General features: G+C 44.2%; 1 protein-coding gene and 1 pseudogene across 8 annotated transcripts; both read left to right on the top strand.

Annotated features, from left to right (window-relative positions):
* The first annotated feature begins 36,056 nt into the window (after nt 1–36,056).
* On the top strand, nt 36,057–132,399 carry ZFP64 (ZFP64 zinc finger protein). 8 transcript variants are annotated; one of them, XM_003904603.3, is made up of 9 exons: nt 36,263–36,451; nt 40,973–41,212; nt 60,929–61,090; nt 62,202–62,264; nt 66,954–67,205; nt 116,946–117,095; nt 118,595–118,657; nt 127,680–127,931; nt 131,170–132,399. In XM_003904603.3, the coding sequence occupies exons 1-9, from the start codon at nt 36,406–36,408 to the stop codon at nt 131,850–131,852; spliced, it is 1,911 nt and encodes a 636-aa protein (XP_003904652.2). In that variant the 5' UTR covers nt 36,263–36,405; the 3' UTR covers nt 131,853–132,399. The 8 variants fall into 8 exon arrangements, with proteins under 8 accessions (XP_021776613.1, XP_003904652.2, XP_009214187.2 ...); XM_009215923.2 differs by lacking the exon at nt 66,954–67,205; XM_021920921.2 differs by lacking the exons at nt 116,946–117,095; nt 118,595–118,657; nt 127,680–127,931; nt 131,170–132,399 and adding an exon at nt 74,059–76,210 and having other exon boundaries at nt 36,057–36,451.
* Nucleotides 104,651–105,809, top strand: LOC101001789 (annotated as a pseudogene).
* Nucleotides 132,400–144,179: the final 11,780 nt, after the last annotated feature.

Genomic DNA, 144,179 nt, shown 5'->3' with positions numbered 1-144,179 from the left:
ACAAACTGCAGACAACTGTCCATCATTAGGGAATGGCTAATAAATTTTAATCAGAATCATAAAATCAGGATATAGAATACTTTGCAGCCATTTTTGAAAAATTGATAAGGGCCAGTCTCCGTGGCTCACACCTGAAATCTCAGCACTTTGGGAGGCCAAGGAAAGAGGATTAGTTGAGGCCAGGAATTTGAGACCAGCCTGGGCAACATAGTGAGACTTTATCTGTACAAAAAATAAAGAGAATTAGCCTGATGTGGTAGCACACGCCTATGCTACTAGCTACCCAGGAGGCTGAGGTGGGAGGATTGCTTGAGCTCAGGAGTTTGAAGTTTCAGTGAGCAATGATCACACCACTGCACTCCAGGCTGGGCAACAGAGCAAGACCCTGTCTCTAAAAAAAAAAGGCCGGGCGCAGTGGCTCACGCCTGTAATCCCAGCACTTTGGGAGGCCGAGGCGGGAGGATCACGAGGTCAGAAGATCGAGACCACCCTGGCTAACACGGTGAAACCCCGTCTCTACTAAAAATACAAAAAATTAGCCGGGTGTGCTGGCGGGCGCCAGTAGTCCCAGCTACTCGGGAGGCTGTGGCAGGAGAATGGCGTGAACCCAGGAGGCGGAGCTTGCAGTGAGCCGAGATTGCGCCTCTGCACTCCAGTCTGGGTGACAGAGCGAGACTCCGTCCCCCCTCCCAAAAAAAAAAAAAAAAAAAAAAAAAAAAAAAAAAAAAATAAAAATAAAAATAAAAATAAAAAAAAAAGAAAGAAAAAAATCATAGACCTGCATATAATGAAGTGGAAGTTTATCCATGACATATTTTTTAAGAAAAAAATGTGTTAATCTTTGTGGGTACATATTAGTTGTACATATTTATGGATCACATGAGATGTTCTGGTATCAGCATGCAATGTGATATCCATGACACACTGTTGAATGAAAAAGTATTCAGCATTTAGTAAGTACGTTAAGATGCCAGGCAAAAATAAGTACTCATAGATATATCTGAGCATTGTTTGCATTCTTACAAAAAGAATATATTCATTTATTCACTATATTACTTATTTTTTAAGACAAGGTCTTACTCTGTTGCCCAGGCTGGTGAGGAACCCAGTGGAGGCTCACTGCAACCTTGACCTCCCGGGCTCAGGCGATCCTCCCATCTCAGCCTCCCGAGTAACTGGGACCACATAGCAGCAGTCCATAACCTTTTTGCTAGAAGGGACCGGTTTTATGGAAGGCAATTTTTCCATGGACAGGGCAGTGAGGGTAGGAGGGGTAGTGGAGAGGCTTTCAGGATGAAACTTCCACCTCCCATCATCAGGCATTAGATTCTCACAAGGAGTGCACAACCTAGATCCTTTCCATGCATAACTCACAATAGGGTTCGTGCTCCTATGAGAACTATGAGATCTACTGCTGCCACTGACCTGACAGGAGGTGGAGCTCAGGCGAATTGCTCACTTGCCTGCTGCTCACCTCCTGCTGTGTGACCTGGGTTTTTAACAGGCCATGGACCAGGACCCCTGGCTTATGGAATATAAATATATTAAATATAAACATATGGACCAGGTCTGTTTTATTGAGACATAAGGACTATAGTTAATTATTAAGTATAGTTATACAATATAATACAACATTTAATTGTGTTATATTCAGGATTTTTGCTAATTGAAAAGATTTCAGCTGCTCTTGCCACACAAAAAAAATAATGTGTAACTATATGAGATAGTGGATATGGTAATTTACCTCACTATCGTAGCCATTTTACTATCTATGCGTATCCCACTCATAACATCATAATATATACCTTAAATATGTACAATAAAATTTATTTTTTTAAAAAAAACAGACCAGGTGCAGTGGCTCACGCCTGTAATCCCAGCACTTTGGGAGGCTCACGTGGGCAGATCACGAGGTCAGGAGATCAAGACCATCCTGGCCAACATGGTGAAACCCTGTCTCTACTAAAAATACAAAAAATACAAAACTTAGCCGGGCATGGTGGCATGTGCCTGTAATCCCAGCTACCCGGGAGGCTGAGGCAGAATCACTTGAACCAAAGAGTTGGAGGTTACAGTGAGTCAAGATCGTGGCACTGCACTCCAGCTTGGTAAGAGTGAGACTCTGTCTGAATTTAAAAAAAAAAAAAAAAAAAAAACAGAAGCAATAATGAGGAAAAGGGAAATTGATGTTCCCTTACCACACTGAAGGACTAAACTCTGTGCATGAGGAAGATGTTCCTCTTAGAGGGAGCAGAGGAAGGCTTAGGACTAGTCCATATAGTCTTTGAAACCAGAAAAACTGTCATTTCAAAGAAATACCTCAAAAGAGGTTGTATTAACCCATTTTCACACTGCTGATAAAGTCATACCCCCAACTGGGCAATTTACAAAAGAAAGAGGTTTCATAGAACTTACATTTCCACATGGCTGGGGAGCCACATAATCATGGTGGAAGGCAAGGAGGAGCAAGTCACATCTTATGTGGATGGCAGCAGGCAAAAAGATTTTGTGCAGGGGACCTCCTTTTTTTAAAACCATCAGATCTCATTCACTATCACGAGAACAGTGCAGGAAAGACCTACCCCATAATTCAATCACCTTCCACCGGGTTCCTCCCATGACATGTGGGAATTGTGGGAGTTACAATTCAAGATGAGATTTGGGTGGGGACACAGCCAAACCATATCAGAGGTCTTCATTCATTTCCTATTAAACCTTTCTATACAGATGAAAACTTTTGTCATGAAAGTGTGGTATTCTGTAACATTAAAATATTTTCCTTGTTTGAGCAATTCCCCTTCTATGCATCAGCCCAACAGATGCCCTCATACATGAGTGTAAAGGTGGACATTCCAGAATGATTGCTGGTGCACAATCTGTAACAGCAAAGCACTGGAGACAGGTAAATGCCCATCAGTAAGGGGCCGGCCACATCCTTGTGGTATGTTCTGACCATGAAATGCACAGCAGCTGGATGGGCACGCTGGCTCACGTCTGTACTCTCAGAACTTTGGAAGGCCGAGGCGGGTGGATCACGAGGTTGGGAGTTTGAGACCAGCCTGGCCAATATGGTAAAACCCCGTCTCTACTAAAAATACAAAAGAAAATGAGCCAGGCATGGTGGCATGCGCCTGAAATCCCAGCTACTCAGGAGGCTGAGACAGGAAAATTGTTTAAACCCAGGAAACGGAGGTTGCAGTGAGCCGAGATTGCACCACTACACTCCAGTCTGGGAGACAGAGCGAGATTCCATCTCAGATAAAAAAGAAAGCAAGAAAGAAATGCACAGCAGCCAAAATTATAATAAACGAGAACCTGCTGCTGCACCCACACAGTTCGCCTTAAGCACTCACCCTAGTACCAAGTCCCACATTCCAGAAAAGAGAAATGAGGGTGGAAGAGAAAGAGGAAGGAGAGAGGTGGAAGAGAGTGATCAGCACTCAGAGGCAGCCTGGAAGAGAGGGAAGTGGATTGCCCAGAACATTCCTGGAAACTGGAGGTTAGCTGGCCCCTGTAAATATAGGCAGGCTGTGTGCTAACAGGGGATTAGGGAGGGATCCTGAGAACATGCCTGGTCTACAGGTTTGGCAAACAGTCACATTTAACAGCTCTAATAGTCTTGTGCCTCCTCGAACTTTGCTAAAATCACACTGAAAGTTGTACCCTGTAATTTCTTACTACACTACAACAGAGAAGAGACTGCTAGAGCCCCCACCCAAACCCACTTATGTTCACAGTGCTTGTCAGTGAATCCACCGCCAATTAAAGAATGCTATGGAAATACTATATATGGAAATTTATGTATGTAAAAGTTATAAACAAAGCACAATTAAAAGAAAAAACTAGAAAAAGGCAGTCAGCTCATCTCTTCCTGCCATCTGAGATGATGGCAGAAGGACACCATCAAAAATGTTCAGCCAAAATGGGGAAGGATTCTCTGAGGATGCATATATAAGATAATATTTAAAGAATGAAAAGAAGCAGGTGCACTTTCTATTTTTAGCTAGATATATAGCCTGGCAAACTAAATTAGAAGACGGTGCAATCCTATTCACAACAAAAAGAAAACCTACTCAAAAGAACCCACAACTTTTTTATAAACAGAAAATTCTGATGATATTTTCATTGATATTTTCTAGCCATTGGCTTGTAATATGAGATAGAGTATGGAATTTCCCTAAAAGTCATTGGCCACCAAGTAACAAATTCTGCCAAAAAGGAAACCCCCAAAGAATACATTTCAGAGGAAAAGTAAACCTCTCTTTAGATGTTGAGCTTCAGCTCTGACAATATACTTAATATTTTCTGCACACTTTCCCCAAATTAATAATTATACATATTAGAAAGGAAACAGACAAATTACAATTCTGACATAATTAATTTGACATTTATTCATTGCTGTAAAAGTATTATCGTCGCATAGTCATACTTTAATGTGCACATGTCAATAAGGCTGGCCAAAGATGGGGATTTTAAATAGTTTCCAAAAGGAACACAATTAATTTTGGTGATTGTTGCATAAACATTGCATTAAGTGTCAAAGTAACACATTGAAGGAATTCAAATGGCTTCATAAAATCGAAGGGAAGGAGAGTCATAATTACACATATCAGAGAATGATTAACTATTCTTTTAACAGAATTCCTTTGCTGAAGATTAATGAACATTGGTTTTTGCCAGAATGTTCCATAATGTACATCACTGCTGAGAAGGGAGATAAATATCATTCTATTTTAATAGTTATGTGTTTATTTTAATGTCTCTTAGAAATAAATATCTCTAGCATTTGAAGCCTGAGGTGCCACCAATACTATTGCTTACGATGAACTTTGTTTTAAAAAGAAATTCATATAAATAAAACATCACTAAGTCATTGTACAGCATTACATAGATCATAACAGGCACTGTCAGTATACCGCCATATCTCTTTGCATCTCTTTCCCGTTTTTCTGCACGTGGACTCCCAGTGTGCTTCTCCGCCCAGCAGCCAAGTACCTGCGGCTTATTGCCCATCCTAAGCTGCTGAGGCCAGTTTTGCCTGGGATCAGGGAGAGCTAGAAATGCCTTAACCAATGTCCTTATCTAGTGACTTATGTGTGCAAGAACATAAACCAGCACCGTCCAGTAGAAATATTGTGCCATCCCAGAACTGCTTGAACCCAGGAGTCAGGAGTTTGCAGTGAGCAAGATCATGCCATTGTATTCCAGCCTGGGTGACAAAAGCGAAACTCAGAAGGGGAGGGGAGGGGAGGGGAGGGGAGGGAGAAAGAAAGCAAGTAGCATCCACCAGTGCAACTGTAAATTTTCTAGCAGCTAGATTTTTAAGAAAAAAATAATAATAATAAAATAAACAGGTAAAATAAGTTTTATTATACATTTTATTAAACCATGATAGTCCAAATATTATTTCAACATGTAACCAATATTAAAAATTACTAGTGAGAAAGTTTACTTTTTTGTACTAAGTCTTCAAAATCTAGTGCATGTTTCATACTTACAACATACTGACTTTGGACTGGCCACATTTCAAGGGCTCAGTGGCCACATGTGGCTAGGGGTTGCTATCTTGAACAGTACAATCCTAGACAGCTGCTATGGACTGACTGAGCCCCCACTAAATTCATACATTGAAGCCTTATTCCCCTTGTGATGGTATCTGATGGGTGAGGGGACTGGGAGGAAACTAGGTCATGATGCTAAAACCCTCATGAATGGGATTAGTGCCCCTATAAGAGGCATGATAAAGATGATCTCTCTCTCCACCATGTGAGAATAAAGGAAAATGGTCTTCACCAGTAACCAATTGGGCCAGTGCCATGATCATGGATATTCCAGTCTCCAGAACTGTGACAAATAAATTTCTGTTATTTAAGTCCCCTAGTCAGTGGGATTTTTTTTTTTAACAGCAACCTGAACTAAAACATCAGCTGAGTATGCCCTATACTGTCCACAGAGCTCCCAGGGGGATTCAACAAACGTTACCCTCCATGGGATTTTGCCAGATACTCCATCCTTCCTTGGCTTCTTTCCCTGTCGCAAATCCCCACTCCCCACTGGCTTCCCTGGGATTACGTCCTCCTAAACCGCTTTCACACACAATCTTTGTCTTAGGCTTTGCTTCTAAGGAACTCAATCCAAAACACGGGTATAGAAAAGAAATGTGAAAGTAATAAGCAAGTAATTTTTAGGTAATAATTATTTCTGTAGTCATTTATCAATACCTGTGGATCCAAGATTGCCTTAAAAATTATCTGTGCCTGGTGCAGCGGTTCATGTCTGTAATCCTGGTATTTGGGGAGACTGAGGTGGATGGATTGCTTGAGCCCAGGAGTTTGAGGCCAGTCTGGGCAACATGGTGATACCCTGTATTTGCAAAAACTACAAAAATTAGCCAGGCATGGTGACATGGGCCTGTAGTCCCAGCTGCTCAGGAGGCTGAGGTGGGAGGATCAAGTAAGCTTAGGCGATCAAGACTGTAGGGAGCTGTGATTGCACTACTGCATTCCAGCCTGAGCAACAGAGTGAGATCCTGTCTCCAAAAACAAAAACAAAAACAAATGACCCAGTCTCCAAAAAAAAAAAAAAAGACCTCAGTATTTAGTGGTTTCATTGGCATCAGACTCAAATTTTTCATCATGTGTATCTTTGAACTTCACCTATAATTAGAATTACTTACTCGGGCTCTGTCCCTAAACCAGCTATTGGTCTTGGAGAAGTTACTTTCCCTGGCCTTGTTTTTTAATAAAGTGACAGCCTTGCTTCTCTATGCACTCCACGACTCACTGCATCAGCATCTGTTGGGAGCTTGTTAGAAATGCAGGACCCCACAGCTACTAAATGAGAATCTACACTTGAACGTGATCCCCAAATGATTTATATATTCAATACAGTTTGGAAAGCACTGGTCTCTAGCACTTTCTCAGCATCTCTTTGAACATGGCCAGATTTTTAGATTGACTGAAAAAAATCTATGGGAAGAATGTCGAAGAATTTGCAGACATGCTTTTTAACTCCTACAATAGTTTAGTGTCCTTTAAACTCTGCTATTTACTAATTATGTAACTACAACAAGTTACTCAACCTTTTTGTGCCTCAATTTTTCATCTGTAACATTGAAATAATAGAAGTAACTACATCATAGGTTTGAGAATTAAATAAGGGAAATATGGAAAGCCCTTAGAACAACCCTGAAAACATTATTTTATTGAATATATGAATCCCAGTGCATGAAAACTGTTTCTGCAGTTAGAGCTCTTATTCTATATTTATATATTAATAATATTAATATTTATTATTATGGATATATATTATGGATGTTTATATTTAATATTAATGTGGACATGTAATACAAAATCCATATCCCTAATGTCCCTACTTCAATCATGAGCAAAATCATTTATCATCTTGGTAGATTTGCTCACCCCAAAATCACCCAAGGAGACTATGTAAGGTAACATCTGCTGGGTTTATAAAATCAGGGCCTGTTTATTAATATCTATAAGTCAAAAGTCTACTTTTAAATCAACATTCCAGAGAGGAAGTGGGCAACAGGTAGGGGGGTATATGAGGATTCTCCCATGCTGTTCTCATGATAGTGGGTGAGTTCTCATCAGAGCTGATGGTTTATAAGTGTTCGGCAAGTTTCTCCTTTGCTCACACTGTTTCCTGCTACTTTGTGAATGAGGTACTTGCTTCTCCTTCAGCTGTGATTGTAAGTTTCCTGAGGCCTCTGAAGCCATGTGTAACTATGAGTCAATTAAACCTCTTTCCTTTACAAACCACCCAGTTTCGGGTTATATATATATATATATATATTTTTTTTTTTTTTTTTTTTTTTGAGATGGAGTCTTGCTCTGTCACCCAGGCTGGAGTACAGTGGCGGTTCACTGCAACCTCCACCTCCTGAGTTCAAGCGATTCTCCTGTCTCAGCCTCCCAAGTAGCTGGGATTACAGGCACATGCCACCACACCCAGCTAATTTTTTTGTATTTTTAATAGAGACGGGTTTTGCCATGTTGGCCAGGCTGGTCTCGAACTCCTGACCTCAGGTGATCCACCCACCTTGGCCTCCCAAAGTGCTGGGATTACAGGCATGAGCCACTGCACCCGGCCTTCAGGTAGTATTTTTATAGCAGTGTGAGAACAGACTAATATAGTAAATTGGTACCAGGAGTGCAGCACTGCTATAGAGATACCCAAAAATGTGGAAGTGACTTTGGAACTGGGTAACAGGCAGAGGGTGGAACAGTTTGAAGGGCTCAGAAGAAGACAGAAAGATGTGAGAAAGTTTGTAATTTCCTAGAATCTTGTTGAATGGTTTTGACCAAAATGCTGTTAGTGACATGGACAATGAAGTCCAGACTGAGATGGTCTCAGATGGAGATGAAGAAGTTGTTGGGAACTGGAGTAAAGGTCACTCTTGCTATGCTTTAGCAAAGAGACTGGTGGCATTTTGCCCCTGCCCTGGAGATCTGTGGAACTTTGAACTTGAGAGAAATGATCTGAGATTGGAACTTATGTTTAAAATGGAAGCAAAGCATAAAAGTTTAGAAAAATTGCAGCCTGGTGATGCAATAGAAAAGAAAAACCCATTTTCTGGGGAGAAATTCAAGCTGGCTGCAAAAATTTGCAAAAATAACAAGGAGCCAAATGTTACCCACCAATACAATGGAGAAAACGTCTTCAAGGCATGTTAGAGGTCTTCATGGCAGACCCTCCCATCACAGGCCTAAGATCTAGGAGGAAAAAATGGTTTTGTGGGCCAGGCCCAGGGCCTTGCTGCTTTGAGCATTCTCAGGACTTGGTGCCCTGCATCCCAGGTGTGGCTAAAAGGGCCAATGTAGAGCTCAGGCCATTGCTTCAGAGGGTGCAAACCCCAAGCCTTGGTGGCTTCCACATGGTATTGGACCTGTGAGTGCACAAAAGTCAAGAATTGAGGTTTGGGAACCTCTTAGATTTCAGAAGATATATGGAAATACCTGGATGTCCAGGCAGAAGTTTGCTGCAGGGGTGGAGCCCTCATGGAGAACCTCTGCTAGAGTAATGAGGAAGGGAAATATGAGGTTGGAGCCTTCACACAGAGTCCCCACTGGGTTACTGCCTAGTGGAGCTGTGAGAAGAGGGCCACTGTCCTACAGACCCCAGAATGGCAGATCCACTGACAGCTTGCACCATGCACCTGGAAAAGCCACAGACACTCAATGTCAGCCCATGAAAGCAGCTGGGAGGGGGACTGTACTCTGCAAAGCCACAGAGGCAGAGCTGCCCAAGACCATGGGAGCTTTAAGATGTAATGACTTCCCTGCTGGATTTCGGACTTGCATGCAGCTTGTAGCCCCTTTGTTTTGGCCAATTTATCCCCTTTGGAATGGGAATATTTATCCAATGCCTGTACCCCCATTGCTCTTGCAAGTAACTAACTTCCTTTTGATTATGCAGGCTCCAAGGTGAAAGGAACTTGCCTTGTCTCAGATGAGACTTTGGACTTGGACTTTTGGTTTAATGCTGGAATGAGTTAAGACTTTGGGGGACTGTTGGGAATGCATGATTATGTTTTGAAATGTGAGAACATGAGATCTGGGGGAGCCAGGGCAAAATGATATGGTTTGGCTGTGTCCCCACCCAAATCTCATCTTGAATTGTAATCCCCATCATCCCCATACATCGAGGGAGGAAGCCGATGGGAGGTGATTGGATCATTGCAGGAGTTTCCCCCATGCTGTTCTTGTGATAGTGAGTGAGTTTTCACAAGACCTGATAGTTTTATAAGTGTTTGGCAAGTTCTCGCTTAGCTCACACTCTTTCCAGCCACCTTATGAAAAAGGTACTTGCTTCTCCTTCTGTCATGACTATAAGTTTCCTGAGGCCTTCCCAGTTATGGGGAACTGTGAGTCAATTAAACCTCTTTCCTTTATAAATTACGCAGTCTCAGGTAGTAGTTTTATAGCAGAGTGAGAATGGACTAATACAATACCCAAATGATAGAATCAGATCTAGTAAGCTCCCTAACACCTGGAGAAGAATGTAAAGTTTCCAAAGCAAAAACCTTTGGCTACACACAAAAATCGTCTGTCCTAAACCGTCGCCCTCATTCTCACCAAATCATCTCCCACACACTGTCCTAGAACCGTTTCATTGTAGCTAGTCAGGATCACCGTGGGTGTGCATTTAAAAGGCAGATTCCTTGGTCCCACTCTGGCCTTCTCAATCAAAATTCAAGAGGAGCTCTGAGGCGGAATTGTGTGACTGAGGCAGGAGAATCGCTTGAACCCAGGAGGTGGAGGTTGTAGTGAGCCGAGATCGTGCCATTGCACTCCAGCCTGGATGACACAGCAAAACTCCATGTCAAAAAAAAAAAAAAAAACAATAATCAAAAATAAGAGGAGTTGGCCAGGAGCCCTGATGTAGGTGGTTTGTGGGTTGCTCTGGACAGACTCAACAGCACATTGTGCCTCTCTAGTTCACAGTCTGGGGAAAGGTCTATCCTATCGCCACTGGGTGGGGTTATATGTTTTTGCTGTGAAGATTAAATGAGTCAATGTATATAAAACCCTTACAACGGTGCAGGCCAGGTGCGGTGGCTCATGCCTATAATTCCAGCACTTTGGGAGGCTGAGGAGGGCAGATCACCTGAGGTCAAGAGTTAGAGACCAGCATGGCCAACATGGTGAAACCCCGTCTCCACTAAAAATACAAAAACTAGCTGGGCACAGTGGCAGGTACCTGTAATCCCAGCTACTTGGGAGACTGAGGCAAGAGAATCACTTGAACCCGGGAGGCAGAGGTTGCAGTGAGCTGAGATCATGCCATTGCACTCCAGCCTGGGTGACAGGGTGAGACTCCATCTCAAAAAAATAAAAAATAAAAACAGTGGTGCAATTACTTCACTGTTGCATATCATCATCATCGTCATCATTGTTGTTGTTGTCATCATTGTTAATCTCCATCATCACTGTCATCCAATAGATAACATTCTCATTCTATTCCCATTAAAAGAGTATGCATATACACACAGTTGTAGAAACTAATAGGGTTTCCCATATGTCCTGGTTTGCCCAGGACTCAAGAGGTTTCCTGGACATGGAACTTTTCATTTTAAAACCAGATCCATTGGGCTGCCCTCCTAAGCTTTGTAGATTTAATTTTTGGCCTCAGAGCTAAGGATGCACTCCTGCATCAAGTCTGACATTGCAGAGAAGGATAGAGTTGCCATTATGAGAGAGGGCTGGAGGCACAGCCCCTGGGCTTGAATTTTCATTCAAAGTTATTCAGACTCTATAAAGTACATGAAACAATACCTAATACTCACTATGTCTTCACCTTGAGCCACACTCTCAAATAAACACTTCAATTATGTTATCTTTTTAATTGCCACTTTAAACTTGGAAGAGAGGTAGCATAATTTTCCCCCTTTTACAGTGGTTTGGAAAAGTTAGGCAACTTCCCTAAAGTTCCCCAGCAAGTCAGTGACAGGTCATGAAGAAGAGGTATTGAATACACTCTGAACTTTGAAGTCCAACTTGTCAGTTCCATATTCAAAGGAATTATTTCAGACACTGACACTTAATAAAACCTCAGGATAAAACTCTAATAATTATCAGCTTCCATTTGTGTAAACATTTACCAGAGCTAAGTGAAACAATTCTGTGGGTTGTTTTAGCACGGTCAACTTCAAAGTATACTTATAACCCAGAAATTTGTCTTTAATATGCATGAAGAGCAAAAATAACCACATTTAAATTCACAGTCGTTTTTTAATGATATCAGCAAGATGGCAGATTAGGAAGCCCTAAACTTTATTCCCTACAAGGTACCGATACAAAAACAATATAAGGTCAACAATACCTTTATGAGAACTCTAGAAACTAATTCAGATGTCACAGTACCCCAGACAAGCTCAAAGCCAAGAACAGCCACACTGAAACAGGTAAGAACAGCTATTTCATGTTCCCTGTGATTACCCTTTCCCCAAGCTGGCATAGCTCCATACAACTGGGATAAAAAGTCCAAATTCTGACTTCTGTTTTGGGAGGAACAAAAAGAGAGGAACATAATCCAACATTCTGGCGTTTGGAGGGGATGCCACAGGGACTGGTTTCTGTCTGGCCTGATTCAGAGTACTGATGGGGAATCAGCATACTTGGGTTCTCTGAGTGCCACTGAAAACAAAGGAGGGCTCAATGGCTTTTTGTAGCAATAGAGAACCTGCAGTGTCAGAGGCAGACACCAGACTGAGCAAGACAAGGTACTGAAACAGAAACCCACAAACCTCTCTAATTGGTAAATTGCATTCACATGCCTAGAAAAGACACATCCCAGAAAAAGTTTGTGAGGTAGCTGGGTTGATCAGTCAAAGTCTTTCACTATACATGGCCAATTCATAAAGAATGGGAGTGGTGGCTTTTTTTCAAGTGCACAAGTCACAGAGAAAAATAACAAGGCACATGAAGAAACAAGGTAATGTGGTCTGATCAAAGAAACAAAATAAATATCTAGAGAACAACTCTAAAAAAAATTGATCTGTGAATTACTCAATCATTTATTCAAAATAATCATCTTAAAAAGGCTCAGTGCACAACAGGAGAACCCAGACAACTAAACGAAAACAAGAAAATGATACCTGAACAAAATAAGAATATCCACAAGAACAGAAAAAGCATTTTTAAAAAGAACCAAACAATTCTGGAGCTGCATAATATAATAAATGAATCTGAAAATTCACTAGAGGGGTCAACAGCAGACTTGACCAAGCAGAAGAAAGAACCAGCAAACTCAAAAAGCTCATTTTGAAATTATCAAGTCAGAAGAACAAAACGAAAAAGAATGAAGAAAAGCGAAGAAAGCCTAAGTAACTTACGCGACACCATTATGTGCACCAATATAGGTACTGCAGGAGTCTCAGAAGGATAATAGAAAGAGAAAGGGGCATTCATAGAGCTTATTTGAAAAAATAACAGCTAAAACCTTCCAAATCTGAGGAAGGAAATGGGTATCCAAATTCCAGAAGCTCAGAAGATTCCAACTAGGATGAACCCAAAGAGGCCTGCTGAGATGTATTACAATGAAGATGTCAGAAGTTAGAGACAAGGAGAGACTCTTGAAAGAAGCAAGAGAAAAATAATTAGTCATGTACAAAGGAGCTTCTATAAGATTATCAATGGATTTCTCAGCAGAAACACTGCAGGCCAAGACACAGTAGGGTAATATTTCCAAAGTGCTGAAAGGAAAAAACTGTCAATCAAGAATACTATATTCAGGGCCAGGAGCGGTGGCTCATGCCTGTAATCCCATCACTTTGGGAGGCCAAGGCGGATGGATCACTTGAGGTCAGGAGTTCAAGACCAGCGTGGCCAATATGGTGAAACCTCATCTCTACCAAAAACACAAAAATTAGCCGGGTGTGGTAGCACATTGCTGTAATCCCAGCTACTCAGGAAGGTGAGGTAGGAGAATCACTTAATCACTTGATCATGCAAGGTGGAGGCTGCCATGAGCCAAGGTCAGCCAATGCACTCCAGCCTGAGCAAGAGAGCCAGACTCCATCTCAAAAAAAAAAGAATACTGTATCCAAGTAAACTGTTATTCAAAGGTGAGGGAGAAATTAAGATATTCCCAGATAAAAGCTGACAGAGTTCATCACCAGTAACCTACCTTATAAGAATTGCTAAAGGGAATTTTTCAAGCTGAAAGAATGCTAGACAGCAACACAAAACCACATGAAAATATAAAACTCACTGGTAAAGGCAAATATATAGACAATTACAGAATCACGTAATCCTGTAATGGTGGTATGTGAGTCAGTTTTAATTCTGGTATAGAATTTAGAAGATAAAACCATTAAAAAACCGTAACTAAAAAACTATGCTAATGGATACAAATTATAAAAAGATTTATTTGTGAAATTGAGAACATAAATTGAGGAGGGCATAAAGTAGAGTTTGTATATGCAATTAAAGTTAAGGCTGGAAGCAGTGGCTCACACCTGTAATCCCAACACTTTGGGAGGCTGAGGCGGATCACCTGAGGTCAGGAGTTCAAGACCAGCCTAGCCAACATGGTGAAACCCCGTCTCTACTAAAACTGCAAAAGTTAACTAGGCATGGTGGTGCATGCCTGTAATCCCAGGTACTCGGGAGGCTGAGGCAGGGGAATCACTTGAATCCTGGAGGTGGAGGTTGCAGTGAGCTGAGATCATGCCATTGCACTCCGGCCTGGGCAACAGAGTGAGACTCAGTCTCAAATTTAAAAAAAAAAAAAAAAATCTTTTAAAATTTTAATATATTTAAATTTTTTTTTTTTTTAATTTAGAATACAGATAACATGATCTTTAGGTGTACAGTTCATGTGGAGAAAATGTGCCTAAGAGCAAAGCCCACAGAAAGGAAAGCAGAACTGGGAGAAAGCTAGAAGCTGAATGCATTGATGATCTGTTCCTTTTTCCTCAATACCACTAAACATCAGAAAATAGTCTTTTCTTAAGGTATAAACCCACTAGGTTAAAGGAAATGGGAAAAGCAAAAGCAATGAAATGGTGGAATCTGGCATGGGAAGAAATGTATGTTTCAATGGAAAACTACCCACTGACCGTAAGACACCCTCCACACAATGCCATTCTGATTTTATGGGACCTCTTACAACTCTGTAAGCTGTAGATCCATTAGCAATGCAAAATAATTCTTGTCTATAGACTTGCAAATGGATTCTGTCCAGTGAAGGGGCAATTCTCCTCCTATCTCCTGCTCCCATACCCATCCATGGAAAAACCAGTTTGCCTTCTATGGTAGATAGAATAATGCTCCCACCCCCTGCACATCATATCCACAGAAACCGTATGTTACCTAACGTAGCAAAAAGGACTTTGCAAATGTGAAGAAGTTAAAGATCTTAAGATGGAGAAATCATCCTGGGTTATCTGGGTGGGTCCACTGTGGTCAGAGGGGTCTCTAGAAGGCAGAAGCTGGTGTGTCAGAATCAGAGTTGATGTGACAATGGAAGCAGTGGTCAGAGAGATTTGCAGAGGCTATGCTGTTGGCTTTGAAGATGGAAGGGGCCACAAACCAGGGAATGCAGGTCGCCTCCAGAAGCTGGAAAAGGCAAGGAAATGGATTCTTCTCTCGAGCCTCCAGAAGGAAAGCAGTCTTTGGTCTTAAGATTTTTTTTACCACAAGAACTGTAAGCTAATAAGCCATATGGAAGGAAAATAAATCCTGATCTTAGCCAAAAGGCTGAGAAGCAATAGAAAATAAATCTAGGCACTCCAAAATCACTAAGACAAGGGAAAAGTCAAGCTGGGAACTATGTCAGGCAAACCTGCCTCCCATTTTATTCCTAAATAGGATAGTTACAAAGACAAAAAGCTATATACCTCCCTCACAATTTGCCCACAAGGAAATTCCTTGTGGACAAAGGACAGACAGAACTCAGTCATCCCTCTGAGGCTCACCAGAGACAAATGCATATATGATTACTTCCTCTGCCTTATTTTTGTGTAAAAATGCAGACTTAATGAGCCAAACTAAATTGTGTATTGAGTGGAAGGCTGATCAAGGACTCAAAATAATGCAGCCTTTTGTCTCTTTTCTACTTATTACCTGGAAGCCCCCACCTCTAGTTGACCCACCTAACCAGACTGAACCAATGTAATCTTACACATACCAATCGATGTTTCATGTCTCCCTAAAATGTACAAAAGCAAGCTGTACCCCAACTCCCTTGGGTGCATGACGTCAGGACCTCCTGAGGCTGTGTCATGGGTGTGTCCTTAACCTTCAGAAAATAAACTTTCTAAACTGACTGAGACTTGTCTCAGATATTTGGGGTTCACAGCCACTTAGTATTTTAAGCCACTAAATTTGAAGCAATTGGTAACAGCAGCAGTAGGAAACTGATACTTCTCTATTTGCAAATTCATTTCAAATTTCTGATCAGTGAATTTCAAATTTCTGATCTGCTCTTTGCGTTCTCCTTTGAGCTGGTTCTAACACCTCACCAGCTTCCCCATTCATGAGTTCAATAGAATCTTTCATGTGTGTTCATTGTTTTTCCTGAGAGTCATAATTTTACCTTTTAAAAAAAAAAAATCTTTTAACACTAGAAAGTAGATGAACAAGCGATAACTGGAGTAGCAGACTCAGGAAAATTGAATCCCAAGCTGGCAGTGGGAAAAGCCAAAAAAAACAAAAGAAGAAAAAGAACGAACCCATGTATCCTGCAGGGCCTTGAAACATTCAGGAATTAGTAGCACCAGATACCTCTGCAGGTTGGAAGCATAAGAGGGGCAAAAAATAGAGTGTTTGAAAATCAAAGAAAGAGTTAGATCCCAGGTTTCCTCCCCTATGCCACGGGCATCTGACTGTCTCTGTCCTGTTCAGACGACTGCACTTTATTCTTTTGAGAGGATAAAAGAGAGAGTCTCTGGACAGGGAGCTTCAGGTACAGGGACTAAGCAGGGGGTACAGGGGGAAGCTTATATACTGATTGCTGAGACCTCTGCCACCTTCCTTCCCTACCATGTCCCAAAAGCACTGGCAGGAGGGATTATATCCTCTAGGCAGGCGAGTGATCCAGTCTTCTCTGAGAAATGCACCCAGTGTAGAAAAAGGAAAACTAAATACACTGATATTTTGGAGCAGGTAGGACACGGCCCACCCAGGTCACCCTACACTGATGCTTAGGCTTGACAAGCAACCCAACCCTACCCTGTGTTCTCAGAATATCAATCAGCTCTTCAGCACCTCTTTCTAAAATAAGATCAGACTCCTAGCACTTTGGGAGGCTGAGGCGGGCAGACCACCTGAGGTCAGGGGTTCAAGATCAGCCTGGCCAACATGGCGAAACCCCATCTCTACTAAAAATACAAAAATTAGCCAGGAGTGGGCTGAGGCAGCAATCTCTCTGGAACCCAAGAGGCAGAAGTTGCAGTGAGCTGAGACGGCGCCACTGCACTCCAGCCTGGGCAACAGTGAGACTCCATCTCAAAAAATAATAATAATAATAATAAATAAGATCAGATAGCCAAGGAGCACAAGACCTTTGAGCAGGCCTGAAAGACAAAGGCCAAAACAACCAAAGGGAAAAAAGGCAGAAGCCACATAGGTGAAACCAAAACCGGGCAGGAGGAAAAAGGTCCCTCCTTCAAAACATTAACATTGTGTCAGAGACGTAAGAGAAAATACCACACTCACGAAATAAGAATAAGATGCCAATTTGTTTTCATTCAAATAATAGAAAAGGTTCTGAGAAATTAAAAACATGACAGCAGAAATGAAAAATTAAATAGAAAGCTTGAAAAATAAAATTAAGGAAATATTCCAGAAAGCTGAGCAGAAAGACCAACACACACAAATTGGGGAGCAAAGATAAATTTAAAACTGAGAGGATTAGCGCAGGAGTTCCTATTCCAAACACCAGGAGTTCCAGACAGAGAACAAAGAAAACCAGAAGGGCAGAAAAAACGTTAACAAATTGTCCCAGAACCCGCAAAGAACAGGAGTTATTAGATGGTAGGCGTATCACAGGCAATACGTGGAAACAGACCCAACCGATAAATACTATCATTAAGTTTTAGATTACTAAGGAGCAAGGAAAGTAGCTAAAAGCTGGTGAAAACAATGAACAGTTTCCATTAAGAGATGAAACAATCAGAATGGCATCAGAGTTATATCACCAGCAACATGAGAAACTCAAGGAAAACAGAGTAATACCTTCGATTTTTTTTTTTTTTTTTTTTTTTTTTTGAGATCCAGTCGCCCCGGCTGGAGTGTAATGATGCAATCTTGGCTCACTGCAAACTCTTCCTCCGAGGCTCAAGCAATCCTTTCGCCTCAGCCTCCTGACACCTGGGATTAAAGGCACATCCCAGCACAACTGGCTTTTTTTTTTTTTTTTTTTTGGTAGAAATGGGTTTCACCATGTTACCCAGGCTGGTCTTGAACTCCTGGGCTCAAGAGATCCTCCTGGCCCTATTTTCAAATTTCTGGGGTCAATTACAGTCAGTTCTCATTACCTGTGAGTTCAATATTTGCAAATTTGCTTACCTGAAAGATTCTCCCCGGGGCCTGAAAGCTTAAGGGAATGAATAACTCCTCCCTTCTCAAGCCCACTCTCAAGGCGCAAGACCACTTGCGTCACCAGTGTGCGTCAGCAAGATAGCAGAAGCTGGAAGAGGGCTGGCCGGAAGACACGTACCCCCTGAAGACCAAGAGAGAGGCGGTTCTGGTAAGCGTCACAGCTACGTCAGAGACTTCCTGTTTGCGGGAGACTATAAAATCCCTGCCCAGTCCTCATTTGGGGCTGACGCCGTTTTAGGCCTCAGCCTGGATGCTCGGAGCGCTTTTTATTAAAGCAGCGTGTTGCTCCACACCGCCTCGTGTCGTCTGTTGGCGCATGTTCGGGGTTCGAACCAATACAAGAGCCTTGGATTACCCACTAAAATTAATTTGCAGTCTCAAAATCAATGATCCCGGTGCTTTCATGGACGTGCACAGAGCAAGAAAAAATTTGACTTGCCCAATGCACACATTCCCAGCTGAGGTTGAAGGGGGCAGCACTCTGCCTTGTTGTTTCACGACCTTACTGCAAGCTAGGGTCCTCTTCACAGCCTATTTGGTGCTGTGCTACATCTTTTTTTGCATTTTTGGGCCTTTTCTTGGTGAGTTCACCGTTTAAAACACCACCCAAGCTTGGAAAGGAAGTTCAGTCTAGTGTTCCTAAGTGCAAGAAAGTTGCAATGTGCCTTACAGGGAACACCAATGTGTTAGATGAGCTTACTTCAAGCATGCATTACAGTGCTGTTGGCTGTGAGTTTAACGATAATGGATCACACTACACATTAAATAAGGTTCCTTTAGAAACACACGTAAAATAAGGTTATGTATTGATTGGCTGCTGAAAATGTTGTACCTGGGGTTCACAGGAACCTAACCCTATATTTCCCCAGGAGCAATGGTTCAGTATTCACGAATTCCGTGTTCATGATGACTTTCTAAGAAAGTAAGAATCAACTGCACCTTTATAATGTATAATTCTGTTTTATTTTTAAATTTATAACATACGTAATGACTTTTTTCAGTGTACAGTTCTACAAATTTTAGCATACATATAGATGTGTTTAACTGTTATGGGAGTTATTAAATTATCTTAGGCAGATAGAGAGGAAAAGGAGTCCTTGGGAAGTTTTCGTTGCTTTTAAAGCAGCTCCAAAAACGTTTCTTGTTTAGCAGGAAAGTCCCATTTGTTAGAGTCAGGCCGGCAACCTTTGATATGCAAATGCAGGCCATAAGAAACTGGGTCCATCCAAACATGGCAATTCCCACCTTTGTCCTCTTGCCCTTGCCCTACATGTGCCTGGCAACATTGCCACCCCCACATATCCCAAGGTGTATAGAACATCGTGGCAACTTTAATTTGCATATTAAAAGACTAGGGTGGGAGGGCCAGTTTTTTTGTGGGCCACGTGAATGACATGCCTGGTCAAACCAGTCCCCTGAGCCCTCTTCTAATCAGACACCGCCTCCTCCAGCCTCCTCATATAACTGGCTGGTATCTGCCACACTTGGGATCTCCTCTCTTGGCTTTAGAGGCCCCTTCCCTCTGTCTCTGTACAGGGGAGCTTCCTCCTTTTTTCTTGCCTATTAAACTCTCTGCTCCTTAAAAACACTCCACGTAGGCCGGGCGCGGTGGCTCACGCCTGTAATCCCAGCACTTTGGGAGGCCAAGGCAGGCGGATCATGAGGTCAGGAGATCGAGACCATCCTGGCTAACACGGTGAAACCCCATCTCTACTAAAAATAAAAAAAATTAGCCGGGCGAGGTGGCGGGCGCCTGTAGTCCCAGCTACTCCGGAGGCTGAGGCAGGAGAATGGGGTGAACCCAGGAGGCGGAGCTTGCAGTGAGCCGAATCACACCACTGCACTGCAGCCTGGGCGACAGAGCGAAACTCCATCTCACCAAAAAAAAAAAAAAAAAAAAAAAAAAACACTCCACGCATGTGCATGTCGTTTTATCCAATTCATGTGAGACAAGAGCCCTGGTGTCCCTCCACTCATCGGAACCATATCATAACCACCACCAACATCAGAATACAGAACATTTCCATCACCCCAAAAAACTCCCTCCTGTGGTCCATTTATAGTCAGACCCTCCCTTCACCCTTAAACCTTAGCAACCACTGATCTCTTCTCCATCACCATTGTTTTGTCTTTTAGAGAACGTCATATAAATGGAATCACACAGTATGTAACCTTTTGAAACTGCCTCTTCTTATCAATGTAATGTCTTCAAGATTCGTCCAAGTTTTTACATGTATCAATAGTTTGCTCCTTTTTACTGCTGAGTAATATACTAACTAGCATAGAATTTTAAAAGCAAATTATCAAAAAAGTATGAAAATATACATTAAATCTTAAAATGTACCTCACTTGTGCATTGTCACAGGAGTCTACTACACCAAAAAAAGGGTAAAAAACTGAAAAGGCGAAGACATGAAGTCCATAAAACCAGAGGATCTCTCATTAGGAAGAAATATAAGAAATTCCAGGAAAACTATGAAGAAAATAGCCTAAGACAACCACTGCTCAGCTGCCCCAATCCAGATTGAAGAATGCTCTTCAAAAAGACCAAACTGATAGAGATTGTAATGTGTCTGAGTACGTTGAGGGGAGATTTACACAACCAGTGGTGAATAATTCAGATGAGTTAGTGCATAGAAAAGTAAGCAAACAAACAGAAAAGAATTTTTTTAACTCTAATGAAAACAAAAAGTTGTGCAGAAGAGGAAAAGTAATCAGAATGTACGATGGCTCAGCTGTGACTACTATTTACATAATGTAAACATTGAATATTTGTCTAAACATAATTACACCATAATTCCTTTGAGGCCTGGGAAATAGGGATGAGAAGATCTTTTTCATAACAAGCCTGGTAGAGTATTTAACTCTTTTTTTTTTTTTTTTTTGGAGATGGAGTCTCGCTGTGTCGCCCAGGCTGGGGTGCAGTGGCGCGATCTCAGCTCACTGCAACCTCCATCTCCTGGGTTCATGCCATTCTCCTGCCTCAACCTCCTGAATAGCTGGGACCACAGGCGCCCACGACCATGTCCAGCTAATTTTTTGTATTTTTAGTAGAGATGGGGTTTCACTGTGTCAGCCAGGATGGTCTTGATCTCCTGACCTCGTGATCCGCCCACCTCGGCCTCCCAAAGTCCTGGGATTACAGGTGTGAGCCACCGCACCCAGCTGAGTATTTAAGTCTTTAAACTATGTACCTTTATAATGTAGATAAAAGTTGAAACTACATTTTAAATTTTAGGCCAGGCGCAGTGGCTCACGCCTGTAATCCCAGCATTTGGGAGGCCGAGGCGGGTGGATCACTTGAGGTCAGGAGTTCAAGACCAGCCTGGCCAACATGGTGAAACCCCGTCTCTATTAAAAATACAAAAATTAGCCAGCTGTGGTGGTGGGCACTTGTAATCCCAGCTACTTGGGAGACTGAGGCAGGAGAATGGCTTGAACCCAGGAGACAGAGGTCGCAGTGAACCGAGATCGTGCCATTGGACTCCAGCCTGGGTGACAGAGCAAGACTATCTCCAAAAGAAAAAAATTTTAATTTCACATGATGAAGCAAAAATAAATCGTGGCTAAGAAAGAGAGAGAGTCATCCCTGATGATGTCTTACCAGAAGCCATCTCTGAAGCTAAAGTCATGTTCCCTCCTTTGTTTAAAGTCAGTTCAAATTTGGGTTTTTCCCATTAGCAACCAGGTGAATCCTGACAAATACAATAGGTATGGACCTTCCATGCCAAAAAGCAGTACCGGTCTTCAATTAGGTCCTCCACTGAGCAGTGCTGACAGTGCTTGATGCGTGCAGTGTGGTCAAAAGGTGTTCCACCAGCCAGACATCTGCCTTACTGGCCAGTTGCAAGCCTTGCTGCTGTGTACACTGCCCAAGGGGCAATGGGGCTGCTGGGGGGATTTGTGTTCTGAATGCCAAGGAACATGAGATCCAAGCTAACAAGGCATTGGTGGGAGGTCTGGCCAGAACTCTTGCTGAGTTCCTTTCCAGGTAGTTGTTCTGATTTCTGTCTTTATATAACCTAGTTACTTCTGTACTTTCTCATCTATTCCCTTTTAGTGAATCCAGGCTAGCAGCAGGGAATTGATCTAACCAGGCTTGTGTGTTCTGCCCGTGCGCACTTTACACTATTGTGAAATAGACAGTATTCCATCTAGAAAAATTCACTGGACTTGCAAGCCATCTGCATTATCACAAGAAATCCCAAATACCAACATTTGTCAATGAAAGAAAAGAAGATACTTACTCGTAAAGCCTTTAAATAAAATGTTAGCAGTGGGAATTTCTGAAAAGGTGTTTTAAAAATTAATTTTGGTGAGGCGCAAAGACTCATGCCTGTAATCCCAGCACTTTGAGAGGCCAAGGTGAGAGGACCACTTCAGTCCAGGAGTTTGAGTCCAGCCTGGGCAAGATACTACCGCTACAAAAATAAAAATAAAATAAAAATTAAAACTTAGCCAGGCATGGTGGCATGCACCTGTAATCCCACCTACTTAGGAGGCCAAGGTGGGAGGACTGCTTGAGCCCAAGGATTCAAGGCTGCAGTGAGCAATGGTGGCACTATGGTACTCCAGCCTTGGTAACACATCAAGAACCTGTCTCTGCCGGGCGTGGTGGTTCATGCCTGTAATCCCTACACTTTGGGAGGCTGAGGCGGGTGGATCACCTGAAGTCAGGAGTTCGAGACCAGCCTGGCTAACATGATGAAACCCCAGCTCTACTAAAAATACAAAAAATTAGCCTGGTGTGGTGGTGGGTGCCTGCAGTCCCAGCTACTTGGGAGGCTGAGGCAGGAGAATCGCTTGAACGCAGGAGGTGGAAGTTGCAGTGAGCCAAGATCACGCCACTGCACTCCAACCTGGGCAAAAAAAGAAAAAAAGAAAAAAAAAAGTGTTACATTTGTATGTAGCTTCTTTGTACTAATAAAGCTTTTAGTGGATAGTGCCTATCAAATATATGGCCAGGTCGTCATTAAAAAGGCTTGAACAGAAATTGCCTGTAGTTACTTTAAGCATAAAATCTGACACAGGAAAGTTCTATCCATGAAAGCAAATTCAAGTTTCTCATGTTAAAAAAAAAAAAAAAAGTTTTTATAAAAATGCATTACTTATTTCTAAAACTTCCTATTTTATTTTTTGTATTTTTTATACTTTAAGAAAACAACATACAGAAATACGATTAATTTCTGTGAACAGTATCCATATCAAAGCCCCAAATATTCTGCCATTTAACCTTGTGCTATACAATTGTTATTTTAATTATGTGTCCCAGTGGGAATAAGGTTGGGGAGAACTGTCTTACATTCTAAGGCCATTTATTATGATATTTAATGAAAAATCAGAAGGTAGGCAGTGCTAGAGTGAATTCAGTGGCTCAGCACTGTCAGTAAGAACCCAGTTTCTTTTCATCCTTCTACTCCACCGACCTCAGCGTCCCAGCTTCCTCCCAAGCTGCACAGGATGTCTACCACATGGCTGCTGCCGCCTTGGAAAAAGGTCTACCATGGCAATGACCAGACTAGAAAGGATGGAGGTGGGGAAGAGGGCAGACAAGGGCTTTCTTCTCACATGCCTCTTTCTTTCCAGGAAGGAAAATCATTCTCAAAAGCCATCAGGAGATTTGCTCTATGTCTTATTGAGCAGAACTTGGCCCACTGGGAGCCCAATCGCTGGCCAAAGGAAATGAGATTGTCATATATAGTTTACAGTGAGACTGGGCACAGCCCCAGACAAAGGCTAGTCCTGACTGATGTAACCAGTCTTAAGAGTTCCAGTAAACCCAGTCCTCTTCAGCTACTGGAAGGACTGATGGCATATCCATCTTGAGGTATACCCAAGAAAAGCTTCATGTAAGATGCTTGCAGCCAAAGGTGTCTTAACTGAAACACACAAACAAATCAACCAATACGATACACTGTGGTGAGTACAGAACAACAAATCAACCAAATCGATACACTATGGGGAGTGCTGGAGTGTAGCCACACTTAGGGATCTAGGGAGGGGATCCCAAATCAGTCTAGGCGATTCTCGAAGAGGTTCCAAATAAGGCAGTTCTTCAGCTCAAATGGAAGCAGTAGAAGTGGTCCCAGGAAATCAAATGGGAAACAGAATTTCAGATGGGAAATAGAACAAACTACATGGTACAGAAGCTGGGAGGAACTTCAAAATAATTCAGTACAGTAGGAGATATTGGCTATGTCTGGGTGACATGACCACATTTGTGACCACTGGGATGGGAGACTGTGATTAATGTTATGTGAAATAATGGGAAACTATTTCCCCCAAAGGAAATCATAGAACAAAAATTCTGTTATCAGAAGTAGGAAGGGGATGCCAGGCTGACCAAATCAAAAAACAAAACAAAAAAAAGTCCACTAGAGGCTGGGCGTGGTGGCTCACACCTGTAATCTCAGCACTTCGGGAGGCCAGGGTGGGTGGATCACTTGAGCTCAGGAGTTCAAGACCAGCCTGGCCAACATGATAAAACCCTGTCTCTAGTAAAAATACAAAAATTAGCCAGGCGTGATAGTAAGTGCCTGTAATTCCAGCGACCTGGGAGGCTGAGGCACAAGAATCCCTTGAACCCAGGAGGCAGAGGGTGCAGTGAACCAAAATCACATCACTGCACTCCATCCTGAGCAACAGAGCAAGACTTTGTCTAAACAGAAAGAAAAAGAGAGAGAGAAAGAAGGAAAGAAAGAAAAAAGTCCAGTAGAGTTAGCTAAATAACAATTCTCTGAATTAAAACCTAGCTCCACAGATCTCTAGATGTGCAAAAGTGGAAAACCCTTTCTGTGGCAGAGACAACTATCTATCAAAACTTGCCCCACCTTTAGTGTAGTGTTGTAGCTGAGAAGCTGCTGCTCATCCAGAGGCTACATTTCCCAGCCCTGCCCACTTGCTTCCATGATGGACCATGTGACTGGATTCTGCCAATGGCACTTAAGCAGGAAATAGATGTGTGGCAGACAAAGCCTGTGGGAAGTGAGTGGCCTTCTCCAAGTCAAGCCCCAAAGGATGACAGAGCCATAAGATGGAAGGGGTCCGGGCCTTTGATGGCAAATATCCTACTGATGGTAACATCTATCTCAGACTGTTGAGAATGAGAAATACGTTTCTGTGACTTCGAGCCTTTCTACTTGGGGGACTATTGATTTTTAGTCACCAGTGTAGCCCTTACTAAAATCCTTCTTAGGATATTTTAAAGAAAATCAAACACAATTGTATCAAATACAATTGTATCAAGTACAATTGTAAGCTCACACTCAAAAGTATTACATTCTAACTTCTAACACGTGGGGGCTCCCAACAAGTCCACTTCAACTTTCAAATGTGCTCTTTGGCATTCACACTTCGTAACAAAGTATCCCCTTTGCCATCTCTGCATTGTATTTGCACCTCTTCTGAGTCAATAATTACAAAGTGTTAGCAATTTTTTTGGAGGTGGGTGTTAAGTATGTGATTTTGTTTATTTAAATTCAGATATGCAAATTAACCTATGGAAAACCATATTTTACCTGTCAGATTGATAAAAAATCTGAGGCTTTGTGTGAGTGAGGCTATAGGAAACAGGTCCTCTAATAAGTTCTGGGTGGGAGTTCTAAGCAGTACCCCATTGAAAATGTCAAAATGTTAAATGCACCTTTGACCTAGCAATTCCATTTTAGCAAATTAGTCTGCAGATAGACTCTTTCATGTACAGATGCAATTATAGATATTCATTACAGCTATGTTTATAGTAACAAAAAACTAGAAACAGTGTCCATTAATGAGAGTTGCTTAAATTTTAGTATATGTATACATGTACAGTGAAAAACTGAATTTTTCCTAAAGCAATAAGGCAAATCTAGATGCACTGATAAGCAATATTTTTCAAGATATACTGTTGTGCAAAAAAGCAGGGTATAGAATGCTATTTGCATTAGAATATAATTTGTTGTTTAAAAAAAAAGCAGGGGCGCTGAATATGTGTATGTCTTTTTGTATGTATGTCAGAAAGTTCTGAAGAACAACCAAGAAATTGGTAACAATGTTGCTTCCTAAAAGAAATTAGGGGCCGGGCGTGGCGGCTCACGCCTGTAACCCCAGCACTTTGGAAGGCCGAGGTGGGCAGATCACGAGGTCAGGAGCTGGAGACCATCCTGGCTAACACGGTGAAATCCCGTCTCTACTAAAAATACAAAAAGCATTAGCCAGGCGTGGTGGCGGGCGCCTGTAGTCCCAGCTACTCAGGAGGCTGAGGCAGGAGAATGGTGTGAACCTGGGAGGCGGAGTTTGCAGTGAACCGAGATCGTGCCACTGCACTCCAGCCTGGGCGATAGAGCGAGACTCCATCAGAGGGGAGGGCAGGGGAGGGGAGGGGAGGGGAAGTGAGGGGAGGGGGGGGGAAGGGAGGGGAGGGGAGGGGAGGGGGAAGGGAATTAGGGGGCTGGGGAAGATTGAAGGGACATCCACTTTTCACTATATACCCTTTCATGCCGTTTGAGAATTTCTGTGTTGATGCATTAACTATATGAAAGAACAACAAAAAAATCAGGCCTATGCATGCTTGCTTGTGTGAAATTATCCGAGTGAGTATATCATTAAAACACAGGTGTGCACACTCAGTTATGTGCCAGGCAAGACTCAAAGCCAGCTCTCATCAAAATGGTTGGTTGTGTAACTACCACTTAATGCCCAGCGGGTTTAGTCTGGATCATATCTCATTACAGAGAGTTTAGCACTTAGGTTAAATTTCAAGTGTTTCTTCATTGTCATTTATGTTTACATAAAGGATTGCAGGCAATTGCTAAATATTGTTAGTGAATCAATTTTTGGAAGAGAAATTTCCCTTAGTCCCCTTTCAACATTTGGGATCAGGATTCAGTGACAGTGACGTCAGGAGGAGCTCACTGGAGTCACCTGAGGCGTCTCTCCGTGCTGTGCATGTCTGGACCAGAGGCTCCAAGATTCTGACCCCAGGCCCCTGGATGGTGCCCAAGCATATGTGTCCTCAACAAGTTCCCTTAAAAGTCTGAGGCACTCTCCAGTCTAAGAATCACCCATGGAGTGTCCAGAAAAGCAAGAATGAAAGTATAATCCCTGCAAACTTTAATACAGCTACGTCAATCAGGGACTAACCAGAGAAAGAGAAGCAATTCTAAGAATTTCAGTAAATGTAACACAGGGAATTTGATATCCAAGTGATGCAAGAGCTGAGAGATCAAATGGGAATGGTTAGGCAACCCAGACATTAACACCTGGAAGCCACTGCCTTTTCTCTCCAGGGAAGGTGACAGGGAGAGAGACAGAGGGAGGAGGTGGTGTTTTCAGAGACCACAGTCACCTGGCAGAAGGTGAGGCCACAGTGGGCCCATCCGATAGGATCTAGGGCCATGGAGGAGACACAGCCACTGCCACCAAGACAGAAGGGGAAAAGGAGAAATACTCGGCCTTCTCCCTTCCACCCCTTACCCAAACCCAGCAGGAAGCTAGAAGCCCCCGGAACCCTGGATACAAGAAACAAGGGTCAGCATCCCTGACAAATAGCGGGAGCAAGGGAAGAATCACAGAGCGACAGCCTCTGGACCAGCCCACCAGCCTTCGATCAATGTATCATTGAAACCTTAGCCACAATTTTCTGTAGTACTTTCTAAGTGGAGAGATTATCAACGTAAGTACTTTTGAAAATGCCAAGCCCCAGGATACCCATTGTTGTTAGCCCTTGTCGAGAAAAATAAAGGAGGTTTAAAAATACGAGTTATCATAAAGTCTAAATGGAATCTATAATTTGCTGTATTCTGTTACTATGTCACATTTTTTCTCCGTATGTTTACTAGAAAGGAAAAAACTGTTTTCCTGTAATAGTTAAATGTTTGCTTTAATAGTTATATTCTGAAGCCATCTTGACAAAAGGCACATTAATTCATTCATCAACATATCTATCCAACCTTTTCTAAATACCATGCACTGTTATAGGTGCTGGTATACAAGGAGGAAAATAAAATTTCCTGCCTTGAGAATTGACGTTTTACTAACTATGAATGATTACTATAGGAAACTACGTATGTTAAAATACTTAGTGTTGAAAAATTTTGGTCTCTTGAAATTATAAACTACAGACGATTCCTGATGTAAAATAGTACTGTTGGTAATTGTTCAACTTTATAATGGGTGTGAAAGTGATACCCGTTAAGTAGAAACCCATACTTTCCATTTTGATATTTGAATATTTTCCTAGGGTAGAGATATTCAGTGTGATACTCTCTCATGCTGCTGGGCAGCACCAGTGAACCATTCTGTTTTTCACTTTCAGTACAGTATCAAATAAATTACACAAGGCATCCAACACTTTGTCATAAAACAGGCTTTTTTATTTTATGTATGTATGTATATATTTATTTATTTATTTTTGAGGTGGAGTCTCACTCTGTCGCTCAGGCAGTGTCATGATCTCGGCTCACTGCAACCTCTGCCTCCCAGGTTCAAGTGATTCTTATGCCGCAGCCTCCCGAGTAGCTAGGACTATGGGTGCATGCCACCACGCTCCGCTAATCTTTCATATTTTTAGTAGAGACGAGGTTTCACCATGCTGGCCAGGCTGGTCTCAAACTCCTGACCTCAGGTGATCTGCCCACCTCAGCCTCCCAAAGAACTGGGATTATAGGCGTGAGCCACCACGTTTGGCCAAAATAGGCTTTTTTAGATGATTTTGCCCAACCATAGGCTAATGTAAGTGTTCTGAGCATGTTTAATTTAGGCTAGACTAAGGTATGGTATTTGGTAGGTTAGATCTATTAAATGAATTTTCAACTTAAAACATTTCCAGCTTACAATGAGTTTATCAGGACATAGCGCATCATACATAAGTTGAACAAGCATCTGTATTTTGTTAGAAGGATATATTTGCTCGAAAAACTTACAGTAATTAATTCAGTTACTATGTCCTCATTATTCTTGTTATCAACATTACCAGACACCTCCCCCACAAAAAAAACCTGTGTGTTCTCTTAATACTTTAAGATAGTATCTGAAAGTCTCTTGCCAGAAATAATTTAAGCAGGTAAATAATTCTAATAGATTGATTTTAAAATACTGTGAAAATCTGTTCTACGGTTTCTGTTACTTGCCATCAGTGATTCTTAATTAATTAATTAATTAATTAATTAAATTTAGAGGCAGGGGCTTGCTCTGTCATATGGGCTGGAGTGCAGTGGTGCCATCACAGCTCACCACAGCCCCAACCTTCTGAGCTAAAGGAATCCTCCCATCTCAGCCTCTTGTGCAGCAGGGACTACAGGTGCATACCACCACCCAGCTAATTTTGATACTTTTTGTAGAGACAGGGTCTTGCCATGTTGCACAGGCTGGTCTTGAACGCCTGGCCTGCCTCTCAAAGTGCTGGGATTACAGGCGTGAGCCACCGTGCCTGGCCAAAGATTCTTAACTAGCATAGTCTTTTATTGGTCTTTTGCCTGAAGAAAATGTATTTAGGCTTTCTGAGACTAAGTTTCTGCATCTATGAAATAGTGATAATAGTGTCTACCTCTTCACTATTGTTCTGACAGTCAAGAATAATAAATTACATGAGGCATCCAACACTTTGTTATAAAATAGGCTTTTTAAAAATTTTATTTATTTGGACATAGTGGAGGTAATGTAAGTAACTTAGTGAAGTCTTTTAGTTAACAGAAATATTGAAACCATGGGGAAGGAGAAGTTCTTTTTTTCTATCAGAAACATGTTACACATTTTGGTTAAATTCAACATGACTCACAGGGGCAATGAATGAGGGAAACTGATTCTCGGCCTTGTTATCAAGAATAACAGGGAGGAATGGGGACTGGGGTAAATCAGAGAGGCTGGACTTCATCCACCGGAGCTTCTCAGACCCAGCCAAGGGTTACCATTTGACAATCCAGGCCCGGATTTGCCAGATCCTTCCATTTTTGCAAAAAGCTATAAATCCCAATTCTTATGAGAAATACATCAACTTTTAAGCACTGGTAACAAATTCAAATTTATTTTAGTTGCCAGATTTAGAACATGGAGTAGGATTACCAATATGTCTGCACCCTGCAAGACATTTGCCATTTCTATATTATATTTTATCTATTAAATGAGAAGTGGTCAAAAACTTGAGAACAGAAGAAATCGTGAGCTTTCTAGTCAAACAAAGGCTGTTAACTTTTCAAGAACTGTGATTCTTACTGAGAAATAGATCTGGATAGAATCCACATTGAAAAAAAATAATCTGAAAAAAGAAAGGAAGAAAAAGCCCTTCCACATGGTGTTGAAACAAGTTATTCTGGCAGCTCTTCAGGATGGCTGGCATAGAGAAATAATGTGTTCGCATGGGCCAATTAAAAAAGCTACTATGATATATTACTTATGATATCTAAAAAATCATTAACGGCAGGGTCGTGGCTCACACCTGTAATCTCAGTACTTTGGGAGGTCGAGGTGGGCAGATCACAAGGTCAGGAGTTCGAGACCAGCCTGGCCAACATGGTGAAACCCCATCTCTGCTAAAAATATAAAAAATTAGCCAGGCGTGGTGGCACATGCCTGTAGTCCCAGCTACTCAGGAGGCTGAGGCAGGAGAATTGTTTGAACCTGGGAGGTGGAGGTTTCAATGAACCAAGATTACGCCGCTGTACTGCAGCCTGGGTGACAGAGTAAGATTCTGTCTCAAAAAAAAAAAAGAAAAGAAAAAAAAGAAAATCATTAACAAACATCCAGTAACATAGCAAATAAATTATGATGCAACCCTATAATGAAATATTATGTGACCATTAAAACTAATGGTAGGAGCCAGGCGCAGTGGCTCATACCTGTAATCCCAGCACTTTGGGAGGCCGAGGCAGGCGAATCACGAGGTCAGGAGATTGAGACCATCCTGGCTAACACGGTGAAACCCCGTCTCTACTGAAAAAAAAAAAATGCAAAAAATTAGCCGGGCGTGGTGGCGGGCGCCTGTAGTCCCAGCCACTCAGGAGGCTGAGGCAGCAGAATGGTGTGACCCTAGGAGGCGGAGCTTGCAGTAAGCCAAGATCGCGCCACTGCACTCCAGCCTGGGCAACAGAGGGAGACTCTAACTCAAAAAAAAAAAAAGAAAAGAAAAGAAAAGAAAATTTGAGAGAACAGACATTGGATACACAAACAGAGTTCTCTATCAGAGGTATAATACTAGGCCGGGCGCAGTGGCTCACACCTGTAATTCCAACCCTGGGAGGCTGAGGTGGGTGGATCACTTGAGGTCAGGAGTTCAAGACCAGCCTAGGCAACATGGTGAAACCCCATCTCCACTAAAAACACAAAATTATTCAGGCTGGTGGCAGGCACCTGTAATCCTAGCTATGCAGGTGGCTGAGGCAGAAGAATCTCATGAACTCAGGAGGTAGAGGTTGCAGTGAGCTGAGATTTTACCACTGCACTCCAGCCTGCGTGACAGAGTGAGACTCCATCTCAAGAAAAAAAAAAAAAAGAAGTATAATATTAATATTATGAGTACATATTGGTTTGAACCATATAAAATTATCATTTTTCAGTAAAAAATAAATATATCAGCAATTCATATGGTTCATTCTGTTACATTTCTACAGAAAAAAGCCTATAAAGAAATAGATATGCAGTGCATAAAGATATAAGTATTTATCTCTGGTTGGTGAGATCTCAGATAGCTGTGTATATTTCATGTGGAAATGAAAAACATGTAAACTGTAATTACATTTTTATAAAATATACGAATATGATTTACATGTGTGTATGCACACATACACACACACACAAAGACTTTTAGGAACATTCATCAATCAAAATGTTACTTCTGGGTAGTGAATTATAAGTGGGTTTTATTTTCTTATGTTTTCCTATATATTTTTTTTCAAATTCTAACCAACAATTTCTAATACTTTTGCAATAAGAAAAACAAGTATAGGGCCAGTGCGGTGGCTCACACCTGTAATTCCAGCACTTTGGGAGGCCAAGGTAGGCAGATCACTTGAGGCCAGGAGTTTGAGAACAGCCTGGTCAACATGGTGAAACCCTGTCTCTATCAAAAATACAAAGAAATTAGCTGGGCGTGATGGCACACACCTGTAATCCTAGCTACTCAGGAGGCTGAGGTGGGAGGATCACTTGAACCTGGGAAGTGGAGGTTGCGGTGAGCCAAGATCGCACCATTGCACTCCAGCCTGGGTAACAGAGCAAGACTCTGTCTCTAAATAAATAAATAAATAAATAAATAAATAGGAGTGTGTTGACCTTGATGTAGCTTATGTTGAAAAATAACATTTTAAAAAAGTATAAAAAGAAAAATAAGAAATGAAAATAGGACATTTTCAGACCAGAAAAAGACTGTTGCAGTGGTCAAGAAATTAGGGGCCTGGGCTCCTTCTAGCTCACTATTCTGCCATACTTAGAGTATCGCCTCATTCTCATAGTCCAAAATGGCAGCTGGAGCTCCAGCCATCATATCCTTATCCTAAGGAAGGAAAAGAGGAAGAGATAAAGAAGAAGGGACAAACAGCATATGCCAATGGTTATTTTAGGATATTTACAGTAATAGAGAAGGTTGGCTGGACGTAGTAGCAAAAGGTTAAAATGGAGCTCACGGAAACATGCATGAAATAATTTCACAATAAAAAATGAACTGAGGATGCCTGTGTGCCAGGCTCTGTTCTAGGCCTCAGAGGATACAAGGTAAATAAAACAGGCCAGGTCCATGCCCTCCTGGAGCTTACATGGTAGGGACACAGATAATAACCAAAAATCAATAAAAGATAATAATAGCTAGGATTTATGCCGAGTTATATGAGTCAGGCACTATTCTAAGCACTTTACAGATATAGACTGGTTCCTCCTACAAAACAACTTAATGAACTAGGTGCTACTGCTATCTCCAAGCTACAGAAAACTGGGACACAGAGCAGTTGAATCTCCTACTCAAGGTTAAGCAACTAATTCTAGTTCAGCAACTCCAGGATTTGCATGGCAGTGGAATAGCCTGACTCCAGGACCTACACACTTAACCACCAAACCAGTAAGGCCCAGACTTACATCATGATAAGAATTACCTGGGGCACTTTTGAGATATTTGCAGATTACCAGGTCTTACCCCAGAAAATTCTGATGCAGTAAGCGTGGGTCGGGACTCAAGAATTCATTCCTTAGCGAGCCCTCCAGATGCTGCTTCTCTTCAGGCAAATGTGAGATGTATTGCTCTCAACAAAAGGAATCGTGACAATAGAAGTTAAAATGGTGACCTCTGCGGGATTGGATAGTGGGAAGAGTATTATTTTTACTTATTTATTTGTTTGTTTATTTATTTATATTTTTTTGAGACAGTCTCGCTCTTGTCAGCCAGGCTGGAGTGCAGTGGCTCCATCTCAGCTCATTGCAACCTCCGCCTCCTGGGATCAAGAAATTTTCCTGCCTCAGCCTCTGGAGTAGCTGGGATTACAGGTATGCACCACCGAGCCTGGCTAATTTTTATACTGTAGAGATGGGGTTTCGCTATATCGGTCAGGCTGGTCTCGAACTCCTGACCTCAGGTGATCTGCCTGCCTTGGCCTCCCAAAGTGCTGGGATTACAGATGTGAACCACCTTGCCCGGCTGGAATAGTATTATTGGCTGGGAAGGTGCATGAGGGAGCCGACCAGGGTTGGAAATGTCTGTCTTGGATGGGGGCTCCCCAGGTGTGCACATATGTAAACATTCATCAAGGAATAAAAAATAAATATTGCCATAAGCTGCGGTGCCCTCCTGGGTCATGTTAGCTAGATAGGTATCATGAAGGTGATGTGGTAGAGTCGCAGGGGGAGTGAATACTTTAGGTAAGACACAGGAAGGTCTCTCCGGGAAGGTGACATTTCATTTGATGCTAGATGACCTAAAATAGTCAGTCCTGCAAAGACCAGGAAGAGCAATCCAGGCAGAGGGAGGGCAGATGCAGAGTCCCTGGGTCAGGAAGGGTTGGGCTTGTTTAAACAACAGCAAGGAGCCTGGGGGAGCTGGCTTGGGCAATGGAGGGTGAGAGTGATGTGATCTGCAGTGGGACTGGCAGACCACAGCCAGTTACATCTAGCTCATTCCTGCTCCAGGGCTTTTGCTCCCACCAGTTCCTCAGGCTGGAATTGCTCCCACCTCATCCTCACATGGCTGCACCCTCCCCAGCTCCTCGTTCAGATATTACCTGCTCAGAAAGGACTACCATGATCACTTCTACGGCCACTATTACAGCCCCATTTTATGGTCTTTGGAGCCCTTTTCACTAGTAAAATATTGAGAACACATGGACACAGGGAGGGGAACATCACACACCGGGGCCTGTCGGGGAGTGGGGGGCAAGGGGAGGGAGAGCATTAGGACAAATACCTAATGCATATGGGGCTTAAAACCTGGGTGAGGGGTTGATAGTTGCAGCAAACCACCATGGCACATGTATACCTATGTAACAAACCTGCACATTCTGCATACGTATCCCAGAACTTAAGGTTTAAAAAACAGGAAGTACTATATATATCATCCATCTATCTATCTATCTATCCTATCTATCTATCTATCTATCTATCTATCTATCTATAATTACAGTACTGATTTGATTATTTCATGTTGACTGCCTCCCTGGCCTACCTCCAGTGGCTAGTCCAGTGCCTGGCACATCACAAACACTTGAGAACAAACAGCCGCTGCAGGCAGAAACTAAGCCTTAGAGGAAGCAGCAGGGGAAATCCCATTCTTATACAAGCCATATTTACCGAGAGCCTCCTATGTGTCAGGCACCAGCCAAGTCACTGGACTACATTAGTGAAGCAAAGAGATTTTTTTAATCCCCATTTTTACAGGGACTTACTGAAAATAAGGGGGAGGAGAACAAAGATAATATACAATTAAATTCTATCTGTATGTGCAGATAGATATACATATTCATAGAGATACATATTATGTTCCATGTAGTACCTTTTAAGGACAAAGCAGGCCAGGCATGGTGGCTCACACCTGTAGTCCCAGCAATGTGGGAGGCTGATGCAGGGGGATGGCTTGAGGCCAGGAGTTCGAGACCAGCCTGGGCAACATCTCTACAAAAATAAAAATTAAAGTGAGCCAAGGTGGTGGCCCACGCCTGTTGGGAGGATTGCTTGAGCCCAGGAGTTGGAGGCTGCAATGAGCTAGGATCCGACCACAGCACTGCAGCCTGAGAGATAGAGCAAGACCCCCTCTCTAAAAAAAAGAAGAAAGAAGAGAAGAGAAGAGAAAAACAGGAAGGAGACAGGGAGTGGTTGGGTGGGGAGGAGGGAGCTGCAATATTTGAATGATAAGATTAGGCCAAGCCTGGTCTCCCTGAGTGTGAATTTGAATGCTGACCTTCAGAGGCAGGGCAGACTCTATGTGCAAATGCCTCGAGGCTGGAGAGGTCTGAGGCTTGGGAGGATAGGCAGAGACAATAGGGCTGACTCAGGAGCCCAGGGGAGAGAGTAGTAGTAAGACATGAGGGACAGAGCAGAGAGGGCAGTGTCCTCAGAGTGTGGCCGCCGACCAACACTAGGGACATCACCTGGGAACTTAGAAATGCTTGTTCTCAGGCCTCGCCCCAGACCTACAGAAGCAGAAACGCTCGGGTGGGCCCAGCAGCGTGTGTTCTAACAAGCTTTTCAGGCGACTGTGATGCACGATAAAGTTGGCAGCTCCTGGAGCAGAGGTCCCTTCGCGCTACGACCCCAGCTCATCGCGGTCCTCTCAGTCTCCCTAGCGGGGCAGGGGACCCGCCCAGCGCTTTGCTGATTTGCCTAGCACTGACGCCCAACCTGAGTTTCTCCGGAGCCCGCCGCGCCCCGCGCACCCACCCCGCAACGGCAGCCGCACGCGGGTCTCCCCGCAAACCACCCAGGCGTCCCCGGAGCAGCGCTGCTGCACTGCCGCGCTGGGGCCCGAAGCCTGGGGCTGCAGGTGCAAAAGGCGCCCCGAGCCGGGGAGGCCAATCGCGTCCGCGGAGAACGCAGAGTGCGGGCAGGGGCGCATCCCTCGCCACCCACGGTCTCCCAGCACGCCGGGACGCGCGTGGCCATCCAGCTCCCCGGGGACGTTGGGGGTCTCCGCGGGCCTGGGCCTCGGGATTCGCCCGCCGCTTCCCCGGGGAGCCGCTGCTGCAAAGCCAGGTTGGGGCTCCGGGCCCGGCCAGCGCCCTCTAGGCAGCGGAAGTGCAGCTTGCTTTACATCCGTCCTCCCCGCCTCGCAGAGTTGGGAGAAGGCAGGGTGGGGGGTGTGGAAAAATAAAAGGAAAAGTCCTTGCACCATGTAGATCAGCGTCCCCCACTTTGGCATCCCGGCCGGCCGGGGATCTCTTAGTCTGCGGCCATGAACGCGAGCAGCGAGGGCGAGAGCTTCGCGGGCTCCGTGCAAAGTAAGTGCTTTTCCGGGCGCAGTGCGCGCTCCGGGGCCCAGTGCGCGCTCCGGGGCCCGGGCCCAAGCACGTTTGCGACGCAGCCAGCAGGCCCGGGGCCCCGAAATCGGGGTGACGGCTGGGAGCCGCGTCTCGGGGACCGCGGCGGGCGCGCGGTGCAGGGGGCGCCGGAATGGGCTTGGGGTGGGGGCGCACCCGACCTGGCGCAAGAAGCGGGGCGCCCTCCAGCCTTGCGAGACCCCTTGGAAGGGAACGGTGGGGGAGGGCACGCCGTTCAGACAATCGCCACCCCCTAAGGGCATTCCCGCCCCACCAGGCGGAGTTTGGGGCGGGCAGGAGAGAGGAAGGAATCTGGGGTAAATGGGGCAACACTGATGGGAAAACTTCTGCCTCAGTGGCTCAAAATTAGAGCCTGGAGATTGGGGGAGTCTCCAGGTCTCACGAGGTCCTGCCGGCTCATTGCAAAGCCTTTTCCACATTAAGGGTGGATCTGAATGGGAAACGGGGCCGTGATCGCTTTCTTTGGGTTTGGGGTTCAGTTTTTATTTAACCGATGAGGACATCAGCGTTTTTCAAGTCCCTGGTTTCTCCTGGTGCATTGTTTCCCAAAGTGTGGTCCAGAGACTGAGTGCAACCAGCCACCTGGGAGCGAGAGCGTGTATTTTAAAACAGCTTTCTGGGCCCCACCCATTCAATCTCGGGGGTGGGGCTGGGGATCCGCTGCCCTTCGTAGCTGCCTGGGCAACTCTGAAGCACACGAAGTTTGAGAACCTGTCTACCAGGGGTTTGCAGAAAACCTGGCACATATTAAGCTCCCAGCTTGTTAGCTGCTACTGTTAACGGTTTGGAAGACACTGGGTCCCAAACTTGGCGGGGTATTCCTTGCGTGACTGTGAAAAGCACAGATTTTCCTAAACACCATCCTCTTCACCCCACCCTGTTATGACTCAGTATCTCCTAGGTGGGGCTCAGATATGTCCATGTTTAAATAGTGTACCTCAGTAATAACCCCAGCAGGTAACATGCTGGGGGACTGGCGGGAAGGGGGGACTGTGCTGGTATGAGCACCATCCCATTTAATTCTCATAACAAGCCCGTGTTTTTTCTTGGAGAAATTAAAAACAAACAAGCAAATGAAAACCATGAATTAGAAACCTCTCTTCTCCCATTTTTCAGATGAGAAAACCCAAGCTTATAGTCACTATTGTTAAGTGACAATGTCAAGATTCTAACGAAGGTCTATGTCATTACTTTTGCACTTTGCACATACCAGTGACATTATTTGTTATTAAAATTATTCCGTTCTGGATGTCAGTCCTGTTCCATCATTAAGGAATCGTCAGCAATGCAAGCTACTTCATGTCTCACTTCCTTGTTTCCTTGTTAGTTCCATGGATATCTCAGTAGCTGCCAAGAAGAAAAGGTTTGGTTCCTTCCATCCATTGATTGCAAAGTGCTTAAGTGTATCTCTGCAAGATGGCTTATCACAGTGCTCAGCCCATTCTCCTTAGCAAGTGAACCAAATTGTATTTCTGAACAGAGATTTCTTGTCTTAGTTAGACCTAGGGAAAATTGGACATAATGTAAATATCTTAGAAATTTTCAGAAAATTTTGATGCATAATTTTAACCATATATGCACAAAGGTAGTCTTGTATCATTTAACTTGGGAAAAATTGGAAATTATGAAAATACCTTATTGTTGCTGAGAAGATTATGATGCATGGACACCATGGAATAATGTATTGCCATTAAATAATGATATATATGAAGAGATTTTAATGATATAGCACAATGTTTATGCAATATTTAGGAAAAAGGAGCCAGGTGGAGTGGCACTTTGGGAGGCCAAGGCAGGTGGATCACATGAGGTTGGGAGTTCGAGACCAGCCTGACCAACATGAAGAAACCCCGTCTCTACTAAAAATACAAAATTAGCCGGGTGTGGTGGCACATGCCTGTAATCCCAGATACTCTGGAGTCTGAGGTAGGAGAACCGCTTGAACTCAGGAGCGGAGGTTGCAGTGAGCCAAGATCGCGCCCTTGCACTCCAGCCTGGGCAACAAGAGCAAAACTCCATCTCAAAAAAAGATTTAAAAAAATTAGGAAAAGGATTAGTTTTATACTATTATCTGAATATTTATAATACTATGATCTTATGAAACTTTTTTTTTTTTTTTTTTGAGACGGAGTCTCGCTGTGTCACCAGGCTGGAGTGCAGTGGCATGATCTTGGCTCACTGCAACCTCCACCTCCTGGGTTCAAGCGATTCTCCTGCCTCAGCCTCCTGAGTAGCTGGGATTACTGGCACATGCCATCACACCCAGCTAATTTTTGTATTTTTAGTAGAGACAGGGTTTCACCATGTTGGCCAGGATGGTCTTGATCTCTTGACCTTGTGATCCACCCACCTCGGCTTCCCAAAGTGCTGGGATTACAGGCGTGAGCCATCTTATGCAACTTTTAAGGGTAAAGAAAATGAATGGAAAAAAAAATTTTATGATATTCATGGCAGGCAGAGATGGAAATATTGAGTGATTTTCCCCTTCTTTTTAAGCTTCTTCTAAATTTTCTTACAAACATGAGTTATTTATTTATTTATTTATTTATTTTATGTGAGATGGAGTCTTGCTCTGTCGCCCAGGCTTGGAGTGCAGTGGCACAATCTCAGCTCACTGCAACCTCCGCCTCCCAGGTTCAAGCAATTCTCCTGCCTCAGCCTCCCTAGTAGCTGGGATTACAGGTGTGTGCCACCACACCCGGCTAATTTTTTTTTTTTTTTTTTGTATATTTTTAGTAGAGATGGGGTTTCACCATGTTAGCCAGGATGGTCTTGATCTCCTGACCTCATGATCCACCCGCTATGTCTTTATTGAACAAATATTTATATAGTACCTTCTAGTACAGTGCCAGTTACTATGCTTTGCAGGTATTAATATAGTATTAACTATTGATATGATTAGTATCAAGAAATAATGTCGGCCGGGCACGGTGGCTCATGCCTGTAATCCCAGCACTTTGGGAGGCCGAGGCAGGCAGATCACGAGGTCAGGAGATTGAGACCATCCTGGCTAACACGGTGAACCCCGTCTCTACTAAAAATACAAAAAATTAGCTGGGCATGGTGGCGGGCACCTGTAGCCCCAGCTACTCGGGAGGCTAAGGCAGGAGAATGGCGTGAACCCAGGAGGCAGAGCTTGCAGTGAGCCGAGATCGCGCCACTGCACTCCAGCCTGGGCAACAGAGAGAGACTCCGTCTCAAAACAAAACAAAACAAATAATGTCCCTGCCAGTTAGGAATGAATTTTGGCTACAAGTAACAGAAACCCAAATTATACTGGTCTAATGAAATCTGGAATTGATTGATTGCAGTGTTGAATCAGGGGAATCAGTGAAATAAAGGGCAGAGCCCATAGGGGTCTCGGCATTTTCCTCATAGTTACAAGATGGCTACAGAAGCCCCAGCATCACATTTGCATCCAAAGCCAGAAGAAAAGGGGCACAGTGCTAGCCACATCTCCTCCCTTTTTATCACGAACGCCAAACTCTTCCCAGAAACTCCTCCAGCTCTGTGCTGGAGAAGTTCACAAGTCTGTAGGGAACCAAGATTATTTAGACTAGTGGTTCTCATAGTATGTGTGTTGGGTGAGTATGTTTGAAATGTGCGGGAGGATCTCATAATTATCTTTCATAATTTTCTTTTAGTTAGGATAGAAGGTGGCTGCTGGTTCTGCAAAGTGCAGGACATCCCTGCATATCAAATAACTTTCTTGCAAACAACGCGACTAGTGTCCCATGGGTAACAATGCAGCATGAACCATCACGTGGTTGGTTGCTATACATTATTTCTAATTTTCCCCAAGTTAAATAATACAAGAATACCTTTGTGCCTATATGGTTGGATAAAATTATGCATCACAATTTTCTGAAAATTGTTTTTTTTTGAAACAGAGTTTCACTCTTGTCCCCCAGGCGGGGGTGCAATGGTGGGATCTCAGCTTGCTGCAACCTCCGCCTGCTGGGTTCAAGTGATTCTTCTGCCACAGCCTCCTGAGTAGCTGGGATTATAGGCACGCACCACCATGCCCAGCTAATTTTTGTATTTTTAGTAGAGACGGGATTTCACCATGTTGGCCAGGCTGGTCTCGAACTCCTGACCTCAGGTGATCCGCCTGCCTCAGCCTCCCAAAGTGCCAGGATTGCAGGTGTGAGCCACCGTGCCCAGCCAATTTTCTGAAGATTTCTAAGGTATTTACATTATGTCCAATTTTCCCCAGGTTTAACTAAGGCAAGAAATCTCTGTGTGGAAATATGATACCTTGCTGCTAGGACACAATTAGGAGAAGTGGAAGGTGGAGTGGATACTGGGCCACAATTGCAAGAAGTGGAAGGTGGAGTGGATACTGGACCACCACTCAGCCATGTCTGCCACCATGCCTTTTCTTCCTACTGTGAATCTGGTTTGCATTAGAATTCCAAGCTGTTTGGAATTAATCTGTTACTTTCCCTTTGTCCCATGGAGTTCCAGGTGGCACAACGGTGCTGGTGGAGCTGACTCCCGACATCCATATCTGCGGCATCTGCAAGCAGCAGTTTAACAACCTGGATGCCTTTGTAGCTCACAAACAAAGTGGCTGCCAGCTGACGGGCACGTCCGCGGCAGCCCCCAGCACAGTCCAGTTTGTATCGGAGGAAACAGTGCCTGCCACCCAGACTCAGACCACCACCAGAACCATCACATCGGAGACCCAGACAATCACAGGTACCGCTGCAGCATGGGGGAGTCTGCCAGAGTTGGCCTGGCTATGTCTCAAACACCTCCATGGAACTTGTTAAAAATATGGATTCCCAGAGCCCACCCCCTAGGGTTGCTGATTCATTATTTTTAACAAGCTCCACCGGGAAGCCAGCTGCCCAGCCAGGTTTGGGAGCTACTAGGTTAAAACGTTAAATGTTAGCAGTTTTAAATGTTGTCACATGTTATAAAAAACAGACCAAAAAAAAAAAGATTTCTGAAAAATCTGTATACTAAGGAAAAAAAAAAACTAGCAGAAAATACATTGCAATAAAAAAAAGTGGTTGTTTTGGGTGGTAGAAGTATGGCTACAATCCTTGAGTTTGCATTTACTTGTGTAAAGGGCCAAAAAGCCTGTTGTTGTTTTAAAAAAAATCTATAAACAGGCATTGGTATCTCCTCCCCCTTGTGCTGCTGATGAGGAAAACATCCCTGTTCTCTGTTGTGTACACTCACTCCACCAAAAATAAATTACAGATGGGTCAAAAATTTAAATGTGCATAAAAAAACCATAAAAGTCCTAGAGGAGATATACCCACAAACACATATACACACAGTTATACCTGTGTAATTTGTCTTAAGGGGCAGGAAGATAACTTTAAAATTATGAAGTAGCCTATTTATGGGATCGTACTGGGTCTTGTGGGGAAACAGAGAATGCATTCCTTAGCTAAAGGCATTTGATTCTAAAAAACATACTAATATGCCTACCAAAGAAAGCAGGTTATGGACCACCCCCTCAAAGAAAAAGAATCACATATGTGATTGCAAATGAAGTTACAAGTTTTCTAAAGTAAAATGCAAAGTCTAAAGACAATCATCTTGGGGAAAAATTTGTGGCATATATAATTAAGGCCCAATATCCCTCTTATACAAAGAACTGCTAAAACCAGTAAAATATAAAAAGTGCAAAGTGGAGGCCAGGCGCAGTGGCTCACGCCTGTAATCCCAACACTTTGGGAGGCTGAGGCGGGCGGATCACCTGAGGTCAGTAGTTCTAGACCAGCCTGGCCAGCATGCTGAAACCCCGTCTCTACTAAAAATACAAAAATTAGCTGGGCGTGGTGGCAGTCGCCTGTAATCCCAGCTACTTGGGAGGCTGAGGCAGGAGAATCGCTTGAACCCGGGAGGCGGAGGTTGCAGTGAGCCGAGATCGTGCCTTTGCACTCCAGCCTGGGGGACAAGAGCGAGACTTCGTCTCAAAAAAAAAAAACAAAAAAAAAAGTGCAAAGTGAAAAGATCAGTGGATGATATACAGGGGACAACTGGCCATAAAGGGAGGTTTGGTCACCTTAGTAATTACAAAAATGCAAATCTGAACAAGGCTTGGGGAAGGACATTGATTTCATTTTCTGGGGATGTAAATTCTTATAACCTGGACAATTTTGTGATAGCTTTCAAATCTTAAATTTAAAATTTCTTAGTTTTAAAATGTACATAAAGACATTTATCCAATAAGCCTGCAGCTAGGTATTCATCCTATAAAACTTCATGAACAGGCTAGGCACGGTGGCTCACGCCTGTAATCCCAGCACTTTGGGATGCCAAGGTGGGTGGATCACCTGAGGTCAGGAGTTTGTGACCAGTCTGGCCAATATGGCAAAACACCTTCTCTACAGAAAATATGAAAACTAGCCCAGCATGGTGCCACATGCCCGTAATCCCAGCTACTCGGGAGGCTAAGGCAGGAGAATTGCTTGAACCTGGGAGGTGGAGGTTGCAGTGAGCTGAGATCATGCCACTGCACTCCAACCTGGGCAACAGAGTGAGAGTCTGTCTCAAAAAAACAAAAATAAAAAACTTCATAAACAAATGTGCAAGGATATTCATTTACAGCATGTACTATAGAGAAAGTGGAACCTTTGTATGTATACATCAAGAGAGAGTTAGAGATGGCCAGGTGCGGTGGCTCACACCTGTAATCCCAGCCCTTTATGAGGGCAAGGCTGGAGGATCGCTTGAGGCCAGGCGTTCAAGACCAGTCTGGTCCACATAGCAAGACCCCACCTCTACATTAAATTTTAAAAATTAGTCAGGCACGATAGCAGGTACTTGTAGTCCTAGCTGCTCAGGAGGTTAAGGCAGGAGGATCGCTTGAGCCCAGGAGTTTGAGGCTGCAGTGAGTTATGATCGTACCACTGCACTCCAGCCTGGGTGACAAGGGAAACCCTGTTTCTTAAATAAAATAAAATTAAAAAGAGGGATTTAAAGAAACAAATAAATATCAAAGATTCCAACCATGGAATATGACTTAGCATTGGAAAGGAGGAGATTTAGATCTGTGTGTAGTCACAGAAAGATTCTCAAGGCATATATATATAAAAAAAAAAGGAAGCCTACATAGTATATGGTCTTATATTTCAGGGAAGTTTCTCGAACAGGGATGGGGCAGGTGATGTAAATGAGAGAAGTTGTCTTTGGGGGAGGTGTCAGAGAGTGGTGGGGACTGTGGTGAAGTGGAGAAATCACACATGCCTCATCCAAAAGTGCAGCTGTTCGTTACATCCAGCCAGTTCGATATTTCAGTTTTTCAGAGAAGCTGAAAATGTGAAATTTTCCAAATATAAAACTTTGTTGCCAAACAATACATCTCTGAGCCTGACTGAGTCCATAAGGTTCTTCTAGCTTGTTCTGAGAGAATGTTTACCCAATAGTCTGGAACTGAAGAGTTAGGAGCACCAGAAGTCAGGGCCAGGCGCGGTGGCTCATGCCTGTAGTCCCAGCACTTTGGGAGACCAAGGCGGATCACTTGAGGTCAGGATTTCAAGACCAGCCTGGCCAACATGGTGAAACCTCATCTCTAGTAAAAATACAAAAATTGGCCAGGCACGGTGGCACACGCCTATAGTCCCTGTACTTTGGAGACCGAGGCACGAGAATCTCTTAAACCCAGGAGGCGGAGGCTGCAGTGATAGTGCCACTGCACTCCCCACTGGGCAACAGAGTGAGTGAGAGTCCATTTAAAAAAAAAAAAAAAAAGTCAGGAAACCAACTTTCCCCTTATGAGGTATCTACTGGGGTGATGTTTGAATTTTTTTGGCAATAAGCAAAGTTTTGTGGGGTTTTTTTTAATGCATCTAAAATAATGTTTCTGCTGAGTTTTTTAAACATTAGACATTTTGAAATACAATAAAACTGATCCCCTTACAAACCTTAACAAAAGAACACTGAGATCTTCCCACTGTCTCCTTCATTCCCATCTTAAAGGAAGTCACCAAGAAAAGGTGAATACCAGAAAATCCTTAAAGGTGGGCCTGGTAGGACCTAATTATTTTGCACCAGGATCAAGCAAAGCTACCTTTGGGGAAGGGACATGGCCAAGGTCCCATCAGAACTTCGGGACAGTCCTGGGACATGTGTTTTGCCCCTTATCCTAGTGGCCTTCTTCGTGAGGACAGTGTTTGCTTTCTTGTCCTCAAAAACCAAAATCCCGGTACCTCTCACATTGGGTGGGAGCCATGTAAAAATGGATGCCCTGCCCTGTGGGAGGCTTCCAGGCCCACACTTTTTCCTTGGGGCCGTTGCTTCTTTCTGGGCTCTGAGCCTTCGCTGATGCTTTTTCCTTTGCCTGAAATACCTTTCGCACGTTGGCCTGGCTGATGCCAAGTCAACCTCAAGACCTTAAGTTTCATGACAATCTTCACAAAAAAGGGTCTGCCTTCCTCTTGGGGACACTCCCCTCCCCTCTCTATTGCAGCAGCCATGATGAACGCCTTTCTGTTTCTGGAATGAGCCACATTTCCTCCAGGCTCAGACGTTGCCTGTGTTGTTCCTTCTGCCTGGAACTGCCTTAATTCTTACATCAGAGCTGGGCTTAAGGGCATTTTCTCAAAGACCCCTTCCCTGCACCACTCACTCTTTTCCCAGATCAGGTCATGTCCCATATTTAAATGATTCATAGAGGAATGACTTTAAAGTCTATCTCCATCCCTGACCTGTAAGCCCTGCTCCTGTTCACCACTGGATCCCAACACCAAGGCACTTATTATTTGTTGGGTGTGAACAACTGCTCAAATCTCATATACATCAGTGAAGCTGACCTCACAACAAAATAACGGCTCCCTTCTTTGTCCTCCTAGTTTTTTTGTTTGTTTGTTTTGTTTTTTGAGACAGAGTCTTGCTCTGTTGCTCAGGCTGGAGTGCAGTAGTACAATCATGGCTCACTGCAGCCTTGATCTCCTGTGCTCAAGCAGTCCTCCCACCTCAGCCTCCCAAGAAGCTGGGGCTACAGGCATGCACCACCACATCCAGCCAATTTTTAAATTATTGATAGGGTTTTGCTACGTTGCACAGGCTGGTCTTGAACTCCTGGGCTAAAATGATCCTCCCATCTTGGGCTCCCAAAGTGCTAGGATTACAGGCATGAGCCACTGCACCCAGCACTTCTATTTCTTTGTTCAAAGAAGTTTGCCCTCCTCTTAGCATTTCCACGGCCCTGCGATCATTGGATCTTGCCATGCCTGAGTTTTGTTGACTGCCCTGAATGCTCAGGCCAGTCCCGGAGTCCTGTTTGTGCCTGGCACACAGAGCCCTCCCCTGCACAGTGCTGAAGGGAGGACCAAGCTCAGAGACAGACTGTTGGACTTGCATCCCAATCCACCACCTAACAGCCGTAGGCTGTGGGCAAATCATTTACTCTCCCTCTCACTTACCAGTCCCCATCTGTAAAAAGAGGTTATAATACCTAATCATCATTGGGTTATTGTGAGAATTCTGCGATAATCCACATAAAGGACCTGAGATAGAGAAATTGGGTTCATGAGCGATCGCTTTTATTAATTTTAGAGACTAATAAACAGGTGGCAAAAGGATGGTGAGATCTGCAGCGTACGTTGTCTCTGCCTGACTCAGCTGCTCCTCCTGATGGTTCCTGCCTCTGTGCCAACTAAACAAGCAGAATTCTGCTTTCTTTTCTTTTTTACACTTATTAGATTGGTTTTCTGGGTGCAGTTCCCCCTATTGTGCTTCAAGTTTCCATTGACTGGCAGTTCCCAGACCTGCCTATGGACCAAGATCCCCTGGGAGCTTGTTAAGGATACTGGTGCCCGGGCTCCACCTCCTGAAGCTGAATGTCTGGAGCTGAGGCTCAGGTATCTGTATTTTTAACAAGCTCCTGGGAGATTCTGGGTCTCAGCCAGGTTAGACAGTTATTCACTGCTCAAAACCACAGTCCAACCCCCCAAATAGTGGATTTCTGCAGATATCCTCATCTGGACATTTTCCAGACTCGTTTGTCCTTGATTAAGCCAAACTGTTTCTCGCTCTTCTCCTATGTCTCCTCTGCCTGATAATACTTGGGTTTAAAGTAAAATTTATTATCTGCCTGCTAGCTTTGAAAGCTGCCCATTGTCTGGCATATGATTTAAGGATTTTCATATGGGAGCCGTAAAATTAGATGTGGATGCTGGTGGAAATACATCCCATGTGCATTTTCTAAGTCCATGGCTTCAAATCATGGGGCTTTGGAGTCAGGTCCCTGAGTTTGAATCCTGGCTGCATAAGGCCTTAGGAACCCCATGACCATGGCAAATTACATTACATTCATTTCAAAGTGAGGCTAAAAGTAAACAGAGAGGGCTGGGCGCGGTGGCTCACGCCTATAATCCCAACACTTTGGGAGGCTGAGGTGGGTGGATCACAAGGTCAGGAGTTCGAGACCAGCCTGGCCAATGTGGTGAAACCCCATCTCTACTAAAACTACAAAAATTAGTCGGGCATGGTGGTAGGTGCCTGTAATCCTAGCTACTCAGGAGGCTGAGGCAGGAGAATCGCTTGAACCCGGGAGGTAGAAGTTGCAGTGAGCAGAGATTGCGCCATTGCACTCCAGCCTGGGCGACAGAGCAAGAATCCATCTCAAATATAAATAAATAAATAAATAATAAAAAACAAAAATAAAAAAATAAGCAGAGAGGGAACAGGGTTTGGTAATGAAGAGTCTGGGGTCCTGAGACAGACTGCTTGGGTTCACATCCTGGCTGTACCACTTGCTAACCACGTGACCTTGGGCAGATTACTTACACCGTGTTTCCATTTCCACAATAGTAAAATGAAAGTGATGCTAGAACTCATCTCCGAGGGTTCAAGCCAGGCTTCAGTAGGCCTCAGTGGGCTTCAGTGGGTCCTACATGGAAGCCATTTTGAGCTGTCACTGTTAGCTCTCATTACCAAATCAGGAGGCTGTGAAAGTAAACAAAACAGCACGTGGATAATGTTAGCACAGAGCTCCTGGCAAGCCCTCAGTCAATATTAATTGAATTGATCACTTGACCAAGAATGATTTTTTTTTTTTTTTTTTTTTGGCCATTTCTGGCTAATTCTTACTCTTTAAGTCCCAGGTTAAAAGTCACCTCTACCTAGAAGCCAGCTCTGATTTCCCTTTTTCCCTACTCCCACAATTAGGTTTCTGTTTTCTCAGCTAGCATGTATCACAATTGTTAACTAATTAGTCTTTAATTAGAGAAGTGAATTCCGACGTGATTCCAAGGGCAGTCAGCGGTGGCGTTTGCAGCAGCAGATACTACCATAGAGAGGGAGAGGGCCTGTGGCCAACTAGCAGAGAAAGAGGACAGCAGCCCCTGACAGCTAGCAGCCATGATCAGCTGGGTCTTGGTATTGCTAGGAACTGGGCTGGCCCACAGGTAGGCCATGCTGTTCTACTGTTGAACATACACAGTTGTTCACAGTTTCACAAAACACCAACATCAGACCAGCCCACTCTGATCTTGGTGGGCAAGACGAAAATAAAACCACATCTGTCATCATGTGTGAGCCCAGACAAAATGGGAACACTGTCCAAGCCACAAAATACCAAACGTCCTCCTCCCCTCTGTCAATCTGAGTGACAGTTACCTCTTTGCCTATTAAAATTTGAGTCTTGCTCTATCTAGCCTTCTTTCCCTCTTGATAATATTTATTAAAATAACAAATCATAGAATTAGCCCCACTTGCTGGTGCCTCTGATGCAGGTTTTCTTGAACCTCCTCCAAAAGCATCTAACATGAGCCCAAACCTAAAATAAAATAAGTTCTTTCTAACACCTTCTAAGGTTTCCCTTATTGCAATGAGTAATAAACTTATTCAGCAACAGGGGTGTCTCTGTTGGTCTTTGGCCAGAGGACAATGACACAGGGAAGGCCCTGCCCGCCTAATTGATTTTGAAAGCCTAAAAAAAGAATCTGAAGGTTCAGTTTGGTCTGTGAGCCCCAAATTAGTGGCTCAATTTCTAGGTTACTAGACTGTAAATCTCCCTGCATGCAGAGACCTAATCAGTCTTATTTTCCCACAACCCAACACCAGGTCTGGCACATCATAGGCACTCAATAAAACAGCTATTGAATGAGGGCGGAAAAGGGCGGCTGTGAGGATTAAATGTGTTCATGTGTCTGAAGCACATGGTGTGTATGGCATGTGCCCCATCAATGAGGACTTGGTGACGGTGGCTTTTATTAATGTAGCGACTAATAAACAGGTGGTGAGAGGATGGTGAGATCTGCAGTTTTCATGCTCCTGATCGAAGACATACCAGAGACTGAACAGTTTACAAAAGAAAGAGGCTTATTGGACTCACAGTTCCACATGGCTGGGGAGGTCTCACAGTCATGGCAGAAGGTGAAAGACACGTCTTGAAGAGCAGCAGACAAGAGATAAGAGCTTGTGCACGGACACCCCCCTTTTTAAAACCATCAGCTCTCATAAGACTCATTCACTATCACAAGAACAGTGCAGGAAGACCTGCCCCCAAACTTCAGTCACTTCCCACTGGGTTCCTCCCATGACACGTGGGAATTGTAGGAGTTAAATTCAAGATGAGATTTGGATGGGACACAGCCAAACTGTATCAGTGGCTTTAGGGCTGTTGTGTGGCAAATGATGGAACTCAGATAATGGAGATGCTTGCCATTGGAGAATTCCAAGCCCCTCGGGGAGGGGAAGAGGATTTAGTTGTAAGACATTGAAGTCCGGCTGTTTGTGACAAGTGCCGTCTTAAAGGTGCGAAGAATTCACAGAGTCTATTGGTTCCAACTGGGAAAGTCAGGGAAGAGAATTGTGAATGAAAGCAAATGTATAACCGACTTTGAAAGACCCATTGGCTGTTGGGAGAAAGATGGTGGGAAAGGGGGCATTTCCTAATGGTGGTTTGGAGGGGGTGGGGGAAGATTGGGGCAAGATTGGAAAACAGTGGCTAGAGATGGCACAGGGGAACGTGGTGGGGGTTGTGCTTCAGCTCTGGCCTTTATTCTGAAGGAGCTGGGGATCCATAAAGTTCGTGAGCACATGAGTGATTTAGTAAGACAAACTATGTAGTGATTGCCAGGCTCTGGAAACAATAATAGCAAATTCTTATACAGTGCTTATTCTATGCCATGCACTTTTCTAAGTACTCTGTATGAAGTAGTTTTTCATAACCAAAAGTTAGGTAGTAATAATTATTATCCCCATTTTACCAATGATGAAACCAAGGCACAGAGGGGTTAAATAACTTGGCCAGATGACAGAAACAGAAAGTGGCAGAACTGGGTCTCAAACATAGGCTGTCCGGCTGCAGAACCTGCGCTCTTAATCAGTACTGCCACTTAGTAAATTCCTCACTGCAACGTTTCTCAGACTTGCTTGTGCATAAGAATCATCTGAGCTTTGCTGAAAAATGCAGATATCCAGACCCTTCCTGGGGATAATATATTAGGGGGTCTGAGCAGGGTCCTGGGAATCTCAACCAGCCAGGGAGTGGTGGGTCAGGTCAGATGCTTTCGGTTGCTTTTTTTTTTGAGACGGAGGTTCGCTCTGTCGCCCAGGCTGGAGTGCAGTGGTGCGATCTTGGCTCACTGCAACCTCTGCCCTCCAGGCTCAAGCGATTCTCCTGCCTCTGCTTCCTGAGTAGCTGGGATTACAGGCGCCCGCTGCCACGCCCACTAATTTTTGTATTTTTTAGTAGAGATGGGGTTTCACCATGTTGGTCAGGCTGGCCTCAAACTTCTGACCTCGTTATCTGCCTGCCTTGGCCTCCCAAAGTGTTGGGATTACAGGCATGAGCCATCATGCCCGGCCTCTGTTGCTCTTAATAACAGCAAACTAAAAGTGCACAGAACAGTTAAGACATGTATTATCTCTCACAGCCAGAACAGGCAAGGTCAGTTCGGCAGCTCAAAGGTGCGGAGTTCTTTGCATCTCCCCCCTGTTCTCTGTGGTGGGCTTTTATCCTTTGCCCTCCTGCCCTCCCCATGGCCGCATAGTGGCGGCTAATGCCTTGGGCATCAGATCTCTCAGGCACACCCACAAACGGGGAAAGGAGCAACTTATCTGTATCAGGGAGGAAATGCTCTGATAAACTCCCAAAATCCACATCCTGCTGGCCAAAATTGGGACACACGGCTTTGCCCAGTTGCACTGTAGTGGAGGCAGCGAGGCTGCCAAGGGACAAAGAGAAGGGTCCTACCAGTGGAACCCAATCCCAAGCCCCTTCTGCAGGGCCACGTTCCTACCACTGCCCCGTTAAAGGGACTAGAGTGGCAGTTCTCAAATGCTGCTGTGCAAAAAATTACCTGGAAAATGTGTTTAAAATACAGCTATAAAGATATCTAAGCTTTACCCCAAATCTCTGCATCAGAATCTGTGATGCATGATCAAGTATGAGAACCACTCAACCAGAAGGGGTTGAAGGGATGGAAACCCACGGGCACTAGAGTCTAGTTCACAATAGCTGCTCAACAGATCTGAGGAATGAATGAACGGCCCACTGTGGGAGGGAGCTCTGTTCCACTTACGGTTTTTTTCCTATTTGGTGAAGTCCCAGTGTAGGGCAAGTTAATTTTCTGTTACATAGGACTGTTCATTTGCTTAGAACAGACCCCCTACTTTGACTATAATTCAAGCCAGAGGGGAGACTTTGTTTAGAAGGATATAGGCATAAGGGAGAATTACAGGCAGGCACGCAGCTGGATCTCAAAAAGAGATTGAACCAGAAGCTAGAAATATTTTAGGGTTTTCTAGACCGTACAGCTCAAAGGGCTTGTTGGAAATGCTGGGAAGGCAGAATCTCGGCCCCATCCAGAACTGCTGATCAGAATCCGCGTTTTAGAGAGACTGTGGCTGGAGAAGCACTACTGCCCCCGTGACCATTCCCAAAGTTTATGCCTTCTTTGTTCAGAACGAAAGTCCACACCAAACCTGAGCGTCTTAGTCCCAGTTTGGGTTCTTTTAAGAGATTGGACGGTGGGGGGGAAGGTCTCACTCTCTCGCCCAGGTTGGACTCGAACTCTTGGGCTCAAGCTATGCTCCCACCTCAGCCTGGGTCATAGTTGGTACTTAACGGCAGCCGCCAATACGCCGGGCTGCAGGATTCAATTTCAGAGCAAGAGAGTCGATTGGCCCAATTGCTGTCAGGTGTCTTCCACTGCACCAATCAGCGATGGCAGAGCAGGGGCGTGGTCAGGGTTTCCACCAGGGCTCACCCCTGGGGAGGGGCGTTTGGGCCGGTCTAACGCCCACTGTGGACGGTAAAGGCGCTTTGGGAACAGCGTAAGTGAAAAGGGTGAATTTTCTCTCAGAAAGTGAATTCTTTTGGGAGCAGGGGTGGGAAGGGAGGGGGTCGGAGTCTCGCTCTGTCACCCAGGCTGGAGCGTAGTGCTGCGATCGCGGCTCACTGCAACCTCTGCCTTCCGGGTTCAAGAGATTCTCCTGCCTCAGCTTCTCAAGTAGCTGGGATAACAGGTGTGTGCCAGCACACCCAGGTCATTTTTGTATTTTTTGTGGAGACGGGGTTTCGCCATGTTGACCAGCCTGGTCTTGAACTCCCGGGCTCAAGCGATCCTTCGTCCTCCGGCCTCCCTAAGTGCTGGGATTCCAGGCATGCGCCACCGCGCCCAGCAGGATATTATCATATATTCAGGTCTCTTGATTTTTTTGTGTGTGTTGTTTTTTGCAGTGTTGTTCATGCTTAGGATTCTCATTTAGGGTTCTTGATCTCCAGGCAAGTATCCCAAATGTAAACTAAGAATTCCCTATCTGGTGGCTCACGCCTGTAATTCCAGCACTTTGGGAGCCCTAGGCTCTCAGATCCCTTGAGGTCAGGAGTTTGAGACCAGCCTGGCCAACATGGTGACTCCCTGTCTCTACTAAAATACAAAAATTAGCCGGGCGTGGTGGTGGGTGCCTGGAATCCCAGGCACGCGGGAGGCACATGCCACTGCCCTCCAGCCTGGGAGATAGAGCCAGACTCTCAAAAACAAAACAAAACAAAACAAGACAGTATCCTTAATCTGTAAAAAGCATTTACAAATCAAGAAAAAAATAAAAATTCCAATAGAAAAAAAAACGAGCTAATAAAATAAACAGGAAGTTCACCAAATAAGGCATGTCATTGGAAGAATAAATGTTGAAAGGGAGTTTAATCTCACTAATTACATATAAAGGAAATGCAAATTAAACTCAAGTGATCTCATTTTGTCCTGTCAAGTCTCTCTGTGACAGCCAAGGTTAAGGGGAAAATGCAAATTATTTCAGTTTTCTGAAAGGATGTTATATAATCACCAAGTAATAAAACATTCGTACCATTTTAACCCAACTCTTCAATTTCAAGGAATGTACTCAAAGAAACGAGGGATAAATTTAAACTTCTGGACAGGTTTTACTCACAAAAGTCAATTCGTAGATATCTCCTCCATGTCCAAGAAAGGGAAATGGTTAATTAAACTATTCAGCAACCAAAATGATGAAATATTATGTGGCCATTAGAGGTTGTGTTTTCGATGAATGACAACATGATGTTTTAACATGGCAAATGTTTCATTAAAAAAAATAAAATGATTTAAGCCATGATCCTAGTTTTATACTTTAAAGATAGATTTTATACTTTTAAAATATATTTTCTTTTTTATTTGTTTTGAGACGGAGTCTCGCTCTGTTGCCCAGGCTGGAGAGCAATGATGTGATCTTGGCTCGCTGTAACCTCTGCCTCCCAGGTTCAAGCAATTCTCCTGCCTCAGCCTCCCGAGTAGCTGGGATTACAGGTACCCACCACCACACCCAGCTAATTTTTGTATCTTTACAAAACACAGATGAGGTTTTGCCATGTTGACCAGGCTGGTCTCGAACTCCTGACCTCAGGTGATCTGCCTGCCTCAGCCTCCCAAAGTGCTGGGATTACAGGCGTGAGCCACCGCGCCCAGCCTTAGAATATATTTTCTCTATATAAAAGAGATTAGTCCTTTAGCTGATCATTAATTCAACAAATGTTCTTTGATCTCCTCCCCTTCACCTGGTTCTGTGGTCGGTGCACGGGGAACAGTAATGGAAAGAAACAAGGGTCTGTCCTCACTTAACTCCTCCAACCAAATAGAAGACAGAATAGTCATTAAATAATTTCTCAAGTAAGTATTTAATCAAACAAGGGTCTGTCCTCACTTAACTCCTCCAACCAAATAGAAGAGAGAATAGTCATTAAATAATTTCTCAAGTAAGTATTTAATCACAGTAGCGATAGGAGCTTTGTATAAAAAGTAAGGATGTAGGCTGGGCACCGGTGGCTCACATCTGTAATCCCAGCACTTTGGGAGGTCGAGGCAGGCAGATTACTTGAGGTCAGGAGTTCAAGACGATCCTGGCCAACATGGTGAAACCCCCATCTCTGCTAAAAATACAAAAATTAGCCGGGCCTGGTGGCATGCACCTTTAGTCCCAGCTATTTGGCAGACTGAGGCAGGAGAATCACTTGAATCTGGGTGGCGGAGGTTGCTGTGAGCCAAGACTACACCACTGCACTTCAGCCTAGGCAACAGAGCCAGACTCCATCTCAAAAAAAAGCAAGGATGTGTATTGCCATGTTTTGACAGCATTGGGAAGTTCTTTCTTTTGTTTCTCTAGAGACAGCCTTGCTCTGTCACCCAGGCTGGAGTGCACTGGTGCCATCCTAGCTCACTGCAGCCTAGAACTCCTGAGCTTAAGCCATCCTTCTACCTCAGCCCCACAATTAGCTGGGACTACAGGCACACACCATCACACCCAGCTATTTTTTATATGTTTTTGTGGAGATGGCATCTCCCTTTGTTGCTCAGGCTGATCTCAAACTCCTGGTCTCAAGTGATCATCCTGCCTCAGCCTCCCAAATTGCTGGGATTACAGGCATGAGCCTGGACAACAACAACAAAAAAAAACTTAGCCTAGTTTTTTCTTCTCTGCACTTTTCTATGTAGAGAAGAAAATCCTAAAATTCGTGTTAACTTTTATTTTGCAAAAATTAACATTGTAATTTAAAAAGAGAAAAGGATTTGTTAAATGGAATTTTTAAGTTGAAGAAGGGAAGGAGGAAGCAAATTAGATAGGGAGATAGCAAAGCTGTCTTGAGATGTCTGAAAGGCAATTTGGTAGAAAAGGAGCTATGGTTGGTTCATGTGAGCCCTAAGATGCCACAGAGACAAACTTCAGAGAAATAGATTTAGATTATCTATGAAATTCATATAACAGTCGTACATTTTAAGCAGCATCATGATCAGACAACTCAGTATGTCCCTGCTACACACCAGAACTAAATACAATAAGCAATTCTCAGATGCACACCTGAACACGCAGGAAAGAAGGGAAATCCCCTGAAGCCAGAAAACAAAACCAAAAGCAGCAGCAGGTGTATGAGGCTGTGAGCTTCTTGTGGTATCGGGGACAGGGTCTGATCTCACTAAACAGGAGGCGTGATTTTAATGGCCATACCAGGGTAGGGGCTGAAGCCCTGAGCTCTTGTAAAAAGTTAGACATAAGACCCCTACATAAAGAGGTGGCTCTTGCTGCATCCTCGTTGAAAAGAGGGACTAGAGAATATTCTTAGGGGGTGGGCAAGTCACGCCTCTACTGGAAGCACTTCCCCCCAAGGTTATGAGTCATCCTGCCTCAGCAGATGTGGGGCATTTCACTTTCTTCTAGGGTGCTCTGAGATTCCCCAAGGCCCATGTCACTCATTATGCCAAACCTGAATAAAGATAAATAATAACCTATTGTGCATGGTTACCATAATGTCCACTGAGAACTCTCAAGAACTTGCAGTGTGCCCGGCTCGCAGTATGCCTTATCCTTCCCTTGAATCTTTACTAGAACAAGATCTAAGCTCTGAGATCACTGCAGTATCCCCATTTTACCAACAAAAGAACTGAAGAGCAGAGAAGTGACTTGGTCAAGGCTCTACAGCTATCGAGTGGAGACAGAGGTTGGTCTAGGGTCAATCTGACTGTACACACACACACAGACACACACACACACACCCCCCTGTCAATGAGTGGCGACTCCAGCATCAAATCACATGCACATACCCAAGTTGGTCCAACTTGGGAGGCGGAACTTGCAGTGAGTGGACATCATGCCACTGCGCAAAGCAATACTCTGTCTCAAAAAACAAAAAAACAAGCAAACAAAAAAAGTGCATGCCCACCAGCATTTTCTGGTTCCCTTCCCTGCTTTCTTTTTCTTTTTTCTTTTTTTTTGAGACAGAGTCTCGCCCTGTCGCCCAGGCTGAGTGCAGTGGCCGGATCTCAGCTCACTGCAAGCTCCGCCTCCTGGGTTCACGCCATTCTCCTGCCTCAGCCTCCCGAGTAGCTGGATCTACAGGCGCCTGCCACCTCGCCCGGCTAGTTTTTTTGTATTTTTTAGTAGAGACGGGGTTTCACTGTGTTAGCCAGGATAGTCTCGATCTCCTGACCTCGTGATCCGCCCGTCTCAGCCTCCCAAAGTCTGCTTTATTTTTCTCCATAATATTTACACCACCTGATTTACACACTGTGTATTGAAATACTTATTGCCTGCACCACTCCTAACTAGAATGTCAGCTCCATGAGGGCAGGGATTTTTGTCTCTTTGGGTCACGGCTCTGTTTCTAGTGCTTAGAACAGTTCCTGGCACACAGTCAGTACCGTACCTCATAAACATTTGCTGAATAAATTAGTGAATAAAGTCAACAGCAACAGCAACTTTACATGCCTGGTTTCTGATGGTCACAACGTCCTAGGAGACAGGAATGGAAATTGTCCCCATTCTCCAGGTAAAGAAACTGAGGATCAAGGAGGTAAGACCTCACAGCCTAAGCTCTGGAGCACACCCTTTCTGGTCTATAGCCATCTACTTTGGGATGACTCAGGTTACATGGGATTAGCCCTGCCCCCAAAATAATCCCTGCACCTGGGTTCCTGAATCCCTTTGCTGTTTTTGGTTTGTTTGTTGTTTTTTTGTTTGTTTGCTTGTTTGAGACGGTCTGCCTCTGTCACCCAGACTGGAGTGTAGTGGCATGATCTCAGCTCACTGCAACCTCTGTCTCCCAGGTCCAAGCGATTCTCCTGCCTCAGCCTCCTGAGTAGCTGGGACTACAGGTGCGCACCAGCACACCTGACTAATTTTTGTGTTTTTAGTAGAGACAGGGTCTCACCATGTTGGCCAGGCTGGTCTCAAACTCCTGACCTCAAATGAGCCGTCCGCCTCAGCCTCCCAAAGTGCCAGGATTACAGGCATGAGCCACCACACCCGGCCGTTTGCTGTGTTTAACCTACCCACTCATGATGCTTCCTGCTTCCTCTCCAAGACACCAAAGCACAGGAAACAAAAGTGAAAATAGACAAATGGGACTACATTAAATTTTTTTTTTTTTTTGAGATGGAATTTTGCTCTTGTTGCCCAGGCTGGAGTGCAGTGGCGTGATCTGGGCTCACTGCAACCTCCGCCTCCCAGGTTCAAGCAATTCTCCTGCCTCAGCCTCCCAGGTAGCTGGTATTACAGGCATGTGCCACCACGCCTGGCTAATTTTGTATTTTTAGTAGAGATGGGGTTTCTCCATGTTAATCAGGCTGGTCTTGAACTCCCTACCTCACATGATCCATCTGCCTTGGGCTCCCAAAGTGCTGGGATTGTAGGTGTGAGCCACTGTACCCAGCTGGGAGTACATTAAATCTTAAAACTTGTGTGCATCAAAGGAAACAGCAGAAATGAAAATGCAGCTTATGGAATGAGAAAATATTTGCAAATTATACATCTGAGAAGGGGTTGATATACAAAATACTCCTGCATTTCCCTCTGCTGGGACTTGCCCAGGCTTATGGTAGAGGACAGTTAAGAGATGGAGCCCAGCCAATCCCTGGGGAGAGCAGAAAGTGGCAGGAGGGTGAAGGGCCTACCATCTACCTTTCAAGAGAGTGCCGAGGAGCCTGTGAGCTGACTTGTAGGGAGGGCCTGGCCATCCATACTCACCCCACAGTGAACACCTTCCAGCACAGGAGGTCACTTGTACAGGAAGTTGTAGAGCAGAAGGTTGGGAGGCCATGGGAGTATGACCATGACCCAGCACCCTGGTTTTAGCACCAAAAGTTCTTGAGAAACCCCAGTCCAAGGCAAACAGGGATGGTTGATCATCCTAGCTCATGAGCATTTCAGCTGAGAGTTTGATGCACAAGTGCCAGAGTCTGGTTCTATTGAACTGTAGTATATCCCCTTTGACATTTGTTGAGATTCAACCATGGCCACATCCTGTGCTACTGAATTCTCGTGTTAAACTTTGCAACATCCTTATGAAGTGGGCATGGTGATTATCCCCATTTATAGTGAGAAAACAGTTCAATGAAGTTACATGACTGGCCTGAGGTCACATCCACAGTGAATGGTCAAACCTGAGCTTATATCAGTTGGAAGATGCATTTTAACATATCGGAAACAACGATGCATTTTAGAATCAGTGAGATTTCTGTCAACCAACAGGCAGTCAAAAACATTACTTGGCTGTGCATGTGAACAAACCTGATTTCAGTGGGTCACATTTTTCTCACCTCAGCTGCGTTGTGTGCAATTTTGGAACTATATGTCTTGAGTTTAATTGCTGTTTAAAATGTCTTCCAAGATGTTGCATAATGAAGCAAGTTGAAGATGAAAAGTAATTGCTTACCCAGAAATGCCTGAAAACAGTAACAGGGGTAAATTTGATATTAATGAAACAAATCTTCATTGTTGGAGGAGTGACTGCAATTGCACGTTCTTGCAAAGCAACAACCGAGAAAGGTGGAATTCCTCATATAGACAGAGCTGGGTTAAGTTCTACTGTCAAGATAGATGGAAAAGGATGGTCTCTGCTAGTACTTCTTAAACTTGAGTGTGTATCAGGATCACCTGGAGGGCTTGTTAGAGCACAGATTGTTGGGTGCACCCCCAGAGTGTCTGATTCAGTAGGTCTGAGATGGGGCCCAAAAAATTTGCCTTGGTAACAAGTTCCCAGGCAGCTCCAATGCTGCTGGCTAGGGACCATGCTTTGAGAACCCAAGCAGAGCAAGAGAAACCGGGAGAAATAGCCAGATCCTACAGAGTAAATGAAAACATTTCAACAGGAGGCAGGTGCAACTGATTCATGCATCAGAGATACTTGGCGTGAAGACAGGAAACATCAGTTTGTCGGAATCTTTCAGCTGACTTTAAACCGAAGCCCTTGACTTCCCTATACATATTTCCATTGAGAAAAATGGAAACTATGGCTTTACCCAAATACCAAATGCTGACAGCACCAAGGTATCATTTGACATGTATCAGAGTGATATGGTCACTACTGAAGGTGCCAAAGAGATGGACATCAGGAACCTGAGTTTCCTGCCAAATGTCCAAAGAAGTCAAGAAAAGCCCATTTGATAAATATAAAATAAAATACCTCAAAAAAGAAAGCGGTGTCATCATGTGTTTAATTGGCAGCCTTTTCATCGTATATGAAATTATGATGCATTTTACAATCTAAAACATCCTAGATTCAAAGAAATACAGTGTTTGTTTTAAGAGAAAAACATAACTAGCGCCTGGAGCCTGTGGCATGGATATTAGTGCTTTGGACAAGGCTAAAATAAATAGTGATGTTAAGCCTGTGCTGACTTAAATCATCTGTAAATAAAATGTCAAAAATGTCAAAGGTGGTGTCTGAGTGACTGAAGTTTGGGAAACAGAATATTACAGTGGCTTTCAAAATCATCACTAAGGCCTATTAGCCTGAAAGGTTCACTCATTGAACAAGCCTCCATTGGTCATATTTACTCCATATTTGAAGACAAATCTTCTTGTGACAAATTACATTCTAAGAAAGATAGAACCAAAAAGAGAAAGAGGAGGGAAGGGAAGAAGGAACGAAGGGGAGGGGAAAGGAGGGAGGGAAGGAGAGAAGGAAAGAAGGAAGGGAAGGGAAGAGAAGGAGGAAGGGAAGGAGGGAGGGAGGGAGGAAGGAAGGAAAGGAAAAGAAAGGAGGGAAGAAGGGAAGGGAGGGAAGGGAGGAAAGAAACATGCTTAAGTCCAGACTATAAATGTAGTTAGCAAAGTAGTCACAGAATTTTTTATAACCAAAAAATTTGAGACTGCCTATCTTGTCTTTTAAAATTTATTTATTTTTTTATTTTTTGAGATGGAGTTTCACTTTTGTCACCCAGGCTGGAGTGCAATGCCGTGATCTCGGCTCACTGCAACCTCCACCTCCCACGTTCAAGCAGCTCTCTTGCCTCAGCTTCCAGAGTAGCTGGGATTTCAGGCACCTGCCACCACGCCTAGCTAATTTTTGTATTTTTAGTAGAGACGGGGTTTCACCATGTTGACCAGGCTAGTCTCGAACTCCTGACCTCAGGTGATCGACTCTCCTTGGCCCCCCAAATAATGGGATTACAGGTGTGAACCACCACGCCTGGCCTACAATTATATTTTATATTAAGTCTGTGTTTTGCTATTTTTTTTTCTTTTTGCATCAGAACCTCAGTAAGAGTACAAGGAAATTTTTTGAGGGGGGAAATGCTGAGGAGAATGTCAATTAGACTAGTTTTGCCCCAAATCCCTTCTATCAGTTCCCGTTTGGTGTTTTATTAGGATTTTGTCCTATAGCTTATGAAAACACCTAAGGCATTTGGCTGCAGCTAACAGAAAACTTACCTGGCATAAATTATAGAGACATAAATTATAGGGACATTTCTTGTTCATTTAAGAAGTCTAGGGCAGGCATGGTGGCTAACACTTTGGGAGGCCGAGACAAGTAGATCGTTTGAGGTCAGGAGTTTGAGACCAGCCTGCGCAGCATGGCAAGACCCCAGTCTCTACAAAAAATACAAAAATTAGCCGGACATGGTGGTGCATGCCTGTAGTCCCAGCTACTCGTGAAGCTGAGGTGGGAGAATTGCTCGAGCCTGGGAGGCCGAGGCTGCAGTGTGCTGTGATTGCACCACTGCACTCCAGCCTAGGTGACAAAGTGGGACCCTATCTCAGAAAAAAAAAAAAAAGAAAAAGAAAAAAGTATAGATTTGGGTGGTTTCGGAGTTCTGACTCAGCATCTGATTTTCATTTTTACCCTTATGGTTATAGAATGGCTGCCACAGATCCGGGCATCGCGTCATCATTCCAGCATGTAGAAAGATAGGAAGTACGGCAGCCAGGGCAACAAGATGAGCTTTTCTCAACTGCATCTTTTTCCATCTGCCCTGCCTACCCTTTCCCTCCATACTATTTTAAATCAGGGAGGAAAATATTTTACAGAAGCCTCCCAGCAAATGCTGTCTAGTGTCTCATTAGCTAGAACTGGGTCACATGATCACTCTGAAGCCACAAAGGAGGCTGGGAAAGCAAACTAGTATGTGCATTCACTCTACAAAGAAAAGTAGGCAGAGGGCATAGCTAGAGGGCATTTATATTGAGAAAATTAATAATCACCATATCTTTTAGTTTCAGCTCCAGAATTTGTTTTTGAACATGGCTATCAAACTTATCTGCCCACGGAAAGTAATGAAAACCAAACAGCCACTGTCATCTCTCTCCCTGCCAAGTCACGCACCAAAAAGCCCACAACGCCACCTGCTCAGAAAAGGCTTAACTGTTGCTATCCAGGTAAAGGCAGCATTATGTTCTACTTGCGTAGAAGGTGTGACATTTAACCAGGCTCCAGGGCTTTTCCTCATGAGTTCCTGACAAGTGCTCATGGAAGTGCCCCAAACTACCTGGCATAAAAATCAGGGCCCTCTGGCATTTGCATCAGCACATACAACCTGTCTCCCACTGTCTGTGGTCATTCTGCACCTGGGTTCTAAGACTTTTCTAGCCATAGGCCTTTGAAGTGGAACTCATGAAAATTTCAGGTTGCTGTAAATTTTTTCCCTATGCTGTAGCTTAGGACGATATCCAGTAAAAAAATTTCATTCCTTACGTTGGTTTTAATGTACTTGGAAATAATATTGGACATACAGAAAGGTTGCAAAAATTGCACCAAAAAATCCCTGTGTGCCCTTCATCTAGATTCCCCAAATGTTACCATTTTATTATATTTGCTTTGTCATTCTTTGTATATATACAAATATATATACAAGTGTAGTTTTCCCCAAACTGTTTGAAAGTTGCTGACAATGCAATGCCCTTTTGTTCCTAAATACTTCAGTGTGTATTTCCTAAAAACCAGAATATTCTTTTAAATAACCACAGGACAATCATCAACATCAGAAAAGTAACATTTATAGGTACTATTATCTAACCTACTGACCTTAGTCAGATTTCATCATCAAGTGTCCCACTGATGTCCTCTCTACCATTATCAAAACAATGACATTTTCCCCCTCTGATCCAGTTTCCAACCAATTATTACTGATTGCATTTAGATTTTATGTCTTTCATTTCCTCTAATCAGGAACAGTTAAGCATTTATCTTTCATAAGCTTGACATTTTTGAAAAGTATAGGCCAGTGATTTTGTCAAAAGGGCCTCAGTTTGGGTTTGTTTGATGTTTCCTTATGATTAGATTCAGGTTACGCAGTTTTGGCAGGAACCACAAAATGACATTGTGTCTTTCCTGGTCATCACATACGAAGGCACATGAGATCTCTTTTTCCCCGTACTGTGGTGTTAACTCTTGTCACTTGGGTAAGGACGTTTCTGCCAGTTTTCTCCCCGCTAAAATTTACTAAGTTTCCCTTTATGATTAATCTTTCCTTTTTTTGTTTTTTTTTAGGTTGCCAATTCAAGACTGCTTATGGCATGAAGGACATGGAGCGGCATTTAAAAATTCACACGGGTAAATAGCATTTCTTTAGCACATATGCCCTCAACACCTGCTCTGTGCTAGGAGCCGGGGACCCACATAGGTCAGATGAATGATACCACTCCAAACGTCACTGGCTGTTACGGGAATACAAGTCCAGATTTCAAAAAATAAGGTGCCATTTGTACACATGGTTTTGGCAGAAAAGTCTTTAACATAATAAAATCCAGCTCTGGAGAGGATGTGAGCAAACTTAGCTAAGTGGGAATATGAACTGCTACAGCCATTTTGAAAATGATTCTGCCAAAATTAATTAAAATTTGAATGCACATATTCTCATTTTGAGGAGATGATCCTACAAGTGCATGTGTGTGTGTAATGATTAGTAAAGAGAGGAATAATGGGAGAGAAAAGAAACTGTCTCTTTTTTTGTCTTTTTCTTTTATTTTTTGAGACAGGGTCTCACTCTGTCACCCAGGCTGGAGTACAGTGGCACTTGACCTGCCCACCTCAGCCTCCGGAATAGCTGGGACTATAGGCAGGTGCCACCACACCTGGCTAATGTTTTGTATTTTTTATAGAGAGGGGGGTCTCACTATGTTGCCCAGGCTGGTCTTAAATGCCTGGACTCAAGCGATCCATCCACGTCGGCCTCCCAAAGTGCTAGGATTATAGGTGTGAGCCACTGCACCTGGCCAAAACTTTCCTTTTATGTATCTTTACATTATATCACTGAATACAGTGAGTGTGTGTTATTTTTGTAATTTAGAAAGGAGAATTTATTTTAATAAATACTTGTTTTAAAAGAAGAGGAAAAGATCGATGCATGGGAAAAGAAAAAAGTGATGATTTCTGGTGATTTTATTTTTCTTTAATATATTATTTTTATGTCTCCCAGACTTTCTGCATGGAAAAGGAATTGCCTTTAGACTCTTTTTTAACAAAGTGTTAGATGCTCATATTCAAATGATACAGATTTAAATTTAAAAAGTATAAACGTGTATAAGATGCAGTGACTTTTGGCTTTGGCTTCACTAATTGCCCAATGCCTGCTATTTAGCTTCAGCCTTTGGAAGATGAGTAGCCAACAGTTATTTCTTATATTCCTTGGCCATGACCAGTAAGTGCCTTATTGCACTGGGGTCACCATCATATCTAATCAGCCTCACAGTGTCATGCCATCTGGATTTGTTCTAATGATCCAAATATTAAGTTTCAAGTATTGATTGGCAAGCATTCTAGTGTAATAAGCAATGAAACTCTCCATGTGGGTTTCATATGTTGAGGTTTCATCCATCAAGCCATAGCATATTTGTTATTGAAAGAATAAAGTACTATAATTTTTGTTTTGTTTTGTTTTTTGTTTTTTGGTTTTTTGAGACGGAGTTTCACTCTTGTTGCCCAGGCTGGAGTGCAACAGCGCGATCTTGGCTCACCGCAACCTCCGCCTCCCAGGTTCAAGGGATTCTCCTGCCTCAGGAGTAGCTGGGATTACAGGCATACACCAACACACCGGCAAATTTTTTTTTTTTTTTTTTTTTTTTGAGACAGAGTCTCGCTCTGTCGCCCAGGCTGGAGTGCGGTGGCTGGATCTCGGCTCACTGCAAGCTCCGCCTCCCGAGTTTACACCATTCTCCTGCCTCAGCCTCCTGAGTAGCTGAGACTACAGGCACCTGCCACCTCGCCCGGCTAGTTTTTTTGTATTTTTTAGTAGAGACGGGGTTTCACCGTGTTAGCCAGGATGTTCTTGATCTCCTGACCTCGTGATCCGCCCACCTCGGCCTCCCAAAGTGCTGGGATTACAGGTTTGAGCCACCGCGCCTGGCCTTAATTTTGTATTTTTAGTAGAGATGACATTTCTCCATGTTGGTCGGGCTGGTCTCAAACTCCTGACCTTAGGTGATCCACCTGCCTCGGCCTCCCAAAGTGCTGGGATTACAGGTGTGGGCTACCGCATCTGGCTGAGTACTATAATTATTAATGATGATAGGGAAAGCTTTGTAAAAGTACAAGTGAGGGCCACAACTTTGTCTATTTCTGCAAATCCACAGAAAATATCTTCTACACAGTTAGCCCACCTGGTGTTTGTAGGATAGTTTCTGCATAACTGAAGTGTCTCTGTCTACATTTTCAAGTTTAAATGTATCCTCACCTTAGTTACCTTCAGAGAGTGGGGGCATGCTTAATTACCCCTGGGGTTGGGGTTTGGGGGAGCAACAGCAACAGGGCTCTTTACCAGCTGAGTTGGCCAAAAACCATTGAGCTCTGCCAACATCCAGCATCTGCCCAGTGTTGCAAATACCCAGTGTAGTGACCACAGGAACTACTGAGCCACTGACAATGCTGGTAAATTATTGTTACTGGGTTTTTTAATTTGATGACTAAAATTTTTTTGGTTTTGTTTTTGTGTTTCTTTTTTCTTTTTTTTTCAAGACAGAGTCTTGCTCTGTCACCCAGGCTAGAGTGCAGTGGTGCGATCTCAGTTCGCTGCAAGCTCCACCTCCCAGGTTCATGCCATTCTCCTGCCTCAGCCTCCCAAGTAGCTGGGACAACAGGCGCCTGCCACCTCGCCCGGCTAATTTTTCGTATTTTTAGTAGAGACGGGGTTTCGCCATGTTAGCCAGGATGGTCTCGATCTCCTGACCTCATGATCTGCCCGCCTCGGCCTCCCAAAGTGCTGGGATTACAGGTGTGAGCCACTGTGCCTGGCCTATTAAAATGTTTAATAATAAAAATGCTTTTTTTTTTTTTCCTTTTGAGATGGAGTCTCACTCTGTCACCCAGGCTGTAGTGCAGTGGTACAATCTTGGCACACTGCAACCACCGCCTTCTGGGTTCAAGTGATTCTCCTGCTTCAGCCTCCCGAGTAGCTGGGATTACAGGCACCCGCCACAATGCCCAGCTAATTTTTTTATTTTTAGTTCAGACATGGTTTCACCATGTTGGCCAGGCTGGTCTCGAACTCCTGACCTCAAGTGATCTGCCTGCCTCAGCCTCCCAAAGTGCTGGAATTACAGGCGACAGCCACCGTGCCCAGCCAAAATGCTGATCTTTAATAAACGTTTAGATGTATTCTTAAATCCCAAATATTTATTTTATGATGACAATGGTCAGCTTTGGCTGACTATTTTAGCACTTGGCTAGTTACGATTTGGTCAGGATAATATTTGATATATAAAGTAAAAAAAAGAAGATCCTGACTCACAGCCACCTCCTTCCATGACCAAAAGTCAGCTGTCCTAATAGACCTCTATGTCTCATTCTGAAATATTTGCATGCCTAGACCAGGTCTAAAAACACACACATTTAATTTTTTCCATGTCTTATTAAGTTAATACAATACACGCTATCAGTGCAACTTGCTTTTTTTCAATTACTTTTGCACATCATTTCACATCAGTATGTCATATCGACTTACTCTTTTTCATGACCAAGTAAGGAGTGGATTCAATAATTTATGCATATCCATACAGTGAAATACTTCAGCCTTAACAACCATGTTGTGGATATGTAATGATATGAAACAGGTGATAGAAATTACTGTAAGTGCAAGAAAGTAGTCAATAGGGAGGCAGTGCAGTATTTGCCAAAACACACACACACACACATGCACACACACACACGCGCGCAAGACGGTCCTGGGTTCTAATCCCAGCTGTTGCAAGGATTAAATATAGTAATTCAAAGGCACAGTGCCGTTCAAAAAGTGTTTAAATTGATGTTAGCCAGGAGTTTTTATGTACCAAAAACATACACACACACAGATTGGAAAAATATACACCAAAAAGTTAGCAGTTGTTCACAGATGTCAAGTTGACATATGCATTAGTGAGGTTCAGATTTAGCTGCTGTAAGAATGAAACTGAAACACCAGCTCTAACAAGCAAGATAGGGGTTTGTATCTGTCCCGTGTAACTGTCCAGAGGTGAGCAGGCAGGTCGGGACAGGTGGGCAGCTCTGTCCTAGGGACCATCCAGGCACTTAAGTTCCTCCCACCTCATTCTGTTACATGACTCCACCATCTGCAGGTATGCCACCCTCACCCGCTCACTCGCCTGCCCTCACCCACTCACTCACCTGCCCTCACCCGCTCACTCGCCTGCCCTCACCCACTCACTCACCTGCCCTCACCTGCTGCCTTACCCCCATGCCATGGCTAGAAGCAGGAAAAGAGAAAATGTAAAAGGCAAGCAGTTTCCTCTCGTGAAAGAGACACACTTTACTTTCTCTGCCATCGCTTTGATAAAAACTTAGTCACAGATCACACCTAGCTGTGGGCAAGGCTGAGAAGTGTAGTCTTTCGCTGGTCAGCCATGAACTCTGCTGAAACTTAGGTGTTCTAAATTTTAGGGTGCATCTCTTTGTGAAAAGGAAAAAGGAGAGAGTGAGTATAAGAGAAAATTAACACAACTGTTATTATTTTACTTACCTATGTTTTAAATTTTTATTTTAATTGCCTTCTATTTTTAATTTATAAAAAATTTATAAGAAATTAATATTCATCATTTAAAAAATTCAAGTAATATCAATAAGGAAAATGGAAGAAAATTCCCCTCTCCCAAGATGTTAGCTCTTTGCCAATCATCCACCCAGTGTTTCAGGGTTTTCTGGATATTCTTTGGTGGTTGTATATGACTTTTTTCGTAAGGCAGTGGGAAATAAGCCTTTTCCTTTTTTAATCTCGTTTCCTGCTGCCATCTGTGTGTGTGTGTGTGTTTGAAGGAGACAAACCTCATAAGTGTGAAGTCTGTGGCAAGTGCTTTAGCCGGAAGGACAAGCTGAAAACTCACATGCGGTGCCACACGGGCGTGAAGCCCTACAAGTGTAAGACGTGTGACTACGCCGCTGCCGACAGCAGCAGCCTCAACAAGCACCTGCGGATCCACTCGGACGAGCGGCCCTTCAAATGCCAGATCTGCCCCTACGCCAGCCGGAACTCCAGCCAGCTCACCGTCCACCTGCGATCCCACACGGGTGAGTCCCACCTGTTATTTGCTCTCTATACTTCCTATGGCATAAATCATAAGCACCTTAAAGCATTCAGCCACGATGGAAGAAATCGAGTTGGAACCTTTGCTCATCCCGTTGTTTGCAGTTTTGTTTTGTTGTTGTTGTTGTTGTTGTTTTGTCTTGCTCTGTTGCCCTGACTGGAGTGCAGTGGCGCTATCTCAGCTCACTGCAACCTCCACCTCCCAGGCTCAAGCAATTCTTGTGCCTCAGCCTCCCAAGAAGCTGGGATTACAGGTGTGTTGCACCACACCCAGCTAATTTTTTGTATTTTTAGTAGAGATGGGGTTTTGCCATCTTGGTCAGGCTGGTCTTGAACCCCTGACCTCAAGTGGTCTGCCCACTACAACCTCCCAAAGTGCTGGGATTACAGGCATGTTGTACCATGCCCAGCTAACTTTTTCTATTTTTAGTAGAGATGGGGTTTTGCCATATTGGTCAGGCTGGTCTTGAACCCCTGACCTCAAGTGGTCTGCCCACCTCAGCCTCCCAAAGTGCTGGGATTACAGGCATGAGCCACCGTGCTTGGCCCATTTGCAGTTTTGCTTTTCAGCTGCCTTGAAGAGCCTTTCTCAGTAAAATAGGAGAAAACCATGAAGTTTATAGCTTTATACATATGTATATCTCTTTATATAACTTTATAACTTATTCACTTGTAAAGTATGTAATTGAGGAGGTGCACGAAATAAAATACAGGCATAAGTCATGTATCTTTGATAAATTCTGCATAATGATTAAGCATTCCAGTCATTTTTGAAGCATCCTCTAGTTCAGCATGGAACAGCTTGACCAAAAAACATACAGCAAAATTAGCAGGGTAGGTAACTCAACAGATTACATACTTCTTTCTTTTGGTGTATCAGTTAGATAATGATTCCATAATGCTGCGATAACAACCATGAAATCTCAGTGTTGTGTTATAAACATTTGTTGCTAACATACTTTAGGTCAGCAGGAAGTTGACTGGACAACTCTGTTGATCTTGGCTTGGCTTAACCACATGTGTGGGGAAGGCTGGGTGCCTTCCAGACTTGCCCGGGGATCTGCTGACCGTGGGCTGGCTGGCTGTCCACTGGCCTTGCCTGAGGCAATCTGGCTGTGTTCTGTGCATCTCTCATCGTCCTCCTGGGACCATGGACTAACCCAGGCTTGTCCTTCTCATGAGGATGGCAGAGGTGCAAGCAAGGAAGCCCCAGTGTAAGCCCATTTCAAGTCTTTGCTTCTATAAGTTGTCAAGCATCACATTGGCTAAGGCAAGTCACATGTTTCATCCTGGTGTCAAGGGTGGAACTGAGCTCACTTACAGTGAGAGGTCATCACAGTGTTACGTGGCAAAGATCAGGGATGCAGGGAAGGTGAAGAACTGGGACCTTTTTTTTACTTTTTTTTTTTTGAGATGGAGTCTCACTCTGTCACCCAGGCTAGAGTGCAGTGGCGCGATCTCAGCTCATTGCAACTTCCACTTCCTGGGTTCAAGTGATTCTCCTGTCTCAGCCTCCTGAGTAGCTGGGATTACAGGCGCATGCTGCCATGCCTGGCTAATTTTTTGTATTTTAGTAGAGATGGGGTTTCACCATGTTGCCCAGGCTGGTCTCAAACTCCTGAGCTCAGGCAATCCACCTGCCTCACCTCCCAAAGTGCTAGGATTACAGGCGTGAGCCACCTCGCCGGGCTGAATTGGGACCGTTTTTGCAAACAACCACAGTCCACCTTTATCCTCACCATCATTCACATCTCTCTGACAGGCAAAATGCGTTCACACTTTCCCAAGAACCCCGCAAGTCTCATCCAATCATAGGATCAGCCTTAAGGACCACAGTTGCGTGATCTCCCTTGGGTCTGGATATGGTTTCTCTTCATCTAGAGATGGTTGAAATAAAAAACAAGTTGTCTGTCCTGATACACCCAATATACAGTGGTAAAACAAAAAGCCAAAATAATTACCATAATTCTACCATTGGAAGGTAGTATAAGACACATGCACATGTATATTTATTGTGGCAGTATTCACAGTAGCAAAGACTTGGAACCAACCCAAATGCCCATCAATGATAGACTGGATAAAGAAAATGTGACACATATACACCATGGAATACTATGTGGCCATAAAAAACGTTGAGTTCATGTCCTTTACAGGGACATGCATGAAGCTGGAAACCATCATTCTTAGCAAACTAACACAGGAACAGAAAACCAAACACTACATGTTCTCACACGTAAGTGGGAGTTGAATAATGAGAACACATGGACACAGGGAGGGGAACGTCACACACTGGGGCCTGTCAAGGGGTTGGGGGCTAGGGGAGGGATAGCATTAGGAGAAATACCTAATGTAGATGACAGGTTGATGGGTGCAGCAAACCACCATGGCACGTGTATACCTGTGTAACAAACCTGCACATTCTGCACATGTATCCCAGAACTTAAAGTATAATTAAAAAGAAAGAGAAAGAAAAGAAAAGAAAAGAACGAAAGAACGAAAGAAAGAAAGAAAGAAAGAAGAAAGAAAGAAAGAAAGGCAGAAAGGCATTTGTCAGTCCCTGGTCCATAGCATTTCTGAAATTCTTTTGGGCACATGTTCCCAGGTTCCCCCTACTCAGGGGATAGGGAATGTTTCTTGATTAGGCCTTGGCTCAGCTCTTTGGTTCTTAACCCTGCCCATTGGAGCATCCTTTCCATCACTTTCCTAAGCTACTTCTAAAAAAGATTGCAAAATGTACCTTTGAGAAACTTTCTCAGCTTGCTTTCTGTCTGCCAACAGCTGGAGGTCTTTTACCTTTTGTTTTAGTAAGGCTGGTGACAGTGTTGCTGGTAGAGCTGTCTTTAAAAACTGTGTGAGTTTCCTATGTATCCATTTGCCAAAAGCAATACCCACAATTCTTTTGGAATCTTGCCTCTTCTTCTAAACTCAATTATAGGTACTTTTGGCATTTAACCTTCTGTGGGTTTTAGGAGTCCTTTGTCCAGCTGAGAGAACATACTTGGCACCAACTTCATTCTCACCATTCTTAATTCCCTTTTGAAGATTTTAATAAAGAGTCTTAGATTTAGACACCTTATTTCACATTTGGTCTTCACTCTGAGACTAGTTTCTTAGATTGATCTTTGTCCCAGGCTTTTGTCTTACCTGGGAAAGCTGGCTGGAGAAGCTGGCTGGAGATGAGAAACTATATCCAGTAAATCTTTGACTTTCTGTCTTCCCTCTAAATTCTGCTTAGTAAATGTCCAGTTCTTTTTTTGAGTTTGTCTCTTTCTTGTAGTCTTTTATCATATGCAGCTTATAAGACACTTTCACTGTTCTGCCTAGAATTTATCTCTTTATTCAAGTCCAAAACTCATTATGTACATTTTCTGTCTTCTAAGCTACCATGAGTGACAATCTTACCAAATGTTTGCCATTAAGTAGTGTGCATTGCCATTTTCCAGCCTCCACATGCAACCCAATCTCAAAACCAATGCTCTGTATTTTGGTTCTCTGTTATGGCATCACCCTTTTTCTAGATACCTGTATCTGTATCCATTGTCTGTTGTCACAGCGATGCAGCGTAATAGCCCACAAAACCTCAATAGATGCAATATGCTTTTTCTGTTCACCTGTGAGGATCAGCTGGTTTTGACCTTGGCTGGGCTGTCTTATTAGTCTGAGGATCTGCTGGTTATGGACTGGCTGTCCACTGGCCTTGGCTGAGGAAATCAGCTCTGCTCCATGTGTCTCTTGGTCTTCTCCTGAGACCAGCAGTAGTTAGGCCAGGATTGACCTCATGGTCATGACCGAGGTGTAAGCAAGCAAGCCCCAGTGCACAAGTCCATTTCAAGCCATTATTTGTTTTAAGTGACTAAATATACCTTTGGCCAAATCCAATGACATGGTTGAGGCTTTTATCACGGATCATGGGAGAACATCCTAATGACAGGGCAGAGGCCGTGCTACAAGGAGGGGTGGGAGGTGGGGAGATGTGGGAGCATTTTAGTAATCTACAGCAAGTTAAGACATTGGCATAATCGATGCCCAACTGATTTGCTTCAGAAATTTCCCCCAGCCTAAGTTAGAGAAGCTGAACAATTCATGTATGAAAATGGTTCATTTTTATTTATAAGGATGAAGTTACTATTTATAGCAGCATCTTTAAATTGGTCTAGAAAAGGTGTGTTTTTCAAAAATTTAAATGTGTGCCATTTATGCATGGTCTTCGTGGAATGTTCATTTTCCCTTTTATAAATCTGTGGCACTTGTAAAACTGTAAATTAATAGGATTTTGTTTTTACCCTTTCGGTGATTTGATAGACTACATCAACACTTGTTTGAGTAGCAACCCAAACTCAAGGAAGATCTGTCAGCTTAAATATATGTCGCTTATTCATCCAACATTCTTTAAACCTCACTATGTGCCAGACACAGTGGGAATCAGGTAGTAGGCAAGAATGAACATAGTCATTAGGTTTGAAGACCTTAGTGTCCAGTGGGACTATTTGACCAGTATACTTCATTAAAGTAATGTCTATGGTTAAATTTAAAAAAAAGAAAAAAGACAAAGGAATTTATAACCTTTGCTTTCATGCCAAAGGGTGTTGTTAAGCTCTGCAACTTAGCTGTGAGATTTGGTTTTCTGGATTTTCTGGGTCTCACCTCTGCAGATTGCTAAAGAAGTGAAAAAAGACTGTCGCTATAATTTTGGCAGGGATGTAACTGGAAAACCTAGTAAAACATTCTGGAGCAAGGATTCTGACTTTGAGTCTACAGATGTCTGCCCCTGAGAAATCCATGAGTAGATTTGGGAGGGAGGTCCTTGGATGGGAAAAAAAAAAAGTCTTTATTTTCACTAGCCTGTATTGAAATTTGACATGTCCTTCAATTATGAAAACAGGCAACCAATCTAATAACAGTGCATGTAAAGTTGTCGCCAGTGGAAATCAAAAATCTCTTCATAATGATTGCTGCAGATAGAGTAAAATATCTTTTACACTCCTCTTTATTTAGAAATGACTGTAGTTCCTAGACCTGCCACTAGGTCTGATTCTTGAACGCGTTAATGAAACACACACATTGGCATATCACAATTTTTTTCTTTAATAACTATTTTAATATAATTGGTTTCTTTTATATTCCTATTGGTTTTTCTTTTAGTTTTTTGGGTACATTTAAAATATTATCTAAGAAGGGTTCCATGGACTTCACTAAACTGCCAAAAAGGGGTAATGGCATAAAAAAGGTTAAGAACAACATTCTAAAGCAGCAAAAGGCCCTTTTTCTGAAAAGGGCCAGATAGTAAATATTTTAGACTTTGTGGGCCATGCAGTATCTGTCACAAATACTCACCTCTACCATTACGGCAGGCAAGTAACCATATGTAAACTAATATGCATGGCTGTGTTTCAGTAAAACTTTATTAATAGAAACAGGCTATGGGTAGGATGTAGCCCAGAGGCTGTAGCTTACTGTTCCTTGTTCTGGAGTTTAATATGCATGATCTTGGTGGTATTCAGTCATACAAAGCATTTTTTTAGGTTTATGTTTAGGCCTCTCAGTGTTCTAGAAGCTTGTTCAATTGCCCCCTGCCATCTTTGTTTGCATTCTTTAAGCAGCTCATGGTGAAGTAGCAGATCCTATGTCAAAAAGCTGGAACACCATCCCAGTCTTGTGGGTTTATGTCCTAAGAAAGCAAACATCTGTTATATGTACAGATAATTACCTAGCATCTAAAGATACCAGATTTGGAGTCAGCCTGGATTGGAATCCAAGCCCTGCTTTGCACTACTGGGCGACCAAGAACAAGTTATATAGTCTCTCTGGGTCTCAGCCTTCTTCTCTGTGTAACTGTGTTGAAAAACAATATTAATAATAGTACCCACCACAGGGCCATCTTCCCAGCATCAAGCGAGACCACGCTTGTGGAGTACTCAGCATAGCGCCTGCCATCCCGGAAGCCATTGAAGAATATTAGCTGCTATTTTGCTTACTTAAACAATGTTGAAATGAGGGGTCGCCAATTTGCTTGAATTGTCATTGCCTCAGATAATTTGGACTTGGCATTCATTGAGGAAGTAAATTTGGAATATGATATCCATTCAGATGTTTGCAGTTTCACTTGCCTTGCTCATCTTTCAGCGAATATGAATTTTTTTAAAAAAAATCAAGCAGCTGGATTTTGTAACTTCACAAATAAAGAACGCAGCTGGCAATATGGGATAAATAAATTTTGTGCAATAAACACATCTTTATTAATAAAGATCTGCATGAAATAGAAGCTGGGTGTTTCCATCATTGTAAAACCATACTCCAATGAGTGCAGCACGGAGCTGACCCGTTCGAAAATGTATTGTTGAATCTGTTACAACATGTAACTCAGTCAAACTCAGCGGGTTGTGCCAAAGTCTTCAACTGTGAACCATTAACTAGCAGAGTGGGCACATTAACAGTATGAAAGATAGTTTGAGTGTTTTTTTGTTTTTTTGTTTTGTTTTGTTTTGTTTTTTTTTGATACGGAGTCTCGCTCTGTCGCCCAGGCTGGAGTGCAAGTTTGAGTGTTTTAAAGAATATAACAAGTATACTTATAAATCTTATTTTATCTGGGACAATTAAATTGCTCTTTTCGATCTCCCATTTTTCTTCTGGGTTTGATACCGGTGGTGGTGGTTTGGGTCTGGGGAAAGAAAAAGAAACCCTGCCCCTCTTCCCCCACTCCCAGGGGCTGCTAGAAGCTGCAGTTAGAAGGTCTGCACCCACCCACCTTGTATAAGCGATTTTCTGGTGTGTGCTTCGGGGGGATCCGCTGTGGTTGTTGCCTGCCTGTTCTTATCGAAACTCACCTTGTGTTGACAGGGGACGCCCCCTTCCAGTGCTGGCTCTGTAGCGCCAAGTTCAAAATCAGCTCGGACTTGAAAAGGCACATGCGGGTGCACTCAGGGGAGAAGCCTTTCAAGTGCGAGTTCTGCAACGTCCGCTGCACCATGAAGGGGAACCTCAAGTCGCACATCCGCATCAAGCACAGCGGGAATAACTTCAAGTGTCCGCACTGCGACTTCCTGGGTGACAGCAAAGCCACCCTCCGGAAGCACAGCCGCGTGCACCAGTCGGAGCATCCCGAGAAGTGCTCGGAATGCAGCTACTCCTGCTCCAGCAAGGCCGCCCTGCGCATCCACGAGCGCATCCACTGCACCGACCGCCCTTTCAAATGCAACTACTGCAGCTTCGACACCAAACAGCCTAGCAACCTGAGCAAGCACATGAAGAAGTTCCATGCGGACATGGTTAAGACTGAGGCTCTGGAGAGGAAGGACACGGGCAGGCAAAGCAGCCGGCAGGTGGCCAAGCTCGATGCCAAGAAGACTTTCCACTGCGATATATGCGACGCCTCCTTCATGCGGGAGGACTCACTCCGCAGCCACAAGAGACAGCACAGTGAGTACAATGAGAGTAAGAACTCCGACGTGACCGTCCTCCAGTTTCAGATCGATCCCAGCAAGCAGCCCGCCACGCCCCTCACTGTGGGACACCTCCAGGTACCCCTCCAGCCCAGCCAAGTGCCCCAGTTCAGCGAGGGAAGAGTCAAAATCATCGTCGGGCATCAGGTGCCACAGGCGAACACCATCGTCCAGGCTGCCGCCGCTGCAGTGAACATCGTCCCGCCTGCTTTGGTGGCCCAGAACCCAGAGGAACTCCCGGGGAACAGCCGGCTGCAGATCCTGCGCCAGGTCAGTCTGATCGCCCCCCCTCAGTCCTCGCGGTGTCCGAGCGAGGCGGGCGCAATGACCCAGCCGGCTGTCCTGCTGACCACTCACGACCAGACGGACGGAGCCACTCTGCACCAGACTCTCATCCCCACGGCCCCAGGTGGCCCCCAGGAAGGCTCTGGCAATCAGACTTTCATTACCAGTTCGGGTATTACTTGCACTGACTTTGAAGGCCTAAACGCCTTGATTCAGGAGGGGACAGCAGAAGTGACAGTGGTGAGCGATGGAGGCCAGAACATCGCAGTGGCCACCACTGCGCCGCCGGTGTTCTCCTCCTCTTCCCAGCAAGAACTACCCAAGCAGACCTACTCCATCATTCAAGGGGCAGCCCATCCAGCTTTGCTCTGTCCCGCTGACTCCATACCAGATTAGTGCTTAGAAAACAAAAGGAGTGGGGGAAAGGAATTGAGAAAAAGAAATCATAAGTAGAATTCTCTAAAAGGTTTGCTCTTCATGTTTTCTTTGTTTTGTTTTGTTTTTGAGACGAAGTCTCGCTCTGTTTCCCAGGCTGGAGTGCAGTGGCGCAATCTTGGCTCACTGCAAGTCAGCCTCCCAGGTTCAAGCGATTCTGGTGCCTCAGCCTCCCGAGTAGCTGGGACCACAGGTGTAGACACCATGACTGGCTAAGTTTTGTATATTTGATAGAGACGGGGTTTCATCATGTTGAACTCCTGACCTCAAGTGATCTGCCCACCTCAGCCTCCCAAAAGTGCTGGGATTACAGGTGTGAGCCACCATGCCTGGCCGTGGTTTGCTCTTAATATTTTTAAGGATGGCTGTGAATCCCCCTGGCCCCATAATAAATTGTAATTTTATACTGCTTACTATAATTTTTTTTAACACTGTAACAACTTTGAGACCACCTCTGAATCGTCACATCATACTGTTGTAGAATCTTAAATGTTACCAAGGTGATTCCAATGAGGGGTTGGAATTAAATACATTAAGTAGTGAATATATGTGTTTGTTTCCAACTTGATTTTCCAACTCTGATAAAGGTTTTTGTCCATCTTATTAAATTTGTGTAGTAAATGGTACTTCCCAGCCTCTCTTTTGCCCCATTCTGGAATAATCCCCAGAGTTTGGGGGGATTCATGTTTTCCACATGTAAGCCTGTTGGCATGAAGGACCATTTTCTACATAATGTGACATGGATACTTGACCCCCCAAAAACAAATGTTTAGTGCTAATGAGCAGCAAATGAATGGTTCCCTAATAAATTGATATCTGATTAAAATATACTGAATGTTAATGATTCTTTAGAGCCAAGGTCGGATTTGGGAATGATGGGGTGTGAGTCATTAGTCAAAAACAACCTGAAGCAGCAAAGGTTTTTAATCCTCTCATAAATATCACACAGTCATCTTACCTCCTCCACAGTCACATTAAATAGATGTGGTACCTAACGTGATAAAGTGATCCATCCCACTGTCGTTTTCATTTTGAAACCTCAGACTGACAATCCTGTCATTTCTGTTTAGATGCAAAAATGATCAAAGTTTCTACTAACAAGACAGAATTTTCTAGAATAGCATTTTTGAGATGTTAATATCTGTGCAGAACCCAGATGAGTGGACTGAGAGCGTACCTAGATTTTTTCCAGAGCATAGGTTGTATTGAGAAGAGGAAAATTCAAATTGTGCGGTTTTCCGTTGAGATGCTGTTTGATCAGTAGGTGGTGCCAGAGAGCAAGCTAGAATCACCCATGCTTGTACCTTAAGCCATTCTCTAGTGTTGTAATACCACTCATTTCTGCTGTCACCAAGGATTGGTGAGAAGAGGAGGTTACTCTTGCGACAGAAGCATATTTAGAATATTATGAGAATACTTAGATACATTTTTACCACTTTTATTCTTCTTTCTTTGATCCATAATATTTGAACACAATTTTGATGACTTGCTATATTATATTTGCCATAATTTCTTTATTTTCCTATCATCAATGATAATAGTGAGTTATTAGCTATGGTTTTTGGTAAGAAACAGAAAAAGCTTGCAGTATACAATGTTAGTGATTTAAATAATTTTGTCACTTTAAACTCACTGCTTACAACCCTTTAGAAAACTGTTCTGCTTTTGAATTTCAGCTGGGAAACTTCCATTGTCCTGATCCTATTTTCTACATCTTTCTTTTTTCCCACTTTTTTTTAACTGTAAAGGATTTTTTCCTGATTATAATGTGTATTCAAGATAGAAAATATGAAAAACAGAATATTACTAGAAAAAAATAGAAGTTACTAATAATCTTACTGTCCAGATACAAATTATACAGACTGTAACCATTTTGATGGACTTCCTATCAATCTTTTTTTTTTCTTTTTTGAGACAGTCTCTCACTTCGCCCAGTCTGGAGTGCGGTGGTGCGACCTGGGCTCACTACAAGCTCCACCTCCCGGGTTCACACCATTCTCCTGCCTCAGCCTCCCAAGTAGCTGGGACTTTAGGCGCCCACCACCATGCCCGGCTAATGTTTTGTATTTTTAGTAGAGACAGGGTTTCACCATAGCCAGGATGGTCTCGATCTCCAGACCTCATGATCTGCCCACCTCGGCCTCCCAAAGTGCTGGGTTTACAGGTGTGAGCCACCGTGCCCAGACCCTATCACTCTTTTTTTATGCTTATGTATATATGTTTTCTACTCCAGTTATAAAGTTGTAGTTTAATTAAGCATAATATTTTTATATTCTATATTTCTTTTTGCATCCTTAGATCTCTACCTACCAGCTGCCTTCCATATATATACATACACAAACATACATACACATGCATGGACATGTACACACATGCATATTTGATTTGTTGGTTGTTTTGTCTCTTTACAAACTACAACAGTAAAACTTATTCTTTGGAATAAATTACACACAGAATTGTACAAACACCAAGCCAACAACTTCCAGCCCCTCCATATTCTCACCCCATCCAAGGTAAGTAATGTTAGGTGCTCTGTATTCTTACCAATATATGTGGACTCAAAAGATAACATAGAAAACGTTTTCCTAGTTCTACAGTAATTGTATCATACTCTGCACATTTCTCTGCAACTTGCTTTGATTATTCCATCTATAGACCTAGTTTTTTTAAACAAACGTTACAGACATGCCAGGGTTTAGTCCGTCATCTTGCTATTATGATTATTAAAGGTTGTCTGAGGAATAGTTTTGCCATTACAAACTGCCCCAGTAAACTTTCATATTCTGCTCTTTTTTTTTTTTTTTCTGTAAGTAGATTCAAAAGAGTAAGTTTCGTGGAGCTTGCATAGTTTGTACTTACATAAATATGGATTAATTTTCACAATGATAGTCTCATCCATGATGTGGGCCTAACTACCTTTGGAAGTTTTGTCAATCTGCTGTGTGAAAATGGTTATCTGGCCTTCATGCACTCCCCTAGCTGGTGTTGTGGTCTGCGTTTTCTGAGACATCTCTGCATAGGCTGGTTGACCATGTGTGCTTCTCTCTTCTGTGAACTTAGAACTCTTACTCCCTCCTTTTTCTCCTTGGCTGTTGGGAAGTTGGGAACACTAACCCAACGTCAGTCACACATTGCTGAGTTTCTTCCCCTCCTGTCATTGTGTTTTGACTTTACTTGTGGGGCTGTCACCATATAAAAATGACTGTCTTTTTCTGTGGTTAGATGCTCCTGTCGCTTCATTTGTGGCACCTGTATTTTCTAAGAACATCCATCCTTCCCCTGAGATTAAATTGGTTTTCCCTTTAGTGTTTTTCCTGCTTGCTTGTTTGTTTTTCATTGGCTCCTTGCTGCAGCCAGAATTCTTTTTTTTTTTCCTTCTTTCTTTTTTTTTTTTTTTCTTGTTTTGAGACAGAGTCTGGCTCTGTCGCCCAGCCTGGAGTACAGTGGCACGATCTCAGCTCACTGCCCGCTCTGCCTCCCAGGCTCAGGCAATTCTCCTGCCTCAGCTTCCCAAGTAGCTGGGATCACAGGTGTGTGCCACCATGCCTGGCTAATTTTTATATTTTTAGTAGAGACGAGATTTCACCATGTTGGCCATGCTGGTCTCAAACTCCTGGCCTCCTGTGATCTGCCCACCTCAGCCTCCCAGAGTGCTGGGATTACAGCTCATGCCCAGAACTCATATTTATATATTATGATGAACAAGTTTGACTGTCTGCTTATGCCAAAACCATTTGTTAAATATTATTTTCCTGAAAACTGAAATCCTAATTTAACTCATGTAGATAAAGTTCACAAATATACTTCCAGAACTTCTTTATTCTGGAAGATTAGAGATCTGAGATTCCAGAAGATGATCTGGCTTGCTAACGTCACTTATTTGATCATATTAGCATGAAGGTAAGCTTAATCTTTTAGACTTACAAAGCTTCCCCCAGCTATTATTTTCCAAAATTTTCTTAGCAATTCTTAGATATTTATTCTTCCAAAGGAACTGTTATTTTATCCAGTACCTAAACCACCCCCACCAAAAAAGAAAACCTTTTGGAATTTTTTATTGAAATTGCACCAGTATTTTATATGAACTTATCAAAAGAATGACTATGAAAATATTAAGTCTTCTACCCAAAAACCTTTATTTAACTCCTATTGTAAACATTATTCAGTCAAATTATTTAGTCTATTTTTATTATATAAGGTCTGTGTTTCTTTTTTTTGAGATGGAGTCTCGCTACGTCATCCAGGCTGGAGTGCAGTGGCGCAATTTTGGCTCACTGGGTTCAAGCGATTCTCCCACTTCAGCCTCTTGAGTAGCTGGGATTATAGGCGCCTGCCACCATTCCTGGCTAATTTTTGTGTGTGTATTTTTACTAGAGATGGGGTTTCGCCATGTTGGCCAGGCTGGTCTTGCACTCCTGGCCTCAAGTGATCCGCCTGCCTCGGCCTCCCAAAGTGCTGGGATTACAGGAGTGAGCCACCGTGGCCCTGTGTTTTTTTATTATTCCATAATTTTATCATAATTGTGAATAGGAATTTTTGTATTTGTTGCAGACATCAAGAAAAGCCAAAATAGACTATATTTGTCTATATTAAAGAAAAATTCTCAGTAATGAATTGTATTTATTAGAAATCCTTGGTCTCTGATAAATATGATTTATAATTATCTGATGTAGTCTTTTATTTTCATATTGTTTTATCTCTTCCCTTAGAATATTTTTACTACTTATTTTGTTTTCTTGTCCTGTTGCTTTAGCCAGAACCTCCAAACAACGCTGATACAGCTGGCATCCTTGCTGTGATTCCTAATTCTAACTTTAGAATTTTCCAATGTAATATACACCACTCCTTTGGATAATGGTTTTTATATACTTAGGTCATTTTCTTCTGCTCCAGTTTTCACTTAGAGTGAAATCGCTTGAACCCAGGAGGTGGAGGCAGCAGTGAGCCAAAATTGCGCTGCTGCACTCCAGCCTGGGCGACAGAGCGCAACTCCATCTCAAAAAAAAGAAACACAGACCTTATATAATAAAAATAGACTAAATAATTTGACTGAATAATGTTTACAATGGAGTTGAATAAAGGTTTTTGAGTAGAAGACTTAATATTTTCATAGTAATTCTTTTGATAAGTTCATATAAAATACTGATGCAATTTCACTTATCAGGGTAGCTTGCTGAATTTTATCAAATATCGTCTTAAAATCGTTAGCCATAAGTATTTAGGTTTTGCACTTAAATATGTTGACACAGTGAATTCGTATAGCATATACCCTGGTATGTTAAGTCACCATGCATTCCTGGAACAAATCCTCTTGGTCATGTTGAATTATTCTTCCAAAACACTGCTGGATTTCATTTGCTAATATCTTACCTGGAAGTTTTACAACTCTAGCCATTTGCTGCGTAATGGCATTTTGGTCAACAACAGACTGCATATTACAGTGGTGATCTCATAATAATAATGGAGCTGAAACATTTCTATTGCCTACTGATATCTTGATGATCCTGACCCTGCATAGGCTGAGGCTAGTGTGCATGTTTGTGTCTTCGTTTTTTTTTTTTTTTTAAGTTGAAAAAGTAAAAGAGAAAAAAATAGAAAAGGCTTATAGAATCAGGATATAAAGAAATAATATTTTTGTATGGTTATACAATACTTGTGTTTTCAGCTGAGTGTTATTACAAAAGACTTTGATAAGAGTCAAAATCTTTATAATTAATACATGTATAAAGTAAAAAAGTTACAATAAGCTATACTTAATTTACTACTGAAGAAAGAATTTTTTAATAAATTTAGAGTAGTCTAAGTGTACAGTGTTTATAAGGTCTACAGTAGTACATAGTCCTGACCTAAGCCTGCACATTCACTCACCGCTCACCCACTGACTCACCCAGAGCAACTTCCAATCCTGCAAGCTCCATTCATGATAAGTGTCCTAAACAGGTGTACCATATTTTTATCTTTTATACCATTTTTTTAACTGTACTTTTGTTTTGTTTTGTTTTTGAGATAGGGTCTTACTCTGTCACGCAGGCTGGAGTACAGTGGCACAATCACAGCTCACCTCACTGCAGTCTTTACCTCCCCAGGCTCAGGTGATCCTCCCACCTCAGCCTCCCAAGTAGCTGGGACCACAGGCATGTACCACGACGTATTTTTTTGTAGAGATGGGTGTTGGCATGCTGCCCAGGCTGGTCTTGAACTCCTGGGCTCAAGTGATCTACCCACCTCAGCCTCCCAAAGTGCTGGGATTACAGGCACGAGCCACCACGCCTGAGCTGCAGTACCTTTTCTATGTTTAGTTATATTTCGATAGACAAGTACTTACCATTGTGTTACCATTACCTACAGTACTCAGCACATTCACGTGCTGTATGGATTTCTAGCCTAGGAACCAGAGACTATGCCGTATTTCTCAGAATGGATCCCTGTTGATAAGTGGCAATGACTTGTATACACATACATGCAGCTGGTCTCTAGTTTTCTTTTTTAGTGCTATCTCTGATTTTTGCTTGTTTCTTACAGAACTCTAAAAATAAATTGGAGCTTGTGCAACTCTAAAAATACACTGGAGCTCTTCTCTTCTTTTTCAGTGACCTGCTATAGGTTGACTATCTCAGAAATTACCTGTTCTATTATCTTGGCTGATAGTCTTTTTCATTGTAACGTTCTTAACAAACTTCCCAATTATTTTCTGTAATTAGTGATCTGTTCAGGTCGTATATCTTATCTGGATCAGTTTTAGTAGTTTATATTTAGCAAAAGAAAAAAGAATCATTTACTCTGCTCTAAATTTTCAATTATGTGGCCCTATGATTCCATTTAACTTTCTTTTTAAAATATTTTAATAACTTTGGCATTTGGGGGTCCATCACCTTTCTTGTTACTACTGGTTTTGGGGTTTCTTTTTTTATTGTTGTATTTTTAGTCTTCTACTTAGCATGCTAAGGGTTTACTTATTTAGTCATTTGTATTAAAGTAAAAGTAGCACTTTTGCTTTTATTTATTTCTCTACTCCTCTCCCATTTCATTCATTTCAGCTTTCAGCTTTTTTTTTTTTTTGAGACGGAGTCTTGCTCTGTCACCCAGGCTGGAGTGCAGTGGCGCAATCTCAGCTCACTGCAAGCTCCGCCTCCTGGGTTCAAGTGATTCTCCTGCCTCAGCCTCCTGAGTAGCTGGGACTACAGGTGTGCACCACTACACCCAGCTAGTTTTTTTGTATTTTTTGTAGAAATGGGGTTTCACCATATTGACCAGGATGGTCTCGATCTCTTGACCTCGTGATCCGCCTGCCTTGGCCTCCCAAAGTGCTGGGATTACAGGTGTGAGCCACTGCTCCCGGCCTCAGCTTTTAGTTTAATAATTCTTTCCCCTGCTTTTCTTTCATTTTATTTTGTTATTCTAGTTTCATATATTAAGTTCACTTATTCAGTCTTTAGCAATAACAATATTTAAAGCTATATATTTTCCATTACGCATTCACCTGTGTTAAAAGATAATTTTTTGAGTTAAAATCATGACTGTCATACAAATATAAGATTAGCACATGTCAAGTATTCATTAATTAAAGGAGGAATCTGTAAGATACAACAGGCCCAAAGGAGAATCAACAAATGCATGATTACATAGACAATCAGGAATGCTGAAACAAATTCACCAACAGATGCAAAACTGGTCACTATCTCCAGAGTAGTAATCAGTTGCGTTCCATCAAAAGAAATCTGTTTGCAGTGCTGTGGATGAGTTATTTGCAATACTATCTGTTTCTGTAACCTGCAAAGTTGTAAAATGGCCAGGCACGGTGGTTCACGCCTATAATCTCAGCACTTTGGGAGGCCAAGGCAAAAGGATCACATGAGTCCAAGCATTCCAGACCAGCCTGAGCAACATAGGGGAGACCCTCTCTCTACAAATACTATCAAAAAAAAAAAAATTGGCTGGGCGTGGTGGTGTGCACCTGTAGTCCCAGCTACTCTAGAGGCTGAGATTGGAGGATCACTTGATCTGGGGAGATTGAGGTTTCAGTGAGCTGCGATCATGCACCACCGCTCTCTAGCCTTGGTGACAGAGTGAGACCGTGTCTAAAAAAAATAAAAAAAAAAAAAAGAAGGTGTAAAATAGCTCAAAACCATTAAAGGGCACTAACCTCTATAGAAGCAGATAATCCAGAACTGGGAACTGACAGGATACCCTGTCATCTTTTTTTTTTTGTTTTGAGACGGAGTCTCACTCTGTTACCCAGGCTGGAGTGCTGTGGCGTGATATCGGCTCACTGCAAGCTCCGCTTCCCGGGCTCACGCCATTCTCCTGCCTCAGCCTCCTGAGTAGCTGGGACTACAGGCGCCCGCCACCACGCCCAGCTAATTTTTTTGTATTTTTAGTAGAGACGGGATTTCACTGTGTTAGTGAGGATGGTCTCGATCTCCTGACCTCGTGATCCGCCCGCTCTGGCCTCCCAAAGTGCTGGGATTACAGGCGTGAGCCATCGTGCTCGGCTGATATCCTGTGATCCTTATTGCCTACAAAATCATTCAAAAATTTTCCTTATATCCATCCCCATAAACTTTTATATGACATGCCCTTCTTTCCATAAACTTCTAGACTTTGTTATTTCAGTTTTGGGGATGGTTAGTTGGTTGCTTTGAAGGGGATAGGACCAGAATCCAGGGGTTCTATAAAGGTATGTTTCCTATTTTGCAAGTACGGGCATATTTCAGAGATATTGTGAGTCTGGTTCCAGACCACCACAATAAAGCAAATATCACAGTGAAGTAAGTCACACATATTTTTTAATTTCCCAGTGCATATAAAAGTTATGTTTATTCTATACTAAAGTCTATTAAGGGCACAATAGCATTGTGACTTTTAAAAGTACATACTTAAATTTTAAAATATTATGTTGCTAAAAATTGCTGACAATCATATGAGCCTTCGGCAAGTTGCAGTCATTTTGCTGATAAAGGATCTTCCTCAGTGCCAATGGCTGCTGACTGATCAGGGTTGTGGTTGCTGAAGGTTGGGGTAACTGTAGTAATTTATTAAAATAAGACAACAACAAAGTTTGCCACATCAATGGACTCTTCCTCTTTTTTGCCTTTTTTTTTTTTTTTTTTTTTTAGACGGAGTCTCGCTCTGTCACCCAGGGTGCAGTGCAATGGCGCGATCTCAGCTCACTGCAAGCTCTGCCTCCTGGGTTCAAGCAATTCTCCTGCCTCAGCCTCCTGAGTAGCTGGGACTATAGGCGCGCCCCACCACGCCCAGCTAATTTTTATATGTTTAGTAGAGATGGTGTTTCAACATGTTGGTCAGGCTGGTCTCAAACTCCTAACCTTGTGATCAGCCCGCCTCGGCCTCCCAAAATGCTGGGATTACAGGTGTGAGCCATCGCACCTGGCCTCTTTTTTGCCTTTTTTGGTATAAATTTAAGGGGTACAAGTGCGTGCAGTTTTGTTACATGGATATATTGCATAGAGGTGAAATCTGGGCTTTTAATGTAACCATCACCCAAATAATGTACATTTTAACCATTAAGCAATTTGTGTGTGTGTCTGTGTCTGTGTGTGTGTGTGTGTGTGTGTGTGTGATGAAGTTTCACTCTGTCGCCTAGGCTGGAATGCTGTGGCGCAATCACAGCTCACTGCTACTTCCACTGCCCGAGTTCAAGCAATTATCCTGCTTCAGTCTCCCATGTAGCCGGGATTATAGGCACGTGCCACCATGCCCAGCTAATTTTTGTATTTTTAATAGAGATGGGGTTTCACCATGCTGGCCAGACTGGTCTCGAACTCCTGACCTTAGGTCATCTGCCCACCTTGGCCTCCCAAAGTGCTGGGATTACAGGCATGAGCCACCACGCCAGACCCATTAAGCAATCTCTTATCCCTTACCTCCCTCCCATCCTTCTGAGTCTGTAATGTCTATTATTCCACACTGTATGCCCATGTATAAACATTATTGAGCTCCCACTTATAAGTGAGACCATTCAGTGTTTGACTCTCTGTTTCTGAGTTATTTCGTGTAAAATAACAGCCTCCAGTTTCATCTGTGTTGCTGCAAAAGACATAATTAAATCTTTTCATGAAAGATTTCTCTGCAACATCTAATGCTGTTGGATATCACTCTACTCATAATAAGACTGCTTTCAAAATTGGACTCAATCCTCTCAAACCCTGGCACTGCTTAATCAGCTAAGGTTATGTAATATTTTAAGTTGTTTGTTGTCATTTTCACAATGTTCAGAACATCTTTACCAGGAGTAGATGCCATCTCAAGGAACCACTTCCTTTGTTCAGTCATAAGAAGCAACTCCTCATCCATTCAAGTTCTCTCATAAGATTACAGCAATTCAGCCACATCTTCAGGTTCCACTTCTAATTCTAGTTCTCTTGCTATCTCCACCATCTCTGCAGCTACTTCCTCCACTGAGGTCTTGAACTCTCTCAAGTTCATTTATGGCAATTGGAATCAAGTTCTTACAAACTCCTGCTAAGGTCGATATTTTGACCTCCCCCCAAGAATTACGAATGATCTTCATGGCATTTAGAATGGTGAATCCTTCATCTTGATGTTCTGGTGAAAAAAAAAAATGAATAGTGAATCCTTTTTAGAAGGTTTCCAATGTACTTTGCCCAGATGCATCAGAGGAATCACTATCACAGCTATAGTCTTAAAAAATGTATTACTTCAATAAGACTTCAAGGTCAAAATTACCCCCACATCCATGGGCTACAGGTTGGAGGTTATGTTAGCAGGCATGAAAACAACATTTGTCTCCTTGTACATCTCCATCAGAGCTCTTGGGTGACCAGGTGCATTGTCAATAAGCAGTAATATTGTGGAAGGAACCTATTTTCTGAGCAGTAGGTCTCAACATGGGGCTTAAAATATTCAGTAGACCATGCTGTAAACAGAGGTGCTGTCATCCAGCCTTCATGGTTCCATTTCTAGAGCCTAGACAGTAGTTTTAGCATCATTCTTAAGGGCCTTAGGATTTTTGGAATGGTAAACGAGCACTGGCTTCAACTTTAAGTTACCAGCTATATTAGCCCCTAACAAGAAAGTCAGCCTGTCCTTTGAAGCTTTGAAGTCAGACTTTGACTTCTCCTCTCTAGCTATGAACGTCCTAGATGGCATCTTCTTCCAGTAGGAGACAGTTTTATCTACATTGAAAAATCTATTTAGTGTAGCCTCCTTCATCAGTGACCTTAGCTAGATCTTCTGGGTAACTTGCTGCAGCTTCTACATCAGCACCTGCTGCTTCACTTTGCACTTTTATGATCTGGAGATGGCTTCTTTCTTTAAGCTTCCTGAACCAACTTCTGCTAGCTTCCAATTTTCTTCTGCAGCTTCCTCAGCTCTCTCAGTCTCCATAGAATTTAAGGCGTTAGGTCCTTGCTCTGGATTAGGCTTTGGCTGAAGACAATGTCGTGGCTGGTGTGATCTTCTATTCAGACCACTCAAACGTTCTTCACATCAACAATAGGGTGTTTCACTTTCTTATCATTCATATGTTCACTGGAGTAGCACTTTTAATTTCTTTGCAGAACTTTTCCTTTGCATTCACCACTTGGCTAACTGGTGCAAAAGGCCCAGCTTTCAGCCTGTCTTGGCTTTCAACATGCCTTCCTCACCAAGCTTAACCTTGTCTAGCTTTTGATTTAAAGTGAGAGACGTGGGACTCTTTCTTTCACTGGAACACTTAGAGGCCATTATAGGGTTATTAATTGGCCTAATTTCAACATTGTTGAGTCTCAGGGAATAGGGAAGCTCAAGCAGAGGGAGAGAGATGGGAACAGCTGTTCTGTGGACCAGTCAGAACACACAGTACATTTATCAATTAACTTCGCCATCTTATATGGACATGGTTCACGGCACCCCGAAGCAATTACAAGAGTAATATTAAAGATTACCAATCACAGATCACCATAACAGATATAATAATAATAAAAAGCTTGAAATGTGAGAATTACCAGAATATGACACAGAGAACCAAAGTGAGCACCCGCTGTTGGAAAAATGGTACCCATAAGACTTGTTCGATGCGGGCTTGCCACAAACTTCAATGTGTGAAACAAAACAAAACAAAACAAAAAAACTGGGCATCTGCAAAGCAGAATAAAGCTAAGGACAATCAAACAAGGTGTGCCTGGATTACAATTTGTGAAACTATATTTTGGCTTTTGGTTTCTGATGTTACTGGGTTTTGGCCTGAAAATGTGACCTGTAAAATAAATATTTTTCTCCCTCATTATGCCATTTTCTTTGTTTTGTTTTTGTTTTTTGTATTTTTTTGACTTTTATTTTAGGTTTGGGGGTACGTATGCAGGTTTTTTACCTAGGTAAATTGCATGTCATTTGGGGGGGCTGGTTTTTTACCTGGGTAAATTGCATGTCACTGGCGTTTTGTGTATAAATGGTTTGGTCACCCAGGTAGTGAGTATAGTACTCAGTAAGTAGTTCTTCAACCCTCAACTTCCTCCCTCCCTCCACCTTCAAGTAGGCCCCAGTGTCTGTTGTTCCTATCTTTGTGTCCACAGGTACTCAATGTTTAGCTCCCACTTATAAGTGAAAACATGTGGTATTTGGTTTTCTGTTCCTGCATTAATTCACTTAGGATAATGACCTCCAGCTGCATCTATGTTGCTGCAAAGTCCATGATTTCATGTTGTTATGGCTGTGACGTATTCCGTGGTGTACGTACCACATTTCCTTGATCCAGTCCATCACTGATGGACATCTAGGTTGGTTCCATGTTGCTATCGTGAATAGTGCTGTGATGAACATACGCGTGCATGTGACTTTGGTAGAATGATTTGTATTAATGGGATTGCTGAGTTAAGTGGTAGTTCTAAGTTCTTTGAGAAATCTCCGAACTGGTTTCCACACTGGCAGAACTAAGTTACATTCCCACAAGCAGTGTACAAATGTTTCCTTTTGTCCTCAACCTCGCGAATATCTTTAGTTTTCTGCCTTTTTCACGGTAGCCACGGTGACTAGTGTGGGATGGTATCTCACGGTGCTTTTGATTTACGTCTCTCTCATGATTAGGATGTTGAGCATTTTTTCATATGTTTGTTGGCTGCTTGTATGTCTTCTTATAATTTAATAGTTTTCTGTATGGCTATTTACATGAGCAAGTTTTGTACGTATTTGGTGACTATTAGAGAAGAATATATAGTCTCTGTAAAGTTTAAATTTTTATGAATTATTCAGTTCTTCTAATCCTTTCTTAGTTTCTGTCTATTTGGTAAACTGTGAAAGAAATATTTTAAAATCTCTCATGAGGATTGCATTTTTAAAACCAAGCTTTCCTTATATTACCAGGGTGCTTTTTAAAATTATATTTTGCCATATGTTATTTAATGTATACAAAGTTTGTAGCTATTCTATGTTCTTTGTCATTTTTTCCTTTTATTCTTATGTACCTGTTCCTTCTATTTAATAATAGCTTTTGGCCTTAAATCATGCTTTATCTTATAATAACATTCTAAGTCTTATTTTGTATTTTATTTCATTTACCCGGTTCATGTCTGCCCATTCTGTTATTCAGTATCTTTCTTTATCAGCCTCTCCTTGTCTTTGATAGGAGAATTCAAATCATTTGTATTTATTACAGTAATATATACGTGCTATTATTCACTTCCATCTTATTTAGTATTTGCTATTTATTAAAGTTTACAGTTTTCTCCTTTTTCCTTTTTATTTCTTTTCTCTAGAAAGGTATGTATTCATCTCCATTCTGCTGACAGTTACATTCCAATTTTTTGTGTGTTGGTTTATTTTTGAGATAGGGTCTCTGTCTCCCAGGCTGGAGTGCAGTGGAGTGATCTTGGCTCACTGCAGCCTTGACCTCCCCAGCTCAAGTGATCCTCCCACCTCAGCCCCCCAAGTAGTTGGGACTCCAGGTGTGTGCCTCCATGCCTGGCTAATTTTTGTTTGTTTGGTTGGTTTATTTTGTAAAGATGGGGTTTTTCTGTATTTCCCAGGCTGGTCTCGAACTCCTGGGCTCAAGCAATCTGCCCACCTTTGCCTCCCAGAGTGCTGGGATTACAGGTATGAGCCAGTGCACCTGGCCTACTTTCCAACATCTAACAATGATTGTGATTGTTAAATATATATTTGCCTACTGCTGTATAAAAAGTAAACATTAACCATGCCTCAATCTTCCATTAAGAAATTCTTCCCTGATGAGAGGAAGCTTTTGGACTTCATCTTCTACAGCCCCCATCCTCAAATTCTGAGTTTTGCTGAGATAACTTATAAGCTTATTTCTAGGCTTTTGTTAAGTTTTGCCCTATGGGGCAAACTTACATTCAAATCCCCAGTCAGTTTACCATCTCCATTTAGATTTAACCAAAAATTACTGCATTCATCATTCACCATTGTTTCTTATATCCTTCAACTTCCGTATGTTGTGCCTTTACTCTGATTTCATTTTCATTTGGTTAGAGTACTTCCTGGAGTGTGCTCCTCAGAAGGGCACATAGGTGGGACTTCTTTTGTCCTGGCAGATGAATTATATCCTTGGACATAAGATTCTTTTCTCTTCAGTAGTCATTAAACTCTGTTCTGGTGGAGATGAAAAGTTGAATCCCAATCTGATCCATTTCTTAGATGCCCTAGGTCCTGTAGCCCAGCAAAGTTGAGACAAAATGATGGTGTTACCAGGAAAAAAAAACGAGGCGGTGGCTCATCCTAGCCAGTCAGGTTGAGAGAATCAGTTTCTGAAACTTCTTAGATAGAGAGCGGGCCTTGAAAGTGGGAAATATTATTAAAGTTAAAAAATTATCGTTTATTTCATCATACTTCTCAGCAACAAAATTATGGCTATATAAATTGAAATTCACATCTTTTATTTTCTATGATCAGAGGGCTCCAAGCTTTAGACATTTCTTCAATATCAAATTACCATTAGGATCAGGCACAGTAGCTCACGCCTGTAATCCCAGCACTTTGGGAGGCCAAGGTGGATGGATCACCTGAAGTCAGGAGTTTGAGACCAGCCTGGCCAACATGGCAAAACCCCATCTCTGCTAAAAATACAAAAGTTAGCTGGGTGTGGTGGTGCATGCCTGTAGTCCCAGCTACTCAGGAGGCTGAGGCAGGAGAATCACTTGCCCAGGAGGCAGAGGTTGCAGTGAGCTGAGATCGTGCCACTGCACTCCAGCCTGAGTTGACAGAATGAGAATCCATCTCAAAAAACAAGATAATTAGGAATTTTGACCAAAGCAACATACATTTATTATATAATTTGAAAAATGGTTATTAAATATAAGCAATGTACTGGTGTTTTTCTATTTTAATGAGGTAGACAGGCCTGGTTTTTAGTCAGCTTACATATTCTTTATGAATATTACTTTTTTAAAAAGCTGTTTTTCAGCAGTTGCTAGAATGAGATACAGTTTATTTTCAATTATGTGTCAAATTCTCTTTTATTTATGTAAACTCTGAGTTTTATTCACATAAATAAGAATATAGAAATACAAATTGTATTATTATAGCACTATTTCTCGATTATTTTAATTTCTTCTGAATTCTATGCCAGAAAATCACATATTGATCAGTTATTAATTGGGTCAATTTTGTTAAAAACAAAGAACTGAAAACAACCTGGGTTTCTTTTCCAATTATGGAATCACTTCCCTTCTCAACACTGACGCTGTGATGTCTCAGATTTCATGGCTCCGGCCACTGGTTCAGTATGGTTTGTTAATAATGGGCCACTTTCTCTGTGTGTTCTTAGGTGATCAGTTTTAGGAAAAGGTATGCCTAGAAGTTAAGGATCTGAGAATTGATGTCCTTAATCATGCCTGTTTTTGTTTGTTTATTTGTTTTTGAGAGAGAGAGAGTCTCCCTCCGTCACCCAGGCTGGAGTGCAGTGGCGTGATTTCGGCTCACTGCAACCTCCACCTCCTGGTTCAAGCAATTCTCCTGCCTCAGTCTCCTGAGTAGTTGGGACTACAGGCACCCACCACCACCTCTGGCTAATTTTTGTATTTTTAGTCGAGGTGGGGTTTCACCATGCTGGCCAGGCTGGTCTGGAACTCCTGACCTCAAAGGATCCACCCACCTCAACCTCCCAAAGTGCTGGGATTACAGGCATGAGCCACCGAGCCCAGTCAATCATGCCTGTATATACTGAAAATCTTGGCAGGGGGCAGTGGTTCATGCCTGTAATTCCAGCACTCTGGGAGGCTGAGGCAGGAGGATCACTTGAGCCCAGGAGTTTGAGACCAGCCTGGGCAACATGTCAAAACCCTGCCTCTACAAAAAGTACCAAAACATTAGCTGGGCTTGATGGCACATGCCTGTAGTACTGGCTTCTTGGGAGGCTGAGGTGGGAGGACTCCTTGAGCCTAGGAGTTCAAGGTTGCAGTGAACTGTGAGCCATCATCATGCCACTGCACTCCAGACTGGGCAACAGAGTGAGACCGTGTCAAAAAAAAAAAGAAAAAGAAGAAGAAGAAAGAGAAAGAGAGAGAAGGAAAGAAAGAAAGAAGGAAAGAAGGAAGGGAGGGAGGGAGGGAGGGAGGAAGGAAGGAAGGAAGGAAGGAAGGAAGGAAGGAAGGAAGGAAGGAAGGAAGGAAGGAATCTTTGTGTATTTCCACAATACAAAACCCTCAATTTGAAGACCTTTTGCCGTAGAGCAGAGTCAGCAATGTTTCTTTGGTAAAGGGCCAGATAGTACCTGTTTTCAGCTTTGTGGGTCGTCTCTTCTCTGTTGCAACTATTCAGCTCTGCCGGGTAGCAGGGAAGTAGCCACAGTCAATATTTGGGGCAGTGGGCATGGCTGTGCTCCAATAAAATTCCATTCATAGGCATTGAGATTTCAATTTCATAAAATTTTCACCTCACAAAATTTAATTTTCTTTTGATTTTTGTTAACCAGTTAAAAATGTGAAAACCAGACCAGCCACAGTGGCTCACATTTGTAATCCCAGCACTTTGGGAGGCTGAGGCAGGCAGATCACTTGAGGTCAGGAGTTCGAGACCAGCCTGGGCAACATGGTGAAACCCTGTCTCTACCAAACATACAAAAAATTAGCCAGGTGTGGCGTGCACCTGTGGTCCCAGCTACTTGGGAGGCTGAGGTGGGAGGATCGCTTGAGCCCAGGAGGCAGAGGTTGCAGTGAGATGAGATTGTGCCACTGCATTCCAGCCTGGGTGATGGAGTGAGACTCCCATCTCAAAAAAATATAAAAATAAAAATAAAAATGCGAAAACCATTCTTAGCTCACAGATCATACAAAAACAAGTGATCCATAAGTTCAAATTAGATTGAATTTATATTTTATTTTATGACTTCTTTTTATATTGGAATGGAGAATTCTGTTTAAAAACTAGACCACCTGTAGGTTTTTTTAATTGTTGCTATTGTTGTTGGCACATGATTAAACAAATGTTATGAGACCCTTTACTGAAATTGTCCAAGTCACCCTGTATCCTATTGTGGGAATGGCCTATAAACTCCTGAAAAGGCATAAGGCAGTTTGTGAACCTTGATGCCACCCTTCCTAAAGCATCACAAAGAAGCACCTTTGGGCTGAAAAGCTGTCAGTCCCCCAGTGGCTCTGGCTTAAGTCACAATGACACTTGATTAAAACAGGGTGCTTGCCACCAAACTGAGATATCTTAATAACCTCCTGCTTGTATAAATCAGTGACTCTGCTGTAAAACACCTGTGAATTTGAGTTCAGTTTTTCAGTGGCTTACTGTGGAAGGCTTGGCTTCCAGACACAGAACAGGCAAGCTTCTCTCCTGACTAGATGAGAAATTTAGCAGAGAGGCAGCCTGGATAAAATCTGACTTTCAGTCAGGAGTGGATCCAGTTTTTATGGGGCCTGAAGTGTATGCAAACTAGGGAGCCTTTTTAAAAAAAAAAATGTAAAATTATAAATACAGGGACTTAAAAAGGGCCTTGGGGAGCCGAGGGATCCTGAGTTTCAGCATTCTCACAGTAAATCTGCCTTAGCATTTAGTTCTCAGTGGGATGAGTGTGTGATTTCCTGCAACAGGGAAAAGTCCTCCTTTGTTTTTTTTTTTTTTTGTTTTTTTTTTTGAGACAGGATCTTGCTCTGTTGCCCAGGCTGGAATGCAATGGCATGATCACGGCTCACTGCAACCTCCACCTCCCGGGCTCAGGTGATCCTCCTACCTCAGCCTCCCGAGCAGCTGGGTTCACAGGCGTGCACCACCACACCCGGCTAATTTTTGTATTTTTTGTAGAGAAAGGGTCTCACAACGTTGCCCAGGCTGATCTCAAACTCCCACACTCAAGCGATCTACCCACCTCAGCGTCCCAGAGTGCTGGGATTACAGGCATGAGTCACCACACCCAGACAAAAAGTCCTTCTTGAAGAAGGGAGAAACCACTACCCGAGGCACAGTAGACCAAAAAGGGAAATCCCTGAAGTGGGCACATCAGGAAGCCAGGTCGCATGTTCTCGTTAAGAAAGTTGCTGTTCCAGGCCCGGCACGGTGGCTCACGCCTGTAATCCCAGTACTCTGGGAGACTGAGGCTGGCAGATCACCAGGCGGGTCAGGAATTCGAGACCAGCCTAGCCAATATGGCGAAACCCCATCTCTACTGGGGAAAAAAACAAAAAAACAAAAAAAACCTACAAAAATTAGCCAGGCCTGGTGGTGTGTGCCTGTAATCCCAGCTACTTGGGAGGCTGAGGCAAGAGAATCACTTGAACCCAGGAGGCGGAGGTTGCAGTGAGCCTAGATTGCACCACTGCACTCCAGCCTGGGTGACAGAGTGAGACTCAGTCTCAAAGAAAAAAAAGGAATGGAAAAAAAAAAAGAGGTCGGAGGTCCTTGTGGAGTGTTAGCTTCTGAAAATTTTGTTCATTTCTGGAGAAGAAATGCCACGGTTATACCATGTATATAAGACGATCGTGTAGTTTATCATCTAAGCTGGGACACTTTTGAAAGTGGTAAAGACGGTGGGAGACCAGGTGGAAATCAGCCCTTGCTGCTGACGGAAGACCAAGCTCAGAAGCTGTAAAATGGTGACTAATGCTGCCCTCCAGTGGTGGAGTGCAGCAACTCAACACAAGGCAGTTTAGAATTTCACCTCCCTCCGGTCAGTTTCCAAGAATAACAAGTCACGTGCCGCAAAGCAGATCGGTTGGGTTTTTCCCCCTAGCAGTTTAGGTATACATTTATTAATACTGTAAATGTGTCCATCTTTATCAATCTGTTCTCATCCCAGCTAGATGATTTTATTCCTGTCCTCATGTTAGTCGCTATGGTAGGCTAGATAATGGTCTCAAATTCTGTACTTTCTTCAGCTGCAGAATATTTACCCACCTTGTCCATTGACATTATGGTGGGTGGAGCACCACCATAATGGGGCAAAGCCATTTGACTTGCTTTGGCCAATGGAATATCAGTGCACCTGATGGGAACAGGGGCATTATTATTATTATTATTATTATTATTATTATTATTTATAGAGAGAGTCTTGCTATGTTGCCCTGGCTGGTCTCAAGCTCCTGGACTCAAACAATCCTCCTGCCTTGGCCTCCCAAAGTGCTGTGATTAGAGGCGTGAGCCTCCACATCTAGCCCAGGAACAGGGGCTGTCAATGTGGCTGTAGAATTTGACACAGCCTCTTGCTCTGGAGTGATCTGCCTTAGAACAGACCCTGCATAACTGATGGCCTAAGCAGAAATGAACAGACATATGGAACAGACCTCAACCCAACCCACAGGCCACAGCCAAGCTCCACAGAGCCACAGTGAACTCACAGACCCAGGAAAAAAATAAACAAACATTTATGTGGAAAACCACTGAGATTTTGAGGTTGTTGTATAGCAAAAACTGTCTTAAACAGTAGTAGACTACTAGTGAATATCCTCAACTTATTATTTCCTACTGAGATGCTGAAGACGGTGTTCGATATCTGGATAAGTGAAAATCACGTTTTCACTACAATACTGCTTTGAAGTCACTCTCAACACAAGTCTGGTGAAAAAAGTATTTGTCCCTGTAAAATTTCTTCCCATCCTGTCTTCTTGTCTTGCTTCCTGTATTAATCCATTTTCATACTGCTGTTAAGAATTGTGTGAGACTGAGTAATTTATAAAGGGAAAAGGTTTAATCAACTCACAGTTTAGCATGGCTGGGGAGGCCGCAGGAAACTTACAGCCGTGGCAGAAGGCGAAGGGGAAGCAAGGCACCTTCTTCACAAGGAGGCAGGAAAGAGAAGTGCCGAGTGGAAGGGGAAGAGCCCCTCAGAAAACCATCAGCTCTTATGAGAACTCACTATCATGAGAACAGTATTGGGGAAACCGCCCCCATGATCCAATCACCTTTACCTGGTCTCTCCCTTGACACGTGGGGATTATGGGGATCATAATTCAAGATGAGATTTGGGTGGGGACACAAAGCCTAACTATATCACTTCCTTTAAAAAAAAAAAAAAAAAAAAACTTCCCCTTAAAAAAATAATTTCTAACCATATCACTTCCTTTTAAAAAAAATTCTGGGCCGGGTGCAGTGGCTCACGCCTGTAATCCCAGCACTTTGGGAGGCCGAGGCCGGCGGATCACAAGGTCAGGAGATTGAGACCAGCCTGGCCAATGTGGAGAAACCCCATCTGTACTAAAAATACAAAAATTAGCTGGGTGTGGTGGTGCATGCCTGTAATCCCAGCTACTCAGGAGGCTGAGGCAGGAGAATCACTTGAACCTGGGAAGTGGAGGCTGCAGTGAGGCGAGATTGGGCTATTTCACTCCAGCCTGGTGACAGAGCAACACTCCGTCTTAAAAAAAAAAAAAAAAGAAAGAAAAAAGAAAAAAAAATTCTGACAAACCTAACCATACCACTCCCTTTAAAAAAAAAAAAAAAAGAAAGAAAGAAAGAAAAAGAAAACTTCTTTCCACTGACAGAAAACCTGCCCATAGGAGTCCCCACCCAATTTGCCCACCACCCGCTTGCCTCCATAGGATGTCTTTCATTAAAGGCACCGTGTTCCTTATTGGCTCTAAGACTCAGCACCTCACAGGAGAAGATGCAGAAAAGGAATAAGGTGTTGGAGATGCCTAAGCTTTTATGAGACTTTACATAAAATCCTAAAGAGGATTCTATTCATTTTGGGCCAAATCCAAGTTACCATGTGTCTCCAGAAGGAGAGTCAGACTTCAGACTGATTTGAAAGATTGATATGTTGAATGCTCAATGAGAATTTACATTTTTCTCAGTATTAAAATTTCTTGCACCCAACCAGCAGTCATCTTTATAGAGCATCTTTCAACCTAATCTGGTGTAGACAGCACAGAGGCACCCAAATTACCTTTAAGCAGCCAGGTGCTGTCATTCAAAGACCTTTTAAGCCTGAGCTGTAGTTTTAAACAGGCCCATGGAGAACCAGGCTGATTGACAGTAGAGGGTAATGGTTAAGCGAAGGGCTCTGAAGTCAGAAAGAACTGGGTTCAAATTCCAGCTCCACATCTTCCCAGATTATCTGACCCAGATGAGTGAAATAACTTCCCCCAATTTGTTTCTTCTCTATAATGGGGATAGTAAAAGTACCTACCTTATAATGTTGTAGGGAAGAATTAAATAAAACAATACATGTTGTGGACCGGGCGCGCTGGTTCACACCTGAAATCCCAGCACTTTGGGAGGCCGAGGCAGGCACATCACCCAAGGTCAGGTGTTTGAGATCAGCCTGGCCAACGTGGTAAAATGCCGTCTCGACTAAAAGTACAAAAAGTAGACAGGAGTTGTGGCGGGTGTCTGTAATTCCAGTTACTGGGGAGGCTAACACAGGAGAATCACTTGAACGCAAGGGGCGGAGTTTGCAGTGAGCCGAGATGGCGCCACTGCACTCCAGCCTGGGTGACACAGTGAGACTGTCTCAAAAAAAAAAAAAAACATGTTAAGTTGTTAGTTGTTAAGTACCTGGCACACAGTAGGCAGTCAATTAATGTAGCCATGTTCAGTGGCAGCTCTAATCATTTGTTTTCCCAGTATATCTTGTGTTAAGCCATCGGTGGCTTATAGTTGTCATCATTAGGGCTGCTCAGGTCCACCCTCTCCCTGTGCAGAGGCATCAGTCATTATGTTCATCTCAGTGGAAGATAGTGACCCTGCATTGTACAGGCTGGCAGGCACCAGCTGCTCCTCCCACGTCCTAGTAGCTGGACAACAAGCACGTAATGTAGGCTTGGCCAGGCAGCTGCTGCCTCCCAAGACCAAGGAAGCACACAAAACTGTGGGAAGAGATTAATATTTGTTCGCAGTAGCAGCATTTCAGCAGAGCTTTAACTAGTGTATGATGGCTGCTGCAGGGTTTCTGGGCAGTGGGGTGCAGCTTAGGGGCTCCCAGTGCATCAGTTCCAGTATGCCGCCAGGAGCATCATAGGCAGTCTTGGAAGAGTGCCTTGGTCATAGTTATGGCTGTTAGGCCCGCCTCACTTTCTGCCCATCACCTGAGCCTGGCTCTCCTCTCCTCCCATTGATGATCTCAGCTCCTTCATATGCTGCTATAAATTTCCACCCTGGTTTAATTGGTCAGTGTCAGTTTCTGGTGTATGTAATCAACAAACTGTAGTTAATACATTCCCAGAGAGAGAAGCTCTGGTTGCATCTGTTGTCACCAACAGTGAGGACTCCAGTTGGGCAGAATTTGTGACCATACCAACGTAGAATTCATTGCTGTGAGCTCAGCCCTTGCCCTTGTCAAGGACACCAGCTTAGATGGTTTCACGTGAACAGTGCAAACAAAACTTGGTGCTTTTATGCTGAAAGATGCCCCAGCACACCACGAATGCTTTCCTTCCCTCTGAGAGCTGGATGTGCTTCAGGACTGGCCTTTGATTTCATCATAGTGGTAGGACTTTGTAAAGTAAAAATTTTTAGGCTGGGCGTGGTGGCTCATACCTGTAATCCCAGCACTTTGGGAGGAAAAGGCAGGAGGAATGCCTAAGCGCAGAAGTTCGAGACCAGCCTGTGCAAAAAAAAAAAAAAAGAAAGAAAGAAAGAAAGAAAATTAGCCAGACATGGTGGTGCAAGCCTGTAGTCCCAGCTATTTGGGAGGCTGAGGCAGGAGCAATTGAGCCTGGGAGGTCAAGGCTGCAGCGAGCAGTGATTGCACCACTGTACTCCAGCCTGGGTGACAGAGCAAGACCCTGTTTCAAAAAAATAATAATAAAGTAAAAAATGTTTGCTTTTTTACAATATTTTTGTAAAAAGTGTCAAACATACAGCAAAGCTGAATTTTTTAGTGAACACTCAATACCACAAAATTGTATCATTCACATGTTACTATTTTGCTTTACCATATGTCTGTCTATTACAGTAAATTTTTCATTGAAAAGTAATACATGCACAGGGTAAAAGAAATTCAGAGATTTCAATGTGATATGCAGTGAAAAATTATTCTCCTTTTCGCACTGAATTTCCAACTCCGCTCCCCAAAAGCAATCACTTGTAGTGGCTTCTTTTGTGCATTTTCAGAAAACTTCTGTCCAGACACAAGCTTATTTTTCTGTTTCAGTTTTTTTTCTTCATCCTTTTTAATGGGCTCTTACTCTACATAGTGGCCAATAGTCTGACTTTTTTTTTTTTTTTTTTTTTTTTTACATTTAACAATGCATCTTTTAATCAGAATTCATTTAAGAAAAGTTTACTATCCCAGCACTTTGGGAGGTCGAGGCGGGCGGATCACGAGGTCAGGAGATTGAGACCATCCTGGCTAACACAGTGAAATCCCGTCTCTACTAAAAATACAAAAAATTAGCTGGGCGTGCTGGCGGGCACCTGTAGTCCCAGCTACTTGGGAGGCTGAGGCAGGAGAATGGAGTGAACCTGGGAGGCAGAACTTGCAGTGAGCCGAGATCACGCCACTGCACTCCAGGCTGGGCGACAGAGCGAGACTCCGCCTCAAAAAGAAAAGAAAAGAAAAGAAAAAAGTTTACTAAGCACCACTGTGTACAAGCTACTTCTCTGTAACAGACATGCCACCCTCTAGGGGCTGGAGATTCAGAAATCACTCATGTCAACTCATGCGAAACCCATTCATTCTTAAAGTGACTTTGAAACCAGGGCTCCAATGCCTATGAGGCCCAGGTACTAACAAAACAGTATGAAGGTATCTGCAATCAAATAATATATGTTAGGCTGGGCGTGGTGGCGCAAGCCTGTAATCCCAGCACTTTGGGAGGCCGAGGCAGGTGGATCACGAGGTCAGGAGATCGAGACCATCCTGGCTAACACGGTGAAACTCCGTCTCCACTAAAAATACAAAAAATTAGCCGAGCGTGGTGGCAGGCGCCTGTAGTCCCAGGTACTCGGGAGGCTGAGGCAGGAGAATGGCATGAACCTGGGAGGTGGAGCTTGCAGTGAGCCGAGATCGTGCCACTGCACTCCAGTCTGGGAGACACAGCGAGACTCCGTCTCAAAAAAAAAAATAATAATAATATATGTTATATTTACACTATACTGGAGTCTACTAAGTGTGTAATAGCATTATGTCTTAAAAAATAGTGTACATGCCTTAATTTTAAAATATTTATTGCTAAATAATGCTAGTGACCATCTGAGCCTTCAGTGGGTCATAATCCTTTTGCTGGTGGAGGGTCTTGCCTGGAGGTCGATGGCTGCTGACCGATCAGAGTGGTGGCTGCTGAATGTTGGGGTGGCTGTGCCAATTTCTTAAAATAAGACAACAATGAAGTTTTTCTGCATCAATTAACACTTCCTGTCACAAAAGATTTATCTGTAACATGCAATGCTGTTTGATAGCATTTTAACCACAGTAGAACTTCTTTCAAAATTGGAGTCAGCCTGCTGGGCGCAGTAGCTCACGCCTGTAATCCAGCACTTTCGGAGGCTGAGGTGGATCCCCTGAGGTCAGGAGTTCAAGACCACCCTGGCCAACATGGTGAAACCCTGTCTCTACTAAAATTACAAAAATTAGTCGGGCGTGGTGGCACATGCCTGTAATCCTAGCTACTTGGGAGGCTGAGGCAGGAGAATCATCTGAACCTGGGAGGCGGAGGTTGCAGTGAGCCAAGATCACACCACCACTGTGCTCCAGCCTGGGCGATAGAGTGAGACTCTGCCTAAAAAAAAACAAAGAAAATATGTATAGATTGGAGTATGTGTTTAGATCTATATATCTATGTGGGCCTTGCTTTTTTTTCTTTAATGCAATATATCTTAGAGATCTAAGCGTGCTTATATTCATAAATCTGGCCTGGTATTTCATGATGTGGCTAAACCTCAGTGTAATGTAGCCACTTGCCTATTGTTGGACATTGAGGATGTTTCTTCTTTTTTTTTTTTTTTTTTTTTTGCTACAACAATGACTTGCAACAAACATTCTTGGACATTCTCCCTTGTGCGCCTGTGCAAATGTTTCTCTAGAGGAGAGTAGATGGAAAGCAGAATTGATAGATTGGCAGGACATATTTAAAAACGTATTGCCAAATTGCCCTCGAAAGTGGCTATAAACATTCATGCTCTCACTAGTAATGCATTAGAAAACCAATTTCCCTGCACTCTTGCTAACAGATGTTCTGAGTGTTTTTAATTTTTATTGATCCGATAGGTGAAAAGAACAGTGGGAATGAGCTTTACTAGCCATTCCCTTATAATTAGTAAGATTGAACACCCCTTCCATGTTTGTTGCCCCGAATCTGCATTTAACAAGATCCCCGGGTGACTCCTCTGTCCATTAAAGTTTGAGAAGCACTGAAATCAGAATGTGACTTTTAACAAGGTCCCCAGGTGATCTGTATACATTTTGAAACACACTGGCATCAGAATCTGCATTTTAACAAGATCCCCAGGTGACTTCTCTGCACAGTGAGTTTGAAAAATACAGCATAGGCATGGAATAGCTGGCTTACACTCAGCATGTGTGTGTGTTTAATCTTTTCTATCGGGACAGGCGAAAACTAGCGTTTCCATGTATTTGAACTAACATTTCTTTAATCATAAGTGACCTTGAACATTTTTTTTTCAAATTTTTACATATCATGTTTTTCTTATCTGGGAGCTACCTAGCCCCTGAATCTCCTTAACTTACTTCAAACATACCAAAGTTGGTCTCTTAAAAGAATCTTTGCTGTTGCTCCTCCCTCCCCTGGGAACGCTCTCTCCCTGGTTCCTTCCATGGCTGGCTATTACATTCGTGTTTTAGCTCAAAGGTCACTTATAGCGAAAATCAGGTACCCACCGCTACCACCCAGTCACTCCCGATCACACTACCACAATATTTTGATCATAGCACCTATCGTTCTTTAAAGTGACCTTGTACATTCTCTGGTTACTTCTCTGAATCCCTTCTGGATCTTGTCTGTCTTTATCACTCTATCTCCAGCACCTAGAACAGAGCCAGGCAATAAAGTGGGCTCAAAGAATTGTTATCGAATGAACTAATGGTGGCTCATGCCTGTAATCCCAGCACTTTGGGAGGCCGAGGCAGGTGGATCACCTGAATTCAGGAGTTCGAGACCAGCCTGGTCAACATAGTAAAACCCTGTCTCTCCTAAAAGTGAAAGAAAAAAAATATAGCCAGGTATGGTGGCGGGCGCCTTGTAATCTCAGCTACTTGGGAGGCTGGGGCAGAAGAATCGATTGTATCCAGGAGACAGAGTATGCAGTGAGCCAAAGTCACGCCACTGCACCCTAGCCCGGACACCAGAGTGAGACTCGGTCTCAAAAAAAAAAAAAGAAAAGAAAAGAATTCCTGACAAGTGTGATGATCAATAAATAAGATTTGTTCCTGTCTAGTTTTTTTTTTTTTTTTTTGAGACAGAGTCTTGCTCTGTTTCCCAGGCTGGAGTACAGGGGCATGTTCTTGGCTCACTGCAAGCTCCGCTCCCCGGATTCACGCCATTCTCTTGCCTCAGCCTCCCAGGTAGCTGCGACTACAGGCACCCGCCACCATGCCTGGCTAATTTTTTGTATTTTTAGTAGAGATGGAGTTTCACCGTGTTAGCCAGGATGGTCTGGATCTCCTGACTTCGTGATCCACCCACCTCAGCCTCCCAAAGTGCTGGGATTACAGGCATGAGCCACCACGCCCGGCCTCCTGTCTAGTTTTACACCCCTTTGGGGAATCATTTGTGCCTGGATAAATATTTATTTGTTCATTCTGGTAGTCACAGTAGAGAATGGTAGTATTAATGATACAAGTTTTTTTTTTTTTTTTTTTTTGAAGCGGGAGTCTCGCTGTGTCGCCCAGGCTGGAGTGCAGTGGCGTGATCTCAGCTCACTGCAAGCTCCGCCTCCTGGGTTCACGCCATTCTCCCGCCTCAGCCTCCGAGTAGCTGCGACTACAGGCGCCCGCCACCTCGCCCGGCTATTTTTTTGTATTTTTAGTAGAGATGGGGTTTCACCATGTTAGCCAGGATGGTCTCGATCTCCTGACCTCGTGATCCACCCGCCTCGGCCTCCCAAAGTGCTGGGATTACAGGCTTGAGCCACCGCGCCCGGCCAATGATACAAGTTTAATGAGGATGCTTAGGAAGGAGAACCCAGCCAGGCATGGTGGCTCGCACTTGTAATCCCAGTACTTTGGGAGGCTGAGGTGGGAGGATCACTTGAGCCCAGGAGTTCAAGACCAGCCTGGGCAACATGGTGAAACACATTCTCTACAAAAAAAAAAAAAAAAAAAAAAAAATTAGCCTGGGTGTGGTGGCATGTGCCTGTAGTCCCAGCCACTTGGGAGGCTAAGGTAGGAGGATCACTTGAGACCTGGAAGTTGAGGCTGCAGTGAGCCAAGATCACGCCACTGTACTCCAGCCTGGGGAACAGAGAAAGACCCTGTCCCAACAACAACAACAAAAAAAAAAAGGGGAACACAACCAGGGTGCCCACATCCCCAGAGGCCCAGGACAATCAGAAACAACACTGTATTGATACTTTGTTATTATCTCTTTCTCTTTAAAAAGAAAAGTAAGCTTTCCTCATTTAATATGTGGATTGAAACTGTGAAAGCATGGGAATTCTGCAACTCAGAAGAGTGGAATAAGGTCACACTTGCTTGTTTGCTTCAAATCTATTTCCATGTAAAACAGTAACTGTGCCTAGTTAAATGGAATAACCAATTACAGATGAGTGCTACTTTCATAGATAACTATAACTCTTACTCCATTATCATACCAACTGTTAATACTTAGAGTAGTATTTATGTACTAGATGTTGTTCTGTACCCGTTTACATATATAAATTCACTAATCCTCAAGCCACCTTTGACATTGCCATTTTATTAATGAGAAAAATGGGACACGGAACAGCTTTCTCGAGATCACACAGGTGGGATGTGAACAGAGCCAGAGCGAGGAGCAGGGATTTTTTTTTTTTTTTTTTTTTTTTTTTTTGGAGATGGAGTCTTGCTCTGTTGCCCAGGCTGGAGTGCAGTGGCTCGATTTTGGCTCACTGCAAACTCTGCCTCTTGGGTTCAAGCGATTCTCATGCCTCAGCCTCCTGAGTAGCTGAATTACAGGTGCTCGCCACCATGCCCAGCTAATTTCTTGTATTTTTAGTAGAGATGGGGTTTCACCAGGTTGTCCAGGCTGGTCTCAAACTTCTGACCTCAAGTGATGCACCCTCCTCGGCCTCCCAAAGTGCTGGGATTACAGGTGTGAGCCACCGCGCCCAGCCAGAGCCAGGATTCTAACGCAGGCTGGCTCCAGACTGTGCCCTTAGTTACTACATTATCCTGCCTCTGGAATCTTTATGTTTGTAAAGAGAGATAGAGTGGCCAGGAGAATCTGTTGTATAATTCAGAAGTATGCTGTTTATCTCTTGGCAAAATACTTAAGCGTTGTGAGAATTACAGATATTCTCCATTTTTCTTCTACAAAGCGATAATGTTTGAAAATGTATTAACTTTCTGTGTGAACAAAGGGGATTACCTAACAACTATTAAAAAAAAAAAATTCTGCAGGCTGGGCAAGGTGGCTCACGCCTGTAATCCCAGCACTTTGGGAGGCCGAGGCAGATCGGTTTGGGAGGCGGATCACCTGAGGTTGGGAGTTCAAGACCAGCCTGACCAACATGGGGAAACCCATCTCTACTAAAAATACAAAATTAGCCTGGCGTGGTGGCACATTCCCGTAATCCCAGCTACTCAGGAGGCTGAGGCAGGAGAATCGCTTGAACCCAGGAGGCGGAGGTTGCGATGAGCCAAGATCGCACCATTGCACTCCAGCCTGGGCGACAGAGCGAGACTCCGCCTCAAAAAAAAAAAAAAAAAAATTGACGGCTGTCTTGGGCCGTTCTCCACTACAGTTTCCCCACCTCCCCGTTGCGAACCCGGCGATATGGCTGCTGCCGTGCCCCACTCCGCGTCTCTCTCCCCCCACTGCTTCCCCTTCTCCTGGGCTTCCTGCTCCTCTCCGTCCGCATGGCGGCAGCGGCCTACACATCAAGGGCGCCCTTTCCCTGGATACGGTCACTTTCTACAAGGTCATTCCCAAAAGCTGATTCGTCTTGGTGAAGTTCGACACCCAGTACCGCTATGGTGAGAAGCAGGATGAGTTCAGGCGTCTTCCTGAAAACTTGGCTTCCAGCGATGATCTCTTGGTGGCAGAGATGGGGATCTCAGATTATGGTGACAAGCTGAACATGGAGCTGAGTGAGACATACAAGCTGCACAAGGAGAGCTACCCGGTCTTCTACCTCTTCTGGGAGGAGGACTTTGAGAACCCAGTCCCATGTACTGGGGCAGTTAAGGTTGGAGCCATCCAGCGCTGGCTGAAGGGGAAATGCGTCTATCTAGGGATGCCTGGTGGCCTGGTCGCCTGCCTGCGTAGGACGCCCTGGCCGGGGAGTTCGTCAGGGCCTCTGGAGTGGAGGCCCGCCAGGCCCTCTTGAAACAGGGGCAGGACCACCTCTCAAGGGTGAGGGAGACTGAGAAGAACTGGGCCAAGCACCACCTGAAGATCATGGGGAAAATCTTAGACCTAGGGGAGGACTTCCCAGCATCAGAGATGACATGGATCGCCAGGCTGATTGAGAAGAATGAGTTGAGTGACCGGAAGAAGGAGGAGTTCCAGAAGAGCTTAAACATCCTAACTGCCTTCCAGAAGAAGTGGGATGAGAAAGAGGAGCTGTAAAAAGGCTCTCTGTGGTTTCCCAGGGTTTGGTAGGGGTGGGGAGGGAAGAGTTAACCCGCTGGCTGTGAGTCCTTTGTGGAATAGAAGGGGGTGGTGGGAAAAGTGGTACTAACCCACGATTCTGAACCCTGAGCATGCCTGGACATTGATGCTGATGTGGCCATGCTTGGGATGTCTCTAGCTGATCTGGGGATAGCTGGAGCACTTACTCAGGTGGCTGATGAAATAACCCCTCACAAGGAACTGGTGCTATAGAGAAGAGTTAGGAGTATACGGCCCGGATCTTTGACAGGTGTAATTCTGGTTCAATTAAAGTTTCAGTGTTTTGCTTAAGTGGAAAAAAAAAAAATCAGGACAAAGGCGATATATGAAGAATGAGGAAGTAACTAGTTTTCAACAGAAACATCCTATGGAGAAAGTACTTTTAAATGCATGTTTGGTCATGATTCCCTTGTTATGTGATATTGTTGCTGAAAACAATGAAAAGTCACCTATGAGAATTCAATCTATGTGTTTAAACTTAGCAACAGGTTTTTTTGTTTGTTTGTTTTAGGCGGAGTTTCGCTCTGTCGCCCAGGCTGGAGTGCAGTGGCACAGTCTTGGCTCCCTGCAACCTCCGCCTCCTGGGTTCAAGTGATTCTCTAGCCTCAGCCTCCCATGTAGCTGGGATTACAGGCATGTGCCACCACACCCAGCTAATTTTTGTTATTTTTAGTAGAGATGGGGTTTTGACATGTTGGCCAAGCTGGTCTCGAACTCGTGACCTCAGGTGATCCACCCGCCTTGGCCTCCCAAATGCTGGGATTACAGGCATAAGCCGCTGCACTCAGCCAGGAAACAGATTTTTCCAGCCTGTTTAAACATCTTTTAAAAAAAAGAGCTTCCCTGGGTTTGAAATCCATTTGTTCCAGGTACAATATAGTGATGTGTCTTCTTCACTTTAATTTGCAGAAGCTCCTGGTTATGAGGGAAGATGAAAATTTACTAGCTGGATTTCAACAGAATAGTCAACCTGTGTAATTGGCAAATGGGACTGAAAGAGGAGAATCATGACTGATTATGCATAGCCAATGATACTTTGCTTTCATTTGCATCTGTAGACCCTGTAAGATTTTTTGTTTTCAGATATTTAATTTTGAGCCTTGAAATAAAGCCATTAAAACCAAAACCAAACATGGTGGCCCAGCACAGTGGCTCATGCCTGTAATCCCAACACTTTGGGAGGCCAAGGCAGATGGATTGCTTGAGGCCAGGAGTTTGAGACCAGCCTGGCCAACATGGTGAAAGCCCATCTCTACTAAAAGTACAAGAAATTAGTCAGGCGTCATGGTGGACATCTGTAATCCCAGCTACTTGGGAAGCTAAGCAAGGAGAATTGCTTAAACCCGGGAAGTGGAGGTTACAGTGAGCTGAGATCGTGCCATTGCACTCCAGCCTGGGCAACAAGAGTGAAACTTCGGCTGGGCACGGTGGCTCACACCTGTAATCCCAGCACTTTGGGAGGCCCAGACGGGCGGATCACGAGGTCAGGAGATCGAGCCCATTCTGGCGAACATGGTGAAACCCCGTCTCTACTAAAAATAGAAAAAAATTAGCCGGGCATGGTGGCGGGTGCCTGTAGTCCCAGCTACTCGGGAGGCTGAGGCAGGAGAATGGCGTGAACCCAGGAGGCGGAGCTTGCAGCGAGCAGAGATCGTGCCACGGCACTCCAGCCTGGGCGACAGAGCTAGACTCCATCTCAAAAAAAAAAAAAGACTGAACCTTCGTCTCAAAAAAACAAAACAAAAAAAACACAAAACCTTAATTTAGGACTAGAACTGATTGGATGTTTTGCAAAAGAGTAAAAACAATTTTTTTAAAAAAATAAGACTATCAGTTGTCGTTATATTTGTGGAACACATTTACAATTTTCAGTTTGCTTTTGGTTGTAAGTATACCGACATGGAAAATGCAAGTCAAGACTGTACTGAGACCCCATTTTATGTCAATATAGTTGGCAAAAATCAAGACATTTTATAATCCTGAGTGTGAGAAAGAATGGGCTTCACATTTTGGGTATTTTGTGTTTGTTTTCAAGACAGGTTCTTACTCTGTTGCCCAGGCTGGAGTGCAGTGGCACAAACATAGCCCACTGCCTCAGCCTCCAAGGCTCAGCTTCCTCCTGCCTCAGTTTCCAGAGTAGCTGGGACCACAGATGTGTGTCACCCACCCAGCTAATTTTTGTATATTTTTTATAGAGACAGAGTTTTGCCATGTCACCCAGGCTGGTCTCAAACTCCTGAGCTCAAGTGATCCACCAACCTCAACTTTCCAAAGTTCTAGAACTACAGGCATGAGCCACTGAGCCTGACCTATGTTATTTCTTATACCTTGCTGGGGAAGTATAAGTTAATACAATCATTTTGGCATTATCTCTTATACTACCCCAAGGTATATATTCACTCATGAGAAACTCTGACACTTTTTAGAAAGATCAAAGCAGCACTGTTCACAATGGCAAAGACCTGGCAAAGGCCCATGTGCCCATCAACAGGAGAGTAGGTGAAGAAACTGGCATTTTCACACAGTGGAATATTTACAGAGCAGTCAAAATCAATTAAACAATGACAGCAATTTGGATGATCTTAGCAAAATAATATTAAGTGAAAAAAAGTTATTCTTGGAAGATTATATACCCTTTTATATTCTTTAAATATTAAAATTGTATTTTTTTAAGGAATACATGTAGGTACAATAAAACGTGCTAAAGAGAAAAAGCAAATGAATGAGATCTGTAGGAGTCAGGCTGATGGTTATTCAGTTGTAGGGCAGAGGAGGAGAGGGGACATCAGGAGGCCATATAAAGAGAGATGTAGGTTGTGGTTAAGGTCCTACTTCGGGGCAGTAGGTTCCCTGGTACTTATTATGTCATAATAAACAGGGTGCAAGCAAGCAGCCTAAAAAATGTAGGCAGGTGTACAAGTGTAGGCTAACAATAGGGCAGTAATAATGCCTCATGTACCAATGATTGATTGTGTACACCTGAGGTGAAATAACAACAAAGCAATACAAACACACGTACACACCTCAAGCAGTATAAGGCGGTATCAGATGTCTCCCATATCCCTCACACACCCCTCTTCAACTTCCCCAGAGGCAACCACTGTTTATCTAGTCTCCTCAAAAGGAGACATGATAAACATGAGTGTGTGTGCGCGCATATATATTTTATATATATATATTTTTTTTTTCTTTTTTCTTTTTTTTTGAGATGGAGTCTCACTCTGTTACCCAGGCTGGAGTGCAGTGGTGCGATCTCGGCTCCACCTCCGGGTTCAAGTGATTCTCCTGCCTCAGCTTCCCCAGGAGCTGAGATTACAGGCGTCCACCCCCACGCCCAGCTAATTTTTTGTATTTTTAGTAGAGACAAGGTTTAATCATGTTGACCAGGCTGGTCTACAACTCCTGACCTCATGTGATCCGCCCACCTCAGCCTCCCAAAGTGCTGGAATTACAGGCATGAGCCACCACACCCGGCCACGTGTATATATTTTCAAATGTCTTTACAGATACGTGTAACTACACATACTTCCCAAAGAAGACTTGAAGCGTTGTTTTTTTTAAAAAGTTTAAGTCTCGGAAATGGAACCTGACATGACTTCACCCGGCATTACACAAATATCCCTAAGTCGATTCACAACCTGAAAATCAAAGGGAAGTTTGAGGAAAACAGGTCAGCGTTTAAGAAACGGAAACAATTAAGCAAAAAATGCTGTTCTCGCAGGCCCTGCCCCGGGGTTCGCCAACATTCACCTCATAGAAGGCTCATTACAGATGCTGCTAACCCCCCAGGACCGGGACCCCGTAAAACTCATACGCTGCGCTGTTAAAAATACCGATTCTCAGGCCCCGCCCCAAAAACTCGGAGCAGAGCCTGGCTGGGTCTTTTTGAAACAAGGGCCCCCACGTGATTCTCAGGTTCGGGCAAGCTTGGGGCACAACCCTGTCTTAAGTAACTCCCCAATTTGAAGAAAGTAAACACCTGGCGTACGTAGGTGGCTTTCTTACTCCCCGTTGGATATCATTTACGCGGCGCAAGGAGGGGTCTCCCTCGGGTCTCATCGAGGTCCCAGCCAGTCTGAGCACGAACGCTAATTAGCTCAACCCCCCGAGGACCACGCCTCCGTCACCTGCCGGGTGGGGCCAGCGTCGGGTTGGCCCCAAAAGCCCTCCTGTGTGGTCCAAGATCCAGTGCGCCCGAGTCACGGGGCGGGAGCGGGCGCGTGCTGTATAAAAACACACATTCCTGGCCTCGGCCACCTGAATCCAGAACTTTCGGAATCTGCATTTTTAACCCCGTCCTCCAGGAACATGTTCTCCCTGCAGTTGGAGGGACACACCAGAGTGTCTCCAACTCTTTTAAAATTTAAATTTGGGTATGCAGCCAGGATTGAGAGCCAGGAGTGGGGGTCGTGCTTCTCAGCTTGGATGCACATCAGAATAACCTGTGTGTGTGTGAGGGGGGTGGTGAGGGAGGGAGACGGCTTTTAAAAAATATATATCCCAATGCCCAGGTCCCAGCCCAGACCAATTAAGTCCGAATCTAAAAGCGCAGCCTGTGCAGCGCTGCAGCCACAGCCTCACCTGGGAGCTCGTTAGAAATACAGGAGCTCAGGCCCCACCCCAGACTCACTGAGTCAGAATCTGCATTTTAACGAGATCCCCAGTGACTCGTGCGCACATTAAAGTTGGAGGAGAGCTGCGCTTCTGAAATTTTAATGGGCCAACGAATCACCTGGGGATCTCGTTAAAATGCAGACACGGTTTCTCAAACTTTAATGTGCATGCGAATCACCTGGGGATCTTGTTAAAATGCAGATTCAGATTCAGCGGGTCTGGGGTAGAGCCCGAGAGTCTGCATTTCTAACGAGCTCCCAGGTGGCGCGGGCTGCCAGGGCGCGAACCACAAGTTCACCGGACTCCTGGGGTCTTGGCTCCAGGCCAATCAGCCGTCAGGACTCTTGATAAATCGCCCTGCTCGGCTGATGAGCAGAATTGCCGGGACATGCGCGTTCCAGCCGAAGGGGGGTAATTTCCGAACTCCGGGAATTCGTTGTGTGAAGTAGGCCACTCCTAGGGACGCGCGGGGAGCCCCGTCCTCGCGCCATGTCGCGGCGCAAGCAGGCCAAGCCCCAGCACCTCAACTCCGAGGAGCCTTGCCCTGCGCGCCGGGAATGTGCGGAGGTAGCCCCGCAGGTGGCGGGGGAGCCGGGTGAGTAGCGCTGCTGGAGCCTCGCCCGGGGGCTGGGGGCTGGTGCCCAGAGGTTCTCCGGACCCGCGCGGGTACGAGGACCGGGCAGGGGGCCTGAAAGGGCGGGCGAAGCGTCCGGCGCAGAGTCCAGGGACTCGGACCTGGGCGTCCCCGAGCCCCGCCTTTGTAAATTACATCCTCCTGGAGTCAACCGGTCCCCTTCCCCGCCTGAATTCCTCTAGCCACACCTCTCAAGAGCTAGTCAACGAGTTTGCCTCCCAAACACGCTGGAAGGATGCTCAGAGAACCCTTCAGAGGCTGTTTTCGGGGTCCCCGGCCCCCTTGGCACTAGGCTTCGGCTGCGCGCCTGGAAGGTGGCTCCTTGCCCTGGGGTTACGGTTCAAATGCGTTGTCCAGGGAAGGCCTCACCGAGGAGTGGACGTTCGAGCGAAGACCAGAAGGATGGGAGGGAGCGAGCCGTGCAGGTACCCGGGGGAAGAGCATTCCAGGCCGAGGGAACGCAAGCGTAGGGGCCCAGGGCGTCAGCGCTGCTGTAGCCGGAGAGGTCACTGGAGGCCGGAGAGGTGATGGGGGCAGGCGGTGGGGGGTGGGGGGCGGCCATGAGCCCGGGTAAGAGCTCTGCATTTTATCTGAGCGAAGTGGGAGCCGTGGTGGGGATAGAGCAGTGATACTGTCTCACTTAACAGGCGGCCCCCACACCCCCTCCTCGGCTGCCACGTGGACACAGGATGTAGCAAGGAGATCCTCGGCTACCCTAAGCCCCCTGGGCAGCATTTTTCGTCCCGGGATCCTCCGCTTCAGAAGAGCCTACGAGAGGGGACCTTTTCTCGCTCGCCGAATTCCTCCCGCACATTAGAGACCCCCTTGCCCCCGCCAGTTCCCCGCCTCCATTGGAATCTCGGGGGTGGGGCTGGGGAATCTGCATTTCTAAGGCGCTTCCCTTTTTGCTTATTTTGAGCTTAGATTAAGAGATTGCAGGTTCCTACTTTCTCCTCGGCTCCCAGCTCTCCGTGGTTAGCCGATACCTTTCCCTTAAGAGGGTGAGGAAAGGAGTTGTAACTGGACTTCCTCTTCTCCCCCGCTCTTTCCTGGCGCGGAAAGGAGGATGTCGGGTCCCCTCTCCGGGGAGGCTCACCCCTCCAGAGACGCAGGCTTTCCAACTTCCGCATCAACTTCCACTACAGTCGGTCTGGTGGGCTTTGACCACACCTTCCCGAGGAGGAGGTGGAGGGGAGTAGTTTAATGAAGGCTCCACTAAATAGCTTGTATGTTAAAATAAAGTTTGTCCGGGTGGAGCTACCATAACCAGAATAGTATAACCACCCTTGTGCCCAAGGCCTGGGACGGAGATAGGCAGGTGAGACTTACAGCATCCGCCCGCCTGGGGCGAGGGGCGGGGCTCTTGCTGATCTCTGCGCCTAGGGGAAGCTGGGGAGGTACTGGGGATGCTGAGTCTTTGTGGGAGGTGTTTATAGCAGAGAGTTGCTGAATAACCCCAGGCTGGGGTTGAAAGTCAGTTCACTGAGCTACTTTGGATTCCTGCAGCCGGCGCTGCGAGGCGCCTCCTGGAGCCGCACCCAGCGTTTCGGGCATGGGGAGGGTGTTGTGCGTCCTGGAGTACTGAGGTGCCTTCTGTGGGAGCAGGACGCAGACTCTGCCGGCCCAGTAGTGTGCCTCAACCCCAGCCACCACTTCGGTGAAAAAGCCGTCTTCCAGCTGACTTTTTATCCTAGCATCTTTGGTCTGTGACACTGGCAAGGGGGTACATTTTTTACTAAGGTTGGGCCACTCTTAATTTGCAAGTGTCTTTGCAACTCAAGTAGCTTTTGGAGGAAAATAAAATGGAAAGTAACTAGTAGACTTCCTGTCCCACCAGTAAAATGACGGAGGGGCCAGAGGAACCTTTACTGAGGGAACATCATCCGTTTCCCCAGGGGTTAAAACCCTCGCCGTGCTCACCTGGTTTCTAATTGTCAAATGTGGCCTACCCCCACTTCCAGAGGCCGAGGGCCTCCCCCAGCCGCACCTTTCCCAGGAGAGCGGGTTTCGGCCCTTCCTTGGTTTCCTGGATGTCTAAATGTAAAAATCTGAGGCTCCTCATACCTCATCAGAGGCTCTATCTGGGTCATCCTTTAACCCACCTCTTATTTTCTAGTTTCCATTGAAAACACGCGTTTTTCTCCCTCTGAGAATCTGGTAGAATCTTATGTGTGTATTATCAGTGAATAACACTAATAGCATTTATACAGTATTGACTAATACACGAGGTTCTCTTACACATACTAAAGAACTTCATCTAAGCTAATGAGATGGCCATAATACCCATTTCACAGATGTGGAAACTGAGGAACGGGGAAGTTGAGTATCTTATCCAGTGGGACACAGCTGATAAATGGTAAAACTTGAAACTTACTGGTTTCCCAGTCTATTCCCCAAACCACTGTTTTTTACAGTACCTCACTTAGATTTGTTTCCAGTGTTGCTTGACTTCTGTGGAATTAAAACCCTCAAGTTTCATGGTTTTCTCTTCTCGTATGTGAGTTGCTAAGCAATGAGGCTTTGTGTCTTCCCCTGAGGGCCATAGGATGGGTTGCAGATCTGGCAAGTGTGGGTTCCAATGAGCTGAAAACTTCCAGTCCTGCAGCCTTTAGCATCTGAGCCAGTTTCTTGCTCACAGAGTAAGAGTCTCAAAAGTATGGTTCCCAGACCAGCATCGGCATCAATTGGGAACTTGTTAGAAATGAAGAATCACTGGCTCCACCCCATACCTACTTAATCAGGAACTCCGGAGGGGGAGCCTATGCCACCTGTGTTGTAAGCAGCCTTCTAGGCAATTCTGATACACGCTCATGTCTGAGAACCACTGGCTGTGAGCTGTGCTTCTCAAATCGTAATGTATTGTGCTCAGGAATCACCTGGGGATCTGGCTAAAGTGTAGATTAGTTCTGTAGGCCTGAGACTCTGCTGCCTTTTTTTTTTTTTTTTTTTTTTTTTTTTTGAGATGGAGTCTCACCAGGCTGGAGTGCAGTGGCACAATCTGGGCTCACTGCAACCTCTGCCTCCCAGGTTCAAGCGATTCTTCTACCTCAGTCTCCTGAGCAGCTGGGATTACAGGCACACGCCACCACACCTGGCTAATTTTTATTTATTTTTTGTTTTTTGGTAGAGAAGGGTTTCACTGTGTTAGCCAGGATGGTTTTGATCTCCTTACCTCGTCATCTGCCCGCCTTGGCCTCCCAAAGTGGTAGAGGATTACAGGTGTGAGCCACTGCACCCGGCATTTTTAACAAGCTCTCAGGTGATGCTGGTGCTCTAGGAACCGCCCTTTGAGTAGCAAGGACTTGCAAGTAATACAGCAGAATCCTCTGGCAAGTGCTTCAAAAATGCAAGTCCCTGAGGCCAGGTGTGGTGGCTCATGTCTGTAATCCCAGCACTTTCGGTGGTTAAGGTGGGCGGATTGCTTGAGCTCTAGCAATCTAGCTCTAGATTGTTTGAGACTAGCATGGACAACGTGGCAAAACCCTGTCTCTACAAAAAAAAATAACAAAAAACTAGCCAGGTGTGGTGGTGCATGCCTGTGGTCCCAGCTACTCGGGAGGCTGAGGTAGGAGGATGGCTTGAGCCTGGAAGGTGGAGGTTGCAGTGAGCCATGTTGGTGCCACTGTACTCCAGCCTGGGTGACAGCGAGACCGTGTCTCAAAAAAAATCGCAAGTCCTTGGAATCACATCCCTACTTGATCCACACTACCACCCCTCTGCCTGCCCTAAGTTTTCAGTGACTATAGGGTAAGGCCTGGGAAACTACATTGAATCCATGATCTAGTTGATAGTGACAGTATCAGGATTACACTTGGAAGAAACATTGGGAGTAGGACTAATGCAGACTTTCTCAACCCCAACCCTATTGACCTTTGGGACTGCATCATTTCCTTGTGGGGGCTGTCCTGCACACTATAGGATGTCTAGCAGCATCCCTGGCCTTCACCCACTAGATGCCATTCTCACGCATGCATGCAAACAGAAACATTGACAACTGAAAATGTTCCCAGGCATTGCTGAGTGTCCTTTGGTGGTAGAATGGTCCCCAGTTGAGAGCCACTGGACTAGATCACTTGTTAAGGGGCTTCGAGCACAACTGCTAGGATGTGAAATCTGTAGTCCTCACTTGTGACATCTGAAGCCACATAACTGCATTTACTCAGACTGAGCACTGTACTGAGAACTTATATTTTTTCATCTTGTTTAACTCTGCAGCTCTGAGGCATGTATGTTGTCTCCTTTTGCAAACGAGTAAACTGAAGCTCAGGTTAAGTAGCTCTCCAGTAGCACAGCCCATAGCTGAGCAAACCCTCTGCCTAAGACCGAAGCCCTCACCACTGTGCTGTACAGCTTCTCATGCTAGGATTCCTTTACCCCCACAAATCCTCTCAATAAAAGTGAAATCCGCCTCTTATAACAACCTTGGAACAGAGAAAGTCCCAGATCTTGGCCTATAATTCATAAGCTAGTCAATCTTTTAAGACTTTAGATGGCTGCACACAGTGGCTCATGACTATAGTCCCAGTACTTTGGGAGGCTGAGGTGGGGGATCACTTGAGGTCAGGAGTTCGAGACCAACTTGGCCAACATGGTGAAACCCTGTCTCTACTAAAAATACAAAAATTAGGCAGGCGTGGTAGTGCACGCCTGTAATCCCAGCTACCTGGGAGTCTGAAGCAGGAGAATTGCTTGAACCCAGGAAGCAGAGTTTGCAGTGAGCTGAGATCGTGACACTGCATTCCAGTCTGGGTCACGGAGTGAGGCTCCGTTTCAAAAATAAAACTTCAGACCTTGATAGGGCCTTTTTTCCTTTTAGATTTAAGTCTATTTTGAGATATTTCAGAATCTTCTAGGAGTATTTAATCTTTGCTATAGGAATTTTAAAACCTACATATTAGATTGAAACATGAAATTATTTGACCGTCTTGGCTAACAAAAATGGCAATTTCACATAGTTCAACCTTCCTAAAAATAGAATAATATAGTGAATTCTCACCCACTGATCCACTTCAACCATTAATTACATGTGGCCAATCTCATTTCTCCTTATGCCAGCTCTCCTCCTGCCCTGGATTATTTTTGAAGAAAAACTCGTATGTTATACAACTTGTAAATGTTTCAACATTCATCCTTAGACTATGGGGAATGCTTTTGAAGCTCTAATTCCATTTTCACACCAAAGTATAAAGCACTTGTAGCAAAACTCCAGCAAGTGGGCACACGTCTTACTATCTCAAACAGCTTTTCCAGCGTACTGTAATCAGGAGCCACAGTGTTTTCGACCATCTCAAGTCTCTGTCTTTGGTTTTTCTTCTCTTCCATCTTCTTTCAAGTTATTTGTTGAAACAACTGTTTTATCCTGGAGATCAGTGATGTGTGGCCTGTGACCTTTTGCTGAACTGAGGCAAAACAAATCAGAAATCCAGAGTAAGCATCTTAAAAACAAAACTTTGATATCGCCATGTCATCCAGCTTTTTGCTGTAGGTAACGATGTTTGGGCTGTTTTCGTCTTATTCCACTCTCCTAATTTGTGTTTATTATATTTTACAGAAATATCAGCCTGGGATGGATTAGAAATTGTTTGAAAAAACTAGTCTTCACACCATTTAAGAAGTACTCATATGTTAACGGTTTTTTAGTTTGGATTTTGCCAGTTTCCCTGTTAGGTGACAGTGTCCTGTACCCTGTACTTCTTGGAAACTGTAGTAAGGGGAGGAGGACTTTTGCAAGACAGAGCATACGTGGCTTTTTTTTTTTTTTCTTTTTCCTTTTCCTTAAGACAGAGTCTTGCTCTGTTGCCCAGGCTGGAGTGCAGTGGCATGATCTCGGCTCACTGCAACCTCTGCCTCCCGGGTTCCAGTGATTCTCCTGCCTCAGCCTCTCGAGTAGCTGGGACTACAGGCGCACACCACCATGCCTGGCTAATTTCTGTATTTTTAGTAGAGACAGGGTTTCACCATATTGGCTAGGCTGGTCTTGAACTCCTGAGCCCGTGATCCACCCACCTCGGCCCCCCAAAGTGCTGGGATTACAGGCATGAGCCACTGCGCCTGGGCACATGGCTTTCATTTTTGTTTTTAATTATTTCTGGAAAGGTGAAGGAAGGTGAAATAAACTTAAACCTACTGTATTCTAAGACTTAGCATGGTGGTTATAACTGAAAAACTAAGCAAAACCTTATGCCTCAATTTCAGCTTCAGAGCTTGATAACGATGTTCCAAAAGCAGCCTGCCTCTCCACTGAAAGCAGTGACACTCAGAAGACCCCTGTCATCACTCTTCCCTCAGAGGCAAGGGAGCAAATGGCCACCCTTGGAGAGAGGACATTCAACTGTTGCTACCCAGGTAAGAATAAAACCCAGCATTCTGAGCCAAGTGCTGATATGCAAGCCCTGCGTGAATCCCCGAGCTGCCTGCTCGTGTTACTCTGCATGCTGATAACATGCGAGCATCTACATCAGCACACACAGCCTTCCCTGTGGGGCCTAAGAGTCCTGTAGCATCCAGAGCTCAGCGTGGGACTCGCCAGAACATTGGATTCGTAGGAGCTTCCATCCTGAGGTTAACCACATATACAGACACTTTTTTTTTGGACGGGTTCGGCTCTCTTGCCTGGGCGCTGGAGTGCGATGCGAGGATCTCAGCTCATAAGCTCCATACTCCGGGTTCAGCCATTCTCCTGCCTCAGCCTCCCGAGCAGCTGGGACTGGCCCGCCACACGCCCGCTTCAGTTTTTTGTATTTTTTAGTAGAGGCGGGGTTTCACCGTGTTAGCCAGGACGGTCACCGATCTCCTGACCTCGTGATCCGCCGATCTCGGCCTCTATAAAGTGATGCTGGGATTACAGGCGAGGCCACAGCGCCTGGCAACTGTTTTTGTTTTGTTTGTTTTTGGAGACAGTTTCACTCTCGCTGCCCAGGCTGGAGTGCAATGGCGCGATCTCGGCTCACCGTAACCTCCGCCTCTCGGGTTCTGTCAATTCTCCTGCCTCAGACTCCCAAGACAAGGTCTTGCTCTGTTAAGGCTGGAGTATAGTGGTGTGATCATAATTCACTGCGGCCTCCAACTCACTGGATGCATGTCATCTTCCCTCATCGGCCCTCTGAGTAGTTGGGACTACAGGCATGCACCACCACGTCTGGCTAAGTTTTTTGTTTTAAAAGTTATGTGCCTCTGAAGCTGTATTCGAGAAATAAACCAGATTACGTTTAAGCCACTGAGAGTGGTTTCTGAAAGAACAAACCAATATCCTCCCTCAAACACACAAGTATAGGATTTGTACTATAGACTAAGGGTTGGCAAAGTGTTTTGTAAAGGACTAGGTGCTATTTTAGGGAGGATGGGCCTGGTGGCTCATGCCTGTAATCCCAGCATTTTAGGAGGGGATGGGGGTGTCTCTGTGTTACCCAGGCTGGTCTCAAACTTCTGGCCTCCAGTGATCCTCCCACCTTGGTCTCCCAAGCTTGGGGATGGCAGGCATGAGCCACCACACTCAACTGAGGTTCTCTTTTAAGAATTGTATTTTTCAGGCCAGGCATGGTGGCTCACTCCTATAATCCCAGCACTTTGGAAGGCTGGGGCAGGCAGATCACCTGAGGTCAGGAGTTCGAGACCAGCCTGGCCAACATGGTGAAACCCCATCTCTACCAAAAATTCTAAAATGAGCCGGGCGTGGAGGCAGGTGCCTATAATCCCAGCTACTCGGGAGGCTGAAGCAGGAGAATTGCTTGAACCCAGGAGGCGGAGGCTGCAGTAAGCCGAGATCGTGCCACTGCACTCCGGCCTGAGCAACAGAGTACAGCTCCATCTCAAAAAAAAAAAAAAATTGTATTTTTGTTTTGTAGGTTGCCACTTCAAAACTGTGCATGGCATGAAAGACTTGGACCGCCATCTCAGAATCCATACGGGTAGGTATCCACTCTGTTCAGCAGCTCAGTAAGAAGATAGGAAGTGAATGTGAATTAAGCACCAGGGACACAGTAATGAACAGGACGGTCTCTGCCTCATCTGCCTCGTGAAACTCAGTCTAGTAGGGTGGGCTTGGGAGAAGGAACAAAGGGGTATGAGATGAAGATGAAGAGGTTGCCAGGATGAGCTACACAGAGGCCTGTGGCTATAGTAATCTTAGAAGAGCAATAAGGTAGCTTCTTAAAGATGCTTTCTTTTAGGGCAGCGAGCTGCTGAGAAGAGAAATAAGATGTGCTGAAGCAAAGGAGTGCCATGATCTATACCAGGGGTCTACAAACTGCAGCCCATGGGCAACTCCAGCCTGTTGGCATGCTCCTTTGTTTACCTATTGTTTGTAGCTTTCTGGCCTTACAAGGGGGTAGTTGCTACAGGGACTGTAGGGTGCACAAAGCCTAAAATACTATTTTTTTTTTTTTTTTTTTTTGAGACAGAGTCCCACTCTGTCACCCAGGCTGGAGTGCACTGGCACAATCTCAGCTCACTGCAACCCCCGCCTCCCAGGTTCAAGAGATTCTCCTGCCTCAGCCTTTTGAAATAGCTAGGATTACAGGTGCCTGCCACCACGCCCAGCTAATTTTTCTATTTTTAGTAAAGACGGAGTTTCGCAATGTTGGCCAGGCTGGTCTCGAACTCCTGACCCCAGGTGATCCACCTGCCTCGGCCTCCTAAAGTGCTGGGATTACAGGCATGAGCCACCAGGCCCGTCCTCCCTAAAATAGCACCTAGTCCTTTACAAAACACTTTGCCAACCCTTAGTCTATAGTATAAATCCTATACTTGTGTGTTGAGGGGAGGATATTGGTTTGTTCTTTCAGAAACCACTCTCAGTGGCTTAAACGTAATCTGGTTTATTTCTCGAATACAGCTTCAGAGGCACATAGTCCACAGCTGGTCCAATGGCTCTGCCATCCTGGACACGTGGCTTAGCCTCTGGGTCTGAGGCAGGTGCTGTAGTTCTCTGCATCTCTTAGCCAGTGGGCAATGGAAGCAGACCAGGGGGCCCACGGCATGCCTCCCATGGGCTGTAACTCAGAAGCAGCGGCCCTTGTGACCTAGGGGAACATGAGCGGGACTTAGTCATGGCCACACTGAGCGTCAAGGGGACAGGAGGGATGGTTTTAGGAGGGACAGCACATGCCCAGATGAGCCTCTGGAGCCCCTTCACTGAGAGGACAGAGATTTTTGGACAAAGATGGAGGTCTCTGTCCAGAAAGATGGGCATCGTAATGTTATTATAGAAGGTCACTTTTAATAGAGGCCCTATGTAATATTTAATAGAGGGCATTATAATAGAGGGCCACTTTTGCCTGGGGATGGTGCCTCATGACAAGCGTGTTAGCAAGGAAATGTTTGATCTTCACCTTGAAAGACAGACTACCAGGGTGACGATGTCAGTGAAAGCATGCAGGTTCCGGAACCCTTTGAGGAAAGATGAGGCAGCTCAGTTTAAGGAATTTCAGAGTGGGTGACTCTATCCTGAAAATAACTTGAGCGCTTGTTCTCAACTGGGGCTAGGCTACTGCCATTCAATGGGTGGAGGCCAAAAATCTTAAAATTCACAAGATAACCTTCACAAGAATTAAAGGCCTGGAACGTTCACTGGGCTGGGGTCGACCCCAAGAGATGTACAGGGGCTGGATTAATGTTTTCTTGAGGTACTGCAGAGCATGCTGGGGGTCCAGGACATATAACGTAAGGCCTTGTTCTTGAGTGGGGGAAGCAGACGCGCCTCCCTAGTGTAAGCAAACTTAGGCCACTTCTCTGGGCCCAAGGTGACTGCTTTAGTTCTCTGAATGTAACTAATGGAAAGTAGGAGAAGAGGCATGGGGGCCTCACAGTATTCCTCCCTTGGGGCATGACCCAGAAGTTGCATCCTTTGTGACTACTGGGACTCACGTAATGGTGGTTTAAAACCAAAGTATTTCTGCCCCGTGATGTTCCAGGTGTAAGTGATCAGGCTGGTGTGGGACCGGCCTGGTGGTTTCAGGGACCCAGGCTCTTGCGTTGCTTTGTCATCCCAAGGGTGCAACTCTCATTAGCCTGCTCCACAATGGCCTCCTGCCACCTTAAAGGCACATCGCTTGGGCTCGCCTGTTTGGCCAGAACTTAATCACATGGCCACCCCCAGCTGTGGAAATGAAGGCTGGGAAAAGGAAGTTTCTCCTGTGTGGTCGTGTGCCCGGCTGCAAAGAAGGTTCTGTTACCAAGGGAAGAGGGGAAAGGTCAGGGTGTCTCTGACCCAGCTGTAAGTGGGAGGCAGCGATTCTAACACGTGGTTCTTTTGGATTGCCTAAGTAAATTAACATATGCAAATAAGTTTTCTGTTTATGACTTTGTACTTGACCTTGTGTGCCTTGGCTTTGGTGCTTCAGTTCAGATTGAAGAGTAGCAGTCAACGCAAACCATCTGTCTTATTTCCTCATTGTGGGCATGCTTTGATGTCGCTATCGTTGTAGGGTTAGAAGCCCTGGGATTTTGGTTGAGATCACTTATGGCATTCAAGTTTATTCCTAGCTTTCTGAGGTTGGTTTTCTGAGGTGTGTGTTTAATTGGGAATAGTCGTTGCATTTCAAATGTATTGCGTTTTCCTTTTTATTTATTTATTTATTTACTTTTTTGAGTCACGGTCTTGCTCTGTCGCCCAGGCTGGAACACAGTAGCGCGATCAGGTTCAGGTGATCATCATGTCTGTACTTCTCGAGTAGCTGGGCTGCAGGCATGCCCCGTTACGCCCAGCTAATTTTATTTTATTTTATAGTGATGAGGTCTGTGTTGTCAAGGTTGGTCTCAAACTCCTGGCCTCAAGTGATCCTCCTGCCTCAGCCTTCCAAAGTGCTGGGATTACAGACGTGAGCCACCCATCCCCCGAGCCCTGTATCGCTAGCTCCTGTGGCATTTATTTAGCTTCGTAAAGAAGATTGATTTATGTTTGTACTTTTTTCCCACTTTGTATTTCTTCATTTGGCATTGGTATCAGATAGCTGTTATAAAGTGAGCTGAAGCAAAATCTTTCTCTATGCTCTGAAACAGTTGACTATAGAAAAGCCTTTCCTTGAAAGTTTGGTAGAATGTGCACACAATCCCCTCTCTGCTCCAATCCTTAGGAGCATAGGAGGAGGTATAGATTAGGCTGAGATAGCAATGTCAACCTCAGTGACAACTGAAGACTGCTCCGTATATGCTGCTGTCCCCCACAGTCACCCCAGCTGCATTCCTTGTGGTCTTCTCTCCAGGACCCAGTTGGTAGATCTGCCTCTGTCCAGAACAGCCAGATGAAGGCATTCTTGACCTTTGTTCTGCTGTGCACTGCTGGCAATTTGGATGGACTCTTCTCAAAAAGATGTTTTTAAATCTAATAAGATATATCACATTTTAAAAAACCATATTATTATATAATCATCAATGTTAAGTGTGCAATTTTCATACTTTAAACCCTTGCTACCCAAACTGCTACAAAGACCAGAAATGTCCACATCAGCCGGGAGCTTGGTAGATCAAAATGCAGGAACCCAGGCTGCACCGCAGACCTCCTGAATCAGAATCTGCATCTTAATGAGACGCTCCCAAGCCCAGGCGGTTAATATACACAGTAGTCCCAGAGACCTGCATTTAATGTCAGGAGCCTAGTGGCTAGCAAGTTAATTACCCTAAGAGCAGAAGTGAGCATAAGTGATAACTTGGAGAACTACAGCGAGTGTAATGTGGTACGACCACATTTCAGGTCCATTGACGAGCATCTCCAGCACTGTTGTTAGTGTAGTTTATTGCCTACATTGATAATTAGAGGCAATGCTAAACTGTAGCTAGAGGTAGGGAAGATAAAAAAGTAATCATTTCCCATATAAGATCTTAGACCGTGAAATTTACATGCAGACCGCAGATAAAAATCTCCCGATGGCCGAGCACAGTGGCTCACGCCTGTAATCCCAACACTTTGGGAGGCCGAGGCAGGTGGATCACCTGAGGTCAGGAGTTCAAGACCAGAGTCTGGCCAACATGGTGAAACCCATCTCCACTAAAAATACAAATATTAGCCAGGTGTGGTGGCGGCCGCCTGTAATCCCAGCTACTTGGGAGGCTGAGGCAGGAGAATCGCTTGAACCTGGGAGGTGCAGGTTGCAGTGGACCGAGATTGCGCCACTGCACTCCAGCCTGGGCGACAGAGTGAGACTCTGTCTGTAAAAAAAATTTGTTAAATCTCCTGATTTGGAACACTGCAGTGTATCTTGGGCAAGTGAAACAAGTGTGAGGAACCACACAGTGGCCCTTGACAACAATTCTTGTCACTTTCTGTCATATTTCATTAGCCAGAGTATGGTATGTCATGCCCAAACCAGAGGCTGCTGGGACAGCAAAGCATAATTCTCCACAGAAATTACAGCACATACTTGCGAACAATAAACAATTCACCTTGGAGAGTAGATCTTTAACATAATTCTTCATTGTCACCGATCTGTTTCATTTCGGGTTGTTTTGTTTTGTTTTTGAGAGACAGTCTTCCTCTTACCGAGGCTGGAGTACAGTGGTGCAGTCTTGGCTCACTGCAGCCTCTGTCTCCCAGGTTCAAGTGATTCTTGTGCCTCAGCCTCCTGAGTAGCTGGGATTACAGCCATGCACCACCATGCCTGGTTAATTTTTGTATTTTTACAGTGGAGATGCTGTTTCACCACGTTGGCCAGGCAGGTCTCGAACTCCTGACCTCAAGGCCGATCTGCCTGCCTCGGCCTCCCGAAGTGTTGGGATTACAGGTGTGAGCCACCACACCCAGCCTGTTTTTGATCTTTTTTTTTTTTGGGACAGAGTCTTGCTCTGTCACCCAGGCTGGAGTGCAGTGGCGCGATCTCACTCACTGCAACCTCCGTCTGTCAGTTGCAAGCGATTCTCCTGCCTCAGCCTCCTGAGTAGCTGGGATTACAGGCACGTACCACCATGCCCGGCTAATTTTTGTATTTTTAGTAAAGACGGGGTTTCACCATCTTGGTCAGGCTGGTCTCGAACTGCTGACCTCGTGATCTATCCACTCGGCCTCCCAAAGTGCTGGGATTACAGGTGTGAGCTACCGCACCTGGCCTTGTTTTCGATCTTTTAATCTAGACTTTGTAATTTTACATCTTCCTGGACCATCACCCATCTTATCCAGTCTTCTAAATTTATTGGGGTAAAGTTCTGCTTAATAGTCACGATTGACTTTGTGTATCTGTAGTCCCCTTCTGCTTTTCCAAAGTCCGTTGGAATGGTTTTCAACTAGGTACAATTTTGCCCCCCAGGGGAACAATGTCTGGAGACATCTTTGGTTGTCACAACTGGGGAAGGAAGGGTTCTACTGGCATCTGGTGGGTGGAGGCCAGGGATGCCGCTAAACATCTTACAACGCAGAGGAAAGCACCAGGCATCAAAGAATTGCCAGTACTGTTGAGATTAAGAACCCTGGTCTGTTGGTATCCTCTCTTTTTGAGCTAAGCCTTCCTTCTTTAGCACCATTTTTACCTTTATTGATCAAGTGCTGTACGTAGCCTCAATTCTGTCTTTTGGTTTCTTGAATTGCATACTGTGCACTTGATTTCAGCATTTTGTTAAAAATGAACTTAAGTCTACAAACTTCTTTAAAGCCATTATAGGCTACAGGCTTTTTTCGTTTTGTGTTTTGTTTTGTTTTGAGACAGAGTTTCACTCTTGTTGCCCAGGCTGGAGTGCAATGGCGCGATCTCGGCTCACCGCAACCTCCACCTCCTGGGTTCAAGCGATTTTCCTGCCTCAGCCTCCAAAGTCGCTGGGATTACAGGCGTGTTGCCACCACGTCCAGCTAATTTTTTTGTATTTTTAGTAGAGACGGGGTTTCTCCATGTTGGCCAGGCTGGTCTCGAACTCCCAAGCTCAGGTGATCTGCCCGCCTCAGCTTCCCAAAGTGCTGGGATTACAGGCGTAAGCCACCGAGCCCAGCCACGGCTATAGGTTTTGAAATAGGAAGCTCTTATCTGTGTCTAGGGTTTGTAATCTAATTTTGACAAAAACCGTCCTAAAAGACATTCTAAAACTTCCAAGCTGACATTTTTGAAAATGTCATTTGTTAAAAGTTTGACTTATATCTACATACTGAACTCTCTCATCCATATGAAGTTTTTAATGAATTTCACCATGATTTCTATTTTGCCTGATGCTAAAATTGATATTCCTACTTTTTAAAAGTATTTTTCTAGAATTTCTTATTCTGTTCCTATCACTTTGATTTACGTATCTTCAGAGCATTTAGTGGCTTTTTTTCTTAATTTAACTTAAATATATTTTTAAACTTATTAGAGATGAGCTCTCCCTGTGTTGCCCAGGCTGGTCTCAACCTTCTGGCCTCAAGCAATCCTCCTGCCTCGGCCTCCCAATGTGCTGGGATTACTGGTGTGAGCCACAACATCTGACCTATAATTTAGATCTTTAAGAGGGAAATGTAATACGTTTTTGTTTATAATATTTAGTTTGACATCTACTTATCTGATATTTGATGTGGTTTTTATTTTATGCTGTTTGGTTTTTTTGTTTCATTGAGACAAGTTCTTGTTTTGCCACCTAGGCTAGAGTGCAGTGGTATGATCAGAGCTCACCTCCTGGGCTCAAGTGATCCTCCCACCTGAGCCTCCCAAGTAGCTGGGACTACAAGGGTATACTACCACACCTAGCTAATCCTTTTTTTTTCCGGTAGAGATAGGGTCTCACTATGTTGCCCAGGCTGGTCTAGAACTTCTGGACTCAAGTGTTGGGATTACAGATGTGAGCCATTGTGCCCAACCAAGTCTTTTTTTTTTTTCTTTTTTTTTTTTTTGAGATGGAGGCTCCCTCTGTCACCCAGCCTGGAATGCAGTGGCGTGATCTCGGCTCACTGCAACCTCCTCCTCCTGGGTTCAAGCCATTCTCCTGCCTCAGCCTCCCTAGTAGCTGGGATTACAGGTGCACACCACCATGCCCAGCTAATTTTTGTATTTTCAGTAGAGACGGTTTCACCATGTTGGCCAGGCTGGTCTCGAACTCCTGACCTCAGGTAATCCCCCCACCTCGGCTTCCCAAAGTGCTGGGATTACAGGCGTGAGCCACCGTGCCCAGTCGCCCCAACCGTCTTTTGATGGTGGTTTTTCTCTTGTCTGAAAGCTATACTTTTTCCATTGTACTATTTTCTCATATTCCCATCTTACCTTCACCATCACCCTTATCTTTTATTCTGGTGTACACTGTTTAAGTGTGATACCAAGTCATGTATCAACTATCTTCTCCTCTCACTGAATGCTAATTCAAGTATAAGAATCTATTAAAACAGTTTCTATAGAAAGTTGAAGAGCCTGTTCCTATCTTGCTGGCATCCACTGTTCTGAGGAGCTTTATGCTGATATGAGCATTTTGCTGGTGGTTTTCTTTCTGGAAGCTTCCAGATCTCACCATTCTTAGGGTTCTGAAATTGGACCACCCTGCTTCTAAATAAGATACATGGCTGTCTTTAGTGTTGGGAAATAATTCTTCTCTGTTCTGTCCTGGACCATCTAGAATGAGTTTTCATGTCTTAGCTTTTGGCATCTTTTTCCTCTTGTCCTTTTGGGAGATTCTTTAACTGTGTCTTCCATTTCTAAGATTTTTCTTAATAGGTGGTTTTTTGTTTTTGTTCTGTTATTTTATAAGAGCGGTTTTAGGTTCACAGCAAAAGTGAACCTAAAGACCAGAAGATACAGATATTTCCCATATGTCCCCTGCTTCTCCATATGTACAGCCTTCCCCATTACCAACATTACATTTGAGTCATGCATCTTTACGATAGATGAACCTGCACTGACACAACATTCACAACATTCTCAACCAAAGACCATAGTTTACAGTAGGGTCCATTTTTTTTGAGACAGTGTCTTGCTCTGTCACCCAGGCTGGAGTTCAGTGGCATGATCTCCGCTCACAACCTCAACCTCCTGGGCTCAGGTGATCGTCCCACCTCTGCCTCCCAAGTAACTGGAACTACAGGCATGCACCACCACACCCAGCTAATATTTTGTATATTTTGTATAGAGACAGGGTTTTGCCATGTTGCCCAGGCTGGTCTCGAACTCCTGGGCTCAAGCGATCCACCCACCTCAGCCCCCCAAAGCACTGGAATTACAGGTGTGAGCCACCGCACCTGGCCAGGTTTCACTCTTGGTGTTGTACATTTGTGGGTGTGGACAAATGTATGATGACATATGTCCACCAGTAGCTGTCATTCAACACCCTTTTTGCTAGTCAACTTATTAGAACTTTTATTTTGATGTCCACAGTTTTCATTTCGCTAATTTCATTTCTTCCCTTTGCTTTAGTAACTAAGTTCTTGACTTGGGCATGTCTTTCTGGTTCTGGCTTTCCCCAAGTATTTGTTTATTGGGTAAACTAACTTTTATTTAGATATCAGCCTGGAATGGTTGGGCTTGGGGGTAGTGATGAAACATGGCTGGATGGAAATGTTCTGGGTATGTGATCTTCTGCTATCCCTGGCATCTCTAACTACCAGGCCCTTGGATTCTTTTTCTGACCTCAGCGTCCTTTGACCAACAGCCTAGGGGGAGATGGCGTGCTGCTTGCTGTTTGGAAGAAGTGAGAGGAAGGAGTCCATCTGATCCTTCTCCATGTGGTTCATGAAGCTGTCCAAGATCCCTACAGCTGCCACTTCTTATTCTGAGTACTTGTATAACAACTGCCATTTTTCCCAAGCAGGGTTTGGCCTATAATTTCCTCCATCAATCTGATTTTTTATGTCATCTGTCCCTTAGGATTTCTGAGCTATCAATGAATGATACACATTCTTGTTTCCCAATATGCTGATGTAGACTTCAGTATCTTCCTCTCTCGGTATTTGGACAGGAGGAGGCAGCACACCCATATGCCCAGGCTACCATCTTGGTCAAATCTCTGTAGCCATCTTGACCAAAAAACCCTTAACTTTGACTCCTTATGTGTTTGAAGGAGACAAACCGCACAAGTGTGAGTTTTGTGACAAGTGCTTCAGCCGGAAGGACAACCTGACCATGCACATGCGGTGCCACACCAGTGTGAAGCCACACAAGTGTCACCTGTGTGACTATGCTGCCGTGGACAGCAGTAGCCTCAAGAAGCACCTGCGGATCCACTCTGACGAGCGGCCGTACAAATGCCAGCTCTGCCCCTATGCCAGCCGCAACTCCAGCCAGCTCACCGTCCACCTGCGATCCCACACGGGTGAGTCCCTGACCAGGAAACCTCAGTCCCTTACTTTTTCTCTAATTTCTTAACCTTCATTTACTTAACACAAGCAACTTAAATGACTTGGTGTGGTAGAAGTACAAGAATTTGGAACTTCTATGATAATTGTGAGGTTTGTCATTTTTCTGTTGCCGAAACAACAGCTTTTGGTAAAATATGACTGACAGCTGGGTTTTATATCTTGACTACATGGAATCCAGCTGGGGTGGATACCCACTATAACTGCCAAGAAGGTAAGGATGTATCTCCAGTCAGACCTATAAACTAGATGTTTCAGTAAATGTACACACTGATTGCATGGCTTAATTGGGAATGTAGCAAGATCCATTAAGTATAATTAAAAATCACAAACTTTTAACCTTAGGAACTTCCTTCCTTTCTTTATGGGAGCCTACTGAAGTGATAGGACCAACTCATTGTGGCATGGAAAAATGGGGTTTGAGATATTCATAAGGATGCTCATAAGTTGAAAATTTTCAGTGAATTCCTGGAAAATGATGAGCAGACAGGAACATAGTGATGTTTAAAATTGAGTATAGAAAGCTGTGTCCCAGCCGACAAATGGGAGGCAGCCATACAGTTGGGAGCCAATGTTCCAGCCAATATCCAAGTGCCCTGAGGGCTCTAAGCTTGGAACAAGCATGTAGACAGCCAGGGCCACAAAGCTTGGGAGACTAGCCAAGGCCTGGCAAAACTGCCCAACTAACCCAGTAGCAGGTGAAACCTCTGGCATCCATGTCTAATCATTAAACCAGTCTACCTTCCCAAATATAGTCAACCAAGGATCATAAGTCATTTATAGGAAATGAACGGAATAAAATGAGCCAAGTCAATAACTAATCCTGGAAGTAAGAGTACTTGGGTAATTTTCACATTCTAATTGGTGTCTACCCACTGGCAGAAATGTTGCATCCAAATAGAGACCTATGAAGAGATAATGAGAACAAAGAGGTATGAAATAAAACTAGGATTGCTAGCTATAAAATTAATTTCCCAGAGATTAGGGGGGAAAATTGAGTGAGTGAACTGAGAATAAGAGTCAGTCCTGAAGTCTGGTTTCTGACCAGGTCTAGGAAGAAAAGAAAATGGAAGTGAGAAGAAAATAGAGTGAAAATAGAAAATCAAATGAGAAATAAAGTCCGTAATTCTAAGGGGCCAGGAGAGTAAAAGTGCTCACAAGATTCCAATCAGGATGGAAGGGAGTGGACAGGGGACATCTGTATCTAGAAATATGTCTGGGGTAGTATTGGCTTCTAGGAGACAATGGAACAGTGCCCTCGAGTTGGGAAATGATTTTGAACTTAGAATTCTATACCCAGCCAAATTACCTCAAGTATGAGAGCAAAATAGAATGATGTGCAAGGACTCAAGACTTTACTCCCAACTAGAAGATAAACTCTAGCAAAGGAAGGGAAAAAACATCTGGCATGAGATATTTGATATGTGAATACCTGAATATGGCTAACTGGGATTGCAGCAAAGAGAAATATCAGGCTGATACTTGTATAGAAGGTCAAGAGAAACTAAATCAGAAGCTTTAAAAATCCATTAAAAAAATTCCTTGTGAAAGTTACAAAATTATGAGAGTGGATGACTTCTGAAATTGAGATGCCTTTTTTCAAGAAATACAATCTAATCAAGAAGCAAGCTAAAATGTGCCCCCAAATGAGCAGCATGTAAGAAAACCAAACAAAATTATATTGATGGGTTACCCCATCCACTGGCCCGAGTGTGACAGCAGACTTAGAAGGAAGTGATTGTAATCCTGGTGCAGTGTTTGGCTCCGATGAATATCACATTCCTAGTCACCATTTAAATTATTTATAATTGGCTTCTGAACTTGAAATCTGAAAATGATTAAAGTATGAGAATTCACCAGACAGAATGGAAATTTTTTTTACTTAAAGGTGAAAAGAAAGCTGCTTCTAACAAGTGAGGAGTTAAGTGTGGAGAAGAGGAGTGAATCCTCAAAAAATCTCAAGCTGACGGACTAAGATGTGAGGCTACTACTCAGCTTAAAAGCGCCGAAGTCGGCCGGGCGCAATGGCTCACGCCTGTAATCCCAGCACTGTGGGAGGCTGAGGTGGGCGGATCACGAGGTCAGGAAATCGAGACCATCCTGGCTAACATGGTGAAATCCCGTCTCTACTAAAAATACAAAAAAATTAGCTGGGTGTGCTGGCAGGCGCCTGTAATCCTGGCGCTTTGGGAGGCCGAGGCAGGCAGATCACGAGGTCAGCAGATCGAGACCATCCTGGCTAACATGGTGAAACCCCGCCTCTACTAAAAAAGTACAAAAAGTTATCCGGGTGTGGTGGCGGGCGCCTGTAGTCCCAGCTACTCGGGAGGCTGAGGCAGGAGAATGACCTGAACCCGGGAGGTGGAGCTTGCAGTGAGCCAAGATCACACCACTGCACTCCAGCCTGGGCAACAGAGCAAGACTGTCTGAAAAAAAAAAAAAAAGTGTAAAAGTCACAACCACCAGAATGCAGGGAGAGGTTAGGGAAAGGATGGGTGTGTAGGATAAGATGCTTATCTTTGTGTATATTCAACTGACATTTAAAGCAACAACCTTCAAAACAACTAGAAACCCTTAGCAATGTCTCCAGGGAATGGGACTCTAAATTAGAGAGTAGACCATGGCTCTTTATTATTTGTCCCCTGCTGCCATAATTATGCATTAATATTATAAATAAAATTCAGCCTGTAGTTATAAAAATAAGAAGCTTTCACTTGAAATACAAGCTCAATAACTGATGTCATATAGATTAAACACTATAGTAAGCATCTTCACAGGTCTTAGCTTGATTTGAAGCAGTTGTTTGTAATTTAAATCTCACCTCTTCTTGCACATTCAATTCCGGGATGTCAAGTTAAATGGGAGTTTAGATTTGAAACTGAAGGGGTCATCAAGAATATGAACTTGAGTGCCTTAGTGCCTGGGTTCCAAATCCCTGCTGTTTGACCTAAGTGAAGTAACTTGACCTCTGTGAGCCTCAGTTGCCCCATCTGTAAAGTGGGAGTAACAGTACCCACTCATAGGATTGTAGTGAAGATTGCATTAATATGCACAACAAGTGTTGTCCTTAGGAGGTTGTGGGTAGAGTTCACAAAACTCAACCATCTCACTGCGGCCAAGTGTGCTGAGGCAGGTTGGGGTGGGAGGGTCTGTGTTGCCTGCCTATTCTAATGGAAACACACCTTCCATTGCTAGGGGATACCCCCTTCCAGTGCTGGCTCTGTAGCGCCAAGTTCAAAATCAGCTCGGACTTGAAAAGGCACATGATCGTGCACTCGGGGGAGAAGCCTTTCAAGTGCGAGTTCTGCGACGTCCGCTGCACGATGAAGGCGAATCTCAAATCGCACATCCGCATCAAGCACACCTTCAAGTGTCTGCACTGTGCCTTCCAGGGCCGGGACCGCGCTGACCTCCTGGAGCACAGCCGGCTGCACCAGGCCGACCACCCGGAGAAGTGCCCAGAGTGCAGCTACTCCTGCTCCAGCGCGGCCGCGCTGCGCGTGCACAGCAGAGTCCACTGTAAGGACCGTCCCTTCAAGTGTGACTTCTGCAGCTTCGACACGAAGCGGCCCAGCAGCCTGGCCAAGCACATCGACAAGGTGCACAGGGACGAGGCCAAGACGGAGAACTGGGCCCCTCTGGGCAAGGAAGGGCTCAGAGAGAGCAGCTCTCAACATGTGGCCAAGATCGTGACGCAGAGGGCCTTCCGCTGTGAGACCTGCGGCGCCTCCTTCGTCAGGGATGACTCGCTGAGATGCCACAAGAAGCAGCACAGTGACCAGAGCGAGAACAAGAACTCAGACTTGGTCACCTTCCCACCGGAAAGCGGTGCGTCGGGGCAGCTCCAGGCTCCCCTAGAGCCCAGCCAAGACCTCTAGCTCAGCCGAAGGGAGTCGTCAGCTGTCGGAACTTCTGAGCGGTGCTGTTGCCCAGCCCTCCAAAGGTGTGAAGCCAGTGAGACAGGTTTTGGGCACCCCTTGCGGAGCTGGCCGCTCCAACTTCACAGGCCTCCAGAGGCGATGGCTGGGGCGACAGTGATGAAAGCAAAACAGTGCTGTGGAGACACTTCTCGCATTTGTCCCTTCCCTCCAAGGATTATCTGAGCAAGTCGACTTGGTCATTCAAAGGAGGGGTCCGCCAAGCCCTGCTCTATCCCATGGGGATAGCTTCTACGTAATGAATTCCAATTTTAAAACTGATCCATCTCTGATGGAATTATTACACTAGTTAGACGATATAGAAAACTAAAACTAATCTCTATAGTGGGAAGCGTTAAGGTGAGGAAGGTGTACATGAAGGGTCTGGGGTTGCTGGAAAACGTCTGTTTCATAACCTGGGTGATCGTTCTAAGTGTTTGCCTTACGTTTGTGTGGTTTCTTTTACCTGTTGTCTTACAATAAAAAAGGCAAACTCGTGGTAGCATGATGTAAGGAATACTCAATTTTGCAGTCCTCCACAGACAGTTATGGTAGGAGGTTCTCCATGCCCAGCCCCCACCCCATTCAGTAACTTAATTATAAATGCACCTTGAATTTCTCAATGAGTTCCTACTGTAGTAAAACGAAATGCAGTTTGATCTGGAGGTGGCGCCAAAGATCAAGCTAACTAGCCCAGCCTGTGCTTGTCTGTTGTGGAATTCAAAATTCTGTTTACTTCTATTTGGATAGAGAAGTCCAGGGGCCCAGTGGGCCCTGAGCTTGGTGCTGGGATATGTGATACGTGGGACAGCCTCACACCAGCATCTGTTTCATCACCGAAAGCATTTAGTGTTTGCTGAACTGACAAACTACTGAAAATCCAACCTCTTCTCATAGATGGATCCTTAGGAGGTTATGAAATCTCAGTGGATATAATACTTATCCAAAGTTGCTTGGTTTCTACTTTTGGCATCTTTCCTCCAAATACTCTTTTTTAATATAAATTCTTGTGTGCCCTCATCAAGTTGAATATCTCTGGAATTGAAACAGATTAAGTGGATCCATTGTTCTTGGTAAACTAGGAAAAAAGGATGTAAAATTTTATAGATTGTATGGAAGGGACTATTTCACTCGTGAAATAGAGGTACCTAGTTTGTTAATAGTGGTAGTTTAGGTAAATCTGATTCCGTTGAAGTTTTCCATCAGGGTGATGGCGTACTGCTGAATCTCTATTGTAAGAAGAAAAGAGACCCAGGATAGAATTAGTCTCTTTGGAGATAATGGTTTTGATCAGAAAAGTGATGACTGAATGCTGGCGCGATTGTATAGTTGCTATTGTTACCTTTCTGCTGTTTGTCGTTGAGTCTGATCTGCATTTCTGTTCTAGAAGGTTGTTGACATTTCAAGTGGGAACCCATAGATTGAAATCACATAAACGTTCCTTGTACTTCTTGTAGCTCTTTAGATAAAGAGGAAAGATATCAGTCTTTTTAGAAGGCTTTTTTGTTGTTGTTATTAACAGCTGTATGGACTTTAAGGGTTTTATATCTAAAACCAGCAAACTTGGATTCCCAGTAAAGCAGAGGTGAGTAAAAAGCTATGAACCCAGTATTAAATACTTCAGGCAGTGAGGGGGCCATAAAGTTTTTTGCAACTACTCAGCTCTGTGGTTTTAGTGCAAAAGCAACCATAGATTGCAAGAAAAAACCAATGTGTCTGTGTTCCAATAAAACTTTACAAAAACAGGTGGCAGGCTCAATGTGGTCGATGGTCCTAGAATACAGCAAACTCTCCTGCAGAGGACTTTGCTCTGAACTGGCAAGTGTGACTTGTAAAACATGTTAAAAGATACCAAATTTTCTGGCAGAGACACAAATGGATTTGCACAAAGCTGAGAGTGTAGTTCAAGAGAATAAGGCTGAATGAGTATTATAAAAAACTTGGGGAAATTGAAAAGAATTTTTGAGACTGGTAAGAATTCCAACATTCAGAAAAATAGGCTCAGAGGGAAGTCTAGGACCAGGAAACTTCTAGGAGTAGGGGTGGTCTTACCTTACCGTTTCTAGGAAATTAGAAGGGGGCAGTGAGTGGAGTTAAATCATTCAGAAGTGGGGGCTGAACTGGCTAAACCTGCTAGAATGAGACTTAACATGTACAGGTAATGACCAAATAAAACAGCCTTAATAGAAATAAGCCGCTAACATGGCACAGACCAGAATGGCAATTCTGATACCAGCCTCCATTTGCAGAGCCCTCTGGATCTGGAAGAGGAAACAGAGTGTTTGCAGTCTGACTTCACCTGAGCCCCGGGGATCCACAAACTTTTCCAGTTAAGGGCCAGATAGTAAATGGTTTGTTTTTGTTTTTGTTTTAGACGGAGTCTCGCTCTGTGGCCCAGGCTGAAGTGCAGTGACCGGATCTCAGCTCACTGCAAGCTCCGCCTCCTGGGTTTATGCCATTCTCCTGCCTCAGCCTCCTGAGTAGCTGGGACTACAGGTGCCCGCCACCTCGCCCAGCTAGTTTTGTTTTGTTTTTTTCTTTTTGTATTTTTTAGTAGAGACGGGGTTTCACCATGTTAGCCAGGATGGTCTCGATCTCTTGACCTCGTGATCCACCTGTCTCGGCCTCCCAAAGTACTGGGATTACAGGCTTGAGCCACCGCATCCGGCCACAGTAGATGTTTTGAGCTTTGCTGGTCCTACTTGTCATCAGCTCTGTTGCCCCTCCTGTTATAGCACAGAGGCTCCAACTCAGCCACTGTAATGCAGCTACAGAGAATAGGGAAGGAAATAGGTTTGGCTGTGGGCCAATAAAACTTTATTTATAAAAAGGACATGATTTGGAAGGCCAGTTTGTTAACCCCTGAGTACAAGCAACAGGATGGTTGGCCTTGGATAAAAGGCAAGGGAGAAATGTTAACATGAAATTGTGCCAGCATCAGTAATGAGTGTCTATGGTCCCAGCTACTTGAGAGACTGAGCTGGGAAGAACTATTTGAGCCCAAGGGTTCAAGTCCAGCCTGGGTAGCAATACGACTCCATCTTTAAAAAAATTTCGTGGGGCCACTTTAAGGAAGGTGTTGCTTCATGCCACAGACAGATGAGTTTCCCGTCAGGTATTGGGGAAAACTGGATCCTTTTGATTTTTACTCAGATCAGCTTGTAAAATCCCCATTGAAGAGCAGAAATCAAGGCGATCTCCTGCCCCTCTGCTTAAGGTTTCTTGCTGCCTTCTAGACACTACAGAGCACAAATAGCTTATTTGTCTCCCTGTATTTAACCTCTTCTAAGAAAGCAGATGAGCCTCAATTCAGGTTGCCATCATGACTCAGCCAGGCACTGCAGTAAGAACTTTAACTGTCTGCAGGTGTTTTTCTGTAGGGTGAGGCACTCGCCTGGGACATGAGACTTAAGGGAGTGCTGAGAACTCAGTCGCCAAAAAATATTTTAATGCCGATTGGCAAATGGTGGCCTCACAGGTCGTCTGCTTTGTTTTCGTAGTTTTGTGGAAAGTTGGCCTGGGATTAGGGCAAGTCAGGGCTGTGCAAGCAGAGTTGGATCCCGTGAGTAGAGTTCTGACATCCTGTTCGTTGTAGGTTTCTTTTGCATTCATTTTGGTTTTTAAAAAGTTGCATTATGGTATTTATCAGTTGAGATCTGGGATACCACCTTAAATGTGTGCCTGAGGCCATGGCCTCTCCCACCCCACCAAGCCCCTGTCCCCCGTTTAAATGCAGAAACTGAAGGATAAGGGGAAGAAACTTCCTAAAACATAACAATTTGACCCAGTAATAAATTGGGTTAGGGTGGTGACTTCCTAGAAGTCTTTTTTTTTCTTGAGATGGAGTTTCACGCTTGTCACCCAGGCTGGAGTCCAATGGTGCAATCTCGGCTTACGGCAACCTCCGCCTCCTGGGTTCAAGCAATTCTCTTACCTCAGCCTCCTGAGTAGCTGGAATTACATATGCCTGCCACCATGACCTGCTAATTTTTTGTATTTTTAGTAGAGACGAGGTTTCACTATGTTGGCCAGGCTGGTCTCGAACTCCTGACGTCGTGATCCACCTGCCTCGGCCTCCCAAAGTGCTGGGATTATAGGCATGAGCCACCGCGCCTGGCCAAAAGCTGCCTCTTTTAAATATTTAACTGACAAAGACTGTATATATTCAGTGTCTATAATGTGTTGATTAGAAATACCTAAGCATTGTGTAATGACTACCACAGATCAACACAGCCACCACAACCCATGCTGTGCCTTACAACCCAAAATTTGTTCATGTCATGACAAAGATTGTGCCCTTTGATCAACATCTCCCCATTTCCCCCAACTCCTGGCAACCATCCTTCTACTCTGAGAAGCCACCTTTTTTTTTTAGTTATAAGCTAATGCAGTTGAAGATGGGAAATCCCTGCCTCGTTCAGCTAGAGGGATGTCACGTGAGTCTGTTTGCTCTTCTGTAAAATGGGTCGTGCCTGGCATTTGGCCTAATGATACAATCTACTGACTTAAGAGAAGTTGGCTCCCTCTGTCTCCCCCACCGCCTGAGCCCTGCTTGCTTTTTTTCTTTTGTAGGGGGAGGAGGAATAACCAAGATCTAGGTACTGTGGCCTTATGATCAGCAGGGATCATGACTTGTATCTTCCCATGCCCCCCACCACACACATCTTTAACACATAGTCCCAGATGACACCTTAAGCTCCAACCAGGACAGCAGGTCGTGTCCTTAACACTGCTGGAAAGTCACACATCAGCTGCTGCTTGCCTCCCCACCTAGTCACACACCATAGCTCTACAAAGGACGCGGGGAAGCAGGTTCCTCTGGAGTGGGCTGTGCCGGTTAAAACCTGGAAGGGGAGATGCTGAACCCGTGAGCATCCTCTGCTCTCTGCACGGTAAGGCAGGCTCACAGGGGTTGGAGGTATTAAGCATGTCATATGGGTCCTAAAGACCCTGAGGTGTTCCGTTCGCAAGCATTTGTCTTATCGGGGCTTTATGGGGACAGTTTTGCCTGCTGCTTGTGGATGTTGGGCCATGACAGTCTTCCAAGGCATCCTAAGGCTCTACTCCAGTAGTACTCAACCGCGCCTGCCTGCTGCGATGCCCTGGGAGCCTCTTTGGTGTTTGAAATCTCTCGGGGGAGCTACGAGGGCATCTCTACTTTCTAAAGTTCTGCAGGTGATTGTAGTGTGGAACCAGGGTGGGGAAGAGTCGCACGAGTTGGAGATGGACCGTGTTCACGGGCTGTGCTGTCACAAAGGGCCCCATAGTCAGGAGGCCCCCTGTAGGGTTGCATGTTCTGTCACCAACTGGAAATTGCTTAATTTTTTGAATAACAATTTTGAAAATATTTTGCATGGAGCTTTGCAAATAACATAGCCAGTTTTCTGAAGACAAGGGCATACCTAAGCCTGTCTGCATCACTAATAAGCTGTGGGAAGGCCCTTTGACCATTGAAATCAAGACTCCTGGATAGGGGTGACCATCCAGGTCTCTGGATGGGAGGAACAAGCACTGGCGCCCACTAACATTCACTAGCGTCCGCTTCATGATTTTGATGGGAACTCACAATGGAAAGTATTTGCCTTCATCTTTGCGAGGCAAATTGATCTTCAGAGACATTAACTCACTCAGTGTCATGCAGCTGGTACAGGAGAGTCTAACCTGCTGTGCTGGACCCTGTAGTCTTTCTCCACTAGCTTCTTCTTTTTTTTTTTTTCTTTTTTTTTTTTTTTGAGGCAGAGTCTTGCTCTGTCACCCAGGCTGGAGTGCAGTGGTACTCACTGCAGCCTCTGCCCCCCAGGTTCAAGCAATTATCCCACCTCAGCCTTCTGAGTAGCTGGGATTACAGGCACATGTCACCACGCCTGGCTAATTTTTGTATTTTCAGTAGAGACGGTTTCACCATGTTGCCCAGGCTGGTCTTGAACTCCTGACCTCAAGTGATCCGCCCGCTTCGGCCTCCCAAAGTGCTGGGATTAGAGGTGTGAGCCACCATGCCCAGCCTTCCACTAGCTTCCTTAACCTCTCCCCTTAGCCTAGGGCGTCTCCCACTGGCAGAGGTGGGCAGCTCAGGAACAGAATCATGAGTTCTAAGTGTTGAGATAGAACAAAGTCTTTTTTGCAAGAATGATGAGGTCTATGGTAGGATGGGAAAAGATTTCAAATGTGAGTATCATTAGGTTGGAAAAATGTCCCTGGGCTGCCTGTGTGCTGGGGAAAGTATTGCGGGAATGACCACGTTGCATTCCCCCAACATAGGCAGGTTACAAAATTATAAATTTTGCTCAAATGCTGATTTCTGGTAACCAAACATGGATTATTTATGTGAGTTTCAATGGCCACCTGAGCTTGAGAAGCTACTCTTAGGAGACGCTCACGATTGCATCTCGTTTACTCCCCACAGGCTACTTCAGATGCTTTTTTTTTTTTTTTGTAGAGATGGGGTCTTGCTTTGTTGCCCAGGCTGGTCTCAACTCCTAGCCTCAAGCTCTCCTCCCCACTTGGCCTCCCAAAGTGCTTTTTACAGCTGTGAGCCACTGCACCTGGCCCAATTCTATTTCAATAGAGATGCAAGTGAAGGCATGAGAGACAGAAGCCTGTCTGAGGTCAAGCAGCTTGTCAGGATTAGAACCCATGTCTTGGGTCTCTGAGGTGGATCCCCTTTCAATACCCCATGCCCTTTGCTTAGGAGACCTGCTTTAAGACACAGTTCATTCTGAGTCATGGACCCCTTTGGCAATTCGATGAAATCCGTGAATCTGCTCAGCGATGTTTAAAAGAATAAAATGCATAGGTTTGCAAAAGGAACCATTGCCATTAAAATAGTTATCAAAATATTTTTTAAATTGTTAGGTGTGTTTTTATTAACATTAAACACAAGCTCTGGCAGCAGATCTAGTAACTACTTTTATTTTGAACTAGCAATCTACAATGACCATGATGTTATATGAAAACACCCAATTTGTTTTGTTGACTAAAGCACAGGTTGGCTAATGCTACTGTGATTTGGTGCCTACATCCAAAATTGGCAGAAATACTGGATTTCATTCAGAGGCTAGTGAAACTAAAGATTCATTTTCTGGCCAGGTGCAGTGGCTCATGCCTGTAATCAAAGTACTTTGGGAGGCCAAGGTGGGCAGATCACTGAAGGCCAGGAGTTTGAGACCAGCCTGGGCAACAGAGTAAGACCCTGCCTCTACACAAAATTTTTAAAAACAAAAGATTTTCACACACAAGTTCCTGGACTTGCAAAATTCCGTACACTGTCCCCCTGACCTCACGTTAGATCTCTGATGTTAAGGCTGGGCACAGTGACTCACACCTATAACCCCAGTACTTTGGGAGGCCGAGGAGGACAGATCATTTGAGGCCAGGAGTTTGAGACCAGCCTGGCCAACATGATGAAACCCTGTCTCTCCTAAAAATACAAAAATTAGCCGGGTGTAATGGCATGTGCCTATAATCCCTGCTACTCAGGAGGCTGAGGCATGAGAATTGCTTGAACCAAGGAGGCGGAGGTTGCAGTGAGCTGAGATCACACCACTGCACTCCAGCCTGGATGACAGAGCAAGGCTCTGTCTCAAAAAAAAAAGTCTGATGTTAAAGGAGTTTCTGGGATCCAGTTTTCTTGGTAAAATTTTGACTTGCAATTGCTTCTATCTTAACCAGAACAAGTAGAACCAGCATTTGAATACTTATTCCCCCCACATAAACAAAACAAAACCCTTTGGGCCGGGTACAGTGGCTCATGCCTGTAATCCCAGCACTTTGAGAAGCCGAGGTGAGAGGATCCCTTGAGCTCAGGAGTTCGAGACCAGCCTGGGCAACATGGTGGGACCTCATCTCTATAAAAAATAAAAACCCAGGCCGGGCGCGGTGGCTCACGCCTGTAATCCCGGCACTTTGGGAGGCCGAGGCGGGCGGATCACAAGGTCAGGAGATCGAGACCACGGTGAAACCCGTCTCTACTAAAAATAGAAAAAAATAGCCGGGCGTAGTGGCAGCCGCCTGTAGTCCCAGCTACTCGGGAGGCTGAGGCAGGAGAATGGCGGGAACCCGGGAGGTGGAGCTTGCAGTGAGCCGAGATCGCGCCACTGCACTCCAGCCTGGGCGACAGAGCGAGACTCTGCCTCAAAAAAAAATAATAAATAAATAAATAAATAAATAAATAAATAAATAAATAAATAAAAACCCTTGCATTTGGGAAGGATTCTCCAAACAGGGCTCTTTGTAATACCTCTCTATTAGTCTTTTGCCCATAAACTGCTCTTAAGATGGTTCAATCTCCATGTGTTAGTTTGAGGGACTTAGGCATACAGAAAACAAATGTACATTTGTCAGTCCCAAAATTCTAAAGGCATTGCACTAGTGCTGTTTCTCACGCTGTGCGATATATATTTCTTGAAAGGTCACAAAAGAATGATTTCATCCTAAAGCCAAGGGCAGGATTTTTATCCCATAGCTGGGAGGGGCAGCACATGAATAACTGTTAATTCTAGTACCCAGCCCAGTGTCATCTGTACTTGTTAGCTTTGAGCATCCTTTTGATAAACTATCTCTTTAAGAGAAATTGATTCTCTGTGTATAGTTCTTTTAAAAGGCATAGACGTGGCCGGGAGCAGTGGCTCATGCCTGTAATCCCAGTGCTTTGGGAGGCCAAGATATGAGGATTGCTTGAGGCCAGGAGTTTGAGACCAGCCTGGGCAACATAGGGTAGACCCCGTCCCTACAAAAAACTTTAAAAATTAGCCAGGTACGATGGCATGCATCTGTAGTCACAGCTACTCGGGAGGCTGAGGCAGGAGGATGGCTTGAGCCCAGGAGATGGAGGCTGCTATGATCTATGTGATCCCACCACTGCACTACAGCCTGGGCGACAGAACTTTTCATGAATGAATGAATGAATGCATAGACAACCCTGGATTTTGAGAAAAACCAAATATTAACTGTACTTCAGTTTTCCATTTGTCCCTGGTTGCAAGAAAACAGTTTTTATATCAATGTTTAAGAGAATGGTGCAGATGTCACTTAGAATTTTTAACCTTTGAAAGAATAATTTTTATTCTAGATACTCTTTTCTTCACTAATCCTAGCCCAGTCTCTAGCCCAGAGCCATAACTGCACCACTGTATACCAGGTTGGGCAACAGAGAAAAACCCTGTTTCCAAAAAGAAAAAAAATTCAAAAACCGTTCTTAGCTCATGGTGGTAGATTACCTAAAAGAGGTGGATTACCGCTGGAGAAACTGGGCGAAGCATACAAGGGCTTTTTCTGTATTACTTCTTACAACTGCACATGAATCTACAATTATCTCAAAAATTTCAATTTAACTAGCAGGTTATTGGCTATTGTTGATCCATAGGCCATAATTTCCTAACTCCTGCTCTAGCCGGTCAGAGCAGCTTATGAAATATGGTATTGAATTTTAAACTATTGCTTTAAAAATTTTTTTATTAATACATGATATTTGTGATTATAGGATACACGTCATATTTTGTTACATGCGTCGAATGTGTCATGATCTAGTCAATGTATTTGAGGTGTCTATCGCCTCAAGTATTCATTTTTTCTTTTTGGAGACGGGCTCACTGTGTTGCCCAGGCTGGAGTGCAGTGGCACGATCTCTGCTCACTGCAACCTCCACCTCCCAGTTCAAGCAAATCTCCTGCCTCAGCCTCCTGAGTAGCTGGGATTACAGGCGCCCACCACCATGCCTGGCTAATTTTTGTATTTTTGGTAGAGATGGAGTTTCGCCATGTTGACTAGGCTGGTCTCAAACTCCAGACCTCAGGTGATCCACCCGCCTTGGCCTCCCAAAGTGCTGGGATTACAGGCATGAACCACTGCACCTGGCCAAGTATTTATCATTTCTATGTGTTGGGGACATTTTAAGTCCTCTCTTTTAGCTGCTTTGAAATACACAATACAGGTCGGGTACGGTGGCTCATGCCTGTAATCCCATCTTTTTGGGAGTCCAAGGTGGGCAAATCACGAGATCAGGAGTTCGAGACCAGCCTGGCCAACGTGGCGAAACCCTATCTCTACTAAAAATACAAAAATTAGCTGGGCATGGTTGCAGTTGCCTGTAATCCCAGCTACTCGGGAGGCTGAGGCAGGAGAATCGCTTGAACCCGGGAGGCGGAGGTTGCAGTGAGCCGAGATCATGTCAGTGCACTCCAGCCTGGATAAAAGAGCAAAACTCTGTCTCAAAAAAAAAAAAAAAAAGGCCATGAAATACACAATACATTTTAGTAGCTATAGTCAACCTACTCTGCTATTGAACATTGGAACTTATTCCTTCTAACTGTATGTTTGTATCCATTGATCAACCTCTGTTCACCACCCTCTACCCCAACACCCACACGCCCTTCCCAGCCTCTGGTATCTGTCAATCTACTCTCCATGAGATGAACTTTTTTTTTTCTCATATACAAGCAAGAACATGCGTATTTGTCTTTCTGTGCCTAGCTTATTTCACTTAACACAATGACCTCCAGTTCCACCCATGTTGCTGTGAATAACAGGATTTTATTCTTTTTATGGCCAAATAGTATTCCATCTATATATGTACCACATTTTTATCCGTTTGTCTGTTGATGGACACTGAGGTTGATTTTACCTTTGCGTTGTGAATAGTGCGGCAATAAACATGAGAATTAAACTGCTCTTATTTCTCAGATTGCTTTTGACATGAACACAGTATTTGTGATTTTTTTTCCTGATATATGCTGTTCCCAAATATTGGTTTATATTAAGCTCAAATACAAAGGCCTTTGTCATCTAGTTGTGGGTATATTTAGAGACTGTAGTGTTTCTCAAGAATATATATAAATGATATGAAGTAAATTTACATATATCAAATGTTCATCCCACTACAAAACTAAACACATCTTTTCTAAATAGGAAAGCCATTTATTTAATTTATTTTTTGATATGGAGTCTTACTCTGTCACCCAAGCTAGAGTGCAGTGGCACAATCTCGGCTCGCTACAACCTTCACCTCCCAAGTTCAAGTGATTCTCCTGCCTCAGCCTCCCAAGTAGCTGGGACTACAGGCGTGCGCCACCACGCCAGGTTAATTTTTGTATTTTTATTAGAGACAGGGTTTCACCATGTTGGCCAGGCTGGTCTTGAACTCCTAACCTCAAGTGATCCGCCCGCCTCGGCCTCCCAAAGTGGTGTGATTACAGGTGTGAGCCACCAGGCCTGGCCAGGAAAGCCATTTATAAAAACTCCTACATCCTTAAAACATTTTGTCTTTTAAAATAATGTGCTTTTTTTTTTTTTTTTTTTTTTGTCAAGCAATACCTGGGGATGTATAGGAAAACATCTCTTTTCACTATCCCTTATTTTACCTCCCAAAAAGCAGTCATCATTAATAGTGTCTTGGTGTATTTGTAAAAGTTTGTGGGGCTTTTTTGAGGTAAAGTCTCACTCCATCACCCAGGCTGGAGTGCAGTGGTGCAATCTTAGCTCACTGCAACCTTCGCCTCCCGGGTTCAAGCGATTCTCGTGCCTTGGCCTCCAAAGTAGCTAGGATTACAGGCACATGCCACCACGCCTGGTTAATTTTTGTATTTTTGGTAGAGACAGAGTTTCACCATGTTGGCCAGGCTGGTCTTGAACTCCTGACCTCCAGTGATCTGCCCGCCTTGGCCTTCCAAAGTGCTGGGATTACAGGCGTGAGCCACCATGCCCAGCCAAAAGTTTTGATTTAAAATTTGTCGTCGTGGCTGTTTTTGTGTTAGCTGACAAATTAACAATTACAGGAGCTACCAGTGCCAGGTGTTGCTGTGAGTGTCACAAACACCTCAGCATCATCCAGCAACTTTCCAACGTAAGTGATGCTGACCCACATTACGGAGGAGGCTCCCGAAGGGCAGAGTCATCAGACATGAGCAGGTAGTGCTCCCAGGGCATTTCTTTGCGATGCCTCCCTCTAACCACCCTACCTCATTCCTACACACCAAGCAGCAATGACTCTTCTCATCGCCATCTTGTGAATGACATCTCTCTGCTCTCTCTCTCTTCACTGCTTCCATCAACACATGGGCCCCACCTGAGAAGGATGTGCAGTACAACGTTCCTGCAAGGGTCACTGCCCGTCACCTTGGAGACGCATTCCCGTCTGTCATAACACATTGCTTGTGACCGTCTCATTAAAGCTGCTTAGTTGGCTGGCATGGTGGCTCATGCCTGTAATCTCAGCCCCTTGGGAGGCCAAGGCAGGAGGATCACTTGAGCCCAGGAGTTTGACACCAGCCTGGGCAACAGAGTGAGATCCTGTCT

Source organism: Papio anubis, chromosome 16 (assembly GCF_008728515.1).
Source record: "Papio anubis isolate 15944 chromosome 16, Panubis1.0, whole genome shotgun sequence".
NCBI lineage: Eukaryota > Metazoa > Chordata > Mammalia > Primates > Cercopithecidae > Papio > Papio anubis.
Note: the sequence above shows the minus strand (reverse complement) of the source record. Positions and strands in the feature narration are given on the sequence as shown.

Excerpts from the sequence above, each read along its gene's own strand:
- ZFP64 (XM_021920921.2), top strand. The coding sequence starts at position 36,406 with ATGAACGCGAGCAGCGAGGGCGAGAGCTTCGCGGGCTCCGTGCAAA. Across the intron at positions 36,452-40,972 it reads CTTCGCGGGCTCCGTGCAAA|TTCCAGGTGGCACAACGGTG; the intron begins GTAAGTGCTTTT and ends TGTCCCATGGAG. Across the intron at positions 67,206-74,058 it reads CCACCTGCGATCCCACACGG|GGGACGCCCCCTTCCAGTGC; the intron begins GTGAGTCCCACC and ends TTGTGTTGACAG.